Source organism: Trematomus bernacchii, unplaced genomic scaffold, assembly GCF_902827165.1.
Source record: "Trematomus bernacchii unplaced genomic scaffold, fTreBer1.1, whole genome shotgun sequence".
NCBI lineage: Eukaryota > Metazoa > Chordata > Actinopteri > Perciformes > Nototheniidae > Trematomus > Trematomus bernacchii.
Window position 1 is genome coordinate 2553477 of NW_022987581.1, and position 132936 is coordinate 2686412.

The 132936-nt window shown below is 40.3% G+C and overlaps 1 protein-coding gene and 1 non-coding gene across 2 annotated transcripts; one reads left to right on the forward strand and one right to left on the reverse strand.

The window, feature by feature from the left end:
• Positions 1-1198: 1198 nt before the first annotated feature.
• trnar-ucu lies at positions 1199-1284 on the reverse strand. Its single transcript is given in 2 exon segments — positions 1199-1234; positions 1248-1284. It is a non-coding gene; the product is annotated as a tRNA-Arg (tRNA).
• A 3027-nt stretch (positions 1285-4311) lies between these two features.
• On the forward strand, positions 4312-83413 carry ntn1b (netrin 1b). Its single transcript, XM_034127041.1, has 7 exons — positions 4312-4688; positions 4806-5841; positions 47671-47859; positions 58096-58245; positions 61328-61381; positions 71932-72006; positions 82845-83413. Exons 2-7 carry the CDS (start codon positions 4827-4829, stop codon positions 83165-83167), a joined length of 1806 nt encoding a protein of 601 aa, XP_033982932.1. The 5' UTR covers positions 4312-4688; positions 4806-4826; the 3' UTR covers positions 83168-83413.
• Positions 83414-132936: the final 49523 nt, after the last annotated feature.

Genomic DNA, 132936 nt, shown 5'->3' on the forward strand with positions numbered 1-132936 from the left:
TCTGGGGGTCTGAATGCATTTCCCCAGTTAGGATCTTGAGCTTGTGATGAGCTGCTGTTAAATGCCATTTCTTCTTACAGGACAAAATGTTCAAAACCTCTTTCCTTACGATCCAGTGAGATCACAGTTTCCTTTGGCTTAAAGCTTTTAATCTACTTGCTACTGTTTAAATACATTGACCAAGCTGTGTTTGCATAAATTAACATGAAGGTAGAAAATCTGTTTTATTTCTAAATAAATTGCCAATCGGATTTTATACTGGGGAAACATACTGTTATACAAATAATGAAATGGTGTTATTTAGGCAATAATTATTTGGCAAAAACAATGAATTAAATACTTGAATCCTCCATATATTTGACCTATGTGTCTTACTAAAAAGTGTAATACATTATTTCACTGTGTTTGTGAGACGCTGCATACATGTCACTGATGATTAAAATAAGATTTGATTTGAAATCTCTATTAAAAAATATGTATTACATGGTTTAGTTGAATACTCGATTCTGATTGGTCAATTCAGAACACGTGACACGTTGTTAATCCAAAACCATAGACTGTATATAAAGTCCAGAACAGACAGACCGCTGTCAAGGATCTATTGACCGTTGTTAAGGACGCTCAAATCTGCAGAAAGAAGTTCGGTCGATTTAACTGTATACACATACTGATGTGTTTCGAACCGACAAGACAAGAGGGACAAGAAAACAGCGGAGAAGCAACGGGACAGAAACCTTCCTTTTTACGCAACGGTCCAGACATAGACATCAGACGGCAAAACATATTCAGTTGCCAGTTACTTTGGCATTAGGGCAGGGATATCTAGATACTTTCCAAGGTTTGACATCATGAATTGTGCTACTTTTAAAGCAAGCAGCGATGTTTTCAAATCTGTAATCAAAAAGGTCCGCAAAAACGCAGCTTCACGTCGGGCTCCTGATCTGCCTGTCGGCTGTTCTTTTCACCATAATGACCGCCTCGCCTTACATAACACATCCATATTTTAAATGTATAGTAAAATCAAAAATGTAAATAAAGAAGAATTGTAAAAAATATTATTATTGTCTTATTGGTAAACATCATTCACATGACACTTTTAACCTGTTTAACCAGATACTAATGAACCCAAATCATCAACAGGTTCACATTGACTGATTTACCAGTTGTCGATAACTGCGCTATTTTTACCCATAAAGATCGACTCTGGTGGGACTCGAACCCACAGCCTTTGAATGCCTTCACATACCTAGAAGTCCAATGCGCTATCCATTGCGCCACAGAGCCGGATGATTATATATTTACCCATAATGCATTTTGTTTTTCTTAATAATTTTTTTATTAATCAAACACACAACAGCAATGCCCCTACCGGAAACTAGGAAAGTCATGTATTAATCTCTTTGAGAAAACATTAGAAAACGGCTTTTTGGAACATGGGGTGTCAATAGTCCACCACAAGATGGCGCTGCTCCCTTTCTCTTCGCAGAGAACAGTCTGAGAGGGACCCAGACATACCGCGTTAGTCTATGTTTGATAACCGTGGAGTAGCCGAAATACACCCTGCGAGCGCGGTTTCGAATCCCGCTCAATCCCTTGTATGTCAGAACATGCATAAATGTAAAGGTGGAGCTTATTTATTATTTTTACCATACTTTTGGGTAGGTTGTGAATAAAATCAATGGATCACTTCAGTTCTTCACCATAATCATTCATGATTCATTGTCTGTTTATATTATTGTACTTTGTAATGTTATCAAATCAATGAGGTTCAGAGTCAAATCTTTGCCTCTGAAATGTAGTGAAGTATTAAGGAGCATGCAAGTCAGTACATCATTGTACAGTACTTCAATAGATGTACTTAATATAGAATAGTACTTAGAATATAAGTAATATGACAAATATGAGAATTATTGTTATTTTGTGCATTTATTATTATAATTACAACTTTTAATAAATGTATTAAAACTTAAGAACAAAGTATTAAGTAAATATAACAATAATGACAGTGAAATATGATGATGAAATATTCAAAACAGAAACATCCATACTTGTTTTATATGTATTTATATATTTAAAACAACAGTAATAATAACAACAACAATTCTTACAATATGTATAGTAAAGTGTAAAATAAAACTAGACAATAAAAACAGTGCAAAAAACAGTGCAAAATATAACAAAGTGAAAAAGTTGCACCTGCTCACAACATTTGGTGATTTAAGGTACATCCCCTCTCTTTTTCCCCCCATACCCTCTTTGCTCCAACACAGCCCTCCAGTCCTCATAGGACTGGGTCTCTGATTCTTTACAGTACCAATTGCCAAAGTACTGTAAATGGGCTGGTGGCTTCCTGTCTTTGTTGCAGTTTTTGCAAATGATGGCGTCATTTCAACATTTGTATAGATAAAAACACAGCTGTTATTTATTCCAATCCAATGGTGATTAATCTAACCATAGGATGAGAAAAGGGAAACACATATTTACCTGGGATGAACCGGTTCAGGTGCAGGTGAAATGACTCCAGTGAAGTAGAGCCTCTGGCACAGCGGTATGTTGGCAGGCGGTGCCCTCCCTTCACACTGGAGCCAGTTTGTGCGTAGAGCTGTTATGGCTGCTCTGGCCTTGTCCATCACTTCCTCTCGGGAAAGAGGTCGAATCCACGGCATATCTTTGTTAGACTTCTTGACCTTAAACAATTGAACGGCTGAAACAACTTCAAAACATTCATCTGCTACTCAGTAATATGTATCTAATATCTAATATATATCATTCCAATAACTTGTATATAGACTCGTACTGCACTATTCCACATGCTCACTTTATTTTATAACTATTTTTCTTTTGTATTGCTCTTGCTATCTGTATTGTTATTATGTTGCATTGTTGGAGAAGCCTGTGACATAAGATTTTCAACAACAGAATTACTCTGTAGCTATGTCAGTTTGACAATAAAGAACCTTGAACCTTTGTTGCTTCCAAAGTGTCTGTCAAGTTAAGAATACCGTCCCGTTTTCGAAAGTGTGGTTCCATCTAGAGAATAAGAAAATAGTCATATTTAAAAAAACTGAGAAATATGTAATTTATAATAAATATTTAATAAACAAGCTGTAAAAGATTACATATTGATTCAAAGAAAAACTGATGACTACATACAATACAAATTAAAGATGAATAAAAACAAGTACAAATGCAGATTATGCATTTAAATGTAATCAATCAATCGAAATGTATAAATAGCCTATATTTTGTATGAAAAACTCGACCTTCATACTAACTATTTAATAATTTCCTCTCAATTATAGTGTATTAAAGTGCCTTACAATGGAAACAGGCCTGCCTACTCAAGTACAAGTATTTCATAATAAAAGGTGGTGTTAACTGCATTGTAACTTCCCTTCACTGTCCCCCCCGGACTTTCATTGTTTACAAGTGAGGTTTAGTATTTACATTAATGGTAAAATAAAAACAGGTGTCCGGTTACAGTCAAGGGCAAGATTTGTTTTGCTCTTGTTTTATTTGTATATCATGCTGTTAAAGCTCGCTTAAAGACTAAATTCACTTTTAAAACACGTCGGTCGCTGCCACCGGTACCGGTAAACATCACATACATGGAACGGTTAGCGATGTCCGGTTCGCTAGTCATTAGCAAAATGTCCCTGTGCAACATGTTGTTTAGTTAAAATATATCTATACATCTAATATGACACTTTATAAACATTGACAACATAGTTAAAGGATTATGTACTTACTTTCGTGATGTTGGGAAAAAGTGAATCTCTCGCTCGCGGCGTCCGCAGAGTATAGCCCGCCTACGGAGACGCTGATTGGTCAATTCTTGGTTGCTGCGGGGGCAATTCTTGGTAGCAATACGGGCGCTGATTGGCCAGAGCTCTCAATTATTGGTAGAATCTTGGTAGCAGACGTGAACGTGATTGGCTGTCGCTACCAAGAATGAGCTCGACTCACAGGGGACGGGGAGCATAGATATATATAAACACATATATATATATCTATGACGGGGAGCGCCACAGAGCCGGATGATTATATATTTACCCATAATGCATCTTGTTTTTCCACCAAAAAAAAGTATTAATCAAACACACAACAGCAATGCCCCTACCGGAAACTAGGAAAGTCATGTATTAACCTCTTTGAGAAAACATTAGAAAACGGCTTTTTGGAACATGCAGTGTCAATAATCCACCACAAGATGGCGCTGCTGCCTCTCTCTTCGCAGAGAACAGTCTCCCACTCCTCTGAGAGGGAGCGGACCCCTTTCTCCTTTTATAACAGAGAGGGAATGGGACAGAGGGAGATAGAGGTGGGCAGAGGTGAGAGTGAGAGGACAGCAGCTGGGCTCCTGCCATATCTCATTTATATTTAGGTATCTCAAAGAAGAGGGGGGAAAGGACTAAAGCAGGAGTGTTTGGTGCCTAAAACGGGATAGGTTGGTCTCCAAATTCTAGGAGTTCACTTTGAGGCTGATCGGTTTTATTCTGTGCCTCGTAGGAATATTTTTTACACGATTTGCGTCCATTTCAGATCAGAATTCTTGTTATTATAAGTAATTCCGGAGTTGTTGACACTGATTTTTTTTTTAAAACTATAGCAGGAGTGTTTGGTGCGTAAAACGAAATAGGTTGGTCTCCAAATTCTAGCACTTTGAGGCTGATCGGTTTTCTTTGGAGGTGGGTTTCTTTGCCTCGTAAGAATATGGTGTACATGTTTTATTATTACATCCTTATCACATCATCAGAATGTTATTAAAAGTACTTCCTAATTCTGTCCATGTGTCTCCATTTCAGCGCATCGGTGCACGGATTACAATGCAAAGCGTTTTGGAGGTTTGGCTCACCTTGGTGACGGTGGGGTCGCTCACAGAGGGGGTCTCTGGAGGGTACGGGCTCAGCATGTTCGCGGCTCAGTCGTCCCCCCCGGATCCGTGCTACGATGAGAACGGGAACCCTCGGAGGTGCATCCCGGACTTCGTGAACTCCGCGTTTGGAAAGGACGTGCGCGTGTCCAGCACCTGTGGGACCCCGGCCGCCAGGTACTGCGTGGTGACCGAGAAGGAGGAGGAGAGGACTCGGGACTGTCACACCTGCGACGCCGGAGACCCCAAGAAATCTCACCCTCCTGCGTACTTAACGGACCTCAACAACCCGCACAACCTCACCTGCTGGCAGTCCGAGAACTACGTGCAGTTCCCGCAGAATCTCACCCTCACTTTATCCCTGGGGAAGAAGTTCGAGGTGACCTATGTGAGCCTGCAGTTCTGCTCACCCAGACCCGAGTCCATGGCCATCTACAAGTCCATGGACTACGGGAAGTCCTGGGTGCCGTTTCAGTATTACTCCACTCAGTGCAAGAAGATGTACAACCGGCAGAATAAAGCAGCGATCACCAAGCAGAACGAGCAGGAGGCCATCTGCACGGACTCCCACACCGACATGCACCCTCTGACGGGGGGGCTCATCGCCTTCAGCACCCTGGATGGGAGACCCTCTGCGCACGACTTCGATAATTCCCCCGTGCTGCAGGACTGGGTGACGGCCACCGACATCAAGGTGATCTTCAGCCGGCTGCACACGTTTGGAGACGAGAACGAGGACGACTCGGAGCTGGCGAGAGACTCCTACTTTTACGCGGTGTCTGACCTGCAGGTCGGGGGCAGGTGCAAGTGCAACGGGCACGCGTCGAAATGCGTGAAAGACCGCGAGGGGAACCTGGTGTGTGAGTGCAAGCATCACACCGCGGGCCCGGAGTGCGACAGGTGCAAACCCTTCCACTACGACCGGCCCTGGCAGCGCGCCACGGCCCGCGAGGCCAACGAGTGTGTCGGTAAGGAAACTGCTTCTTCTTTTTTGTCCTTTACTGTGGATTTATTTCAGCTCTGAAATCTGCTTTTGATTGATTGTATATTTTCTGATCCATGTAAAAAAAAATCGTAATTACGCACAATCATTTTCCTGCCATTACGCACGACAATTACGCACAAGTGTTACTCGAAAATGTGAATTTTGTAGTATAATTATTTCTTGCTGGGAATGAAATTGGGTCGCTGAAAACTTGATGTTATTCTACATACATGTTTGTGCTGTAAACACGGATTATTAGGAGGTGATATCAACTTAAATTAGGGTTTGATTAATTTGTCTGTGGCTAATAAATCCTTTTTGAGGCAAAGAGAGAAAACAAGGCCTCCATCTGAAACCCCACGGCCTGAATAGTAAAAAGTAATGTATTGATATTTAAAAGAGATATTTTTTTAACATTTAAATCTAATCAAATTGATCATAATTGTATTTCGAAAAACGACCTCTCTAGGTATTATTTAAAATGCTCTAAATAGAGTAAATGACAAAAGGGCCATGCTAATTCAATATACTGCCGGCCTAAACACATTACACATAGTTCAAATAAATTATTAAACCCACCTTTTCTATTTTGTCAGATAATTGATCATATATCTATCAAGCATCGTCCTTTTTAAGAATCTTAAATACACACAAGTTAACTGCCTAATTAAAGAAATGTCTCAATCAAAAATGTAAAGTAATATTTCCTTTATGCCAAGATAAAATCAAAGTGTGTTTGCCAGGTTTCACAATCCACCCTCTATGTATTGTTCACTGTTCAGTAATACATTGCCTGCTGATTTGTATCAACACCCAGAAGAAAAGAAAGCGCCGGAAGTCATTTCCTCAAACACAGTGCGCCTGTCCGAATGCGTAATTGCGCTTTGACCCGCGGGGTTTCCGACTGTAGTAGTGGAGCTTTCTTTTTTAAATAGGAAGGAAACATTGCTGCTGCGGAGATAGACTGCAGGGGCGTTTTGTGTTTCCATAAGCAGGTGCTGCTGCAGATTGCATGGCAGATTAAGGCGCTTTTATTGACATTTTTGGCACGTAGAGTATAAACTACTGCTTTGGAGCCAGAGAGAGGAGGACAAAGAGGGAGGTCATTTGAAGCCTGATGTGAGTTTTTTATTGTAGCAGTAGTGCATTTGCTGTGATGCTGATTTTCAGAGCATGGGGGGGTTATATCAACAGCTCAACCCCCTGAAGTCCTGACAGTGCCATGGTTTGCTTATCCAAACGGAACAAGTGAACAAGTTGTTCCCCTTGGCCTCCGACTTCTGCCTCTGCAGAGCCAGCATCTCGGTGTATTTCACTAAAACAAAAGCGTGTGGCATCCATCTCTGTGTCAGTGCGAGACCCCTGCACCCCCCCCCCCCCCCCCCCCCCACCCTTTCACCATGTTGCTTTTTGTCGGAGGGTGTCATCAGATAAATCAAACGCAGAAAAGACAAAGCATGTCTTCCAAAGAGGAAATAATAGCCTGACGCGAGACCTCTATAGAAAGTGACACAGGCTCACACAATGACCAAAAGACTGCATAGAGAGGCTGTAATCCATTACAAAAGGATGCAAAATGACAAAAAAAGGCACAAACTGACAAAAATAGACAATAAATTATGAAGATAATGCAAAATGACAAAACAAACCCTGCATGGATAGGCGAAAGAGTACAAAGTGATGCAAAAATAAAAATAGCCACAAACTGACGACACAGAGAGATGAAAAATGACCTCAAATAGATACAAAATGGTGAAGAAAATGCAAAATGACTATAAAATGACTACAAAGTGACCAAAAAGTGAAAGAGAGTGAAAGGGTGACTCAAAATGACTAAAAAAAAACACTTCTTTTAGAGGCTATTACTTAAGATACAATAATGGCGGCCTGGCATTTAATAACAAGATGACCACAAGTGACTATGAAGGGTCACAAAATGACAGAAAAACACTGCATATAGAACTTCACTGATTCAAAAGTGATGCATATTGACAAAAAAAAGCCACAAATGGACCACAAAGGAGATGCAAAATGACCACGAAGTGTCTAAAGAGTGACTCAAAGTGACGGGAAAAAAAACCCTTCAAGACACCATCTGCGGTCACCGAAGCCTGATAAGAATGTGTGTGTACAAAACACAGCAAACTCTTACTGATATGTGCTGGGTCCAGGCTCAAGGGCGTATGGCACTCTCAACTCTTTCCAGGACATGCCTGCCAGTAGCTTTGCCGATATCTGTGTTGATAGGTGATAGATTAAGAGCGGGGAATCAGCTTAGAAACAGGTTTTTAATCAATGATTTTATCACTGAGCACAATCTCGATTTTATGTTTTTAACTTGGATTGAACAAAACTAACAGTGCAGCTGTTCTTATCGAATCAACCCCTCCCAACTTTAGTTTTATGAGTCAGGAAAGAATGCATAAGAAAGGAGGTGGAGTTACTATTTTGTTCAATGATCCCCTTCAATGCAGGAAGACATCTTATGGGAACTTTGCTTCTTTTGAAGATGTGGCCCTTCAGCTGAAATGCTCTGTTCCTAAATATCTACAGACCACCCAAATACTGTGCAAGCTTTTTGGATGACTTTACTGAACTGCTGTCTATAGTGTGTATTGACTTTGACCGTCTAGTCATTGTTGGTGATTTTAACATCCATGTTGACAAACCTCAGGACAGAGGGGCTAAAGAACTGTTTTGTGTTCTTGATAACTATGGACTGAATCAGCATGTGGCGGAGCCCACGCACAATAAGGGGCACACTCTGGACTTAATTATCTCAAAGGGTCTGAATATCTCTAAGGTTGTGGTGACTGATGTTGCACTCTCTGACCATTCCTGTGTTTTCTTTGAGAGCTCTATTTCTGTTCACACATTTTTTCAAAAAGAGGTAACCACAAAGCGATATTTAACTGAAAATACTAGGGAAATGTTTACTCAGAATGTTTCTTCCACACTTGCCCCTGCTCACATCTCAGTAAATGAGCTAGTAGATCATTTTAATTCAAAAATTCAAAAGACCATAGATGCCATTGCTCCAACAAAGGTAAAGGAAGTGACCGGCAAGAAAATATCTCCATGGAGAAAGGCCATGACCGTGAGAACAGAGAAAAGAGAGTGTCGAAAAGCTGAACGTAGGTGGCGAAAAACAAATCTCCAGGTTCACTTTGAAATCTATAAAGAGAGTCTTGGCTTTTATAATTTGGAATTGAAAATCGCACGACAGTCTTTCTTCTCTGACATCATTACCAAAACCAAAAACAACGCACGTGCCTTGTTTGCTACCGTCGACAGACTAACAAACCCCCCAGTGTCAGTAGCCTCTGAACTTCTATCCACCAGGGCCTGCAATGATTTTGCCTCCTTCTTCACTGACACAATTCAGAAAAAAGGTCAGTGCCTCTGTATCAGGTACAGCAACTGTGTTGTCCCTGTGTCCACCTAATATCAATTCAGACATCATGACACAATTCCATCAGATTAATGATAAAAACCTAGAGGACATTATTCAACTTCTGAAATCCTCCTCCTGCTGCCTTGATATTATTCCAACAGGATTTTTCAAAGATGTTTTTCCTTGCATGGCCTCAGATCTACTTCATATAGTAAACACATCTCTTCACTCAGGTGTTTTTCCACAGGCCCTGAAAACTGCAGTCATTAAACCACTCTTAAAAAAGCATAATCTAGACGCTTCAGTAATGAACAATTACAGGCCCATATCAAACCTGCCATTTCTAGGTAAAATCATTGAAAAAGTAGTTTTTCAACAGTTGAGTAATTTCTTGCATTTAAATAACTGTTTGGATGTGTTCCAGTCAGGCTTTCGACCAAGCCACAGCACCGAGACTGCTCTTGTAAAGGTCTTCAATGACATCTTCAGTCTTCAACTTCAGTGTTAGTATTATTAGATCTCAGTGCTGCGTTTGACACTGTTGACCACAACATATTACTAGACCGACTAGAAAACTGGGTGGGACTTTCATCAACAGTTCTAAATTGGTTTGAATCCTACTTAAAGGACAGAAACAACTGTGTTTCTATAGGTAAATACACATCTGAGTTGACAAATATGACATGTGGGGTACCTCAAGGCTCCATATTGGGGCCTCTTCTCTTTAACATCTACATGCTACCACTGGCTCAGATAATGAAAAACAACAAAATAAGTTACCATAGCTATGCGGATGACACACACATTTACATAACCATTATGAACCATCCAGATCTCTCAGGTCTTCAGGGACTGGTCAGCTTTCTGTCCCCAGAGTCAGAACTAAACATGGAGAAGCAGCGTTCAGTTATTATGCTCCAAATATCTGGAACAAACTCCCAGAAACCTGCCGGTCCGCTGCAACTCTTACTACTTTTAAATCCAGGCTGAAGACTTTTATTTTTGCCGCTGCTTTTAATTGATATATTCATATGCCATTTTCTTAATGTCTTTCATTTTTGTAAAGCACTCTGAATTGCCTTGTAGGTTGCCAAAGGTAGTTAAAGTCATTATTGGGGTTAAAGTCCCCTCGTAGGTGGTTAAAGTCCCCTACGTGTGCCGTTTTGGTTTCAAGACCCTGGTTCGCGGAAGATACCAAAAAAGTCCTAGAAAAAAACTTAAACTTAACTAATGTGCATTTAAAGAAAAGAGGAATAGTTTTGGCGAAAACTAAAAAGGTACCATGGGGTACAGGAATTCGTTTTGAGTGTTTTGAAATGCCATTTTATATCATTGCTTTTAAATTAGTGTTATAGATATCATTTCATAATATGTTTCTTAAATGCTATTAATGTCTTTCATTTTTGTAAAGCACTTTGAATTGCCTTGTGTTGAAATGTGCTATATAAATAGCCTTGCCTTGCCTTACTTAGAGAGGCTGTTGCTACTAAGAGAGACCATAAGGATGTCTGACACCTAAATGGAAGAAGAAGACCCAACAGTAGTATTTTGGTGTTGATAATCTGTTTGGATTCCTCCTCGGATGCTTCAGATCCGTTGTAAGAAGGAGAGATGTGAGGAGAGAAGTTGCTTTCACTTGAGGAAGGCAGAGTGAGTTTCCCATGACTCTACATGCATTTTGTCAACAGCCATGTATGTGTGTTGGCAGCAGCAGATTCACATTCTGCAGGACTTACACATGTGACCATAAACGTATAAAAGTAGGGGAGGGGGGGTTTGACCTGAGGAGCCCATCCATTTCTGTCTCTGTAATCGAGTATTTTAATGTTTTTTACCTTTTTTCATAATGGTATTCCCTCTGTTTATTTGTAACCCTAATGCACATTATCAATTATTACCAAAGACTTCACTTCGTATTGCTTCCACTATGAAAAAAAAAAGTCCGTTCCACATTTTCTTTAGCTGTTCCCTTTAGTGTTGACTTCCTGTCTGTCTTCTTCTGCACATATTCCCTTGATCCCCCTTAGCAACAGTCTGTTTTCCTTAGCAACAGTATGTTAATCAAAATACAAATTCAGAATTAACATCCTCTGGAATGTCCAACTTGACCAATCAGAATCAAGTATTGAACTAAGCAGTGTAATCATGCTTGACAATAATTCAATGTGAACACACACACACACACGCACACACACGTGCACACACACGCGCACACACACACACGCGCACACACACGCACACACACACACACACGTGCACACACGTGCGCGCACACACACACGCACACACACACGCACACACACACACACGCACACACACACACACACACACACACGCACACACACACACACAGCTGCTTCATATTCATTCAAATGCCAAAGAGGTTGTGTTTCGGTTCATTTTTTTGGCTTTGTCCCCTCTGTGGAAAGAGATTCTGAAAGTTTCAGGAACAAAGATTCTCTCTCTTTTTGTCCTGATCCATTTCTATAAAAACCTGTCTGAAAATGAGCTGATCAGATTTTGGCCACTTGATGATGTCATAACGATGTTTTGTCTTGTGTAACCATTAGCCAATCACCAACCAAGGTAACCCCCCCCCCCCCACCTTATCACCTGAATCTCCTCCTAGAGCACCATTGTGTTCTTTGTAACCAAATCTCTCTCAGAGGGGCGTGGGGAGGGGCTCCTTATTTTCATCTAAAGTAACAGACAGAGAATCAGCACTTTGGAAACAGGGCTGAAACAGAGGGGATTATGGGATGCTGCAATGATCTGCTTGGTGTTTCAGCCAATCAGAGACAGGCTCTGTATATATCTGAGACCTATAATATATTGATGAAAAACAGTATAATAGGGGACCTTTAATACAAATTGTAGCATGCACCAGTTTCAGTGCCTTTCTATGGCTGGGACCATTGAAACTGCTGAATGTGCCGCAGTTTTCTCACCATCTGGCTCTCATTTCAGCTCCATGTGACGGAGAGAAGAATTCCTGTAAAGCATGATGTCAGATATTCTTCTTTCTCCTTCGTCCTCTGTTATTCTGGTTCTTTTTCTCTGGCCCATCATTGTGTGCCACCGCCGCGGGACACTCGTCCATTTACATTTAATTTGTAATCTGAGACAGACTTGAGGGTTTGAGGATTGTTTTACACATGAAGTTAGTGAAACAAACAATAGCCAGAGGATTGGGTGATTTCTGTGGTTGTTTTTGTTTGGTTGACTTCTGTTTTGATGGGGTCAATGTGTAACTAAATTAACTTAACGTATCAAACAGAATGACAATGAAAACAGGCTGCGTTTGCAAAACTATTGTGTCGCAAGGAGTAGCTACAACATGCAATCGTGGGTAGAGGGGACACTTACTGTCAATACCCATGAGCAAGGCATGGAGTCCTCTTTACCGCCTCTGACTCTGACCTTTGACCTTTGGTAGAAAAAAAAGAGAAATGCCTCTTTTAGGGGTGAGTTGAAGCATGCTTAACATACATTCACTGACAGTAGTAAACATCAACGAGGGATACGATAATGCAGCCAAAATAAAACTAAACTCTCATACATATACCTTAATTTGCATAGTGTAATCATTTATACATTACATTTAGCCTACTATGTAATCCAATGATCCATTACCTTTATCTAACCATTGACAGTCAGTAGTAGACAATAAAGTGGAAATTGAGAATGCAGGAAATAAACGTCCAAAAGATATATTTGAATGAATAAGAAAAACACAACTTTAACTATTTCAACCCTTTAGGGGTGTCAAACTCAAATACACAGTGGGCCAAAATAAATAAAATGGGCACTAGTCGAGGGCCGGACTGGTTCAATGTTTATTGCAAAACTTATTGAAATGAACTTATTGCACATATTAAACCTGGAACTAACACAGCTTAAATTATTGCCTATAAAAACAACATTAAACATTAAATAATCAGTTGCATTCATTTCTTATGGCTCTGTCTGCAGAGTTATTTCTTATGATTACATTTCTCCACAGGCCAACAACAGCTTCACAAAAACTATTTCCCACAAAGAGAAAACCAAACATGCCCTGTTGTCTCAAGAAAGAAAGTGCAGAAGGAAACATCCATTGAGACTCAGTTTGCTGCTCTGTGATGCTAGTTCAAGCCAGATACTTGGCATCTCATCTTGGGTGCAAGTTCATCAATGTTTGGGGTCAGGCTCTGAGCTGAGGAGACCCTCAGGATTGAGTGAAGGTGTGCGTGCAATATACCGGAGGGCCAGATCTAATAGTAATTAGAAATTATCCTGCGGGCCGAAATTAAATCCACCACGGGCCTGATTTGGCCCCCGGGCCTTGAGTTTGACACATGTGATTTATACATTACCTTTATCTAAAAAATGTAACCATTCATACATTAACTTTATCTAGCTATTGTAACCATCTGTATATTACCTTTATCTTATTTATGTTAACTATTTATATGTTACCGTTATCTTTTGTAACCATTTATACATAACCTTCATCTAGTTATTATAAACATGTATACATTACCTCTAACTTACTATTTCATCCAATTATCCATAACCTTTATCACACTATTGTCATCCAGCAGTAAACATTTACAAGATGATCCAGGAAAAATAATAAGGTCTTAAAAGATAATGAGAACATCACAAAAATAATAACTTAAAGGTCACCTATCATGCTATTTTTAGGCAATAGCATAGGTCTCAGATATATACAAATATATAAAAAACATGTCTATGAAGTGTTTTGCTCAAAATACCAAACAGATCACCCATTCTAGCCATGCCTCATATCCCTCTATTTCACTTCCTGTTTCAAAAGTGCTGATTTGGGGTTTAAAGCTTTAAAAAAAGAAAACTGGTTAAAAAATCAAAAAGGAGGGGGCTGAGCTCATGCGGGACCCGGCAGCTACCGTCTAAACTAAATACTGCCGTGATGAAACGCCATATCATGGATTATCAAGGATTGTTTCTGAAACAGTATGGAGCTCAAAGGCTTTCTCTCTTGCCGGTTATACCACAAGGTGAGTTCCTTTTTATTTCCTGCTTCTTCACACACACATGCTCTCCAGTACAGGTTAGCTCTGAGTGTTAGCAATGCTAATGTAAACACCGACCATATTACGTCCAAAACAGTCGGGCATTGTTTCTGATAGCAACTTTCTGATAGGGCCGTGGGTCCACATTTCAGATATTACGTCATATCGGACGCAAATCTGGATCAGCTCCGTTTTTAGAGATTTGGGTACGGAGGGAAAGAGAGAGGGTTTTATTTTCTGACGCTGAGTGAGTTCCCTGACACACCGGGGACACATATTTATGTATAAAAGACATCAACAAGTGCATTTTGCATGATAGGAGACCTTTAAAATAAATGTTTTTGTTTTATTTTTTATCTTTTTTATCCAACTATTTAAACCAATTATTGATAACCTTAATCATACCTTTGTAACCATTAATACATAACCTGTATCTAACTATTGACATCCAGTAGTGAACAATTAAGAGGAATTTGATCATGCAGGACAAAAAAACATGTAAAAGTTACCAGTTGTTGTTGTTTATTTTTGATCCTCATTAGAGATCACAGGGGAATAGGGATTTCCCCCGGTGTCCATAAAAACTTTAACAACATTACAACCTTCAGATGTGCAAACTGTTAAAAGACACCTGAACACAACATGACATATTGGGAAACATCAATGTTACATGGAAATAGTAACAATAGTTAGTATAAAGCATGTCAAAAATGTGATATTAAAGGTCCCCTATTATACTGTTTTTCATCAATATATTATAGGTCTCAGATATATACAAAACCTGTCTCTGAAGTGTTTGGCTGAAACACCAAACAGATCATTGTAGCATTATGTTAAGAAAATCTCACTCACTTCAATCTCAGGATCCATGTATCTCTGATCCTCTCCAGAATGGAAGTAGTCATCACATACAGAGCATCAACTAGTTCCTGAACAGTGTCCTTCACATGCTGATATCCAAGAGAGGGAGTTACACAGTCACAAGATGGAGGAATAGAAAGCAGTATTCAATGTTTACTTCAGATTAGCTCCACGTCAGAAATGATCATGCTTGTCATATGTCTATCTCCATAGAGGCTGAATCATCATGTTAATCACATAGCTATCATATGCCTAAAACAGTCCTGATGCTCTTCTAGGTAATCACACATCCTGTCATGTTCACAGCTACAGTTGGGATACCTTTGTGATCATGTGTACTCTGATATTGGAAGAGGACATTCAGTATTTTCCCAACACATCCCATAATCCCCTCTGTTTCAGCCCTGTTTCCAAAGTGCTGATTCTCTGTCTGTTACTTTAGATGAAAATAAGGAGCCCCTCCCCACGCCCCTCTGAGAGAGGCTAGAGTGGTGGATAGGAAACAGGTGTTTTGCAGGTTAGGAGACTTTCATACACTTTATTTAGCAAGAGCAGAGTGACAGGTAGATGGACGGAGAAGTTTAAATCATGTCAAAGGTTGAGTGGAGCTTGGGGCTCTGGGGAGGAAAATCCAAAGGGTTTGACCGATAGAGTTCAGAGAAAGTAATTGGAGACGGGAGTGACCCTGAAGCAGAAATGTATAAAACCAATCAGTTTCAATCAGATATAGAGCGGTGCAGATATGACACATTTTGTGTGGGCTCACTTTTGTTCTTGCGGAAAATAATCTCTGTGACTGAACGAAAACAGCAACAGAGAGGAAACTGCACTGTAAAAACTGAAACGTTGACTTTAATTAAATGTATTGTGTCAACTAGTTTCACATAACTGAATTTGGTTAGTTGAAAGCAATACTTTTAAGTTGAACCTAATATTTTTTCTTTTAACTTAATAGTATTGTTTTCAACTAACCTAATATAGTCATGTGAAATCTCTTGACATAATACTTTAATTAAAGTCAACGTTTCAGTTCTTTCAGTGTGTGAGGAAACTGTTGTTAATCAAAGGGATTGAGTAGAGATGTGTTGGTTTCTAAATATTCTTCAATCTGTGTGTCAATAAAACGTTAAATGGTCATTTTAGTAACCTTTTAGCCAATAAACTACCACTGACCCTAATGCGTTTTCTATGGACAGATATTTTATTCCTGCAGTGTTTTGTGATTGTCCAACAACTGAGAATTGACTCCAAATTATAAACAAATCCACATTTCTAGAAACAAACTCCCTGCATTCCTTTAAAATGTTCTACAATAATCCTGGTGATTGTGGGAGTGTAAAAGCCGGCTTTAAACATGACAGGAGCTCCTTATCATGATTAATACCTTAGAAGATGTTTAAGTTATTTTTTTAAAAGTCGAGTTAAGGCTGACATCCTGACCCTGCCCTCACATCCAAATATATTTCACTCTGTCACGATTACAAACGGAGAACAATACTTCTGAAATTGTCTTATTCCTCTGTCGCCTCCGGTCTTTTCTTGCAACATAATCCTACGTGATTTAGCAAGAGGTTTCTCTGTATACAACCAGGCCGTAAAACAAAGACCTGTATTTGGGGGATTAAAAAAAAGAAAAACTATCCGTGTAGTACTACGATCCCGTGTCCTCTGGGTAAAAGTTGCATGTTTTGCAGATTTTGTTTTGTTGAGCTCATAATTCAACACAGACATGTGATGGTTTGAGCCAGAGAGGTCTCACTTTTAGGGCTTTCAGGAGAAGTCTTGTTCTGCTATGTTGTGGACGGCGGTTTGGAGGGGTGTGTTTTCAGAGGAGTGTGTGAGCTGTGATTTAATGTTCACGCATGGGGTGTTGGATATCATGGCAGGGAATAATGGTGATCTGTGTGGAACATACGCCGAATACAGTGGCTTTATTCTGCACGTACAGATTTTTGAGTTTAACATTTGGCTGAAAGATATTCGAGACACACTGTAGGACACACTGTGTGTGTGTGTTGTGGGACTTATTGTGTCCTTATTCATGCAGTAGACACTAGCAGTGATGTGTCAATACTGGGAATAGGCTGCACTATTCAGATAGGAACAGATACAAACTTTTATTAGCTAAAGCGGCCAAGTTTCCACAAGGTATATTTGCCAAAATGTAAACAAAGAGGCTTAAACTAGTGAGGGGTTTAAGGCTTAAATATTTCAACAATAAGAAACTGTCCATGTTAAAGTAAAAAGCTAACGTCAGGCTATAAAGGAACTACAGCATGTGACCGTGCTGTAGTTCCTTTATAGCCCAACATTAGCCACCTTTAGCTTAGCAGTGGTGACGTGAAGTCATGTGACCGTGCTGTAGTTCCTTTATAGCCCAACATTAGCTGCCTTTAGCTTAGCGGTGGTGACGTGAAGTCATGTGACCGTGCTGTAGTTCCTTTATAGCCCAACATTAGCTGCCTTTAGCTTAGCGGTGGTGACGTGAAGTCATGTGACCGTGCTGTAGTTCCTTTATAGCCCAACATTAGCCACCTTTAGCTTAGCGGTGGTGACGTGAAGTCATGTGACCGTGCTGTAGTTCCTTTATAGCCCAACATTAGCCGCCTTTAGCTTAGCGGTGGTGACGTGAAGTCATGTGACCGTGCTGTAGTTCCTTTATAGCCCAACATTAGCCACCTTTAGCTTAGCGGTGGTGACCTGAAGTCATGTGACCGTGCTGTAGTTCCTTTATAGCCCAACATTAGCTTTTTACTTCAGAAATCATAAAGTAGTGTTAATATGTGGAGATTATCCTGCTGAACTAAACATGTAAGTATCATAAACATTTGTTTGACACAGAGATTATTTTCTGCAATAATCCAAAATAACGTGGAGAAATCCCATTGGACCAGGGAGATGCTGCCTTCAGGGTCGGACTAAAACAATATGTCATGTCATGTGTTTTGAGCACACAAGACAACATCACTGCAGGATCCTCTCCTGTCTTTGTTGTTTATTTGAGTTTGTTGACGGGCTTCTCTGCTCTCTGGTCCAACATGAAGAAGATGCTCATGTTGGAGCGTCTGTGTGGAGGCTGCTCTCTTTGTGCCCCCCCGCCTGTCCACACACTGCCTGCCGGGTGGCATCAGGACCACCAGGAGCGGCACGTTGAGCCCCTTTGAGGCGCTGCAGCAGGGCATGCTGGGAATGATTAATGTGCCAGAGGAGGGACACGCTTCACAGCTCGGCTTCAGACCCCCGACCCCCCCCCCCCCCCCCCCCCCCCCCCCCCCCCCCAACCCGCTGCGCTGCCACCCGACAGCACCACACACTTCCTCAGTGTCATTACCCTAGAAAAACAGATTATTGAGGTTAACAATTGGCTCAAAGACAATTTTTCTATCCAATTCGTTGAGACACACACTGACTTTGGGACACATTGTGTGTGTGTTGTTAGAAAAATCTCACTCGTCACCGGCTTGAGCTTCAATCTCCATCCATGTATTTGTGATCCTCTCAAGAATGGAAGTAGTCATCACATACAGAGCATCAACTAGTTCCTGAACAGTGTCCTTCACATGCTGATATCCAAGAGAGGGAGTTACACAGTCACAAGATGGAGGAATAGAAAGCAGTATTCAATGTTTACTTCAGATTAGCTCCACGTCAGAAATGATCATGCTTGTCATATGTCTATCTCCATAGAGGCTGAATCATCATGTTAATCACATAGCTATCATATGCCTAAAACAGTCCTGATGCTCTTCTAGGTAATCACACATCCTGTCATGTACACAGCTACAGTCGGGATACCTTTGTTATCATGTGTATTCTGATTATGTACAGTACATTCAGTATTTTCCCAATATTGTTGTGTGTGACTTATTGTGTCTTTATTCATGCAGTAGACACTAGCAGTGATGTGTCAATACTGGGAATAGGCTGCACTATTCAGATAGGAACAGATACAACATTAACCCATTACATGTTACTTGTTAGATGCTTTTATCCAAAGCGACTTACATACTCAATACTGTGGACAATCACCACAGGAGCAATTTGGGGTGAAGTGTCCCAGGGACACAACAACATGCTGACTGCAGTGGGGTTTGAATCTGTGCCCCCCTGATCCGAACACCAACGCACTAGACCACTATGCCACACGCCTCCCTACAAACTTTTAGAAGCTAAAGTGGCGAACTTTCCACAAGGCATATTTGCCAAAATGTAAACAAAGAGGCTTAAACTAGTGAGGTTTAAGGCTAAAACATTTTGACAATAAGAAACTGTCCATGTAAAAGTAAAAAGCTAATGTTGGAATGCTATAAAGGAACTACAGCACGGTCACATGACTTCAAGTCACCACCGCTAAGCTAAAGGTGGCTAATGTTGGGCTATAAAGGAACTACAGCATGGTCACATGACTTCACAGCACCACCGCTAAGCTAAAGGAGGCTAATGTTGGGCTATAAAGGAACTACAGCACGTCACATGACTTTACGTCACCACCGCTAAGCTAAAGGTGGCTAATGTTGGGCTATAAAGGAACTACAGCATGGTCACATGACTTCACGTCACCACCGCTAAGCTAAAGGAGGCTAATGTTGGGCTATAAAGGAACTACAGCACGGTCACATGACTTCACGTCACCACCGCTAAGCTAAAGGTGGCTAATGTTGGGCTATAAAGGAACTACAGCATGGTCACATGACTTCACAGCACCACCGCTAAGCTAAAGGCGGCTAATGTTGGGCTATAAACAAATTACAGCACGGTCACATGACTTCACAGCACCACACACTTCCTCAGTGTCATTACCCGACTCACCCCCTGACTAGAAAAAAGCATGAAGGAATCCTCTCTGGAGGGAATCCTACCCACCTCCCCCCCCCCCCCCCTGCTGTGCTGGGGACACGGGGGCTTTTTACTGCAAGACAAAGACACCAAGTGACAACCGGATTAATTAAAGTTGAATAACATCTTGATACTTAATTAGAATGACATTTACAGTTAGTCTGCGGGGGCTCTCATACAGTTCCAGGGATAACAAATCTGAATACTTTATTTAGCCCTGTGGGAAAGTGGGTTTTGAGACGGAGACTCCGGTTTTGAATTTATACAGTAAAATAAAATAAATAAAAACTAAATATTCAAACAAACATGACATTTTTTTACACATTCTAATAAAGTAAATAACACAAATAAATGTTATTATACAATTTATGCAATGGCGTGAAAGAAGTGTACAGCTCAAAATAAAATCTGCTTTCCTTCTTCTTTTTGGGGTCTTCTTTTTAAATCTGAATACTTCAGTAATCCCAGTGGGAGAGTGGGTTTCATGACAGATGCATTTAGAATAAAAATGTAAAGAAAATAAAGAAAAATACATTAAATAGTGCATTAAAACCTGCAAATAGTTGTAAATAAATAGATTGTGCTTGTGTGGAGCCTTAATTAAATGCCTGCAGCTTCATACTCCACCAAGTATCAGGAGTGTGTCTCTTTTTATATTGAACAGCAGAGATGGCAAAAGTACACACATCTTTGACTCAAGTAGAAGTACAGATACTCGTGTTTAAAAATACTCTGGTGAAAGTAGAAGTACTGACTAAACTTCTTTACTCAAGTCAAAGTAAAGAGGGCTTTGAAATGTACTTCAGTAAAAAGTACCCATAACTAGCAGCTGTTTTAAAGAGTACCTGACCTCCCTTTATATTAATAGAACAATAATGTCATTGTTAGCTAATGAATGTTTCCATGCTGAACAACGGCAACATGACAACGTTTTCATTGGTCCCTCTTCTTTAGAGAAGACCAGGAAATGATGGATACACGGATCGTGTTCAAATCAATAGGCACGCAATGACTCTAAATAATAATGATCACGCCACCAAACACACATTCAAACTAAAGTAACCAGCCTGTTTGGAAAATGTAAGAAGTAGAAAGTACAGGTATTTGGGTTCAACATGTAAGAAGTAGAAAGTACAGGTATTTGTGTTCAACATGTAAGAAGTAGAAAGTACAGGTATTTGTGTTCAACATGTAAGAAGTAGAAAGTACAGGTATTTGTGTTCAAAATGTAAGAAGTAGAAAGTACAGGTATTTGGGTTCAACATGTAAGAAGTAGAAAGTACAGGTATTTGAGTTCAACATGTAAGAAGTAGAAAGTACAGGTATTTGTGTTCAACATGTAAGAAGTAGAAAGTACAGGTATTTGTGTTCAACATGTAAGAAGTAGAAAGTACAGGTATTTGTGTTCAACATGTAAGAAGTAGAAAGTACAGGTATTTGTGTTCAAAATGTAAGAAGTAGAAAGTACAGGTATTTGGGTTCAACATGTAAGAAGTAGAAAGTACAGGTATTTGTGTTCAAAATGTAAGAAGTAGAAAGTACAGGTATTTGTGTTCAACATGTAAGAAGTAGAAAGTACAGGTATTTGGGTTCAAAATGTAAGAAGTAGAAAGTACAGGTATTTGTGTTCAAAATGTAAGAAGTAGAAAGTACAGGTATTTGGGTTCAACATGTAAGAAGTAGAAAGTACAGGTATTTGAGTTCAAAATGTAAGAAGTAGAAAGTACAGGTATTTGGGTTCAACATGTAAGAAGTAGAAAGTACAGGTATTTGAGTTCAAAATGTAAGAAGTAGAAAGTACAGGTATTTGTGTTCAAAATGTAAGAAGTAGAAAGTACAGGTATTTGTGTTCAAAATGTAAGAAGTCAAAGTAAAAAGTCGTCAGAAAAATAAGTAATGGAGTAAAGTACTGATACCAGAAAAATGTACTTAAGTACAGTAACAAAGTATTTGTACTCCACTACTTCCCACCTCTGATGAACAGCCACTTATCTGCAGAACTCTGTAAAGCAAACACAGACATGAAGCCTGGCTGTCAGAGGAAATGGAGTTGTTGCTGCCCGCTTCATATTTATTCTTCTTTCTTATAACTCCTGCGATGGATGTCTTCATCCTCCCTGCTCGGCCTCCATCTCTCTCACCCCAGTGACCAATCCCTCTCCGAGTGGGAATGAGGAACCACTTATTGGATTTGAGGGGGGGATCTGCAGCAGGATGGATGGAGGAGAGGAGGAACTCATTGGCTTCCACGACAATAAATATCCCAGGGTTTCCTCGTGTGCTCAAAGAAAGAGAGGAACCTGGGGATTCATCCTCCTGCTGCACACTGTGTTTGTGATTGAACTCAGACAGGCATTAATCCTCCTTCTATAACTCTTCCAGTCAGAGAGCAGCCGAGCGCTGTTTTAAAGATCAGAAACAGAATCGGAATCAGAAACAGGTTTATCACCAGGTAGGTTTACACGTACGAGGAATTTGACTTGGTGTTGTGGTGCACAAAAATATTTAACATAATAAAAAATATAGTAAAATATAACAGTATTTACATAGCAATGGAATAAGAAGGAATCAAATATGGAATAAAAATCGGCAGTAATAAAAAAAAGAAAACGTAAGATTTAAAGATAATAGATATTGTTGTACATTGTGTGCATTAATGTAATGCATAGATAAGATAAGATAGGACTTTTTTTATCCCGAACGAAATTGTTGTGCCAGAGTTACAACAAAACAATAAACACAGCCGCATGATAATAAAACTGTACACTAACAGTGCAGTAAAAAGAGCAATTCAATATCTACAGGAAACATAGACGGTCACATCATTAATGTTACAGTATGTGGTATTTAGTAGTGCAAAAAACGTAGTGGCAGATACGTCATTGCACGTTATTACAGAACATTATTAATAATATTGCACATGTTATATAGCAGAGAGTGTTTGTAATGATGTATTTATATTGTACGTAGTGTTGGTGTGGAAGTTTTCAGTTCTTTACTGAAGGGTGAATAATTATATAGGCCACTGGGAGGAAAGACTTCTTTTCCCTCCTTCATTCCTCAAAAATCTGAGGCCCAGGGTCGCTACTGTGGAGCAGAAGGATCACAACTCCTTCACACAGCTGACAGGAGGAAGAGGAGAAAGTCTCTTCCTTCCTCTGCTGAAGGCACCGAGACCGTTCATCACACCGTGTCCTCCCTTCTCTGCTCACAGGAAAACCTGGGAGTGTAGCGTGCATGCATTTGAGTGTGCGTGTGTGTGTGTGTGTGTGTGTGTGTGTGTGTGTGTGTGTGTGTGTGTGTGTGTGGCCTAGTCTTACTATACTTGTGGGGACCTAAATCTGTTTACACAGTCACGTGTGGGGACTCGCCTCCCTTATGGGAGTGTAGCGTGCATGCATTTGAATGTGTGTGTGTGTGGTGTGTGTGTGTGTGTGTGTGTGTGTGTGTGTGTGTGTGTGTGTGTGTGTGTGTGTGTGTGTGTGTGTGTGTGTGTGTGTGGGTGTGTGTGTGGGTGTGTGTGTGTGGGTATCAGTGGGGTCCACATAAGGGGCCTCCTCCCAGCATTTTATTTAAAAAACACTCCTAAAATGGTGAAAAAAGTCACCAGGTGAAGCACATTTTTTGAGGTGCGAAGACTCTTATTGCTCACTGGAAATAATTGGAATTGGATAAAAGTCATGCTATTTGATACTTCTATTCCACTACATTTTGAAGGATAGTATTGCACTTTTAACTCCACTGCATTTCTTCAACACACACACCGCAGCTAGTTATTTTTTACATATAAAAACTCTATTAATTTGTACTCCTTATATACCCAGTATTGTAGAGAGTTAACTACACATTGACAAACTACAAAAAGTCAATAATTTAAAATGTATTTGTAGGTATACAAACAGTAATGTAATACTCTTTAATATAATAAACTTGTACCCGCTTTAATAGACACATAAACGCACCCAGTAATTTCTTCTTACCTCTACTTATTGAGAGATAAATATTGTACTCTTCACTACATTTATTTTACACTTGCAATGGAGTGTTTCAGACTTAAGTATTTCTACTTTAACTTAATTTAAGGATATAAGTACGTCTTCCTCCACTGGTGTCTATGTGCTAAGTGGTTTATTCACACAGGTAGTGAGTGAGAGTTTCTCCTGATAGCGAGTCGGAGATAGCGCTCTGTATCTGGTTCACTGGGGAAAGAGTGACCTCAGAGCAGTGAACCGGACACCGTGTGAGATTAAACTGTGAACCTGCGCTGTGTTAAAACACGATTTCATGTTCTGACCTGACAGATCTGTACATATCTGAACAATAACGCCGTCACACTGAGCAGAGGACAGTTAAAGACACATAGGAGGATGCAATGCTTAGGTATTTAAATTGATTTACGCAAATGTGTATTTAACAAAGATCGTGTTGCCCTATTACTTTAAAGTTAAAACCCCCTAAGATTTCAGTCCTGATTCGGCAACACTTACTGGTACTAACAGCAATTGTGGTTTAAAAACTACAGTAAACAGTCCTTGAGTGGCTACTTTGTTAGAAACACAGCAAAAGAGCGACTGGTGTGACTGTTTATAGCTCAGCCAAACAAACAATTGGAGTTTTCCACACAGCGCAGAGCAGAAGCAGTTGGTGTCATAGAGTGGTGCAGGAATGAGTCCTTAAACCTTGAAGTGAGTCGGCATTGTAGCACGTCTGGGATCCCTAGTCTCAATGTTTTTTGAATGTGTTTTTGGTTTGTGGTTAACACAAGCTGAGGAGATTTTTACATTTTGTTCTACAGCATAAAATACAGCAGTTGCTAAAAAGTGTCTAAATGAGACGACTAAACGTCATCACGCCCAACATTAGCCGCCTTTAGCTCAGCGGTGGAGACGTGAAGTCATGTGACCGTGCTGTAGTTCCTTTATAGCCCAACATTAGCCACCTTTAGCTTAGCGGTGGTGAAGTCATGTGACCGTGCTGTAGTTCCTTTATAGCCCAACATTAGCCACCTTTAGCTTAGCGGTGGTGACGTGAAGTCATGTGACCGTGCTGTAGTTCCTTTATAGCCCAACGTTAGCCGCCTTTAGCTTAGTGGTGGTAATGTTAAGTAATGTGACCGTACTGTAGTTTCTTTTTGCAGATTGCCAGCAGTTGGCAGGCCTCAGGAAGGACCATACCTTTTCCTCTTCATCTCAGTTACACTTTGTAATGGATAAACACGTGAAATAGTAATGGTACAGAATGATAGTTACATTTTATGACACAACAGTCCAACATAGCTGAGTCACTTTTTTTGATTGACAGCAAAGGAAGCTCACAATGGATGTCCCAATATCTAAGGCTCACAGTTTGCATATAGCATTTGTTTTACTCATTACTGACATCATTTAAGGTTCACTGGGTTTCTGCTCAGATTGCCAGCAGTTGGCATGCCTGAGGAAGAACCCAGCCTTTTCCTCCTCAGCCAGTAGCATTTCCTGGAAGACACCTAGCAACCAGAACGCACTGAGGGAAAGCTCTGGGACTCAGTAGCAAGAAAACCATTACAACGACCTGTCAGTGTTTCCATAAAAACCATCAGTAACTTTTAATTCCCTAACTCTTTCTTTACTTTAAAAGTCCCCTATTATACTGTTCTTCATCAATATATTACAGGTCTCAGATATATACAGAACCTGTCTCTGATTGGCTGAAACACCAAACAGATCATTGCAGCATCCCATAATCCCCTCTGTTTCAGCCCTGTTTCCAAAGTGCTGATTCTCTGTCTGTTACTTTAGATGAAAATAAGGAGCCCCTCCCCACGCCCCTCTGAGAGAGATTTGGTTACAAAGAACTCAATTAGGAGGAGATTCAGGTGATAATGTGGGGGGGTAGTCTTACCTTGGTTGCTGATTGGCTAATGGTTACTCAAGCCAAAATATCGTGATGACATCATAAAGTGGCCAAAATCTGATCAGCTCATTTTCAGACAGGTTTTTATAGAAATGGATCAGGACAAAAAGAGAGAGAATCTTTGTTCCTGAAACTTTCAGAGTCTCTTTCCACAGAGTTACACATGTTGATGTAGAAGAGACATGAAGAAGAGGGGACACATGTTGATGAAGAAGAGACATGAAGAAGAGGGGACACATGTTGATGTAGAAGAGACATGAAGAAGAGGGGACACATGTTGATGTAGAAGAGACGTGAAGAAGAGGGGACACATGTTGATGTAGAAGAGACATGAAGAAGAGGGGACACATGTTGATGTAGAAGAGACATGAAGAAGAGGGGACACATGTTGATGTAGAAGAGACATGAAGAAGAGGGGACACATGTTGATGTAGAAGAGACATGAGGAAGAGGGGACACATGTTGATGGAGAAGAGACATGAAGAAGAGGGGACACATGTTGATGTAGAAGAGACATGAAGAAGAGGGGACACATGTTGATGTAGAAGAGACATGAAGAAGAGGGGACACATGTTGATGTAGAAGAGACGTGAAGAAGAGGGGACACATGTTGATGTAGAAGAGACATGGAGAAGAGGGGACACATGTTGATGTAGAAGAGACATGAAGAAGAGGGGACACATGTTGATGTAGAAGAGACATGAAGAAGAGGGGACACATGTTGATGTAGAAGAGACATGAAGAAGAGGGGACACATGTTGATGTAGAAGAGACATGAAGAAGAGGGGACACATGTTGATGTAGAAGAGACATGAAGAAGAGGGGACACATGTTGATGAAGAAGAGACATGAAGAAGAGGGGACACATGTTGATGTAGAAGAGACATGAAGAAGAGGGGACACATGTTGATGAAGAAGAGACATGAAGAAGTGGATTTTGCACAATAGGTGACCTTTAAGTGCAATTTTGAGGTATCTTTTTATATTGCTTTTTAAGTAAATATAAAACGTTTTACTTCACTAGCTTTATTTCATACCGTTGATTACACATTCAGATACATATTAAGGCATATTATAAGCAAATCAAATAAGATATATTTAAGATATTATATATACTAAGTACATTAGTCTGTCAAAAAGTCTAAATCTAAATCTACTTTTCTTTAAGTACATGGATTGTACATTTACAAGTACGTGTTGATAGTAATACCTTCATACTATAATTTAACCACAATTTTAAATGCAGGATTTTAATATAAGTGTTAGTTTTAAGTAGTAAAATTGCAGTTTTTAGTACTTTGTTTACCATTGCAGGTATAACATTTCACATTCAGCTTGAAAATGAATAGATGTTGTTGAGTTGTGTGTACTGACATGTTTCCAAATGTTGTAAAAGAAATGTAAACCAAGTGATATCCTTAATTTTAATTTAGTTACCGTCCTTTTCAAATGGTCGCTTGAAATGACGACTACTTTTTCTTAATTATTCAAGTACTTCTTCCTTGCTTGGGCCTTAAGACAACGTACCATATTAGGGCTCAGAGAAAGTCTCTATAAGCTGAATAAAAATAGCAAAAACGACCCAAAAAAGGAATCTCTTATCGTTGCGATAAAGGGTTAAATGTTTCAATGAAACCCTAAAACTCACGGGAGAGATATTTTCTGACATTGGGATGTGGCGTGTTACAAATCGGCCTTTGGAGAAAAGTGGAGAAAAGCACAATAAACATGCCACAAGAACGATGGAGTGTCACCTCAGCTTTATGATTGACTACCTCGCGGCTTCCTGCCTCCATGTCCCTTATTCCCTCCACACACACGTGCCGGAGTGTTACAATAACCTCCCGCTCGGTGGGGAGGATTTGGACTCCGGTCTAACATTGGCCAGCGCTGTTTGGATGTTTCCTCCAGGTTTAGTCTGGATATCGTCCCCTCTGACCACACGCTCAATTACACTGCATTCAGGTTTACTGTAAATACAAGCTCCCAACTGGAGGAAAATACTCAGTCAAGCCTCAGGTCGGGGATTTCGACTGAGTGATTTTCAGATGTCTGGGAGATTTATCAACAATCAAACCAAAAGCCCTATCATCCAAATTACTCACTAAACACAAGGGCATTTACAGAAATTCAGACCATTTGGTTCAAAAGGTAGAATAGGTAGGTACAGAGAACAATCTGACCACTACTCACAAAGTGTATGATATATCTGTCATCTAGCATGCAATCTTTCCCACCACCTCAACTTGTGAGTAAACTTTCAAAAGTGATATATTCTTTAGATCTTGGCAATGATATTTACAAAGAAAACGTTTTCTCAGGGAACAGGACATGAATATGTTCCATCTTCAGAGGTGGGAGAAGTACTCAGATCTTGTTCTTGAGTAAAAGAGAAGTACTCAGATCTTGTACTTGAGTAAAAGTATAAGTACTCAGATCATGTACTTGAGTGAAAGTAGAAGTACTCAGATCTTGTACTTGAGTAAAAGTAGAAGTACTCAGATCTTGTACTTGAGTAAAAGTAGAAGTACCAGAGTGTAGGAATACTCTGTTACAGTAAAAGTCCTGCATTCAAAATGTTCCTCAAGTGAAAGTATAAAAGTATTCTCATCAAAATATAGTGAAAGTAGCGACAGTAAAAGTAGTCATTGTGCAGATTGGTCCATTTCAGAATAATATATATGATATGTTTTATAATGATTGATCATTAAAGTGTTCTCAAAGCTGGTAAAGGTGCAGCTAGTTTGAATGACTTTGTATACTGCAGGGTAGTGCGGTGATACACTTTTGAAATAGCTACAGTAGCTAAAAGTATTGGATATTTGATTGATTGATTGAAAAAGTTAGCTTACACATTACCTAAAAGTATTGAATACGTGGTTGATATAGTTAGCTTTATATGTTAGCTTAAAGATATGGGAACAGTTGAAACAGTAAGCTAGTCACAATAGTTAGACTTGGTAAAATGTTGAAATAGATAGCAAAATGTAATATAGTTATGGTAGTTAGGAGAAAGGCAAAAACTGCTGTGAATATGTCTGAAAAAGAAAGCAACGTTTCCATGCAGAGCAGCTTTTCACATCGAGTAAAAACCTCCCTCAAAAACTGAAAAGAGGGAACTAGATTCTACTTATCGAGGTTCATGACCCGTGGACCTTTTCATCACCTCTCCCATACACTGGAGGAAGGAAAGGAGCAGCACCAGCCTGTTTCCAGCACATTAATGAAAAATATACAAGGCATCAAACACACACCAGAAATTAATAAGCTTTTATGAGATTATTACTCCAGAGACTTTAACAACAGTCACAGCAGGCATGTGTAATTGCTGCCGCAGTTGCATGTGTGTTTTAAGCACGTACACACACACACACACACACACACACACACACACACACACACACACACACACACACACACACACACACACACACACACACACACACACACACACACACACACACACACACACTATAGAGAGGAAGTATTCCCCAGTTCACGCTATGAGTTCCTGCCAACCAGCGACAGCAGGATGTTCCTCCACCAATCCATCAGCTTTACTCTTTAATTGGACATTTTCAGTCCAGTCTTGTTTCCTCCTGCGGTCGCTCAGGAAACAAGCCTCACATTTGATAAAGAGACTGAATTCAACATTTGGCTGAATGTGACATTAAGAAAACATGACCTCCGATGTGAGGAGGTGTAAGAAAACAGACCGGGACATCTGAGAAAAGCTAATTTCCGACATGCTCTGCTTTCCCCCTCGTCTTTGTGTTTTCTTTGTCCCCAGTTCTTCCCATTTTTTTTTAATGGCGTCGCTGCTCTAAATTGGCAAGTTCAGAGTATACAAAGAGAAGACAAATGGGTGATAGAAAAAGGGTGACATGCAACAAAGGATCCCAGGCGAGAATGTTGCAATTACAAGGCAAACGTTCCAGCAAACTGAACCAGAATACGCCCATCCCCGCCCCCTGGACCGCTCCCAGCCAACAAGAGGACAAATGGGCTGAGATATGCTGGCCACTATGCATTATTATTCATAGCAGAGGGAGTGTTATCGTTGGCACCTCCTCGCAGCGGCTGTTTAGAGAGGAGAGTGAATAACTCCGGTCATTACAGATTGCACAATTACAACATGATGCTCCAAAATGTCCGCTCTTTTCTCTTGTATTTAAAAACAGGTCATGGTTGAGATTAGTCTGAGATCATATACTGCAGAGGAGATGATTCACTATACTTAAAGAGGACATATAATGCTCATTTTCAGGTGTATATCAGTATGTAGTGTCTCTACTTTAAAGAGTCCTCTACTGCTGATGTTCAGGTGTATATCAGTATGTAGTGTCTCTACTTTAAAGAGTCCCTCCTGCTGATGTTCAGGTGTATATCAGTATGTAGTGTCTCTACTTTAAAGAGTCCTCTCCTGCTGATGTTCAGGTGTATATCAGTATGTAGTGTCTCTACTTTAAAGAGTCCTCTCCTGCTGATGTTCAGGTGTATATCAGTATGTAGTGTCTCTACTTTAAAGAGTCCTCTACTGCTGATGTTCAGGTGTATATCAGTATGTAGTGTCTCTACTTTAAAGAGTCCTCTCCTGCTGATGTTCAGGTGTATATCAGTATGTAGTGTCTCTACTTTAAAGAGTCCTCTGCTGCTGATGTTCAGGTGTATATCAGTATGTAGTGTCTCTAATTTAAAGAGTCCTCTCCTGCTGATGTTCAGGTGTATATCAGTATGTAGTGTCTCTACTTTAAAGATTCCTCTCCTGCTGATGTTCAGGTGTATATCAGTATGTAGTGTCTCTACTTTAAAGAGTCCTCTCCTGCTGATGTTCAGGTGTATATCAGTATGTAGTGTCTCTACTTTAAAGAGTCCTCTCCTGCTGATGTTCAGGTGTATATCAGTATGTAGTGTCTCTACTTTAAAGAGTCCTCTCCTGCTGATGTTCAGGTGTATATCAGTATGCAGTGTCTCTACTTTAAAGAGTCACATTACATTACGTTACATTCAAAATCTTATTTGAGTAAAAGTAAAAAAGTATTTGCATCCAAATATACTATACTTATATCGTGTGTTGTTTTCGCTAATAATCTGTATTTGTAAAGTTAATAAAGTAGTGGAGTTATAAGTACAACATTGGCTTCTGAAATGTAGTGGAGTAGAAGTATAACGTAGAATAAAATGAAAATACTTGAGTTAAGTACCTCAAAATTAAAGCACAATACTTGAGTAAATGGTCTTTCCACCACTGGAGAGAACTGTTGAAACAGTCACCACTGGAATCTCATTATGACTCCGACCCACACACACGTTATTACCAGCTGATCTTAAGTTACACAGCTGTGATGTCACTCTGCATTACGACACACACTCTCTCCTGGGTGGCTGGTTCTGTTGAGGCGGTGCTTTCTGCTCTCCAGGCAACCAGAGGGTTTACGAGCAGTTTCTCTCACAAAAGCACGGGGCGGGCTGATTGCTCAGCTAATTGATCTCCGCCAGAGATCACAGGGCTGCTCGTAAGAAAGGGAACGCCCCCCCCCCCCCCCCCCCCCCCCATGACATCATCCTCAGGGAGTTATTCCCACAGGGAGGGAGGCAGTCTGCAGGGAGAGGGGAGGCAAAGAGTCACGTGGAAAGCACACTTTCACACACACACTTTCTCACACACACACTTTCTCACACACACTTTTCTCCCACACACACACACGGTCCAATCAAATGTCAACATATACCCTTTTCTGCACGAGTCACTGATGTTTTGTGGTTTTCAATTCCAGAAGCTGTTATTTATGTTCTTTTTATCCAGTTTTAAGCCAGGTTTAAAAAAAATGACAATACCTTTTTTGATCTTGGTTGTCTTAAACTATATATTTCATTATTCCCACAGTGAGGGAGGCAGTCTACAGGGAGAGGGGAGGCAAAGAGTCACGTGGAAAGCACACTTTCACACACATACTTTTACATACACACACACTTTCACACAGACCCAAACACACACATTCAACTATTCAGTGATGGACAGTAACCAAGTACTTAAGGTACTCTGGAGTATTTCCATTTTCTGTTATTTTGTATACTTCATCTTAACTACATTTTGGAAACAACTATTGTACTTTATACTTCACTATATTTATTTGACAGCTTAAGTTACTCGTTACTTTGCAGGATCATATTATTAAAAATATATATAAAGCAATTAGCAAATTAAATGTCCAAAAGTAGCAAGAACTATTTCATAGATTTTGTCGAGTTGTGTATTACATTATCGAAAAAGTTCCAACAATTTTTTAACTTCACACATTAATCAAAGTTACTGTCCTTTTAATTTGGTCCAAGTAAATATTGACATGATACCATTTCTGCATGAAATAGCATTTTAGCAGTCTGTCCGTCAAGTTGTTACACATTGACTTTTTATCCATTTTCAAGCCAGATTTGTCACAATACACTTTTTTAATGTTGGTTGTTTTAACTATATATTTTTTGGGATGAAGGATTTAATTAATTGGACGTTTGGATTTTAAGTAATCCAAACAAGCTAAGCAACATTTAGCTTTTAGCGCTTGCATTGGTTGGGAGGACACAGATTTTGAACTACTTTACTAAGTGTTTTTAAGAGTTTAAATACCTTTTCTTCTTGTCACGGAGAGTAAGAGACCTCTGGGGATCACCCTGCTTCCAGTAAAAACCTCCTGTACACTGGAAAAAATGCTGCTCCGAAAACAAGTAAATATATAATAAAAACAAGGTGTTTTCGCGAAGTGAACAAATCTGCCAATAGAACAAGTACAAAATGGCTTGGTAAGATTTCTTGAAGTAAAGATGGGATAATTAAATACATGAGATCTTGTATTTAGCTGGGAGAACTTATTTTGAACTATATTTGACCAGAATTCGGGAATTTGTAACAAAAAAAGCCAGAAATGCTCAGACGCTTTCTGTTTCCTGATGTTAGCTGGAGATTTTCCTATAAAATAAGATGTTTTTAAGAGACTTTGACTTAAAAAGATGCTTAAGATGCCTTGTCTAAAAACAAGACTTAACTTATTAAGTCTTATATCAAGTGTAACGACATATTCTGACTAGAAATTAGACAAATATACTTGGCAAGATTTTACATTGTTGCAGTGTATGAGGAAGTTCATCTTAAAGTATCCTTACCGATAGAAGCATTGACAGCAATAGTGGTGAAGACAACAACTCCCATGATCCCAAACTACATCCACAATACCACCAAACACTGTCATGTGTCATTGTTGTGACTAAGACACCCCTAGTGGCAGAAAATAACACATTGTGCCTTAAATCAATGGGTTTAAAGTCTGCTACTAGAGTGTCTGTTGGCTTTAAAACGTCCTCTTTAAGAGAAACAACAAAGCACACATGAAGCTGCAAAACCCTCGGAAACTTGAGATCGCCATCTTAAAGGAAGTGTCCAACCAAAATGTTGACTATTCTTAATATGCACTGGGGAATTCCTGGGAGGTCAGAGGTCAGACTTATCTACAGACGCTCTAATGGAGCTGATAAGTATTTAGTGTCTTTCTCAAGCACCCGACACAAGAGCGTGGCCTCAGGTTGTCCAGTTTAAGTTTTAAGAGTCTCACTAAACACCACAGGTCCCTGATGCCAAAGATAGGAGAGACTCAGTCATGTGACCTCTGAATCATATCTTGTTTTTGTAGAGAACAACTGCTTTTACAAATTATAGGGTTGTGATAAAGACTGTCGTTTTGGGTCAATGTGCAGATTTGTCCACAAGCTACCCATCTTAGTATCAGATGCAGACATTCAGAGGGGAAATTAGCATTTGTTACCGCAAGAAAAGAGCCAGAGACAGCTTAATGTAAGAAGCATGCATACACAAGTATTTTAGATAAAAAATAAATTAAAGAAAGTACACAATTTACAAAACACACATCCTGTAACAGTTCTGAGATGTAACAGCCAGGTATATATTGCATAGTTATTAACGGCATATATATATATATTGCACATAGTAGTTGGTATTGCACAACAAGCGGTGTCATATTCTTTGTTGTTATGTTTGGGGGTCTACCAGGGACCATGATGGTTTTACAGTCTAACCGCTGCAGGAAGGAAGGACCTGGATAGCTTTCAGCGTTTAATAATTTCACAATACTGCACATATTTAATTGTAATTTTGTCATAGTATACTCTACAACTGTGTTTATGTATGCACCCTATACACCAAGGCTAATTCCTCGTATGTGTAAACTTAGTTGCTAATAACCCTGCTTCTGATTCTGAAATGTTGTTTAAAGTGGACCTATCGTGCTATATTTGAATAATATAGTGTAGGACCATACCTATATAAGGCATATTTATACTTTTTTTTTTTCAAAATACCAAACAGATCATGCATTTTAGCCATGCCTCATTTTGCTCAATTTGACAATTTCTAACTCTGTTTTAGCAAGGGTTGATTCTGTGAGAACAGCACCACCTACAGGCCTGGCATATGTACTACAGCGTCTCCAGCGCTTTCGAACGGCAATGGCCGTGGCGGTCTCCTCCTGATTGGTGGAGTTGGCCCAATAGCCGTAGCGCCACCGTCCTGACGTCAGGACAGTGTTCAAATCTGGATCAGTTTTTATCAGATCCGTTGCAGCCCCTTTTTTAGAGATTTGGGTATGGAGGAAAATAGAGAGGGTTGTGTTTTCTGACACTTGGTGAGTTCCCTGGAACACCGGGGACACATATTCATGTATAAAAGACGTACAAAAGTGCGTTTTGCATGATAGGTCCCCTTTAATGTAAAGGACAGAAAAAGATGTCTGGCTTCCAGACTCTAACTTATGGCTAAAACATAGAGAAGACTAGTTTACTTTGGACTAAAATCAGACCAACAAAGCGACCTGAGGACTTCCTCTCAGACGTATAGCAACGCATCATAGGCTAATTTTTCGTATGTTTAAACCTACTTCACAATAAACCTGTTTCTGATCTTGATTCTGAAATGTAGTTTAAGGTAAAGGACGGAAAAAGATGTATAGCTTCTAGACTCTAACTTATGGCTAAAACAACAATAAAACCAGTTTACTTTGGACTAAAACCAGACCATCAAAGCGACCTGAGGACTTTCTCTCAGACGTATAGCAACGCGCTCAGCTCAGTGAAGTGGAGATGGCTTCAGATAGCCTCTCATCTCGGGGATAACTCAATTCATTAGCTCCGCTTCTACCTTTTCATCTCTTATCTGGTCTCGGGGCACAAAGAGCACTCTTGTGTGGTTTGGCAGATCCTCGGAGGTGAAAGGTGAGCTGAGTGATGGCTCATTATGTTTCTCTGTGTGCTGTTATGGGAGCAGAGCAGACACACACATCCCCACAGGGACCAGAGGTGTTGCTGTCAAATTGGCCGTGATGGTGGAATCATTACATTGATAGCATGTAATGTCCTTTAGCCGCTTAGCAGATGCGGCTAAACGGTTCTGTTAGCCTTTCAGTATCAGTTCGTGAAGTTCTTGTCAGTTTTAAAATCAATGTCTCGGCTTCTGAAAGGATGTTTTGAAGAGTGTGGTTGCTGCATTTGGTCAGTCAATAACCACAAATTGGTCTAAATTGACAACATTGCATCACCATCATGATTTCTTGATGGCCAGACATGAGTTTTGTGATGAATGTGCCAGAAGGACATGGCCATGAGCAGGGGCGGACTGGGACTAAAAAACAGCCCGGGATTCTCGACCGGTACCGCTGGCCCCCCTCGGTACCGCAAGTGAAAACCGCTAGTAAATTGTCAACGGGGGGCGGGGGGGGCTTATCCGACCGGCCCACCTCGGTACCGGGATTCAATGTAATGCAAACGTTTCACAATTTGGGATCAATAAAGTACCTCTGATCTTAACTTAATGCTGCCGCAACACTAGCCAGAATGCATCTTGGGATTCTTCACGCCCAATATTGGCAGCCATGATTTTTTTTTTTTTACATTTGGGCATTTGGTGCCAGAACAACCCTAGGAGGTAATAGATGTGGAGCGTGGAGACAAAGAATGGCTTCAGTAATTCAAACAAATAAGCCATATACTGTAGCGAACTAACATTTGAGTTTCTCTTTCGCTAAGGAATCAATAAATACATGTATGTCTGAAAACTATATTTCAGTTATATATTTTCAATTCAAGATTCAAGATCAAAGGTTTTAATGTCATAAGCTAGTGCAAGAAGTCTATGTACACCTAAATAGAATTTGATATACAGGAACAGAATGTAAAATTAAATAATGTACAGTAAGAGGAAATTAAATACTGTTTATTACAGTGATAACTTTTTTAGATAAATACATTAATTGCAAGATGAAAAACAGATGAATGTTTATGTTAGCCTCGTTAAGAGTTTCTGATAACTTAATTAACTTATAACTCTGTAAACGATTGACTGGACTGTCGCAACAGATTGTCATGATTACTTTCAGCTAGGAAAGGAAACATTATTCAACGTCCTAGTGTGGCAACAAGAAATCTAGAAAACATTGATGGATGTAGGTGCTGTTTACACGAGAACGCAAACGGTTGTATCCGCTACTTTTCTCTTTCGTATAGCCCGTTCGTTCACACGAGGCCGTAACGGAAACGCGGAAACGGACCCCGCAAACGGTAACGGGTCTCAAGATGGATAGATCTGCAAACAGAACGCTCTGGGGGGGCAAACGGCTCTGTGTGTACGCCCTATACGATCCTTTCCTGATAACGATGAAGCCATAACCAGCCCCACCTCTGCTGCTCACTGCTGTAGCATGGTCGTAGCTACTGACCATGCTACAGATGTTAGTGCAAAATCTACAGCTCGACCACCATAAACAGAAGGGCAACCATGGCAACCATGCTCGGGGGTCTTAGGTCTGCTTTTGGTGTATTTTGTGACGCCACCTACAGGCCCGGCATATGTACTACAGCGTCTCCAGCGCTTTCGAGCGGTCTCGTGTGAACGGAAGACTTTTTTGATATCGTATTTGGTTTGTTTCGTATGCGTGTAAATGGGGTGTAAAACGTCCACGAAGCTCTGGCAGAACTCTAATTGTTATCAAACGTCCTCCTGCCTCTAACACGTGTTTCATTAAAACCAAGTCACACATACTAATTCCTCAGCTCTGTTGTTTGTCTCTTGACTTTAAATCACTCTCATATTGGCTGCCATTGTTTTGATGCTTTATTTGTTTGTGTGACACCAAGGTGACGGCGTTGCTGTTGATGAAAACGTCCCCAAAAGGTTGTTGAGTGCGAGATAAAAATCAAATGTTGTGTTTACAAGCGGTCCGGAAATTCGTCCACGGATTCATTATGTGGAGATTTCTTCTTGAAATCCTTTGTTGTTTTCCTCATCACAATCCCAGCTGCTGCAGTGATGTGTGATCGAAATGTTTATTGTGTGAAATGTGCGTCAGACGGATCGTAGTGCTCGCTTGTGCATTAGCGAGACAAATGTGCTTCATCAGAGAAAGGCCACGCATCCTCTCGTAAACGCTGGTGTTGTCGGAGTGGTGACTGAAATAAAGATGAGTCTTCGGTGCAGCTGATTCCACTTTCTATAAAACTCTCTTTTTATGACTGATTTATTGGAGCTTCGCAGCAGAAATCCTTTACGATTAACTTCCAGCTTTCCGGTATTATAATGATATATGTGTGCCATCTGTCCTTATGGGAACATGATGTGACTCGCAGTGATTTCTCTATAACCCCACAGAGGAAGTACTTCCAGAGAATCAAACGTAATCATTGCCCGATCAGCATCTTAGTTTCAGGAATAATACTCCATCCATTAAAACTCTATCACCATTATGTGTTGGTAATACATCAGATTATAACTCACAGTTTAATGGTTAAGCATATACACGTTACTTACTATTCATTATGAGAGGTGGAACAAGTATTCAGACCTTTTACTTCAGTAGAATTAGCACACAGGAACAATACTGTAGTTCAATTACTGCAATTGCAATCTAACCTCAGTAAAAGTACATATGTTTTGGCATTATTTCAGAGTTATATATATTTTACTACATTTTGAACAAGGATAAAAGGACATGATATGAGAAAATTACTTTTCGTAATTGCTGGGTACCAAAATCAAGAGTATATGTAGATATAAATACATTATTAATCTGTTTACCTACCTACCTATCTTACCGACGTAAACAACAAGACTGTATAATAACAGAACATAGTAAAGTCATGGCTATCACTTATTGCCTTGCAAAACAGTTTTAAATATGGATTCATGTTTTATTATTTATGTATTAAAATCGACATTATTGTTGGGAGCAAATTAGCCAGGACATAAGTGTCATAAGACTTATTTATATTATGGGGTTAATTGATCACTTACAATCAAAACTGATTTCAGAGGCCGGCACAAAAACAGCATTTCTGTTTTTTCATATAATCACTGTTAGGGAATAATTTGCTTAGGTATTCAACCTTCGACCCAGTTCATCTTTTTCTCCTCTCACTGTCTCCTTTCCCATGGCATAGGTCTACGGCCTTGGGTTCTGCTGCTATCTCTCTTAAGGAGGGGCAGCTTGGGCGCATTGTTGTTGCCAGTCTATGACGGAGCACAAGCCGCCATGAGGTCGTTTACTGTTCAGGGACGTAGGTTCCCTGGCGCACATTCTTTCCTATGGACGAGAGCTCTAGTTAGATTCAGGGTCCATATTTGTTTAGTCTCGCTGATGAAGAATGTTGATTATTACACTCCGAACTAGTTAAAACCTCGAGCTGCAGAAAGAGTTCTTCAGAATTGGTTTGGCAACCGCTGTGTCAACTCGTGACACACCTGTCTTGTCAATTCTCCGGCCGTAACTCCAAATAAACCGTCAGTGTTTGCCATCAAAGCTCCAGCTCTCCTCGTGTCTCTTTGAGTCCTGACTCTCCATTGCTACAGAAGTTTCCCCCACAGATTACCAGCTGGAGGAATAAAGTTTTTTCTTTTTTTTCAGTGTGAAAAAAATGCACAAATCCACAAAATATTTACACTATAAAATGCAAGCTATAAATGTGGAAACGAATAAACCCTCTGTTTTTTAAGTACTGTTAAAAACAACTTAATAATGGCACTTCTGTAACCTCATACAATACAGGTGTTATGAAAGCATTACGTAACCTCCATATGCTTTACAGTGAGACCATAGGATCAAGTGTATTTGATGTAACCTTAAAGGTATGTGTGTGTACTGTAGTCACACACTAAAACTAAACATCCTCCTCCTCACACACACGTCACCTCACAGAGCTTCACTTCATCTCCAGTCTGTCTGTCTCTGAAACATCCACTAAACTAACTGCAGTCAGGATGTGTGTCTCTGTGATACTTTAGAGTCTGAGTGTTGTCTTTTCCTCCGAACACAGGCGGTTTGAAGTGACACACGTCATCAGCTGCTGATAGGTGCAGGATTACACACACTGAGAGATGATTGGTCCTGAATAAACAACAATTGTGCAGGAATGCCATCTTTCTCCGAGTCTGAAGCAGCGCTGCATTATTCAGTCTGTAGGATTCAACATCTGTCGACAAGGCTGCTGAATACTACTGCTGAGTTCATCAAACCACTAAAAAATATATTGTATTAGAGGTCGTCATGTACAGTACTGACTATAATAGAGGTCTTAGAGGTCGTCACGTACAGTACTGACTATATTAGAGGTCTTAGAGGTCGTCACGTACAGCACAGACTATATTCGCCCTTTATACAATGCACAAAGTCCCTAGTCTGAGTCCCTAGCTCGCGTTGCTCGCTTCAAAAGTTGAGCAATGTTCAACTTTTGAAGCTTCGACGGAAGCGTCAGCCAATCGAATCATATGCCAGTACAAGCTCTAGCCAATCAAACCGCATGCTTGTGTGTCCGGGGCGGGAGATTCATGTGATTAGTTGTTGGTCGAGTTTCAGACACGCCCACCGGCAATCTTCAACGCACGCCGCCGTGTGGACGCTGCGTTACACGGTGAACTGTCACGGCTGGAGGGCAAGGTGCACAGGACCCAAATGCAGAACTTTGGTTGAAATCAAAAATCCTTTATTTGGGGATAAACTAGGCCAGGCAAACAAAGTAAAACAAGGCAAGGCAAAACATTCAATCGCTCAGAACAAAATCCTTCCAACAACTTCAAGACTCTCACAAAGACTGAAAGAGAAACCAGAACTTAAATGCACTCATGACTAATTACAAGAACAAGACACAGGTGGGGATAATCAGGTAATCAAACAGGAGGGAACAGAGACAGGAAGCAACAGACAACACGGGGGTGAACACTTTTCAAAATAAAACAGGAAACCAAAGACAGAGCTTGACGGGACAAAATAAAAAAGGGAAAACTAATACGGATCATACTGTAACAGTGAATGTTGTTTTGCCATCCTAACATGCAGACTTCCAGCTTCTTACTAGAATACCGTGCAGCAAACAGGTTTTCCCCTGTCCAATATGTAAGGGATAATGTGCAGCGAGGCGGGTGATCATGAAACAAAGAACATGGACAGGGTGATCATGGAGCCCGACGACAAACAGCTGCGTACTAAATAAACCAAAGACTTGACCGAAAAATATTGATTTAAAAAATACTTTATTGATTTAAAAATACTCGTATTGCTTGAGGACACAACACTTCTTTTTTTGGCCACCGCTAATGTTGAATTGACTGGATTTCTTTCTGCAGATTGATATGACTGACCCTTGATCCTCCTTATCAAAACATAGCAGATGTAATAATATGCTATATTCACTATACACTGCAATAAATACTAACATATGTTTTGTCCCAAACTTCAAGCATCCCCTTGAGCATACCGTAGTTTAAAAACTAATTTGAATGCTGCGTTACGGCACAACCCGTCTTAAATAACACCAGAAACAGAAACTAAACCATAGCATAGTCCACCTTTATCACTACATAACTGCACAAAAGCAGTGGTATTCATGTAAATGATATTCAGCCATATGTAATGCCAAGATAAAACCTTTCCTCAGATAGGACTCTGCTCTTCAGCGGCTCTCACAGACGTTTGATTGCTCCTGAGGGGCGCTCTGATCTGTGGGAGGCATGATTTCCATCCAATATGCACACCCACCACAGCACCGTCTACACTAAGCCCGATAGATTGCACTTGAATATAAATAGATAGGAAAAGCATAGCTCAAAGTGGGCCCTTCAAACCGAATGAAAGCAGAACTAGTAGAGACACCTTTGGATGTCCAGAGCAGAACCACAGCGAGCAGGTGCCTTTAACAACTGACTCTATATCATCGAGCAAACACACACACTTTCACACACTGGGTTGAGTTACATCAGTTGTGTAAGGCGCACAAAACTACAACAAAGTAAGGGTTTGTATGTCAAACCCTGGATATAAAGGACATCTTGCATCCACAGATGGTGCAGCATTACATCGTTTGAAATAGAGATAAAGATATGTACTGCTAGCTCATTTTGCCCCATCAAAATCATTTGAATGGCTGTGATGAAAACGGGTCAATAGGAGGCAGTTGTGTCTCAGAGAGGAAATGGGATCGACAATCAGAGGGTGAGAGGTTCGATCCTTAGGCCATGAAGTCAACGTGTCAAAGTGTCCTTGGGCAATACACTTGAATGGATGATTGTATGCCAAGAATACTATAACAACCTCCAGTTGTATTTGATTGCTAGCTTGAAATCAATAAAAGCACTTTTGGAACATGAGTTTGTGTTGAAGGGTAAATGAGTTTGTCTAACAGGAAAGTGGGGATTCATCTGGTAAAAAGTGTCTGATTCTTTGATAAGTAATTGACATAGCTTCAGTACAACTCTGACAAAACTGTAGAAGAAGACACCCAGAAAGGTTATCTGTGCCTTTTCAATGGGACAGTTTTTTGGAAAGCATGTGGCCGATGTTTGGAGCCTGTCGCTCTAAACATGTCTTATCAGTGTTCAGTTGTTGTCCTGCGGGACGACAGTGACTGTGTGTGTGTGTGTGTGTGTGTGTGTGTGTGTGTGTGTGTGTGTGTGTGTGTGTGTGTGTGTGTGTGTGTGTGTGTGTGTGTGTGTGTGTGTGGAGAGGGGATGTGTGTGTTAGAGGTGATGTGTGTGTGTGTGAGAGAGAGGATGTGTGTGTGAGATAGCACAGCTCATTAGAAGGGCCTGGGGACAGCTGTGGGGATAACGCTTATTAATCTCATGACGCCCTCACACACACACACACACACACACACACACACACACACACACACACACACACACACACACACACACACACACACACACACACACACACACACACACACACACACACACACACACACACACACACACACACACACACACACACACACACACACACACACACACCTTAGCCAATATTTAAGAAACTTTGGGATTTTAGGGTTAAAGTGGGCGAAACTGGCGCTCAATTTCAAGTCGGCTCCGCCTGATTAATATCTGTATTTTGGTTGGTTTATAAAACGTTTTTTTTTAAATTTAATTTGAGAATATGTTGACCTAAAACTGAGGGAAATGATTTGTGGTAAGAGTTACAGCGTTGGATTTCGTAATGTTTATTTATTTTACTTTTTGCAGTTTCCACAAGATTATTGTCGGGACTTGTTTTATTTGAAATAACTTACTTTTCAATAAAACATAAATCTAAATGTCTTTGTGATATAATTATTTCCTTAGCCTTCCAAATGAAAAACAGAAAAATATACACTGACAACGTTTGACCTGAGTTTATCCCATTTGTCGGGACATTGAAATCTTGACCGGCTTATATGTTTTGGAAGATGGAAACGAGATAAATGATGATGTTTCCCCGCTTTAGTTTCTCTTTGTCTCTGGCTGTTTCTTTAAACTGTGTCCTTTGAAGTGACGGCTATAGTGTTACAATAATCTGTGTCTGAATATTTTTTAAGATGAAAGAACAGTACCAGCATCGGTTTTCTCTAACACCGAAAGCTAAGAGCGTTCCACTTCCTATTCATGAAAAAAGACCCGTTGCATTTTCCCCTCACACTTCCCTTAAGTGGAGATAACATCTGGGATAAGAACGCTGTAAAGAGTGAGAGGGAAAGGGAGGAGGGAGTGTGTGTGTGTGTGTGTGTGTGTGTGTGTGTGTGTGTGTGTGTGTGTGTGTGTGTGTGTGTGTGTGTGTGTGTGTGTGTGTGTGTGTGTGTGTGTGTGTGTGTGTGTGTGTGTGTGTGTGTGTGTGTGTTCTTCAAAGCTTGGTGTGTGTTGGATCAACCCTTGGGAGAGTAGTGTGCCAGATAAGCCTGTGACAGCTGCCAAACACCTCTGTGTACGTATTTCTGTGTGTGTGTGTGTGTGTGTGTGTGTGTGTGTGTGTGTGTGTGTGTGTGTGTGTGTGTGTGTGTGTGTGTGTGTCTGAATCCCGACCACCTGCCGTCTCGGTCTCTGATGGCAGGTGTGAGTCTGGTTGTACGTGATTCAGGCCCCTGATGAACGTGGAGCATATGTGATGGTCTTATCTTCAGAATCTCTCTGTAATAACTCTGAGACGCTGCAGTGATGGAGAGATTACTGAAAAGTGAGGGAGTGTGAGGGCAGATCAGATGAAAGCTACGTGCCTCATTCAGCCTAATAGAGAGGAGCAGGGATGACGTATTTTCTAATATATGAAGTAAGCATCACAGGGGATCCCTCTGTAAAAATCAATAGGATTTCTATAACAGATTATGGAATAGTAGAGAAAATTAAATGTGTGAAAAACTTCCATTTATGACTAACACAACATATTCACACCGCTTTATGCTTTTTAAAGTAAAAAGCTAATGCTACAAATGAACTACAGCACAGTCACATGACTTCACGTCACCACCGCTAAGCTAAAGGTGGCTAATGTTGGACTATAAAGGAACGACAGCACGGTCACATGACTTCACGTCACCACCGCTAAGCTAAAGGCGGCTAATGTTGGGCTATAAAGGAACTACAGCACGGTCACATGACTTCACGTCACCACCGCTAAGCTAAAGGTGGCTAATGTTGAGCTATAAAGGAACTACAGCACGGTCACATGACTTCACGTCACCACCGCTAAGCTAAAGGTGGCTAATGTTGGGCTATAAAAGAACTACAGCACGGTCACATGACTTCACGTCACCACCGCTAAGCTAAAGGTGGCTAATGTTGGGCTATAAAAGAACTACAGCAGGGTCACATGACTTCACGTCACCACCGCTAAGCTAAAGGAGGCTAATGTTGGGCTATAAAGGAACTACAGCACGGTCACATGACTTCACGTCACCACCGCTAAGCTAAAGGTGGCTAATATTGGGCTATAAAGGAACTACAGCACGGTCACATGACTTCACTTCACCAATCGCTAAGCTTCCTAGTTTGAGAGGAATGTGGGTATACAGTATGGCATAAAAAGGGAAAATAGTATCATCAAAAATAACTCAAATCAAAATAGAAATGATGAAAATTACATATAGTACAAAGATTTGATATTTGCTTCAATAATTACACGATTTTGATTCATGTGGTCCTTTATTGCAAATCTGTTTATTTATTTAAAAGGCTTTAGGCCATTTTCATCATAGAGGCCTGAAATCGTGGCAGTGCTTCAGTGTGTGAGGAAAATAAACTTTGGGGTCAAAATTAACGAGTGAAAATAGCAATGACAATAAATCAGCCGTCTCTCAGATGTGTGGGAGAGCGGAAGAAAGTTTTCCTGCCTGACATCACGGGGTTCAGAGGTTAAATTCACCAGCAGGTGGTCGAGGGAAACAGAGCCTGAACCAGGAGGGTTTTTAAAGAGGCTCCATTATTCTCAAACCATCTGTTTCTATAACCTGCTGTCTGAAAAAAACTCACATCAGAACAGCGAAACGTTGTGATGTCTTAAAATATGATTACATAGGGTTAGCTGTGTTGTGATCTGTATATGAATTTATTTTCATTTTCTAGTAATGTATTATTGTGTTGTATAGGTTTTAGTGCATGTAAATGGTCTGCAAAGGCTAAACTCCCTGTGTTACTCTCCCTCAATCTCTGATATACACCTGAACATCAGCAGGAGAGGACTCTTTAAAGTAGAGACACTACATACTGATATACACCTGAACATCAGCAGGAGAGGACTCTTTAAAGTAGAGACACTACATACTGATATACACCTGAACATCAGCAGGAGAGGACTCTTTAAAGTAGAGACACTACATACTGATATACACCTGAACATCAGCAGGAGAGGACTCTTTAAAGTAGAGACACTACATACTGATATACACCTGAACATCAGCAGGAGAGGACTCTTTAAAGTAGAGACACTACATACTGATATACACCTGAACATCAGCAGGAGAGGACTCTTTAAAGTAGAGACACTACATACTGATATACACCTGAACATCAGCAGGAGAGGACTCTTTAAAGTAGATACACTACATACTGATATATACCTGAACATCAGCAGGAGAGAACTCTTTAAAGTAGATACACTACATACTGATATACACCTGAACATCCGCAGGAGAGGACTCTTTAAAGTAGAGATACTACATACTGATATACACCTGAACATCAGCAGGAGAGGACTCTTTAAAGTAGAGACACTACATACTGATATAAACCTGAACATCAGCAGGAGAGGACTCTTTAAAGTAGAGACACTAAACACTGATATACACCTGAACATCAGCAGGAGAGGACTCTTTAAAGTAGAGACACTAAACACTGATATACACCTGAACATCAGCAGGAGAGGACTCTTTAAAGTAGAGACACTAAACACTGATATGAACCTGAAAATGAGCAGAATATGGCTTTAATAATAAGGTTATTTTATTTATGTACGCTTTGAACATTTGTAAATATAAAGTTTGTAGTTATTGCACCATGAGATTACTCACAGGAGGGAGGGTTATGTTTTCTGCCCTCCAGCTTTAACTCATGTCTTGTACCTTGTCTGTATATATTGATATTGAATCAGTCAAATTGAAAATAAAAAGATAAATGCTTTTTCTCAGAACCACAATCAGAATACTTTATTCATCCCGGGGAGAAATTAGGTAATTAAATATGAAATTGGAAGGTCTGCACACAGTGTGGGTTCAGTTCATCGCTTTCATAGAACAAGTTTCCAAAATGTCAGCGTTTCAGGAGCTAAGGAAAACAGACGTTTTGTTTTGCAGCTTGCATTAAGTTTCATGACTTTGACAGGCGGCCATGTTACCATGCAACTGGAGGGAAAACATGGACATCAGCAAAACTGGAGTATCATTGTTTTCACATAAAGCCACATGGGATCATTTAAATGTGAACATATTATTTCACTTACAGGCATTATGACTGGCTGTTCTGCAAAATGTCATGGCAGCATTTCTCAGTGTCGTGTCAAATTATCATATAATAATTTAAAACAAATATGTCTTATACTCTGATTGCCTTTTACTCTGTTCAATTCTATCTATGTATGTATAGTCTTGTATGTGTTTAACAGAGACACATTTCAAGAGGGCAAAAAGAAGAGTAAAAGGTGGATTTGCAAATGTTAAGGACTGGGGGGTTTAAAGGTTTAATGATGGGATGGAGGACCAGTTGTTTCCTTTCATGAATATATAGAGAGACTGTAAGCAGAACTTCTTTACCCTCTGAGGATGAAGTGGCTCTGTTCCTGCATTTGAGATCCATTTCACTTGTATATTGACTTTCTTTATTACTTTATTAAATATAACAAAAGACAAACTTTGTCCATGAATCATTTATCAGTTTCTCAACAACAACATTATGTTTATTTATTTTACTTTTTGTGTTACGAACAAGACTATTGACAGGACTTGTTTTATTTGCAATAGCTTACTTTTCAATAAATCGACATGCCTTTGTGATATAATTCTTTACTTAGCCTTCCTAATGAACACTACAAATATACGCTGAAAACATTTGACCTGAGTGTATCCCATTAGTCGGGACATTGAAATCTTGTGCGTGCGTGCGTGCGTGCGTGCGTGCGTGTTCTTCAGTGCGTGCGTGTTCTTCAACGCTTGGTGTGTGTTCGATCAACCCTTGGGAGAGTATTGTGCAAGATAAGCCTAAAAGACGTTTGACCTGAGTTTATCCCATTTGTCGGGACATTGAAATCTTGACCGGCTTATATGTTTTGGAAGATGGAAACAGGAAAGGATATCAATTAATTAAAGCTCACCTATTATGCAAAATCCACTTCTTCCTGTCTCTTCTACATCAACATGTGTCCCCTCTTCTTCATGTCTCTTCTACATCAACATGTGTCCCCTCTTCTTCATGTCTCTTCTACATCAACATGTGTCCCCTCTTCCTCATGTCTCTTCTACATCAACATGTGTCCCCTCTTCTTCATGTCTCTTCTACATCAACATGTGTCCCCTCTTCTTCATGTCTCTTCTACATCAACATGTGTCCCCTCTTCTTCATGTCTCTTCTACATCAACATGTGTCCCCTCTTCTTCATGTCTCTTCTACATCAACATGTGTAACTCTGTGGAAAGAGACTCTGAAAGTTTCAGGAACAAAGATTCTCTCTCTTTTTGTCCTGATCCATTTATATAAAAACCTGTCTGAAAATGAGCTGATCAGATTTTGGCCACTTTATGATGTCATCACGATGTTTTGGCTTGTGTAACCATTAGCCAATCAGCAACCAAGGTATATATGAGACCTGTAATATATTGATGAAAAACAGTATAATAGGGGACCTTTAAATATAACAAAAGACAAACTTTGTCCATTAATTATTTATCAGTTTCTCTTAAAAATGTCCTCCATACTCAGTGTCTCCTTTCTTTCTGTTTTCTTTTTACCCAGCATGCCACTGTAACCTTCACGCTCGTCGCTGCCGCTTCAACATGGAGTTGTACAAGCTGTCGGGCCGGAGGAGCGGCGGCGTGTGTCTGAACTGCCGCCACAACACGGCCGGACGCCACTGCCACTACTGCAAGGAGGGATACTACAGAGACATGACCAAATCCATCTCTCACCGCAGGGCCTGCAAAGGTAACAGGAAACAGGAAGTGCCTAAAGTTGGAGGCTATAACAGCTGTGTTACAAGGATTAGGGTTTTCTCTAACGTTAGGGGTGGAGGTAATGTTTTATACGCATGCTTTACACCAGCTGTGTCAAACTCAATTTCATCGCGGGCCACATCAGCATTATGCTTGCACTCAAAGGGCCGGTTGTAACTTTAAGACTATATAAAAATACATATATCAATATTTAATATATATAAACGTATGTATTATATTACAATATTTCCTCTGCATTGGATTATTATGGGATATGGTAATAACTTAATAATTAACTACGTCTGAAAGCAGAAGTCTAGGGCAAATAATTGGAAGTCTCTTCAGTGAGAATGTCACAAAATGATTTTTTTTTTAAAGCCAAATTCTGGAAAAAAATTGAAAATGTAAAAAAATGTGAAATTTTGAAGCAAAAAAGTCGAATTCTGAGAAAAAAGTCAAATTCTGAACAACATTCATATTTGAGATGCATTGTGGGACATGTAGTTTATGGGCAACGTGCTTCTGTAAATCGGCATGTAACCGTATAATAAACGTATTATATTCTTTCAGAGCTCTTGTGGGGCCACATTAAATGAAGTCGCGGGCCGGATTTGGCCCCCGGGCCTTGAGTTTGACACCCCTGCTTTACACCAATGCTTTGTTCCCCGTGGCGGAAATAACTTAGTTAATATACTCAAGATAAGATAAGAGATAAGATGGAACTTTATTTATCCCCCTTGGTTATTAAATTCAGGCGTCAGGGTCAGAGGGAAAAACAGGATTCACACAAGTTAAAAAATAAAGATAAAATTGAATAAAAGTAACATGTAAAATGTTGAGCATTTGAATGAACATGTTAAATATATTTACATACGTGTGCAGATGTGAGTGCAGGTTAAAGTCTTATGTGTACACAATCCTGGTTACTATTAACGGGTTACATGGTCAGCCCTTGATTGTGCAGTCTGATGGCTACTATAGTACCATACTTAAGAAACATTTTGAATTGTATACCGCTTCATATACGTCTACTCCACTTTATTTACCATTCATATTGTTCAATATAGAAGCGGTAGGCTACAGTAGTGAGGGGCTAAACACAAGAAAAACACAGTGAGGCGCAATAAAACATCTGCTCTACTCCTTGAATGCGTTTTACCATTTATTCTCTGCGAAACATGTAAAATACAATCGATACCAGTTACCTAAATATAAAGTTCTCTCAGGCTCACCCTCTCTGTGTGTTAATGCCAAGAAAAGTGTAACAGGTGAAAGCAGTCAAGTATAACCACAGCAATCAACCAACAAAGCTCCCGTAAACACAAGGGAGATAGAAAATAAAGAGACTTTACTTGTGGCTCCTACATTAAAGACAAGTGTATTAAAAAAAAAAATGTTCATACTTGTTTTCTGCAATAATCCAAAATCCAATGGAGAAATCCTATTGGCTTTTTGTCGAGGGAGACTTTGCGATGCTAACGTATGGTTGGCCTACAAAAATACTTCATCACTTCACCACTCTTTTGTGACCCTTGGAGGGGTAAATGCAACCCAGTCTCACAGCATTTCGTGTTATTAGTCACGAAATTAATTTAATCTATTGATTCGTGTTCACCAACACGATTTTCACCTTTTTTTCGTGTCACACAGAACGATTTTAAATGCAATGTATTTCTATTGGTAGTATGTTTCGTGCCTGCAATGCGTCTTTTTGTCCGGTCGGGTCTTGGAAGACCAGAAGCTGTGTGGTTCATAAAAACATGTTCTTACTCAATATCTTACCCTAAGCCTAACCCTATCCCTTTTATTTTAAATTGTATAATGTCTGAGTTTTTTTGCCGTCAGTGAGGAAAAGAAATGGCTCAGAGCCTCAGAATACTGACATCTGTATTTGATGTCATCTTTTTTTCCTTCTAATTTGTTATTATTTGGTGCAGGCACGAAACATACTACCAATATAAATACATTGCTTCTAAAATCGTTCTGTGTCAGAATACTTAAATCTGTATTTTTTTAAATGTCTTTTTCCTTCTAATTTGTTATTATTTACATTGCTTTTAAAATCGTTCTGTGTGACACGAAAAAAATGGCGAAATCGTGTTGGTGAACACGAATCAATAGATTAATTTCGTGACTATAACACGAAATGCCGTGAGACTGTGTTGGTAAATGTGGCTGATAATACTTGTGTACTTTCCATACTTATTCATTAAGCTATAGCTACTTTTACGTATGGATATGTGTACGTCCTCCACCCCCGTCTGTTCCACACTTTAAAGGAATTAGTTAAAAAGTTGTGCAGAAAAGCAGCGAGTTGTTTCAGGGTCAGTGAAGTGACCCGTGCAGCTCCTGAGCTATTTGGGTTCCTCCGTGGATCCCTGACAAGACAAACACAACAAACAGAGCGGAGGTGAACAGAGCAGTGGAAACAACTCGCTAATCGCTCCCATGCATACCTACATCACACTGCAGCGGCTCCACAATAACAACACACAGGTGGGAGCACATATGTCAGGTTTGAGGCCGAGCGGCAGAGGATTAAAGTGTGTATGTGTGTGTGTGTGTGTGTGTGTGTGTGCGTGTGTGCGTGCGTGCGTGCATGCGTGCGTGCGTGTGTGTGTTTGTGGGGAAACAAAAGAGGGGCTCCTTCTGTCTTGCAACACCTCAGGGAGTAGAGAGGCCCTGAGCAAACACACTGCTGTCACTCAGGGTATACACTCATTGGCAAAACATCCCATAGATGTACAAAATACTGGTGATTATCTATGCTTGCTGAGCTATGATTGGCTGTTTCCCCGATCCCTGGCGAAGAGTGGTGCAGGAATGAGTCCTAAAAGCAGATATTAGTTATCATTTTAGCCGTTTAGGTTCCCTGGTCTGGAAGTCATTGTTTTTTTCTTATGTGTTTGTGGTTGTTACCCTGAAATAAGGTCTGTGGTTAACTCAAGCTGAAGAGATTTTTATTCAACGACATCAAATACGTCAGTAAATACCCCACTGGTGAATTAAAAAACGGTGGTTGCTAACAAGTGTCTAAATGAGACGACTCAACGTCATCACGCCCAACATTAGCCACCTTTAGCTTAGCGGTGGTGACGTGAAGTCATGTGACCGTGCTGTAGTTCCTTTATAGCCCAACATTAGCCACCTTTAGCTTAGCGGTGGTGACTTGAAGTCATGTGACCGTGCTGTAGTTCCTTTATAGCCCAACATTAGCTGCCTTTAGCTTAGCGGTGGTGACGTGAAGTCATGTGACCGTGCTGTAGTTCCTTTATAGCCCAACATTAGCTGCCTTTAGCTTAGCGGTGGTGACGTGAAGTCATGTGACCGTGCTGTAGTTTCTTTATAGCCTAACGTTAGCTTTTTTACTTCAGAAATCATAAAGAGGTGTTAGTATGTGGAGATTATCCTGCTGAACTAAACGTGTAAGTATCATAAATGTTTGTTTGAATCACACGGAGGAATCCCATTGGCTTTTTGTGGAGGGAACCAGCGAGATGAGGCCTTCATGGTGGCCTACAAAAATGAATCATCCCTGCACAACTTTATACTGCTATCAACTTTTACATGTATTTGTTCAGCTTGCATGAAATGAAACAAAAGGCACAAAGCTACACAACTGTTTTCAGACTTTATATTTATCTCCAACACAGCCCTGGGATCGATGTCCTGCACGTGTTAGCGCCGTGCAGAACACAAGCCTGATAGATCGTCTCTTCTGAGCTCCAATAAAACACTTTTTACAGCATTGTTTCCCTCAGCCAGGCTAAACATTTCCACAAGCTATATTTGGGGGGTTACAGGGAGCAGGTTAGTGTAACAGAGCTTCTCAATTTTTTGCTTAATGATGTAGCAACACCCATAGATCTCTGCAGAGTCTTTCCAAACACCTGGATCAGTAACACTCGAAACCTTTCTCTCCGTCACCTATATGCTCGGTGCTCTGGGATCAAAACTAAACAGCCTGATTGCTGCGTTTCTGCTCAGGTGACACAAGCAGGGCGATGTGACATCAGTTTAAAAACCTCTTTATTTATTGTTGGAATCAGCCAACCATCCCACTCTGCTGTTGTTGGACAGGAAATACAGCGCCGAGCCAAAAGGGCCAGGAGGAAGTCTGCTTTCATTCCTTAAAACCCCCCTCCCCTCTTTCTCTCTCGCCAACACTCCAAATCTCAAGGGGAGAACATGTAGAGGGATTACGTAATCAGGATAATCACATTTTATTTATATAGCCTGATATCAGAAATTACACATTTGTCTCAGGGGGGGCGTTTAACTGTCCGTAGACCATCGCGGGAAAAACTCACAAAGAAATTCAACAATTAAAGGGGAACATTGTCTTTGAACCTCGGGGAGGGCAACATGGGTAAAGAGTAACAATGGATGTCATGGTTATAGATAAAATAAATAAATAACATTAAAGGGGACCTATCATGCAAAATGCACTTTTTGATGTCTTGTATACATAAATATGTGTCCCGGTGTGTCAGGGAACTCGCGCAGCGTCAGAAAATAAAACCCTCTCTCTTTTCCTCCGTACCCAAATCTCTAAAAACGGGGCTACAACGGAGCTGATCCAGATTTGCGTCCGATATGACGTCATATCTGAAATGTGGACCCACGGCCCTATCAGAAACGTTGCTATCAGAAACAATGCCCGACTGTTTTGGACGTAATATGGTCGGTGTTTACATTAGCATCGCTAACACTCAGAGCTAACCTGTACTGGAGAGCATGTGTGTGAAGAAGCAGGAAATCAAAAGGAACTCACCTTGTGGTATAACCGGCAAGAGAGAAAGCCTTTGAGCTCCATACTGTTTCAGAGATAATCCTTGATAATCCATGATATGGCGTTTCATCACGGCAGTATTTAGTTTAGACAGTAGCTGCAGGTAGAATCTCCCGCATAAGCTCCGCCCCTCTTTTTTTTATCAATCTTCTTTTCTTTATACATAAATTCAGCACTTTTGAAACAGGAAGTGAAATAGAGGGATATGAGGCATGGCTAGAATGGGTGATCTGTTTGGTTTTTTGAGCAAAACACTTCATAGATGTGTATATATCTGAGACCTATGCTATTGTCTAAAAATAGCATGATAGGTAAATAAATCAACATTTTGAAAACATTAATTTAAAAAAAATTTAAAAAGCAAAACTAATAATTTAAAAAGTTAAAATAATAATGATAAAAAAGTAACAAATAATAATAGATCTAACTCAATAATGAATATATAAATAATTGTATATTATTTTGTTTAATCATTTTCAAACAAATAACACATTTTCTGCCTTGGTACTAAGAGATAATAAAACTGCAACCAGTATCTCAACAAAAATAATTACAGAAAACGTTTTATATTATAGATTATTTACAATATATTATATACTTTTTAACTTTATTATGTAACGCAGCAGGTGAACACCTGGTTTATTAAACAAAAATACAGTTTTTTCTTGATACGTTCTGTCTGTGCTCTTGTATAATTAATCCAAAAGTAACTGAAAATAATAATAATCATGTTACATTACTTTTTTATTGTAATACTTAGATTACATTTTGTTAGAAAAATATCACTCGTCACCGGCTTGATCTTCAATATCAGGATACATGTGTTTATTATCCTTAAAGAATGGAAGTAGTCATCACATACACCAGGTTGCATGGGACAAAAGAGTAACTTTAGTAGAGTCCTTCATATGCTTTATATACAAGAGAGGGAGTTACAGTCAACAAGATGGAAGAATACCGGTTCAAAGCAGTATTCTGACATGAGTTCAGATTAGCTAAGGCCTGCGTAAGCAATAAGCATGACAGTCATATGCCTATCTCTCGAGTGACTGTGTCATCATGCCAATCTGAGGAACAGAGCTATCATAACTTCAACACAGTGTCTCATGAGCGTCATCCATGTAGTCATACATCCGGCTACGCACACAGCTACGTAGGGCCTCTGTTATCATGTGCTACTCTGATATAGAAGGGACATTCAGTATTTTCCAAACACATTTCTTAAATTTCCCTCCCAACCCTGCATGTCCTCAAAGACGTCCTTAACAGTTTGAGGTTCAGCGCTTCAGAGCATCTCCATCTCCAGTGGCAGCGAGGAACGCCTCATGTTTTATTTCCCAGATTAACAACTTCACCCCTCATCAAGCGCAGTGTAAACACGGCTCTCTGAACCCCCCTCCGTCCCCCCACGCCCCTAACGGTTTATTTTTTTACTCCCCGTCCCCTCATACGTTTGGCACTTTAAGCCTTTAACCAGGCAGAGAGATGAGGCTGGTTCACTGCAACAGATCCTCCGAAACCCACACCCAATGTAAAGTAATACATTTGAGGAGAAATCAAAACAATAATAGATTTCAACTGGTCGAAGACATGCACAGCGCATAGTATATTTGTCTAGGTATATAGAGCCTATATTGAGTATTGCCTTCAGTATAAGAGATATTGTGAATGGAGGAAATAAGAGTGATTTATTGTTATTTTACACACACACACACACACACACACACACACACACACACACACACACACACACACACACACACACACACACACACACACACACACACACACACACACACACACACACACACACACACACACACACACACACACACACACACACACACACACACACACACACACACACACACACACACACACACACAGCAGGTTAAAAGTAATGAATTCTTCTGAAGGATGTTAGGGTGTAGTTTTAAATTAGGGAACGTTTGAGATTGAAAGGACATGAAATGCAGTCGACCTGTATACAAACTATAACAAGTTAATACTTAATATGTTATTGCCTAGTTTACATTATTCAGTCTATTGCATGTAATACACAGGAAATCAAAAACAGTTTCTCAAAGGACGAGGTTGGCATCCGGACTAAAACCAACAGATTCAGAGACAGTTTCATCCCACAGGCCATAAGACTGTTAAACACCTGAACTGCTGAAACAACATCCATAACATTCATCTGCTACTTAGTAATATTATATTAAAGTGGAGATATCCTGCTCATTTTCAGGCCTCTACTGTGACATGCAACTGTTACAACATCCTCTATAACACACTACAGGAGAGGGAAAACAATATAAAAAGACCTCTTTAAGCTAAGCTGTTGGATGTTGTGTTAAAGAAAAGAAAAGTTGTGTCACAAATGTAAATGAGGTTTTTGATTTATTCTTATTTTTGGAACAGAAACTCAGTTTTTGGCCAATGTCCTGCTCTTAGTGGTATCAATGTTCTTATTTAACTCACAAATAAGTGCATTTATCAAACACTTTTTATTACAAGGTAACCACAGCGACGTAATGATGTTGGATTTCAGGATACACACACCCTGAAATAGTACATGCCAAAGATTTAAAAAGATATATAAACACGCTCCAACATATTTCATTTTATTGATTCTGGGTAGAACCAGTAAGATCTCCTCTTTATTACGTAATTTATTTATTGCGTTATGTGGTGATTATGTGATTGCATTTGAAGTTTTCATTAAAACAGCCGTCCCTCATTTTCATGTTCAAATCCCAGAGGAAATGAACTGGGTCCCCATTTTATTCCAATAAATACACTCGCTCGATATGCTCTCACTATACAAATCAAGGAGAAGAAAAACAAAAGAAGAAAAATACGTTTAATACGCATCTCGTTATGTTCGTAAAGCTCCATAAATTCCAACTAAAAGCAACTCCAACCTCTCCTGCACCACTTCAAGAGCTTTTCAAATGACTCTGCCCGTACATATAACACATGCTGCTGGGCTCCCACTTCAAACACACTGGCTTTATGGTAAACGTTTGACACACACACACACACACACACACACACACACACACACACACACACACACACACACACACACACACACACACACACACACACACACACACACACACACACACACACACACACACACACACACACACACACACACACACACACACACACACACACACACACACACACACACACCACACACACACACACACACACACAGGATGAATTTCTCACATTTAAACGTGCGATCCTCCCAACTAACAGCTTAAACAGACTTTGAAGTGCGCTACACTCGGCCGTTAATGGGAAACATTATTCAGGCAGGGAACTCTTTGCCAAAAAGCTTTACATTGAAACTCAATCTGAAGAGCACACACACAGCGAATCACACACACACACACACACACACACACACACACACACACGCGCACACACACACACACACACACACACACACACACACACACACACACACACGGAAGAAGTTTTTAGATCCTTTACTTAGAGTAGAAATATTATGGTCTTACAGTACTCTAATACAAGTAAAAGGTCCACCTGAACATCAGCAGGAGAGGACTCTTTAAAGTAGAGACACTACATACTGATATACACCTGAACATCAGCAGGAGAGGACTCTTTAAAGTAGAGAGACTACATACTGACATACACCTGAACATCAGCAGGAGAGGACTCTTTAAAGTAGAGACACTACATACTGATATACACCTGAACATCAGCAGGAGAGGACTCTTTAAAGTAGAGACACTACATACTGATATACACCTGAACATCAGCAGGAGAGGACTCTTTAAAGTAGAGACACTACATACTGATATACACCTGAACATCAGCAGGAGAGGACTCTTTAAAGTAGAGACACTACATACTGATATACACCTGAACATCAGCAGGAGAGGACTCTTTAAAGTAGAGACAAAGGAGAGACACTAAACAAATATGAACCTGGAAAGGAACAGAATATGTCCTCTTTAAAAATGAGAAAATAGTGCCCTTACTAACTAATATCAGCTTTCATTTGGCTACAGTATGTCTGTGCCCTGCCCTCTGCTGACTCTACATATTGCATTCAATAAAAATCCTTCTTACATAAGTGAGAAATCATTCACATTAGAGCAGCCTCTGATTTCCTTCCAGACCCTCACAGATGGGGAACTGGGCCCCGAACCAGCATACAACCTCAATCAAATTACTCTGCCTCCCTCCACCCATAATGACGACGAGAGCCTTCATTAGGTCTGCTTTTGGAGGCATGCATCAGAGTAAATAACTTAATAAATTGTATTACTTCCACCTCACTCAGCACAGTATCAGTCACAAAATGCTTGTGGGTTTGTGCAGTGGTGGCATGTACAAGAGTCCTTTTTGGGCCCCATGGATGAGGATTACTGGAAGATCTGATGTTTTTGTCAGCCTATTTTGGCTTATTCACATTAATAAAAGGGTCTTCGCCTCCAACACTGGCAGAGGTGGGAAGTAGTGGAGTACAAATACTTCGTTACTCTACTTAAGTAAATGTTTCTGGTATCAGTACTTTACTCCACTACTTATTTTTCTGACCACTTTTTACTTTGACTTCTTACATTTTGAACACAAATACCTGAACTTTCTACTTCTTACATTTAGAACACAAATACCTGTACTCTCTACTTCTTACATGTTGAACACAAATACCTGTACTCTCTACTTCGTACATGTTGAACCCAAATACCTGTACTTTCTACTTCTTACATTTTGAACTCAAATACCTGTACTTTCTACTTCTTACATTTTGAACACAAATACCTGTACTTTCTACTTCTTACATGTTGAACACAAATACCTGTACTTTCTACTTCTTACATGTTGAACCCAAATACCTGTACTTTCTACTTCTTACATTTTGAACCCAAATACCTGTACTTTCTACTTCTTACATGTTCCAAACAGGCTGGTTCCTTTAGTTTGAATGTGTGTTTGGTGGCGTGATCATTATTATTTAGAGTCATTGCGTGCCTATTGATTTGAACACGATCCGTGTATCCATCATTTCCTGGTCTTCTCTAAAGAAGAGGGACCAATGAAAACGTTGTCATGTTGCCGTTGTTCAACATGGAAACATTCATTAGCTAACAATGACATTATTGTTCTATTAATATAAAGGGAGGTCAGGTACTCTTTAAAACAGCTGCTAGTTATGGGTACTTTTTACTGAAGTACATTTCAAAGCCCTCTTTACTTTTACTTACGAAGTTTAGTCAGTACTTCTACTTTTACCAGAGTATTTTTAAACACGAGTATCTGTACGTCTACTTGAGTAAAGGATGTGTGTACTTTTGCCATCTCTGAACACTGTATCTAGTTCTCTTCATACATCCATGGTACAATCTAACGTTATATTTGGTGCTTCTTTCCCCTTGTTTTCCTCGATAGCATGTGATTGCCATCCAGTGGGAGCAGCAGGGAAGACGTGTAACCAGACGACAGGACAGTGTCCCTGCAAGGACGGAGTGACGGGGATCACCTGTAACCGCTGTGCTAAAGGCTACCAGCAGAGCCGCTCCCCCATCGCACCCTGCATCAGTAAGGCCTACTTTTACCACCTTTACACACAATGACTGTCAACAACATTGAGTTTGAAACGGTTGAAACTCCTTGTGGTGGAAATTCCACACTTAATCACCTTCTGGTAAGAAAAGAACAAATATACGAGCTTAGAACAGATACATTTAAAGTTACAGTGACATATATATAATTAATGAGACTTATGATACATTTCTACGATACACCTAGACGTTGGCCATCTTGGCTACGTAACAGAAGATTGCGGTTGCTCTGCCAAACTCAGCACCATACAAACAAAAGTTATACATTTGTTTGTTTTTTCACAATTGAATACACAAACCACTTTACTAAGAGGTCAACTTAGGTTAATTGATCAGTCTGTAATGATTTGCAACCACAACCGATAATGATTCTAGATAGATAGCTAGCTAATAGCTGCTATCGTCACTTCATGGTCAAATTTCACACACTGTGCAAATGTTCAAATGGCAGTGTACTAAATTATCCAAAATGTGTACGCTAATTGGTTTAGCTTAATAGCTAATAGTACAGTTAGTTCCACTAGTGTATTCACAGATGTACAGTATGTGTACTAGTGACTCCAGTCAGCAACAATTTCCTCTTTTGTTTAGCAGTTTCTACTCTTACGAAGTCTATGTTTTACAAAGGGTGATGGTGACACAGCTAATACGCTACCTCCATGAACAGTGATTGTCAGGGATCCCTTACAATGGATTGATTGCAGAATACCGTAAATGGCTGGTTTGTCCCTGCCGGCCAAATCTTACAGTCAAGCTTAAATACCCCATCAGCGATAAACACCATTATCAACAATCAATGAAAAGCTTTTGAGTAAGAAAATGACGTTTTTCTAAGCTAAAGACTTTGCTAACATTCAGTTTTTGGGCTTGTTGGTTTAGCTTGATTGCTAACAGGACGATAGGGTTGATAATTTAAAAAAAAGAGTCTCAAAACAGTCAGGAAGCTAGTCTTCTTTTGACGAGCAGTTCATATTCTAATAATGGATGTTAAATAAAGGTTAAAGGTGCCGCTAAAAAAATGTTAAAATAGCTAACTCAATTGGACTGTGGCTCACATTTCCCTCAAAGGTCAACTGTGTGTCAAGAGAGTTAGCTATTGGTCACCAGAGGAAGTTAATGGACCCATTACAATTAACATGGAAGAGGATGGTTTGACCCTAACTTTAGCCAAGCTTTAAAGGTCTCCTATTATACTGTTCTTCATCAATATATCACAGGTCTCAGAGATATCCAGAGCCTGTCTCTGATTGGCTGAAACACCAAACAGATCATTGCAGCATCCCATAATCCCCTCTGTTTCAGCCCTGTTTCCAAAGTGCTGATTCTCTGTCTGTTACTTTAGATGAAAATAAGGAGCCCCTCCCCACGCCCCTCTGAGAGAGATTTGGTTACAAAGAACTCAATGGTGCTCTAGGAGGAGATTCAGGTGATAAGGTGGGGGGGGGGGGGTTACCTTGGTTGCTGATTGGCTAATGGTTACACAAGACAAAACATCGTTATGACATCATAAAGTGGCCAAAATCTGATCAGCTCATTTTCAGACAGGTTTTTATAGAAATGGATCAGGACAAAAAGAGAGAGAATCTTTGTTCCTGAAACTTCAGAGTCTCTTTACACAGAGGGGACACATGTTGATGTAGAAGAGACATGAAGAAGAGGGGACACATGTTGATGAAGAAGAGACATGAAGAAGAGGGGACACATGTTGATGTAGAAGAGACATGAAGAAGAGGGGACACATGTTGATGTAGAAGAGACATGAAGAAGAGGGGACACATGTTGATGTAGAAGAGACATGAAGAAGAGGGGACACATGTTGATGTAGAAGAGACATGAAGAAGAGGGGACACATGTTGATGTAGAAGAGACATGAAGAAGAGGGGACACATGTTGATGTAGAAGATACATGAAGAAGAGGGGACACATGTTGATGTAGAAGAGACATGAAGAAGAGGGGACACATGTTGATGTAGAAGATACATGAAGAAGAGGGGACACATGTTGATGTAGAAGAGACATGAAGAAGAGGGGACACATGTTGATGTAGAAGAGACATGAAGAAGAGGGGACACATGTTGATGTAGAAGAGACATGAACAAGTGGATTTTGCATAATAGGTGACCTTTAATACTCTAACTGCTATTATCAAACCCTCAGAAAAAAGCTCAGGACTTGAAAAGGGCAGCGTCTGCTTGTTACGCATGGATTCATCACCCATCTTGTGTTATTTCTAAGATATTTTGGATAGATATTTGGCTTGTTTAAACCAGAGCCCTGGATAAACAGACCATTAGTGCTTTCCTAACATGGCCCTTCAACATCGTCTCACAATAAATCCCCAGAACGAGTCCAAGGGAACGATGGCTGATATGTTTATTGGCTGTATCTGCCGCCTGCAGATTCCAGGCCCTCTGCAATAAACGCCAAATGCCTGCCAGAAACAGAGATGTGTCGCTGGTAGCTTCTTTAGCTTTGAGCTGGCTGCCACCCACAGATAAGATAACGCTGATGTCTCGGAGGACATGTACACAAATTGTCCACTGTGTAACTGGGGATGACATTTCTGATAAAGTCGTGTTTGGAAATTGGACACTGTGGACTTGTTTGGCCTGAATCCACAGCGATAAACCTGGAAAAGGATTTATCTTTTTTTTCGTAAGGAAGGTAACAAATGTGGTGTAGAAGTTGGAGGAAATGCCTTTTTTTGAAGAATATACGTGATTTCTCTTTCTTTGGGTTTGAATAGTGATATAACACTTTTGTGATGTCTAACTCCCTGCCAGCTCCAGCTTTTACAAGAGCAGCACCCCTTGGCTCTCTTCAATTACAATCAGAAGGGAATAATAGAAAATCTCATCGTCTTTTTACACTTTATTCAGCGAATCTACATGTCAAAATCATCCCATTAAAATACCTAAAAGAGGTTTTTGACAAAAATTCTGCTCTTGGGAGAATAACCAGGAAATTGAGCTACGTATATTTCTCAACTCGATACGTTTTATTCTGTTTGCAATGCAATGTGATCACAAAGTAAAAATCTTTTCCTCTTTTTGTCGCAGAGATCCCAGTTGCTTCCCCGACAGCGTCTTACACCAGCTACGAGGAGCCGTCAGGTGAGCAAAACAACTGATTTTACAACTAAATCTTCTGGATTAAAGTCATATTTTGATGCTCTGTTCTGATATAATATTGATAACAATAATAATAACTTTATTTATATTACACCTTTCATGCAAGATGCAGCCCTAAGAAGAAGACAAGAAAAGTTGGTGATTGGCTACACAAGCCAAACAATCGTTATGACATCATAAAGTGGCCAAAATCTGATCAGCTCATTTTCAGACAGGTTTTTATAGAAATGGATCAGGACAAAAAGAGAGAGAATCTTTGAAGAAGAGGGGACACATGTTGATGTAGAAGAGACATGAGGAAGAGGGGACACATGTTGATGTAGAAGAGACATGAAGAAGAGGGAACACATGTTGATGTAGAAGAGACATGAAGAAGAGGGGACACATGTTGATGTAGAAGAGACATGGAGAAGAGGGGACACATGTTGATGTAGAAGAGACATGAAGAAGAGGGGACACATGTTGATGTAGAAGAGACATGAAGAAGAGGGGACACATGTTGATGTAGAAGAGACATGGAGAAGAGGGGACACATGTTGATGTAGAAGAGACATGAAGAAGAGGGGACACATGTTGATGTAGAAGAGACATGAAGAAGAGGGGACACATGTTGATGTAGAAGAGACATGGAGAAGAGGGGACACATGTTGATGTAGAAGAGACATGAAGAAGAGGGGACACGTGTTGATGTAGAAGAGACATGAAGAAGAGGGGACACGTGTTGATGTAGAAGAGACATGAAGATATGGGCTCAGAACAGTCTCATAATACACACATGCACACAGAAGGATTCACACTTGTATTTCATGATCCGCAAAAGGATTCACACTTGTATTTCCGGATCCACACTTGTGTTTGTCAATGCACACACAAATGTGTTCCGTTTCATATACATGTAAATAAAATGCAAATACAGAAAAAAGTTTTACATATGTATTTTTGATCCTCACATATTTGTTTTCCTTTTAAAACCTCTGCACCTACAAACACAAACCGCTTTCTGTGCATGGATCGCTGTGCATTCGTGTGTGGGTTTTTTGAGACTCCCCTGACGGTCACCCGATTCGTACTTGTCATTTTTTCTATCTATAGCCAATCAGATGTCTCCTCAATTCTAAGCCAATCACATGAGCGCGCCCCCACGAGGGTAGATTTCTTGCGTTCATGACGTAGCGCTTCATGTACGCATTTTGCGCTGTCCGGAGCTGACAGGTCCATGGAGCCTGCCTGCAGGCGCTAATCTCAGGACACCTCCACTCTCAGTACATTGCCACTTTCCGAGCAGGAAATGCACGCAAATACAAGCCTTTATATTATTAAGGTACAGTGCCACTTTCCGAACCATTAATGAATGCTTGTGTACATAAAAACGGCAGGCAAAACCGTTTTAAATGTATGTTTCCTGTATGGCGAATACAGCTGCTTTATTTAAGTCTGTATGAAGTTGTTGTGAGTGTGGAGGGAGCAGCTTGTAGCCTAATCGATCAGTGCACTACGAAGCCAGTGCTAGACAGTGAACTGTCAACGGGGGGAGCCCCGCCGGTCATTATCGGCCGATATTCACTCTTAATAGTTTGATCGGTGCTCTCTATAAAGGCCGATCAGGAGAGCTGGATCTGATCGATATGGACATAAACGCGAGTGAAGTTTTAGCGAGCTGCATGAGAAACTGACCAGCTGTCAGGAGAGAGGGAGGGAGAGAGGAAAATAGATGATCCTTACTCCCGTGTTATTAGCCATATCCGGTCATAGTCCGGTAATTACCTGCTAACGGAAACTCTGCTACACAATTCTTCTTCTTCTTATTATTATTATTGAAACATGACCGGTAAGTTTCAAATTTGTCCGGTAAAATAAATTCTGTCGGCGGAAACCCTGCTCCGGACAGCGCAAAATGCGTACATGAAGCGCTACGTCATGAACGCAAGAAATCTACCCTCGTGGGGGCGCGCTCATGTGATTGGCTTAGAATTGAGGAGACATCTGATTGGCTATAGATAGAAAAAATTACAAGTACGAATCGGGTGACCGTCAGGGGAGTCTCAAAAAACCCACACACGAATGCACAGCGATCCATGCACAGAAAGCGGTTTGTGTTTGTAGGTGCAGCGGTTTTAAATGGAAAACAAATATGTGAGGATCAAAAATACATATGTAAAACTTTTTCTGTGTTTGGATGTATATGAAACGGAACACATATTTGTGTGTGCATTGACAAACACAAGTGTGAATCCGGAAATACAAGTGTGAATCCTTTTGCGGATCATGAAATACAAGTGTAAATCCTTCTGTGTGCATGTGTGTATTATGAGACTGTTCTGAGCCCATATGAAGAAGAGGGGACACATGTTGATGTAGAAGAGACATGAAGAAGAGGGGACACGTGTTGATGTAGAAGAGACATGAAGAAGTGAATTTTGCATAATAGGTGACCTTTAAATCAAATTAAAAGCCAAATGTAGGTGTTTAATTATCCAAGGGACTTTACTGTCGTGTTATGAATGTAACTACGCGTGCATTTCTAGCACACGCATGTTTTTCCATCCCTTCATAGTCTCACTCCTGCACTAAACACACCTCAGAGTGCGGCTGATGTGAACTCCAGATATTTTTCCAGTTCTCCCTTTACCGCCTGTATTCCCAGCCTGTATTCCAGCCTGTATTCCCAGCCTGTATTCCCAGCCTGTATTCCCAGCCTGTATTCCAGACGGGATTCCCAGCCTGTATTCCCAGCCTGTATTCCCAGCATGCTCGGCAGCCTCCCCAGGGTCTCACTCTCTAATCTGATTACATGCTTCATTTGCACCAGTTTGTATTTCAATGAAGGCTGGTGGTGCCGACAGTGAAGCCCGACCGACTCTTTTGTGTCTCTGCTCCGACAAGAGGCTCCATGTTGGACTACTGACATTAGACCATATGCAACTAAAATATCGACCTGCAGCTTTAGAGTCATTTCTGTCCTTTATTGGCTTGAAGAGTGGTGAAGGAATGAGTCCTGAAACTCAGAAATGAGTCAGCGTTTTAGCACTTCCTGTTCCCTGGTCTGGAAGTCAATGGTTTTCTGAATATGTTTTTTTGCCTGAAATAAGATCTGTGGTTAACACAAGCTGAAGAGATTTTTAACGTTTTGTTCTAGGACATAAAATACATCAGTAAATACCACACTGGTGGATTTAAAAACGGCGTTGCTAACAATTGTCTAAATGAGACGAGTAAAGGTCATCACGCCCAACATTAGCCACCTTTAGCTTAGCGGTGGTGACTTGAAGTCATGTGACCGTTCTGTAGTTCCTGTATAGCCCAACATTAGCCACCTTTAGCTTAGCGGTGGTGACGTGAAGTCATGTGACCATGCTGTAGTTCTGTTATAGCTCAACATTAGCCGCCTTTAGCTTAGCGGTGGTGACTTGAAGTCATGTGACCGTTCTGTAGTTCCTTTATAGCCCAACATTAGCCACCTTTAGCTTAGCGGTGGTGACTTGAAGTCATGTGACCGTGCTGTAGTTCCTTTATAGCTCAACATTAGCCGCCTTTAGCTTAGCGGTGGTGACTTGAAGTCATGTGACCGTGCTGTAGTTCCTTTATAGCTCAACATTAGCCGCCTTTAGCTTAGCGGTGGTGACGTGAAGTCATGTGACCGTTCTGTAGTTCCTTTATAGCCTAACATTAGCCACCTTTAGCTTAGCGGTGGTGACTTGAAGTCATGTGACCGTGCTGTAGTTCCTTTATAGCTCAACATTAGCCGCCTTTAGCTTAGCGGTGGTGACTTGAAGTCATGTGACCGTGCTGTAGTTCCTTTATAGCTCAACATTAGCCGCCTTTAGCTTAGCGGTGGTGACGTGAAGTCATGTGACCGTTCTGTAGTTCCTTTATAGCCTAACATTAGCCACCTTTAGCTTAGCGGTGGTGACTTGAAGTCATGTGACCGTGCTGTAGTTCCTTTATAGCTCAACATTAGCCGCCTTTAGCTTAGCGGTGGTGACTTGAAGTCATGTGACCGTTCTGTAGTTCCTTTATAGCCCAACATTAGCCACCTTTAGCTTAGCGGTGGTGACTTGAAGTCATGTGACCGTGCTGTAGTTCCTTTATAGCTCAACATTAGCCTCCTTTAGCTTAGCGGTGGTGACGTGAAGTCATGTGACCGTTCTGTAGTTCCTTTATAGCCTAACATTAGCCGCCTTTAGCTTAGCGGTGGTGACTTGAAGTCATGTGACCGTTCTGTAGTTCCTTTATAGCCCAACATTAGCCGCTTTTAGCTTAGCGGTGGTGACGTGAAGTCATGTGACCATGCTGTAGTTCCTTTATAGCTCAACATTAGCCCCCTTTAGCTTAGCGGTGGTGACGTAAAGTCATGTGACCGTGCTGTAGTTCCTTTATAGCCTAATGTTAGTTTTTTACATCAGAAATCATAAAGTGGTGTTAATATATGGAGATTATCCTGCTGAACAAAATGTGTTCACGTGTTCATGTTCGTGTTCAAGTATCATAAACGTTTGTTTGACACAGAGATTATTTCCTGCAGTAATCCAAAGGTAAAATCCAATTGGATTTCCGGGTCAGACCACAGAAATACGTCATTATTAAAACCACTTTACTTTGTTGAAGGAGCCCTTGCGATGCTATCTTCTAAGTTAGCCTACAAAAAATAAAATCATCCCTGCACCACTTATTTTAATGTTGGCTTTAAATAAAATGTGATGTACAGTGTGTAAACCTGTTGCCTTAGATGTTTAAGTATTTATTAAATTAAAGTAATTTGATTAGTTTACACCATGATTCAGGTTTAGTTGAGTCACTTCCGATCATCAATCAGCGTCTAATGAGAGCGGCGCCACTGACTTCATTCAGCTTTCTTCTGGGTCCCACTTCCTACTATAGTGCCGGCGAGGCTGTGTGGAGTTTGGATTCCTGTCAGAAACTCCACACCCTGCAAATTAGCAGCAGTGTGGTCCCCCGAGACCCCGAAGAGACAAACAAAGGAGGTGTTTGTCCTCTCGGCGGGAGATCGGCCCTTAATGAGAGCTGTGGGTGTAATGGCTAATGGGCAACGTCAGAATCAGAATCTCTTTATTTGAAATATAAAGAATCAGAATCACGTTTAATACCAGGTACTGTACGTTAAAACAAAAAAGGAAGTTGCTTTGGTATATGATGGTGCAAACATAAACAACATAAGAAAATAAGTTATGAGAGAAGGTAAAAAATATAAGGATTGTAAAAAGAAAAAAATATATAAAAAAGATTTTGCATTAACAAAGTATTTACACCAACTTTAAATATACATATATATGTATATATATATAACACTAACAATTGTAAAATGTGTACAATGAATATATGAAAAAGAATGACAAACTGAAACCTGCAGAGGTGGTAGAAGTACTCAGATCTTGTACTTGATTAAAAGTAGAAGTACTCAGATCTTGTACTTGAGTAAAAGTAGAAGTTCTCAGATCTAGTACTTGAGTAAAAGTAGAAGTACTCAGATCTTGTACTTGAGTAAAAGTAGAAGTACCAGAGTGTAGGAATACTCTGTTTCAGTAAAAGTCCTGCATTCAAAATGTTCCTCAAGTGAAAGTAGAAAAGTATTCTCATCAAAATATAGTGAAAGTAGCGACAGTAAAAGTAGTCATTGTGCAGATTGGTCCATTTCAGAATAATATATATGATATGTTTTATAATGATTGATCATGAAAGTGTTCTCAAAGCTGGTAAAGGTGCAGCTAGTTTGAATGACTTTGTATACTGCAGGGTAGCTTGTGAATTTACTCCAGGTGGAACTAAAGTCTGATTTAACACTTGATTATATTTCACATCATTCATCCACATCTGTGAAGTAACTAAAGGTATTCAATACATGTAGTGGAGTAAAAGTACACCATTTACCTCTGAACTGTAGTGGAGTAGAAGTACGCAGTAGCATAAGATGGAAATACTCAAGTACAAATACCTCAAAATTGTACTTAAGTACAGTACTTGAGTAAATGTATTTAGTTACTTCCCACCTCTGGACGTGGAAAAGTGACGGTATTAGAACAGCAAGAGTATAATGCAGATTCAGTAGAAAGAGTAGACTTAGATATATTATTTTAAAAAGCACATGCATGTGTTATCAATAACAAAAATATATAAATAAAATAGGTAAAATAAGTAAACAGATAAGTCAACCATTGTAAAACAATTGCAGTATATAACTGTATATAAAAAAGTATGCGCACGTTATTAATAAAAAAAAACACAATAAATAAAAACAACAACAGACACCATAGTAAAAAAACACTACGTACCAATATTATTTTTTTTAAAGTGACCATTGAAAATATTGAAGTAGCCGGTAATGTTTACAGATTGAAGATAAAGGGAGGTGTAATAAAGTAGTAGTGGTGGGAGATACAGAGCCCCCCCCCTCTCTGCACTTCATTTACATGGAAATCAGGCGACTTGATATGGACTCGTCCTCAAATTCATTTACTTTGGGATTTCCTCTTTTCTTACTTCAGGCATTCCTGCAGAAATGCTTTTCTCTAAAACACATACATGGATCGGATCCTCGTCCCACGTCCCGAGCTGCTTTTTTTTTTTTGAGAGGAGGAGGAGAGGGGCGTTTTTTTCTTCCTCAATCATTACCCAGGCAACCTCATTCACACGGAGCATAATGGGGAAGAAAGGGGGAGACTGGACAGAGGGCTGGAAGAAATAATGAAGTTTGTCCATATTCAGGCGCACTGAAAGGTCCTCTCTCTCTCCACAGCTTTCCCACCCCCCCCCCACCCCCTACCCAGAAAAGGCTTATTGCTTTGGGAGAGGCAAAGTGTGAGGAAAGGAGGGGGGGGGGGGGGCGACACTCAGAGATGATCTGGTTCCAATTTGTGTCAGAAAGTGGAGGGAACAAATTATTTCAATTTGAGTTTGTCTTCTTGTCCCACCACCACCTCCGTCATCACAAATACCAGGGGGACGGCATCCATTAAAGGTCACCTATTATGCAAAATCCACTTTTCTACATCAACATGTGTCCCCTCTTCTTCATGTCTCTTCTACATCAACATGTGTCCCCTCTTCTTCATGTCTCTTCTACATCAACATGTGTCCCCTCTTCTTCATGTCTCTTCTACATCAACATGTGTCCCCCTCTTCTTCATGTCTCTTCTACATCAACATGTGTCCCCTCTTCCTCATGTCTCTTCTACATCAACATGTGTCCCCTCTTCTTCATGTCTCTTCTACATCAACATGTGTCCCCTCTTCTTCATGTCTCTTCTACATCAACATGTGTCCCCTCTTCCTCATGTCTCTTCTACATCAACATGTGTCCCCTCTTCTTCATGTCTCTTCTACATCAACATGTGTCCCCTCTTCTTCATGTCTCTTCTACATCAACATGTGTCCCCTCTTCTTCATGTCTCTTCTACATCAACATGTGTCCCCTCTTCTTCATGTCTCTTCTACATCAACATGTGTCCCCTCTTCTTCATGTCTCTTCTACATCAACATGTGTCCCCTCTTCTTCATGTCTCTTCTACATCAACATGTGTCCCCTCTTCTTCATGTCTCTTCTACATCAAAACAAATGTGAATGGTTCACAATAATCCAAACAGGGTCGGGAGGGTTACTTTTAAAGTGTCATCCGTTACAATAACTAGAGAGGTGTCCAAAAAATGTAATCAGTAACCTTATCTGAGTATCAAAATGTAAAAGTAATGTAACCTGATTATAAGAAACGGATTACCCTAATTCTCGTCTTCCCTGATCAAAGTATGGTATGGGACATCCATTTTCCTGCAAACCCCATGAAGCAATAAATGCAGAAAGTGAGACGTTTCAAATCTATCAAGTTACGGGAAGTGAAAACAAATCTTTGAGCTGCTCCTCGACATTTAGCCTCGACCAGCGTTGGAGGATTCACTCTCTCGCCCTTTAGAGGCTCAGATGCTCCTAAAAAAGATTGTTGCTAATTTCCCCCTGCGACCTCCTTTTGTGCCGTCTGACCTCTGAAGGTCACACAATGCGTGCTGGGACACTGACGAGACTGGAAAGGATGGGCGGGGGGGTAGTGAGAGTGTGTTAACAGACACAGGAGGATCTGTGTAAGCTATAGTTAGGCACTTTGGAAGCATCATCGAGTCTGACGCAACATGTCATCCAGCTGTGAGGATGCTGACACACTGTTTCCTCTGACTGGGAATGTTTTATGATCTAGGCCCATAATCACACCATAATAGAGGATATGATGACACTTTCTTTGGTTCAAGGTCCCCTATTATACTGTATTTCATTAATATATTATAGGTCTCAGATATATACAGAACATGTCTCTGATTGGCTTTAACACCAAACAGATCATTGCAGCATTACCCATAATCCCCTCTGTTTCAGCCCTGTTTCCAAAGTGCTGATTCTCTGTCTGTTACTTTAGATGAAAATAAGGAGCCCCTCCCCACGCCCCTCTGAGAGACATTTGGTTACAAAGAACTCAATGGTGCTCTAGGAGGAGATTCAGGTGATAAGGTGGGGGGGGGTTACCTTGGTTGCTGATTGGCTAATGGTTACACAAGACAAAACATCGTTATGACATCACAAAGTGGCCAAAATCTGATCAGCTCATTTTCAGACAGGTTTTTATAGAAATGGATCAGGACAAAAAGAGAGAGAATCTTTGTTCCTGAAACTTTCAGAGTCTCTTTCCACAGAGGGGACACATGTTGATGAAGAAGAGACATGAAGAAGAGGGGACACATGTTGATGTAGAAGAGACATGAAGAAGAGGGGACACATGTTGATGTAGAAGAGACATGAAGAAGAGGGGACACATGTTGATGTAGAAGAGACATGAAGAAGAGGGGACACATGTTGATGTAGAAGAGACATGAAGAAGAGGGGACACATGTTGATGAAGAAGAGACATGAAGAAGAGGGGACACATGTTGATGTAGAAGAGACATGAGGAAGAGGGGACACATGTTGATGAAGAAGAGACATGAAGAAGAGGGGACACATGTTGATGTAGAAGAGACATGAAGAAGAGGGGACACATGTTGATGAAGAAGAGACATGAAGAAGAGGGGACACATGTTGATGTAGAAGAGACATGAGGAAGAGGGGACACATGTTGATGAAGAAGAGACATGAAGAAGAGGGGACACATGTTGATGTAGAAGAGACATGAAGAAGAGGGGACACATGTTGATGTAGAAGAGACATGAAGAAGAGGGGACACATGTTGATGTAGAAGAGACATGAAGAAGAGGGGACACATGTTGATGAAGAAGAGACATGAAGAAGAGGGGACACATGTTGATGTAGAAGAGACATGAAGAAGAGGGGACACATGTTGATGTAGAAGAGACATGAAGAAGAGGGGACACATGTTGATGTAGAAGAGACATGAAGAAGAGGAGACACATGTTGATGTAGAAGAGACATGAAGAAGAGGGGACACATGTTGATGAAGAAGAGACATGAAGAAGAGGGGACACATGTTGATGTAGAAGAGACATGAAGAAGAGGGGACACATGTTGATGTAGAAGAGACATGAAGAAGAGGGGACACATGTTGATGTGGAAGAGACATGAAGAAGAGGGGACACATGTTGATGTAGAAGAGACATGAAGAAGAGGGGACACATGTTGATGTAGAAGAGACATGAAGAAGAGGGGACACATGTTGATGTAGAAGAGACATGGAGAAGAGGGGACACATGTTGATGTAGAAGAGACATGAAGAAGAGGGGACACATGTTTATGTAGAAGAGACATGAAGAAGAGGGGACACATGTTGATGTGGAAGAGACATGAAGAAGAGGGGACACATGTTGATGTAGAAGAGACATGAAGAAGAGGGGACACATGTTGATGTGGAAGAGACATGAAGAAGAGGGGACACATGTTGATGTAGAAGAGACATGAAGAAGAGGGGACACATGTTGATGTGGAAGAGACATGAAGAAGTGGATTCTGTATAATAGGTGACCTTTAACATGAAGCTGTCTTTGGCTCTGTTCTTGCTGTAACTAATGCACATGTCCCCTCTGTGGGACGAATAAAGGTATTCTGATTCTGATTTATTGTCAATCCAAGTCTGAAACACTTCCCACATCACAGCAACTCCATTTACAACATCAACAAGGGCACATGTTAAAGACAGGAAACAAGGGAAACAGACATTTAACATAATATATTCAAGAAGCCTTTAACGTACATTTGATCCTGAATCAAACTCTGGAACAAATTGGTCGGAAACCGAGAATCCATAAAGACTCGTCTACTCTGATGAGTCCATGATCAAGTCCTTTGAGGTACATCCATGTTGGCAATACCCAAGAAGTAACAGATTCAGAAAGTAGGAAATTAAAAATAAATCAAGTTACAGAAGGTCAAAACTTTCTGACACAGGTACCGGAAGAGTTGTTGGCGAGTCCAGCTAAGAATAATAACTCAAACCAAACACGAAATGAGCTCAATATCCTTTGAAAGTGATTTGATTTGTTATCTAACTTTCTCTCTTCCTCTCCGTCTCTCCCCTTCTCTCCAGACTGTGACTCACACTGTAAAGCGTCCAAGGGAAAGTTGAAGATCACCATGAAGAAGTACTGTAAAAAAGACTACGGTGAGTGAGTCCAACATGCAGATCTGAGAGCTGCCAGACGTCAGCCAGCAGGCAAGAGGTCAGACGTCTCAATGAATCCTGACCGGGTAAAAGCCAATCCACTCCCTGATGGCTTACTTACAGAGCTTTAGGCAATGTCTGCTAACGTCCGGTTCATCTGAGAACATATCTTTACACGCTGGTGTGGGCTTCCTAAAACACAAAGCAAAGTCCTATCCCTAAAAACCGTCTGCACAAAACTGAGCTCTTAATTGAGGGTCTATTTTTAGACGAGAGCATCAACCTTCATTTCTGACACTTGGAAAGAGAGCAAACACGCAGATTTCCTTAAAAGATGATTCCTTTAATTGAGTACAGAATGGGACACGAGGGCACAGATGAGTGAAATCAACCTGCTTTGTATTCACTTCTGTTCTATGCAAACGCATGCATAAAACATTGCTTCTGAATTTGCCTCTTCATTTCACATGGAGGTCAACTTTGGTCAACTTTGGTCAACTTTGGTCAACTTTAAGGCATATATTTGCCTACATTCGCAGGTGTATCTGTGCTTTTTCTTAGAATAAAAAAAGGGTCTTTGAGTAGTGTTCCACTGTAATATATTTGTATATTATCTACGTAATCATAAACCAGGAGAAGTGAAGTAGTACAAAGAGCACACAAGGGGAATAGGTGGGACAACATAGACTTAGTTATTACGTAACTTCCGTAATTATTAAACTTCGATTTGAACCCAAACCACAATCTTTTGCGATGCTGTGTCCCAAATTGCGTATTTACACAGCAGCCATGTACACATTTGAGTCAACACTTAATGTTTGAAGTCCACAACATGGCAGTTTACAAAGCGAAGTATCCCAATTGAGAAGAATAACTTCTTTGGTCGGATATTCGCAACACGAAAAACAACTAAAAAATTGCTTTATCCACTGTACCTAAATACATATTTGTTTGAGTAACAGCTTGTGCTTCCCCCGCCCTGCACCACTTCTTCTATGGTCAGTCATAAACGAGTCGACCCTTTTACAGACCCTGCAGAAGAGGAACAGTAAACTGGATCCGCTGGGCCTCAGTTAGCCAGAGGCATTTGGCTTTTAGACGTTTCAGAGCAAATCCCCAGCTGATAGAAGAAGCCAAAACACACAGAAATCACGTCACGTTGTCAATGAGTCAACGTGCTTCAGCTGAAATACATCTAACAATGCACTGCCAGGTAAATAAACATCATATCACTGGGTCGAAAATGATATATTAAAAAGCTGGTACGACCAGAATAGAGCAAAAACAGCTGCGTGCCACAAATCAACTTGGAACAAAAATAAGTTTTAATGATTGATGAAACTGAAACTCATAGAAAAAACAACAATGAAGCGTGTCATACCTGTAACTACAACACAGGAGGTCTTTACAGATAGTGGAATCCCTTTTTTTTTATTTCACTATCCCACTGCTCCACATGACTGATTTGACGCCTCATTAATCGTCTCAATATAATGGTTTATCTGTAACTGGGGGATCCACAGAGACACCCACAAACCTTTGAAGCAGATCCAAAGTTACACAGGATATCATCTCAGGTTTCTTCAGCGTAGTAAACCATTAAATACATTTAAGAGTTCTGCAAATAAAAAGCCCAGCACCATTAGTTCTGCTCGAACACTTCCAGCTTCCCTAATGTGGATTTCTTGGAGACTAACTTGTCTCTCATTCAAAAATAATCGTAACCCTTTTTAGGCTTTCAACAGCATCCAACTGAACATCAGCCAAGTATATTTTATTCCCCCTTTAGAGTTGAGTAGACAATAATTCAGGCCATTTGTTGCATTTTGCAAGGAAGCCAAACGCCCGCCATTTTTCATATTTCTATGATTTAAATCTTAATCATCGAGCTCTGCGTCCATAAATCAGTCAGGCTGATTCGAGCGAAGCGGGCGATTCATGCTGCTTTTTCTCAGAAGTTTCTGGAAGCAGATGAGGCAGACATCATCGCTTAGCAAGCTTTCCCTCCGCCTAATTCATTCCTCAGACCTTTCGCCTTTTTGTCAGGGTCTCTCCTCTCTTCTTTGAGGACCACAACCTAAAAGAATAAGAAGGAAATGCACTTTGTATTTGATCAGGTGTTGTAGAAGTGTGTTAAAGAAATGCATGAAAATCTAGTAAGAGGTAACATGATTTCTGAATTATTGACAAGAAGTCCGCCAATTTTTGATTCCCCTCTGTATAATGTGTGTTACAAATATACTTGTATGGTCGTATTCAAGCAAACGGGTGCATTGTCATGGATGAGTTGTGCCGTGACAGCGATGTAGTGCAATGCATTTCATAGTAAACATCTGCGTTGGAACTACTGGAGAAAGTTAAACTTGGTAATGGGAGTTTAGGTTTCCATGTTCCACAATTAACATGGATAAAATGAGAAGGGAATGCACTTTGGATATTATCATTTCAAAAGGACTTCATCAACCACGGCTCGGGTTGGGTATCGTTTGGATTTGAATGATTGGTTCTTAAAAATAAGTCCCATGCCAATTTCACTGGGAGAAAAATATATTTATGAAAACATTTAGTCAAATGTGTATTCATATTTACAAATCACTTCATATCGTTTAATTTGGTTGCCGTTATTGAACACAATTGTATAAAAATCATCTCTGCATTGTTTGTGCATTCACAACTTAGTTCTAAGTGGTGCAATTTGAGAATGAAAAAGTCTCCTCTGCTGTTAAAAATGTGTGGGTGACGTGACAGTGTGTAAAAGAAAAAACATAGGAATTGCTCGGCTTTTCTTGGAAGGTTACAAAAGTAAAACAAATATACTTGTGTATCTGCCATGTGATTAAGCTTTTCTCCAAAATGTAGTGGGTTCTTTCTCGGCCCATACTTCACTACGTTTCATCAAAATAGGGCCAGCAATCTTTTTCCAAAAACCTGCTTGGCAAAAGAACAAAGAAACTGAACCAGAATCATAACTTCCTTGGCGGAGGTAATATAAAATCATAAGATATTGTATCGTATCCAATTGAGAGCGAGGACCTCATCCCAAGGTCTCTCTTAATGTTCAAAAACGTCTTTGTGCATCTGCCCTGTGATTCAGATTTGCTCCAAAAAGTAATTTATTCGCCCAGTATTTCATGACGTTTCCTCAAAATGGGGCCAGCTGTTTTTTCAATACACTTGCTTAACAGAAGAACAACATAAACATAACCTCCCTGGCACAGGCATATATATCAAATATAGTTACACGTCCAAAAGAAAGCGCAGACCTAGGTCACGGCAACACATGTTAACAAAAGAAACAAATCGATTGTGATTTAAATCTGTTCCCAAAAATAATCCGCTTCTTTCTTCACCCCTGAAACACTCGTACACAAAAGAGCAAAACAACTGAACCAAAAACATAACCTCCTTGGCACAGGTAAATATAAATGAATACGATATTTTAAGATATCCATCTGAGCGCGCAGACCTGCAGTGTCGAGGAAAACTAAAAGGTTATTTGTGTTTCTGCTCCAGCATGTTGTGGAACACGCTTCACCCTGACACAGCGTTCCATTCAAATCAAGCAGTGTTTCTGTAACCCTGCTGAGAAAGAGACAGACAAACGTCTTCCCTCAGCATGCGTTTCCTCCGCCTCGTCCTAATTCACTTCTCAGGCCTGTCGCCTCCTCTTTGTGGGGTTCCTCCTCTGTTCTCCTGCAGGGTCACGGGAAGAGGCCCTCTGTTTAAACACTGCGGCACCCAGCATTCCTCGGGGTGCAAACAGGTGCTAAATTAGGCAGACGGTGACGGATTGCCACCCCGGAGAGAAAGAAATATGTTTTGTTTATTCAATTTTTGTTTTTCATCACTAACGTAGCTACGGAGACGGAGGATACAAAGGGATTATATTCTCTCCTGACACCCTCCTCCGCACACACAGACCAGGACACAATGAATCAAAGCGCCTCGTGTTTACCGACGCCCCGGGAGAGGGCTCAAAGGCAGAGCCAGACTTCTTTAGGCTCACCCAAGGGTAGCAGGTCCCTGATCATTCACTCCCTGATAACCAGAAGGGACAGAGGGGGCCTCAGCGGTAATTAAGCGAGCTCTAATTTCATTAGCCTTGCTTGTTGGTGTCAAGCTGCTGCACACAGCCCTCAGAAGATGAACCCAGCTGGAGGTTTGGCCGGCAGCGAGGCTCCGTTGGCAGCCATTGTGTGCCGAAGGATCATCTCCTCTCTCCCACTGTCTCACCAAACACCCACAGCGTTTAGTGAAAGATCGTTTGACCCGGCGCTCTCTGTGCTGTCTGTTTAGCTCAGAAGGTGTGTGGATCCTTCTGAGTGTGTTTAAATACAGACTGAGAACATACTTGAGAAAGAAAAAGAGGGAGTTTGGACGCTGTAAGCGAGTCTCCTCGAGTTCGGAGACCAGTCGGACCGGACCAGTCACAACACTTGTATTGTTTGATCAGTTAGTGTGAAAAGTGGATTCTGTAACCCGCTGTCTTCAGTCTCTGTGCTGAGCTTATTGACTGCCGTACATAGATGAGAGTGGTATCGATATTGACATCTGACTCTCAGAAAAGAGAGCAAACAGGCGTATTTCCTAAGTAGCTAATGGAGGAATAGCTCACATTTGCCTCCCATTCACTTTGATTCTTTGCGAACATAGTGGTGAAGCATTTGATGCAAATTAGCATATTCATTTCTCAGGGAGTTTAACCTTAGAAGGGTTTAAGGCAAATATGTTCCTGCAATTGCAAGTGTGTCTGTGCCTTCCTCCCGTCTCTTCACTGTCTCACCAAACAGCGTTTAGTAAGAGATCGTTTGACCCGGCGCTCTCTCCGCTTTCTATTTAGCTCAAACCAGAAGGTGTGTGGATCCGTGTGTGTTTAAACACAGACTGAGAACATACTTGAGAAAGAAAGAAAGAGACAGAGTTTGGACGCTGTAAGCGAGTCTCCTCGAGTTCAGAGCGCTATCTCCGGGCGGATTCTCACGCTGGGAGTTGGACGCGGCTCTGGGAGCAGAACCCGGATAGCTCATGAGGTCGGAAACACATCCCGATTCTCCTGGAACTTTTTCTGTAGCTGGGAAGACAAATAGTGGCCCCTCCTCCCCTCCTCACACACCCTTTATGTGTCTGGATGAAGGAGAGGGCTGCAGTGAATGGCAGGGCTGTGAGAGCCCGCTCTACTCAGACCAACAAACCTTCTTTCTTCTGAAATTGTGTGCAATTTGCTCACACCATGCATTGACACACAAACTCCTCGGGGTCTCTTCAGTGATGAACACTGAAAGTGATCACGCTCAGCCAGAGAGGCAAAGAAAAGGCTAGCTTACCTAGCTGTGTGAATAAAAGAAGAAGGAAATGCACTTTGGATATTATTTATTAAGCATGCCCCGCACTTTTTGGGTCACTGTGTTTAGTGGATTAGGGTTTGTGACAAAAACCAGAGGAAGTCTTAAAAATAATGTAGTTGAGATGTTTGTTATTGTAAGAAGAGAAATAGCTTAGAAGAAGAGCACTTGGAGAGCTCAAATTCCCCCAAGGCAAAATAGCAGCTCTCGAAACGGGGTTGATTCATATTTACATCAATAGGAACACTTGGTTTCCTATTGGCTAGCGCTCCAACACATTGTACGTGATAGGCTAAGGGGCGGGACATCTCTAAGCGGTTGACCAATCACAACAGAGCCGGCCAGCTAACCAATCAGAGCAGACTGGGCTCTGGTTTCAGACAGAGGGTGAAAAGAGGTGCTGCAGCACAGGCAGTATGAGAAAAATAAAGAGCTTTTTGAACATTAAAGCATGGAGACATGTCCCAGTAGAGACACTACATACTGATATACACCTGAACATCAGCAGGAGAGGACTCTTTAAAGTAGAGACACTACATACTGATATACACCTGAACATCAGCAGGAGAGGACTCTTTAAAGTAGAGACACTACATACTGATATACACCTGAACATCAGCAGGAGAGGACTCTTTAAAGTAGAGACACTACATACTGATATACACCTGAACATCAGCAGGAGAGGACTCTTTAAAGTAGAGACACTACATACTGATATACACCTGAACATCAGCAGGAGAGGACTCTTTAAAGTAGAGACACTACATACTGATATACACCTGAACATCAGCAGGAGAGGACTCTTTAAAGTAGAGACACTACATACTGATATACACCTGAACATCAGCAGGAGAGGACTCTTTAAAGTAGAGACACTACATACTGATATACACCTGAACATCAGCAGGAGAGGACTCTTTAAAGTAGAGACACTACATACTGATATACACCTGAACATCAGCAGGAGAGGACTCTTTAAAGTAGAGACACTACATAATGATATACACCTGAACATCAGCAGGAGAGGACTCTTTAAAGTAGAGACACTACATACTGATATCACCTGAACATCAGCAGGAGAGGACTCTTTAAAGTAGAGGCACTACATACTGATATACACCTGAACATCAGCAGGAGAGGACTCTTTAAAGTAGAGACACTACATACTGATATACACCTGAACATCAGCAGGAGAGGACTCTTTAAAGTAGAGACACTACATACTGATATACACCTGAACATCAGCAGGAGAGGACTCTTTAAAGTAGAGACACTACATACTGATATACACCTGAACATCAGCAGGAGAGGACTCTTTAAAGTAGAGACAGTACATACTGATATACACCTGAACATCAGCAGGAGAGGACTCTTTAAAGTAGAGACACTACATACTGATATACACCTGAACATCAGCAGGAGAGGACTCTTTAAAGTAGAGACACTACATACTGATATACACCTGAACATCAGCAGGAGAGGACTCTTTAAAGTAGAGACACTACATACTGATATACACCTGAACATCAGCAGGAGAGGACTCTTTAAAGTAGAGACACTACATACTGATATACACCTGAACATCAGCAGGAGAGGACTCTTTAAAGTAGAGACACTACATACTGATATACACCTGAACATCAGCAGGAGAGGACTCTTTAAAGTAGAGACACTACATACTGATATACACCTGAACATCAGCAGGAGAGGACTCTTTAAAGTAGAGACACTACATACTGATATACACCTGAACATCAGCAGGAGAGGACTCTTTAAAGTAGAGACACTACATACTGATATACACCTGAACATCAGCAGGAGAGGACTCTTTAAAGTAGAGACACTACATACTGATATACACCTGAACATCAGCAGGAGAGGACTCTTTAAAGTCGAGACACTACATAATGATATACACCTGAACATCAGCAGGAGAGGACTCTTTAAAGTAGAGACACTACATACTGATATCACCTGAACATCAGCAGGAGAGGACTCTTTAAAGTAGAGACACTACATACTGATATACACCTGAACATCAGCAGGAGAGGACTCTTTAAAGTAGAGACACTACATACTGATATACACCTGAACATCAGCAGGAGAGGACTCTTTAAAGTAGAGACACTACATACTGATATACACCTGAACATCAGCAGGAGAGGACTCTTTAAAGTAGAGACACTACATACTGATATACACCTGAACATCAGCAGGAGAGGACTCTTTAAAGTAGAGACAGTACATACTGATATACACCTGAACATCAGCAGGAGAGGACTCTTTAAAGTAGAGACACTACATACTGATATACACCTGAACATCAGCAGGAGAGGACTCTTTAAAGTAGAGACACTACATACTGATATACACCTGAACATCAGCAGGAGAGGACTCTTTAAAGTAGAGACACTACATACTGATATACACCTGAACATCAGCAGGAGAGGACTCTTTAAAGTAGAGACACTACATACTGATATCACCTGAACATCAGCAGGAGAGGACTCTTTAAAGTAGAGACACTACATACTGATATACACCTGAACATCAGCAGGAGAGGACTCTTTAAAGTAGAGACACTACATACTGATATACACCTGAACATCAGCAGGAGAGGACTCTTTAAAGTAGAGACACTACATACTGATATACACCTGAACATCAGCAGGAGAGGACTCTTTAAAGTAGACACTACATACTGATATACCCCTGAACATCAGCAGGAGAGGACTCTTTAAAGTAGAGACACTACATACTGATATACACCTGAACATCAGCAGGAGAGGACTCTTTAAAGTAGAGACACGACATACTGATATACACCTGAACATCAGCAGGAGAGGACTCTTTAAAGTAGAGACACTACATACTGATATACACCTGAACATCAGCAGGAGATGACTCTTTAAAGTAGAGACAATACATACTGATATACACCTGAACATCAGCAGGAGAGGACTCTTTAAAGTAGAGACACGACATACTGATATACACCTGAACATCAGCAGGAGAGGACTCTTTAAAGTAGAGACACACATACTGATATACACCTGAACATCAGCAGGAGAGGACTCTTTAAAGTAGAGACACTACATACTGATATACACCTGAACATCAGCAGGAGAGGACTCTTTAAAGTAGAGACACTACATACTGATATACACCTGAACATCAGCAAGAGAGGGACTCTTTAAAGTAGAGACACTACATACTGATATACACCTGAACATCAGCAGGAGAGGACTCTTTAAAGTAGAGACACTACATACTGATATACCCCTGAACATCAGCAGGAGAGGACTCTTTAAAGTAGAGACACTACATACTGATATACACCTGAACATCAGCAGGAGATGACTCTTTAAAGTAGAGACACTACATACTGATATACACCTGAACATCAACAGGAGAAGACTCTTTAAAGTAGAGACACGACATACTGATATACACCTGAACATCAGCAGGAGAGGACTCTTTAAAGTAGAGACACACATACTGATATACACCTGAACATCAGCAGGAGAGGACTCTTTAAAGTAGAGACACTACATACTGATAAACACCTGAACATCAGCAAGAGAGGGACTCTTTAAAGTAGAGACACTACATACTGATATACACCTGAACATCAGCAGGAGAGGACTCTTTAAAGTAGAGACACTACATACTGATATACCCCTGAACATCAGCAGGAGAGGACTCTTTAAAGTAGAGACACTACATACTGATATACACCTGAACATCAGCAGGAGATGACTCTTTAAAGTAGAGACACTACATACTGATATACACCTGAACATCAACAGGAGAAGACTCTTTAAAGTAGAGACACGACATACTGATATACACCTGAACATCAGCAGGAGAGGACTCTTTAAAGTAGAGACACACATACTGATATACACCTGAACATCAGCAGGAGAGGACTCTTTAAAGTAGAGACACGACATACTGATATACACCTGAACATCAGCAGGAGAGGACTCTTTAAAGTAGAGGCACTACATACTGATATACACCTGAACATCAGCAGGAGAGGACTCTTTAAAGTAGAGACACTACATACTGATATACACCTGAACATCAGCAGGAGAGGACTCTTTAAAGTAGAGACACTACATACTGATATACACCTGAACATCAGCAGGAGAGGACTCTTTAAAGTAGAGACACTCCATACTGATATACACCTGAACATCAGCAGGAGAGGACTCTTTAAAGTAGAGACACTACATACTGATATACACCTGAACATCAGCAGGAGAGGACTATTTAAAGTAGAGACACTACATACTGATATACACCTGAACATCAGCAAGAGAGGGACTCTTTAAAGTAGAGACACTACATACTGATATACACCTGAACATCAGCAGGAGAGGACTCTTTAAAGTAGAGACACTACATACTGATATACACCTGAACATCAGCAGGAGAGGACTCTTTAAAGTAGAGACACTACATACTGATATACACCTGAACATCAGCAGGAGAGGACTCTTTAAAGTAGAGACACTACATACTGATATACACCTGAACATCAGCAGGAGAGGACTCTTTAAAGTAGAGACACTACATACTGATATCACCTGAATCTAGTAGGTCTGTAAACCTTCTAAAAAAGGGACAAAAACAAACCATAAATGAAATACTTGGTAGAGGTAAATATGAAACTATAAGATGTTGTGACACATCCAACTGATTGAGTTCCCATTGGGTCATTCAATCTTCTCCAGATTCGATGAATTCCCATAATTGTAAGTGAACCCCCCCTCGTTCACACTTAATGGCACATTCCTATCTAAACCCACGGGGTAAAGCACTTCACTTCAAGCATAGATTGTCTCCATCGCTGTCGAGCTGTTTGTCTCTCGTTGCGATCACAGCGATGAAGTAATGGCTGCTTCGTCTGCAGGGGAGCTTCTGCAAAAAGGAGCTTTACTCATTTCCTGCTATGGAAATATCTGATACAAGTGGTGCAGTCCAATAGTTACCAGGTTTTGCTTGGTTTAGCCTGAGGTTGTCAATGTTCTGAATCCAGTTTAACACCTTATAGACCAATTGGAGAGCTTCAGAAGTTATATATTGTTAGCAGATGTGCCATTGTTCTATAAATAATACACTTTGGTCATTTATGTTTCCAACAAAGAAGCCAACATCCACCTCAAACTCCGAAAACAACGTCTCTGCCCCTCACTTGGGTGTGCTATGGCAACTGTTTCTGTAATAGGGAGTAAGCGTAGGAGAACATCAACAAAGGGTCATAGGTTAGAGATGAGGGGAGGCAGTCGTGAATATCTGCATTGTATTTGTATCTGCAATTTTATTGGACCTTTTATACAACATCCTATAAATGTGTTGGCTGGTGTAGTTTATGCCAGCAGTTCCTAAACTTCTTTATTCTGATGTTGGTTGGGTATCACTAATTTCTGCTAAAAAAAACAGTTGTTATTGTTGTTGATTTAACCCTATCTTTCTCATCTCTTCCCCCAGCTGTCCAAGTTCACGTCCTCAAAGGAGACAAGGCGGGCGAGTGGTGGAAGTTCACCGTCAACATTATATCCGTCTACAAACAAGGTGAGAATCGTATCCGCCGCGGGGATCAGCTGCTGTGGGTAAGAGCCAAAGATGTCGCCTGCAAATGTCCCAAGATAAAGCCCGGGAGGAAGTACCTGCTCCTGGGAACGGACGACGACGATTCTCCCGGGCAGAGCGGCGTCGTGGCCGATAAGGGAAGCCTTCTGATCCCGTGGAAAGATCTGTGGGGTCGCCGGCTGAGGAAGTTCCAACAGCGCGACAAGAGGGGGAAGTGCTAAAAGTTACTCAAGAGGAAAAGGGAGTAGTATGGTGGAGGAGAAACAACATCTCCACTGGGACGAGTAGAGAGCTGCAGGAATGAGTCCTAAAACCCCCGGATAAGAGTTTGCATTTATTTCACATACGGTTCCCTTGTCTGGAAGTCAATGGTTTTTTTTAATGTGTTTTTGGTTGTTAGCCTGAAATAAGACCTGTGGTTATCACAAGCTGAAGAGATTTTAACATTTTGTTCTACGACATATATACGTCAGTAAATACCCCACTGGTGGATTTAAAGTGTCTAAATGAGACAACTCAACGACATCACGCCCAACATTAGCCTCCTTTAGCTTAGCGGTGGTGACGTGAAGTCATGTGACCGTGCTGTAGTTCCTTTATAGCCCAACATTAGCCACCTTTAGCTTAGCAGTGGTGAGGTGAAGTCATGTGACCGTGCTGTAGTTCCTTTATAGCCCAACATTAGCCACCTTTAGCTTAGCGGTGGAGACGTGAAGTCATGTGACCATGCTGTAGTTCCTTTATAGCCCAACATTAGCCACCTTTAGCTTAGCGGTTGTGATGTGAAGTCATGTGACCGTGCTGTAGTTCCTTTTTAGCCCAACATTAGCCACCTTTAGCTTAGCGTTGGTGACGAGAAGTCATGTGACCATGCTGTAGTTCCTTTATAGCCCAACGTTAGCTTTTTACTTCAAAAAAAGTGGTGTTAATATGTGGAGATTATCCTGCTGAACAAAACGTGTAGGTATCATAAACGTGTATTTGCCACAGATCTTATTTTCCGCAATAATACAAAATCACATGGAGAAATCCCATTGGCTTTTTGGCGAGGGAACCCTTGCGTTCCGGTTCGACCTACAAAAATACATCATCACTGCATCGCTGTATTCAAGGAAGAGAGGATGGATGAAAAACTGGAAGAATAAAAGATGGAAAGACAGGTGACGAGAGACGGAGGAAAGACTGAGTGCTGCTGCTCTGAGTTGGAGCGATGAGATTAGTCTTTTTTTGTTGAACTTTTTGTGAAGGAGCTCATGCTACAGTTTCTGTTTGTCTTTCAAGGTTTGTGTTGTTGTGTAATTGCAGAGTTTGCACCTACAGATATGTCACACCCTGACTATTTTACCCATGATGCCATTGTCTTTTAAAGTTTCAGTTGTATTCAGGAGCATCTACTGTATCACCCTTTAGTATTTTAAGAGGATCTATTTCCACTGTGCTGTTTAAAGCATTTTCGAGTTAAAGGAAGAGATGTTTCATTTGAGGGTTTCCACTCGAGTCTGATAAGATGCCCAACTTTGGATACAGAAAAAAAAAAACGTAATACGTGCCAACTTGCTCGAGAGCTACTTGCCTATATGTGATTGTTACCTCAGTGAAACTAAAATGCCATATTGATCCTCTGTTTTATTCTGTATTATGATCGCATTTCATATTACAGTTGAAGCTCTGCGCTTTTCGATATATCAACAGTATGTTGTGGTTGTGACCTCTGCAATGTAAAGTAACCATATGTGCATACATAGACATTATTTTTAGTAGATGATGCCGTAGCATCAGCTAGATGTAGAGTAGACGTGTCAACCATGCACTTATTTTTACTTAGTCAAAGTTTTAGAACATATGAGATATGTTCACGTTTTCAGAGTGCCATCCAAAAAGAAAAAAATCCCATATTATGATGCAACAAAGCTGATGTTTCTGATCCACAGTAACAACCTTGTTCACATTTGTCAAGATTGCCAAGATGTTCTCACTCCTAAAATACGCTAGCTTGGTCATCCCGCTCTTTCCACTTTCAACGCACTGGGTACACAACATTTTGAACCGTATAAAAGACTAAGACATGTTGTTAACCTAACGTTACGTATGCAAGTTAAATTACGTACGGGACCTAAGTGACGTACAGTTAAGTTGCATAACTTAATTTAAGTTCTCGTGTGACTCATTTAGGTTAAGGTGACAAAACTACCTGATGCTTGTTGTTGTTTTGTTACGTTACTTAAGTGACGTACATAAGTTAGTTATTGACATTACGTTTAACGGTTAACATTCACAAGTACATTTAAAAAACGTTGACTTAATGGTTTCTACATCATTTAAGTTGTGTTTGCAAGATAAGTACTTTAAGTACGTAAACTTACGTTCGAATACGTCAACGTTGACTATCATGGTTTAATGTAACTCATTTTAGTTTGTGACGTACTAGCATTGGGTACGTTACGTAGGTAAACTTAAGTACGAAACTTAAAATACACAAGCGTTGAAATTTGTAGTCAAACACAAACAGGAATCCCTAAGGTGAAAGTTACGTAATTTTGTAACTAAAGATATCTAAGTAAGTTAAGTTGGACCGAAGTTCTACACGTTAACGTTTAGATAAGTCAATGTTTACTTTTGGTTTCTTCCAGAGACAAACTGCGTTCTTTTGGGGAAAGATCCTCATGATCTCTGTACCCATTCATCCATTCCTGACCTTCTCTTTAGACAGAATTTAAAATACGACACTTAGCTGGTCTTGTACCCCCGTGGGTTAACGGTCAATGCTTTACGGCTAGTGACCAAACTACTGTATTTGACGAGTTGAGAGTGAGAACGCCTTGAAACTACACAAAATAAATGTATTCTCTAATAAAGGACTAAAGGAAGGTTGGATGTCCCAAATATTTGCAAGTGAGATACAGAAAATCTTCTCACTTTATTAAAAAAAGATCATATCAAACCACTGCCATAATGCATGCTCGCCCTTTACTGTAGCTGCCTGATAGCTAACGATGATTGTGAATTATGTACACATTTAAACAGTATTCAGTGTTGTGGGAAAATAACCTGTGGAGTGATAAATAAGATATCACAGATGTTTATCGTACGCCGTGTCAGACGTTCCTCAGAGCGACTTTGAGGACTTCATTTTCTTGGTACTGGACGAAAAGGCATGACTGATTGTCTCCGTGTTATATAGCTGTATAGTATTACTTTTATATTTTGTTAAACATTAACTAGATCTATCTCTATGTGAACTTAACCAGAGTTTTTTTTTTTTAAAGAATAGAGGCTTAATAAATGACAGAGGAATAAATGAATGTCTCCCAGAGGAACACACACTCTCACTATGACCACTCACACACACACACACATAAATACATCTGTGCATCATACTGTATGTATTTGAAAACTACAACGCACTTATACACATCTGTACCAGAGTTTACGGACGCTACCAGACGTCTGCTCTCCAGGAATTATATCTGAATAATTATCTGTTTATACATTGGCTTGTAAATGTTGTTTAGCAGTGTCCATTGTTGTGTAATGTCTTGTAATACTAATATATTATGTTTATCACAAATGAATATATTTAATGACACATGAAACGAAATGTGGCTTTTGTGGTTTTTATATTTTACTTTTTTTGCATTGAATTGTAGATGGCTGTAATGAGAAGTATTGATAAGTGTTTGGCTTTTGAACGGCCGCATAGAACTGAAAATTAATTCATCTGAAATAAAGCTGTGTTAAAAAAACAACAAATGGAGAATGATCCCAGATGAAGGGAGTTTATGTTCTTTTCTCTTCATACAATAAAACGTTATTTTACACGATTGCAAAACACCAAATTCAGACTTTATGCTCCATAACAATTTAGTATGGCCCTTTTTTTATTTATTTACATTTTGTCCGTTGTAATTGCGGAGGCATACAGCGTAATTTATTTTAAAGGTCACCTATCATGCTATTTGTAGGCAATAGCATAGGTCTCAGATATATATAAATATATAAAAAAACATGTCTATTAAGTGTTTTGCTCAAAATACCAAACATATCACCCATTCTAGCCATGCCTCATATCCCTCTATTCCACTTCCTGTTTCAAAAGTGCTGATTTGGGGTACAAAGCTTTAAAAAAAAAAAATGTTTATAAAAATAAAAGGAGGGGTCTGAGCTCAAGCGGGACCCGGCAGCTACTGTCTAAACTAAATACTGCCGTGATGAAACGCCATATCATGGATTATCAAGGATTATTTCTGAAACAGTATGGAGCTCAAAGGCTTTCTCTCTTGCCGGTTATACCACAAGGTGAGTTCCTTTTTATTTCCTGCTTCTTCACACACATGCTCTGTGCAGTACAGGTTAGCTCTGAGTGTTAGCGATGCTAATGTAAACACCGACCATGTTACGTCCAAAACAGTCGGGCATTGTTTCTGATAGCAACTTTCTGATAGGGCCGTGGGTCCACATTTCAGATATTACGTCATATCGGACGCAAATCTGGATCAGCTCCGTTGTTCCCCCATTTTTAGAGATTTGGGTACGGAGGAAAAGAGAGAGGGTTTTATTTTCTGACGCTGCGTGAGTTCCCTGACACACCGGGGACACATATTTATGTATACAAGACATCAACAAGTGCATTTTGCATGATAGGTCCTCTTTAACTAATCCTACACGGAATTATTTATTACTCAAATAAACCAATTGCCCGCAAATTGAACACTTTAGATTACGGGTCACAAATAACAGTGTAATTATTTAGTAAATAAATATATACTTGCTTTGGGTAGTTATACAGTATGTACAGTAGAAGTAAGAGGTTAGAGGGATAAACCTCATTACTAATACTTTTTAATAATTACCTAATGATTACTGAGTAACAAGGCAGTTGATTTTGCAATAAGAAGTGTTAATTTCAAATAATGACATATTTCGAAAATAAATTAGGCTGAAGAAAATATTTATAAATAAATGTACTTTAATCATAATGAATTTGTTAAGTAGTTGCCTATTATTTTTATGAAAAATGTGTCGACTTATTGTTGCAGATCTAGTTTTTATTCATTATTTATATTTTTTAACTGTTTTTTACAATGTGATCTAAAGAAATATGCATAAAACAGTAACTTTACAATGATTATATAATTAATGATGGACAGTTATGTGTGACAAATCACAGTGTAATTATTTATGGGTTGGGTACTTATACAGTATGTAGAAGTTAAAAGTTAGAGGGATAAACCTCATTACTAATACTTAAATAAATTAAGAAAGCATTTATATGAAGAATCACTTTAATTATTATGTATTTTTTAAGTAGTTGCCCATTATTTATTGTTGCAGATCCAGTTTTTTTTTTATATATTTTGACTTTTTACAATGTTATTTAAAGAAATATGCATAAAACAGTAACTTCAAAATGATTATATAATTCATTAGGAACCGTAATGTGTTTTTTGATCAATTCCTTTACTTAAATTATCCCATTTTAATATTGATTTACTTTCTAACTTTGGGAATAATGTATATTCTCTGACGGGAAGTTGTCAGTGTGACTTAAAAAAAAATGTGAAACCAATAATTAAGCAAGTAAATAAAGTAAAAAAGACGTAACTTCCCCCATACACACATCCTTTACTCAAGTAGAAGTACAGATACTCGTGTTTAAAAATACTCTGGTGAAAGTAGAAGTACTGACTAAACTTCTTTACTCAAGTGAAAGTAAAGAGGCTTTGAAATGTACTTCAGTAAAAAGTACCCATAACTAGCAGCTGTTTTAAAGAGTACCTGACCTCCCTTTATATTAATAGAACAATAATGTCATTGTTAGCTAATGAATGTTTCCATGCTGAACAACGGCAACATGACAACGTTTTCATTGGTCCCTCTTCTTTAGAGAAGACCAGGAAATGATGGATACACGGATCGTGTTCAAATCAATAGGCACGCAATGACTCTAAATAATAATGATCACGCCACCAAACACACATTCAAACTAAAGGAACCAGCCTGTTTGGGAAATGTGAGAAGTAGAAAGTACAGGTATTTGTGTTCAACATGTAAGAAGTAGAAAGTACAGGTATTTGTGTTCAAAATGTAAGAAGTAGAAAGTACAGGTATTTGGGTTCAACATGTAAGAAGTAGAAAGTACAGGTATTTGGGTTCAAAATGTAAGAAGTAGAAAGTACAGGTATTTGGGTTCAACATGTAAGAAGTAGAAAGTACAGGTATTTGTGTTCAAAATGTAAGAAGTAGAAAGTACAGGTATTTGAGTTCAACATGTAAGAAGTAGAAAGTACAGGTATTTGTGTTCAAAATGTAAGAAGTAGAAAGTACAGGTATTTGGGTTCAACATGTAAGAAGTAGAAAGTATAGGTATTTGTGTTCAAAGTGTAAGAAGTATAAAGTACAGGTATTTGTGTTCAAAATGTAAAAAGTCAAAGTAAAAAGTCGTCAGAAAAACAAGTAGTGGAGTAAAGTACTGATACCAGAAAAATGTACTTAAGTACAGTAACAAAGTATTTGTACTCCACTACTTCCCACCTCTGCTGTTCGATGGCTATAACGCAGTCTTATTTCTAAACGGGTGATATCACCAACGTGTCTGATCCAAACCGCAGATGCTATTGTTGTAGCTGGGAGGTTTTTGGCATCACTTGGAAACCCCTTAACTTATTCCTGTGGGAGTTTCACACAAAAACACACAATTCTGAACGCGCTCCAAATGAGAGTCCATCTGTCTTGGCTGCAGGACAGCGGATTGATAAACTGCTCCGCTATGCCCAGTGCAAAATACTCCAAAGGGGCCAACCAATTACACAGTCCCTGCTGAAGGATTAATCTGTGTTCTCCATTAATGTGAAGGCCACCAGGATTACTGCCCGTGAAACCCTCTAACTGGGATTTGGGGGGGTTTGGGGGGTATCATTGAAGGCGTGCAAAGGAGGTAGGAGGAGGTCTTTTCTCTTCATAAAATAAAACGTTATTTTCACACTTTTGAAAACACAAAATCAAGACTACTGTATACAGTACGCACCGTTACATTTAGTATGGGTCTTTTTTATTTACATTTTGTCAATTATAATTGCAGAAGCATACAGCGTAGTTTTGTTTAGTTAATCCTACACAAAATTATCTATTACTCAAATAAAATGATTGCCTTAAAGGTGGGGTAGGTAAGTTTGAGAAACCGGCTCGAGATACACTTTTTGTTATATTCCATGGAATGCTCTTAACATCCCGATAGAAATGAATATCTGAAGTGCTTTGACAATAAATCCATAAAAAAAATATCATCTGTGGAAGCCGTAGTACTGTAAAAAGCACGACCAATCATCTGAGCCGGCCCGGCTAAAATAACTGGATGGCCTACCTGCCTGTCAGCCTTCCATCTGTGCACAAACTTATCTCGTGCCCTCATTGGTCATGTGCGCGTTGGTGTGTGTTGGAGGAGGGGCTCTGTAAGGAAGTGGCAGATTTTTTCCGGCTGTGTATTTTCAAATTCTAGCGATCTCGAGCTGGTTTCTCCAAAATTACCTACCCCACCTTTAAGTACAGCCCACAAATCCATACATACTGTACTTCAGGACAACTTTAGATTACGGGTAAAAATAAATGGGCTGAACAGTTGATTTTGCAATAAAATGTGTTGTTTTTAAATTATGACATATTTAGAAAATAAATAAATATATATAATTTGAAGGCATGCAGAGGAGGTAGAGGGGCAAACACTTGAATCTCAAATTGCATTGCAGCCGTTTGTGTGAGTTGGTGACGTTTGATGTTCCAATTTCTCAAAAACACAATTCAACATTTTTTATCACTTTAAAATGTCCCAATGCAAAAGCCTCAGAAAGGTTCATTATCAACCACAACCTAAAGTTTCAAAATTAAAGAAGACAAATATTAATCGGAGCAACCACAAGAGAAAGTAGCGCTTAATAGAATTTATGAAACAAACCGAGAAACAGTAGGTTGCGTAGAAACAGCTGTCTGCAGAACGTATAAACAACAGGTTGCAGAGCATAGACAGAGCACTTTACGATGCGTAGAAACGGCAGGTTGCTCGACATAGGAAGAGTAGTTTGAAGAACGTAGAAACAAACGGTTGCGATGCGTAGAAAAAGCTAAATGCGGAACGTGTAAACAGTAGGCTGCGGAAAGTGGGAACAGCAGGTTGCAGAACGTAGAACCAGCAGGTTGCAGAATGTGGAAACAGTAGGTTGCGATGCATAGAAACATCTGATGGCCGATCGTAGAACAGTAGGGTGCTCAACATAAGAACAGAAGGTTGTGGAACGTAGAAACAGTAGGTTGCAGAACGTAAAACAAGCATGTTGCGATGCATAGAAACTGCAGGTTGCGATGCGTAGAAACAGCGTGAAGCAGACTGCTCTTTCTCTGTCTTAAAAACTATGAAAATGAAGCCGGCCAAGCAACCATGTTCTGTTTGTCTATTGATCTCTTCATCTTCATTTCCGTATTACACACAGCACCTCACCTTCATACAGTAAATATATTGTATATCAAGAAACAGCACTGCCAATAGATCTTAACAAACTGTTGGCAATGAATAATGGACTTCACTACATCAAATTTAATCGGAAATATTGTTTGAACTACAGGTTTTAAGAAAAAACACAGATACAGTTCGATATACATTTTATGTTCATTCTAGTCAATGTTAGTGTACCTGCTTCTCTTACAACTGCATCACAAGGTATTTCAGACCCTACAAAACATCATCTTAATGAGGCCGACTGTTGCACCCCCCCACTGACATGTCCCTCTTGATTTTGGGCGTGATGGGAGAGTTGAAGAGAGATCAGGGTGTGTCTGAACTTCCCTCTCAGTGTGTGTACAGATGAAGCTGGAACAACAAACACACGGACGCGATGTGACCGGAGCTTTTGGCCTTCATTCTACACAAAGCAGTCTGAATACAGGGGTCAGGTTTCCATCGGCAGCGCAGACCTGGAACTTTCCACCGGGATGAATCCCTCCAGCTGCCATTGTCTCCCTGTTAGTGGAGAGAGTATTCCTCGGAAAACTAAGTAAGTCAGGGCGTCACTGATGATCATGCGACACGCTGAGGTTGGCTCTCTAACCTCTGATTGGATGATGTGCTGACAGCTGCCAGGAAATGGAAACAGCAAGCGGTCAAGTGAAAAGGCTTAAACTCACAAACAGAGGTGGAAGAAGTACTCAGATCTTGTACTTGAGTAAAAGTAGAAGTACCAGAGTGTAGGAATACTCTGTTACAAGTGAAAGTCCTACATTCAAAATGTTCCTCACCTGCCGTGCTGCCCTTGAGCAAGGCACCGGACATCCCCCTTCCCCCCTCACTCCCATTGCTCCCCGGGCGCTGTGCAATAGCTGCCCACTGGTACTAGGATGGGTTAAAAGCAGAGAACAAATGTCACTGTGTGTGCCGTGTGCTCTGCATGTGTGACCATTAAAGACTCGAGGGTTTCATCCCTCCCATTATATCTTCTAAAGTCTGATTTAAGATTATAATTATATTTCACATCATTATTCCAAATCTGTAAAGTAACGAAAGGTATTAAATACATGTAGTGGAGTAAAAGTACACCATTTACCTCTGAACTGTAGAGGAGTAGAAGTACAAAGTAGCAGAAAATGTCATTTAGTCTGAAAATGAGCTGATCAGATTTTGGCCACTTTGTGATGTCATAACGATGTTTTGGCTTGTGTAACCATTAGCCAATCAGCAACCAAGGTAACGCCCCCCCCCACCTTATCACCTGAATCTCCTCCTAGAGCACCATTGTGTTATTTTTAACCAAATCTCTCTCAGAGGGGCGTGGGGAGGGGCTCCTTATTTTTCATCTAAAGTAACAGACAGAGAATCAGCACTTTGGAAACAGGGCTGAAACAGAGGGGATTATGGGATGCTGCAATGATCTGTTTGGTGTTTCAGCCAATCAGAGACAGGCTCTGTATATATCTGAGACCTATAGTATATTGATGAAGAACAGTACAATAGAGGACCTTTAAAGGGGACCTATCATGCAAAATGCACTTTTTTATGTCTTTTATACATAACTATGTGTCCCCTGTGTGTCAGGGAACTCACGCAGCATCAGAAAATAAAACCCTTTCTCTTTTCCTCCGTACCCACATCTTTTAAAAATGGGGGAACAACGGAGCTGATACAGATTTTACCTAATTTCGGATGGTGGACCCACAGAAAGTTGCTATCAGAAACAATGCCTGACGTGTTTTGGACGTAATCTCGTCTTTGTTTACATTAGCAAGCCTCGCTAACACTCAGAGCTAACCTGTACTGGAGAGCACATGTAAAAAGGCGTTTTATCACAACAGAATTTAACTTTATTTCCGGTAGAATTCTGATCAGGCATTAGCTCCGCCTCGTCTTATTTTTTTTTCAAGCTAAGGACCCAAAATCCGCGTTTCTCTAAACAGGGCTGGAATAGAGGGGTTTGAGGGATGTCTAAAATGCATGATCTGTTTGTATTTTGAGCAAAACACTTCATAGACATGTTTTTATATATCTGAGACCCATAATATATGCCTAAAAATAGCAATAATAGGTAATAGGTTCTTCTTTTGGCGAAGTTTCATAAAATCGAGCAAGTATTTTTTCCGTTTCCCTACTGTCAAACAGACTAACCAAGCAGAAAACATCACCTTCATTAACAGGAGGTACAACTGACCACCATGGTGTGGCAGGAAGCATTAGCATCCTAATCCTATTCACTCATCAACACCCCCCATAGAGCCTTCAACAGGAAAAAGGAGGTCTTCAAATAGTCCAATAACAATCTAATTAACAGGTAATTAAAGTGTATTGACAAGACATTCATTAACTCCAGCGTAAATGAGCAATGTTTTAATGACTATGATGGAAGTTTTATTGCACGGGGGAGGGGAGAAAACTAATTGAGATCTACCAAAATGAGTTGAGGGGGGGAGAGAGAGCGGAGAGGCCTGTGATACTTAAGTGGATTAGTTGTTTGGGAAGAAGGAGGAACACCAGAGGAGATCACAGAGGCTGATTTGCATTACCCAGCAGACCTTTAGCGCCACCATTTCTAATCTCTATTGACAAGATAAGCTGTCAGAGAGGGAACGTTTCTTTACCACATTTCCGTTTGGTCAGGAAGAGTTCAATCATTTCAACAGAGATGGCAAAAGTACACATCCTTTACTCAAGTAGAAGTACAGATACTTGTGTTTAAAAATACTCTGGTAAAAGTAGAAGTACTGACTAAACTTCTTTACTCAAGTAAAAGTAAAGAGGGCTTTGAAATGTACTTCAGTAAAAAGTACCCATAACTAGCAGCTGTTTTAAAGAGTACCTGACCTCCCTTCATATTAAAGTGGACCTATCATGCTATATTATAATAATATAGTGTAGGACCATACCTATATAAGGCATAGTTATACTTTTTTTTTTTCAAAATACCAAACAGATCATGCATTTTAGCCATGCCTAATTTCGCTCAATTTGGACTTTTTTACCCCTGTTTTTGCAAGGGTTGATTCTGTGAGAACAGCACCATCTACAGGCCTGGCATATGTACTACAGCGTCTCCAGCGCTTTCGAACGGCAATGGCTGTGGCTGTCTCCTCCTGATTGGTGGAGTTGGCCCAATCTGGATCAGTTTTTATCAGATCCGTTGCAGCCCCTTTTTTAGAGATTTGGGTATGGAGGAAAATAGAGAGGGTTGTGTTTTCTGACACTTGGTGAGTTCCCTGGAACACCGGGGACACATATTCATGTATAAAAGACGTACAAAAGTGCATTTTGCATGATAGGTCCCCTTTAATAGAACAATAATGTCATTGTTAGCTAATGAATGTTTCCATGCTGAACAACGGCAACATGACAAACATTTTCATTGGTCCCTCTTCTTTAGAGAAGACCAGGAAATGATGGATACACGGATCGTGTTCAAATCAATAGGCACGCAATGACTCTAAATAATAATGATCACGCCACCAAACACATTTTGTTGAATGACACCCTTTTCTTAGTCTCTTGTCTTGGGGGAAGGTCTCAAGTATTTTCAAATCAAAGTTAAGAGTCATGGTGTTAAAGTCTGAGTCATTCAATGTCTGAGTCATATGCTCAATTTGGTTACTTCCCTTAGTACACCGCCTGTCGTACACAGTGAACACTTTGTCTCAAATTTGCTCAAAGCTACTGTGTGAAGTAACGATCAATGAGCTAACAAGCTAGCAAGCTAACAAGCTAGCATCGTTCGAATCAGCTAATCGTTATAGACTGCTTTATTAACCCGATAAAATTAACAGTGGTTTATTTCGATTACCAGTAGAGTGGTTACGTTACTTAAAGAGCGACAATAAAACATGTATAATTTTGATTTGTATTGAGTTGTGTTTACAAGAGCGTAACCTCGTTTTGTAGCTAAGATGGCGGTTGTTGAGTAGGAGTTCGAGTGCATTTTACCATACTTCACATTGTTATGTACTCAAAATACCACATGTACGTACAGAAGTACACTAACTGAAATGGCAAAAGTCATGTGACTGGACTCCACATCACTGATATCAAAATACACCTCAGGAATGTGGCTTTCATTGAAATAACGAGACACCAACACCCGTCCCTCCTTCCCTTTCCAATGTGTTTTTGTCCCTTTTTGACTGCAGATTATATAAACAACCAGGTGTTGAGGTGCATTTTCCACTTCCTCCTTCAAGCACCGTGCTCCATTCATCAATGGCCGATCTTTTTTTTTGCTTCCCAGCCTTGATTGGCATCGGCACAATGAGGGAATGTGGCTCCATGAAACAAAGATTGAAGCACCTTTTGGAGATGGAAGGAGAGCTTAAAGAGGTACTTGATGTCAGCCCACACACACACACACACACACACACACACACACACACACACACACACACACACACACACACACACACACACACACACACACACACACACACACACACACACACACACACACACACACACACACACACACACACACACACACACACACACACACACACACACACACACACACACACACACACACACACACACACACACACACACACACACACACACACACACACACACACACACACACACACACACACACACACACACAGTAAAAAACATACATGTGCACACACAGCTCTAAATCTGCTTTTGACACCTTCAGAGCCCCACTCACTTATTCACTCTCTCCCAAACTGCCTCTCTGTGTGTCTCTTTTCTTGCGATGCACACGGTTCAAAAGCTGTATTTCTGGCTTACTACTTCTGGGAACAAAAGCTCTTCTTATGCATCGTGGAGAAGCCCCACTAGAGAGGCCTCCATCCTGGATAGCAGAGTGCACATAGACTACTCCTCTCCTCCTCATTACCATATCCATACAGGATTAAGCCACTTGGCTTCTGGATGCTGTGTACTATATTTCACACCCATCCCAACCCCCAAAGGCTTTCTCCAGGTCCAAGTTAAACGCTCAGTACTCAACCATCAGCTCATAAACTGGCTCTTTTTAAAGGTCTATTCATGGTTGGATCTCATTGGAGGAGAGTGCTTCAGCGGCCTCACAGTAGCGCCCTGTTTTCCCCCTGAAGGCTTTAACGGGGACACGAGGACACCAAACAGAGTTTAACACACACTAAAAGTAATTTGACATTTTATGGGCTGGTTAAATGTGACTAAAAAGTCTAAATACTTTCCATCAAGTCAAACACGTTTTTAGATTTTTGGACTGCATTTCTTTTGCAAAAGCCCGTATTTAAATTCATTGATTATGTCTCTGTTGATGCCAAACACGTTTAAACAGACACTTTAAGTATTTTAAATGTTATATTTTGTATTAATGACTACTACTGTACGTCCCATAACTAGTGCGGAAGAAGTACAAGATTATTTCCTTAACCCTTAGATGCACGAGTGACTGGACCATACACTCTTCCATAAGTGGGTCAAAAAGGACCCGTATTAGAATAATATGTGTTTTTATGCCATTTTTGTCATTTTGGTTATGAAAAATCACTTGTATAATATAGTATTATATTTTGGTTCACACTAGAAATATTTTATATTTAATTTTTCACTATTTATAATTTTAGACGAAATTCCATAGAAAATGCATGCGGGTCATTTTTGACCCAATTATGGAAGCTTGGGTAGTAATACAAAAACTACAATTTCTTAAAATGTATGAAATGTAAATAAAAAATTTGAATGGCATGATATCCAAAACATGTTTTTTGAGGAATAGCTGGAATATGAAATTATAACAAAATGTAATTACAAAGATACTTCAAGAAAACCACCTCACCGGGTCAAAAGATACCCACTTATGCATCTAAGGGTTAAATAAATAACAATAACGTTGATCTTAAAATACTCTGTTACAAGTCAAACTGGATGTATTATCAGCTAAATGCACTTAAATCATTAAAAGTGAAAGCACTCGTTTTGCACAATGGCTCTTTTCAGTGTATATATTATAATAGAATATCATATAATTACATTTTTATCAGGTACAAATACATATAGAAACATTTAAATGTTGTAGTTTGTCAATGTAAAGCCAATTTGAAATATTTTATTGCACATTACTTCAATTTGTGTTTATATAACTCTTTATTCATTCTAAGATTGTGTGAAACCTTATTTCTGCCTGGGATTAATGGTATTTTATTATTTTTGATGGATTGATAAAAAAAACTGGGATAGCGAAATCTTAAGGATTTTTAAAATGCCATAAAAAACAGGTACAGGCAAGACTATGATATCAATTAATCTACAAAATATTTAATACATATTTGAGCTTTTTCTCTTTAAAAACTAATGATTCCTCTTAAAAGATGTGAAAAATGTTGTTCTAATTGGATTTTACTTTTTTTGATAGAAGAAATTGGACAAAATATGGAAAAAAACACACAAAACCAGGAAGAAAACTGCCATTTTCCACCTCTCTTTCTCGCCTGTATCCTCTCTCCCTCCGCCCTCCCTCCCCTCTCATCTGAATACATTAATATCTGTTGGCCCGGAGCAGAAATACTCATGGACTGAACAAAGTGCAGAGTGACTTCAGGCTCTGGGATCTTCAAATAAACCCTGCCTGGGTGTCATGGGGACCAGGAAGTGGAATTAAGTGCTATATTAGCTGACCTTCATCGTGTTGTTTGTCCCAACCTGTTGGCCGGCGCGTAACCACGGTCTCCGCGCCCAACAATGCGAGCATTTCCCCCCGGCGACAAAAAAATACGGGCCTCGGGAGGGTTTACTGAGCAAACAAGACGAGTGCTGCCAAACACTCCTCGCTCCCACATCTCACAACCTCTCTCTCTCTCTGACGCCATCTTTCTCCTCTTTGCTCTTGTCCACCCGAGAGGCTCTGAGAGGCTCAAAGACAGTTCTGGGTCGAGAGCGAGACAGAGATGTAGGAAAACAGAGCGCTGACCTGTGTGGAGATTTAGAGTTGACGAGGTACGCCTATAACTTTTAGGGTTTTGTTTCCAAAGGCTGCGAGAAAAGATTCCTGGTGTGTAAAAATGTACACTTGACTTACTGTCTAACCTACACTTATGCAACAGTTCCTATGAAAAGTTATTCCTTAATTTGTTCTTATTTTCCCCCTATCAGTGTCTAACAACGTCTGATTGTACCACTTTTTGTAGCATGCATAAAACATTATTGAAATGACCTTCTGTCCGTCCAGGAAACAACTTGATTAGGTTTAGGAAGTAGTTTAGAATGAAGTAAAAACAACATTTAAAAAACTAGGAATAATGTTCTTGTTACACCAGATACGGAAAGCAAACTAAAAGTAAAAAAGCTCACTGACAGTTCTGGGTCGAGAGCGAGACAGAGATGTAAGAAAACAGAGCGTTGACCCGTGTGGAGATTTAGAGTTGACGAGGTGCACCTATAACTTTTAGGGTTTTGTTTCCAAAGCCCGCGATGTCGATGTGAACCTTTTCAGAAAAGATTCCTGAGGCGTAAAAATGTACACTTGACTTACTGTTTAACCTAACACTATTACCGTTCCTGTGATTTCCAATGAAAAGTTATTCCTTAATGTGTTCTTATTTTCCCCCTATTAGTGTACAGCAACGTCTGATTGAACCACTTTTTGTAACATGCATAAAACATTATTGAAATTAACTTCTGTCCTTCCAGGAAAAAGCTTGATTAGGTTTAGGAAGGGATTGTAGTTTAGGGTTAAGTAAAAACAAAAACTGTCAAAAAGTAGGGATAACCAAATACGGAAAGGCGTGAAAATCAATAAATAAAGACGCTTGCAGACAGTTCTGGGTCGAGAGCGAGACAGAGATGTAAGAAACAGAGCGCTGACCCGTGTGGAGATTTAGAGTTGACGAGGTACACCTATAACTTTTAGGCTTTTGTTTCCAAAGCCTGCGATGTAAACCTTTTCAGAAAAGATTCCTGCCGTGTACAAATGTTTACTTACTTATTGGGCCAACCTGTACTCATACTACAGTTCACACAACGTCTGATTTGGTATTGGTTTAAAGTGGACCTATCATGCTATATTTGAATAATATAGTGTAGGGCCATACCTATATAAGGCATATTTATACTTTTCTTTTTCAAAATACCAAACAGATCATGCATTTTAGCCATGCCTCATTTTGCTCAATTTGACCATTTCTAGCTCTGGGCTGATTCTGTGAGAACAGCACCACCTACAGGCCTGGCATATGTACTACAGCGTCTCCAGCGCTTTAGAACGGCAATGGCCGTGGCTGTCTCCTCCTGATTGGTGGAGTTGGCCCAATAGCCGTAGCGCCACCGTCCTGACGTCAGGACAGTGTTCAAATCTGGATCAGTTTTTATCAGATCCGTTGCAGCCCCTTTTTTAGAGATTTGGGTATGGAGGAAAATAGAGAGGGTTGTGTTTTCTGACACTTGGTGAGTTCCCTGGAACACCGGGGACACATATTCATGTATAAAAGACGTACAAAAGTGCATTTTGCATGATAGGTCCCCTTTAAATAAAAACGACAAAGAAAAAGACAAGAACCCAGTTAGCATAGCTTAGCACAAATAATGTAAACAAAGGGAAACAGCTAGCCTAGCTACAAAAGGGTAACAAAATCTGCGTATTGGAGAATCTTAAATGAATTTACATTATCGATGAATCATCTGCAATCAAACTGTCTTCCTATACTTTCATTATATGAGCATGAACTACATTCATTTCGACATGCTGTATGTGTTATAGGCCTGGGTCTGCTCGCACCATTAGCCTGTTTGTTGTTCCGTCACAGAACTCAGAGTGAAAGTGAAGTGGTCCAGAGACAGTAATAAATCAGCCTCTTTGCTCGCTCCGATTAATACAGGAAGACACCAAACACACAGGAGGAAGGACTGTTGGGAGCTACAGGAATACACTTCAGTTTTACTGCAAGACCTTTCTTTATAACCTGAGAGCATCAGAAGAACTGCATCAAGTGGACGGAGGAAACATCGATGTCAACAAGAATTTAAAAAAAAGGTAGATAATAAAATATGAGATCCTAATTGTGCAGCTAGGAATACAACAAATGTCAATGCTCAGAATCAAATGGCACCTCCTGAGATATAGATAAATACTTTATTGATCCCAAACTGGGAAATGTTTGTTAAAAAAACAACAAAACAAAACAAGGCATTGCACATAAGTAGAAATTAAAGAGTACAAATAAACAATACTATAATTTCAAAATATTAAAGGGGACCTATCAGGCTAAATGCACTTTTTGATGTCTTTTATACATAAACATGTGTCCCCGGTCAGGAGACTCACAAAGTGTCAGAAAACAAAACCCTCTCTCTTTTCCTCCGTACCCAAATCTCTAAAAACGGGGGTACAACAGAGCTGATCCAGATTTGCCTCCGATGTGACGTAATATCTGAAATATGTGCGTTCTTTAGACCCACGGCCCTATCAGAAACGTTGCTATCAGAAACAATGCCTGACGTGTTTTGGACGTAATATGGTCTTTGTTTACATTAGCATCGCTAACACTTAGAGCTAACATGTACTGGAGAGAGCATGTGTGTGAAGAAGCAGGAAATAAAAAGGAACTCACCTTGTGGTATAACCGGCAAGAGAGAAAAAAGCGTTTGAGCTCCATACTGTTTCAGAAATAATCCTTGATGTGGTTTGGAACATGATGGCGTTTAATCACGGCAGCATTTAGCTTTAACTCCGTGTAATTCTGAGCAGGCACAAGATCCACCTCCTCTTTTTTCTTTCAAGCTAAGGACCCCGAATCAGCAGTTCTCTAACAGGGCTGAAACAGAGGGGTATGAGGGATGTCTATTGGTATTTTGAGCATCATAGACATGTTTTTTATATATTTGTATATATCTGAGACCCATAATATATGCCTAAAAATAGCATGATAGGAGACCTTTAAAATATAATTAAAACAGCATTAAAAGTAGAAAATATACAGTAGATAAAACATCTATAAACTCTGACAATACAACACTATTGAAGGGTTTAGATGCAAGGTCTGATGGTGCTATTTGGTCGACTGTAAGCCACAGAGAAGGAGGGGGTTGGGATTCAATCTTGTCGCTGCATCAAAGAAGATTCGTCCATCAGAAGCCCAGCATCAACACAGGGATCAAACCTGACTCCATCACACAATCACCAGCTGGGTCACAGGAGGAGGGTCAGAGCACCGGAGGAAATCTATTCACACCAACCTGAACATCCACCTTCAGGAGGTGACCTTGGGCTTATTGCTGCAAAAAGTGGTGCAGGAATGAGTCAGTTTTAGCACTTCCTGTCCCCTCATCTGGAACTCAATGTTTTTTTGGATGTGTTGACTTTTTAACGATGTGTTCAGATTAGAGCTGCACAATTTGGATAAAGGAAAACTTAAACGTGATTAGTTCGACTGATCTTGCAATATGACTCCCGATATTAGAGGGAATCATATTGTTGTTGAAAAATATATTAAATGTATTAAACTGTGACATGCAGATCATTATGTAGAACACCTTTTGTAGGCTAGGACTTCCACAATACTTCCACAGTATTTTGCCTTTAACAAATATTGCTCTTCCTGCTATTTGGATATTGCACTCGTCTATTAATTCTAGTTCAAATTAAGATGAATTGAGCCGCCTTATCACAGTTTTTCTAACACTTCGGTGTCTTCAGGTGGACGGTTTGATTCCTGATCTGTAATAAAGAGTTAACTTCTAGCTGCTTCACATGTTGCACGGTGCGCAGCGTTAAACTAACAGCAAGGGATCTCTCAACAGAGGAGTCAAATACATTCCTGCAGGTCCATCATGGAGACGCTGTGATCCTCGCTGGATCTGCAGGACAATAAAAAACCTCTCTCTGTCGTCCAATCAGATTCCTGAGTGATGCGTCTGCTGCCATCTGGACAACAGCTCAGTTTTCTATAATGGAAGTGAGCACAAAGTGGGAAACTATGGGAAATTACAACATTTTCTTGCACTATTTTATCTGTTTTATCTGTTTTATGTCATATATATATTCATGTTGCACTGTTGGAGGAGCCTGGGACCTAAGTTGTTCATTGCCATATCTACACTGGAGCTAATGTGCACGTGACAATAAAGCCTTGAATTGAATACGATATTTAAACCGATAAACATAACGATATAGCAGGTGAAGTGGCTAATGCTTGTCTTTTATATACAATATGTTGTATCACAGTTGATTCCAAAAGTATACAAAGCATACAAACAAATAGCTTAACAGTTCTTAACACTATATATAATAAATATTACTTAAAAACTCAAAAATATATCTGCTGGAATTTTTTATTCTAAATTCCAAAAACCCTAAATGGCTCCAACACGAGGAATAGTAATTGAAATGTTCTCGAAATTCAATAAGAGTGGAATATTCAATCCTCAGGAGGAGTTGGAGTATTTGTAAAAGCTAGTGTTTGTTTTTTAATTAAAGGTCACCTAATATGCAACCAAGGTAACCCCCCCCCCCACCTTATCACCTGAATCTCCTCCTAGAGCACCATTGAGTTCTTTGTAACCAAATGTCTCTCAGAGGGGCGTGGGGAGGGGCTCCTTATTTTCATCTAAAGTAACAGACAGAGAATCAGCACTTTGGAAACAGGGCTGAAACAGAGGGGATTATGGGATGCTGCAATGATCTGTTTGGTGTTTCAGCCAATCAGAGACATGTTCTGTATATATCTGAGACCTGTAATATATTGATGAAAAACAGTATAATAGGAGACCTTTAAGTACTGTTTAGTCGCAGATATATCCAGGCCTACAAGAAGTATTAAAGATCTGTTTGGTACGGATCCTCTTGTCAGAATAATTGCAATAAGTAATTTTTCCATATCCTTCAGCGGTCACCAGGACTGTGATGTGGTGACGTGTAATTGCAGATTTGCCGTTTCCTCACACAGATAACGGAGCGTGTCTGTAAATCAACAGGTCCTAAATTAGTTTTGCTTTGGAAAACAAGCACTCCACTTTCACACCAATTTACCCGCTCAGCCGTCCTCATGAGATCGAGACAGACGTTGATAAAGCGAAGACAGAAGACGACACAAACTCATTACCAGAGTGTGTCCGCGCATCTCAATGCGTCTCACAGGGGGGGGGGGGGCTTTAAACACTTTAATAAGAAGTAACGGGACGCATGAATCCTGCAAATTATCTACAATTAATTCATTAATTCTCTGTAAACAGAAAAACTTGCGATTGATAATTTGAAACAGTATTTGTAATAGAAATTATAATAAATAAATACATAATTGATGATACATTTCATTAAGAAATCATTAAAAACCTTAAACATGTTAAAAAACGAGCTCTAAAAGTTGAGTTTTAATTTGTGATTTAAATAAAGACTATATTATATTCATCAAACAAAAGGTTATTTCTCATGGAGGTTGAAACCAGAGACTCAAAAGGACAACAAAAAATGCAAAACAACATGTAAAACAACTAGACGGTAATATATAACTACATTACATTACATGTCATTTGTTAGACGCTTTTATCCAAAGCGACTTACATACATTCAGTACTGTGGACAATCCCCACAGGAACAATTTGGGGTGAAGTGTCTTGCCCAGGGACACAACGACATGCTGACTGCAGTGGGACTCGAACTTGGTACCCCCCAGTCCATCACTCTATCCACTGAGCCACAGCCGCCCAATTAGAAATGTTTCCTTTCTTGATGTTCAGTATAATTTGGTTGAACATATTCTTTCCATGCTGTAAGCTATGCTTGGTATTAATGGTATAACACATAGCAGCTTTATTGTGTCTTAACATATGCCTCACTTCCTTATTGAACATTTCCTCAACCCACACCCTGGAAGTCTGTATTCCAAACAATGGCTCTGGATTGAGTCACATGTATTTCCTCTCTTGTTCTCATTCTCTGAGTCATCCTCACCTCTGTGTTTGTTGTACAGCGGTCATTAAACAGGCCCTCTGACCTCCTCCCTCTCTAATGCTTCTTTTTCCTCCCTGCAGAAAAACCTCCAACACTTTCAGCCGTCAACCTTTTCTCTCTCGGCCAAGACCGGCTCCCCGGGGTTCACTGAGGATGTGTGTGATCTCGCTTTGATCCAGAGCGCACTCGAGGATGTTTTACGCGAGCGAGGAAGAGGGTGGTGTCGCATTATCTGTGTCCTGAGTGGGGCAGCAAAGAGATTCGTGATGGACAAAATCTCCATCCATTTGACATGGAGGTTTCTAACAACGTCACCAGTTAAGCCTGCAGAGATATGGATGAGAACGGCGAAAAAAGAAGAAGCTTTAAATGGCTGACCTATTAGGCTCTCTTGACTTTTTCAAACGTGTTGAATACAGATATTAGTATAGATATTTATGTTTTTAGGACTTTTCCATTGGATTTTGGATTATTGCAGGAACAAACGTTTATGATACATTTCAGCAGGATAATCTCCACATATTAATACCACATTATGATTTCCGAAGTAAAAAGCTAACGTTAGGCTATAAAGAAACTACAGTATGGTCACATGACTTCACGTCACCACCGCTGAGCTAAAGCTGGCTAACGTTGGGCTATAAATGAACTACGCGGTCACATGACTTCACGTCACCACCGCTAAGCTAAAGGTGGCTAATGTTGGGCTATAAATGAACTACAGCACGGTCACATGACTTCACGTCACCACCGCTAAGCTAAAGGTGGCTAATGTTGGGCTATAAATGAACTACGCGGTCACATGACTTCACGTCACCACCGCTAAGCTAAAGGTGGCTAATGTTGGGCTATAAATGAACTACATCACGGTCACATGACCTCACGTCACCACCGCTAAGCTAAAGGAGGCTAACGTTGGGCTATAAAGGAACTACAGCACGGTCACATGACTTCACGTCACCACCGCTAAGCTAAAGGTGGCTAATGTTGGGCTATAAATTAACTACAGCACGGTCACATGACTTCACGTCACCACCGCTAAGCTAAAGGTGGCTAATGTTGGGCTATAAATGAACTACGCGGTCACATGACTTCACGTCACCACCGCTAAGCTAAAGGTGGCTAATGTTGGGCTATAAATGAACTACATCACGGTCACATGACCTCACGTCACCACCGCTAAGCTAAAGGAGGCTAACGTTGGGCTATAAAGGAACTACAGCACGGTCACATGACTTCACGTCACCACCGCTAAGCTAAAGGTGGCTAATGTTGGGCTATAAATGAACTACAGCACGGTCACATGACTTCACGTCACCACCGCTAAGCTAAAGGTGGCTAACGTTGGGCTATAAAGGAACTACAGCACGGCCATATGGCTTCACGTCACCACCGCTAAGCTAAAGGAGGCTAATGTTGGGCGTGATGACGTTTAGTTGTCTCATTTATACACTTGTCTAACCACAGAACTTATCTTACTGTTAACACATGTCATTTGCCTGCTTACATACACTTTAAAGCTGAATACATTCCTGTAAATTGGGGTTCAGTATCTTGCCAAGGAAAACGTCATCACATTGACTGGGTCGAACCACTGACCCTCAGATTTATAGATAACCATTAACCCCTGTAGTCGCCCCTATTTCAGATTCACAGCGTGGCTTTTTAAACATATATTTCTCATAAACCTGTGTCTAATCTGTTCCTCATACCTACACGATTGTATCAGATGTGTTGTTGATGTTACATCAGATCCAACAGATGAGTTTACGAGCGACTGGAGGAAGAGACGAGGCCAAAACAACGTGCAGAGCTTCAACAGAAACAATCCTCCTGATGGAGCAGCGAGGATTACCGGAGCGACAGCTGAAACGCATTGAGAGATGGTAATCATTAACCACTTTGAACAAGACGTCAGAGCGGAGAGGTCGTCAATAACACGGCGCACCGCAGGCTCCAGAGTCTGAACGTGACTTTTACTGGGGCCGGCAGATCATATGGAACAGATAGACGTGAGCGCCCAATCCCTTTATTATTAATATATTTCACGCTGCATCAGTGGAAACAGTCGCCGCGTAGACTCAACAAACTGAAAGGTGTGTGAGAGTGTGTAATAGAAAGCACTCCCAAACTAAATGAACAAGGTATGTGCAGTGTATTATGGTCTTAAACTTGCATAAAAAAACTAGTATAGTGTGTAGAAGAGAGTAGAGCAGGAATGAGTCTCTGAACTCGTAAATGAGTCAGCATTTGAGCTGTTCCCTCGTCTGGAAACCATATCCATTTTAACAATTGTAGCCATAACGTCCAGCCTTACATCACAGAAAAATGTAAGTTTTAGCACTCTGATGTGGGGATTTGGGAAATATTTGTTCACGTTAACCAATATGTTTGGAGTGTTTTAGACCATAGGAACAAGGGAATATTTTGGACATTCTCTGAAACTTATTTTCCTGTTCCTCTGCGTTGTGGCTTTACAGGGAGTAATGTACCGTGGCACACAGGTGCAAACACGCTTCAACGGCCCACAACATATCCATTAGGAGGAACTTAGTCATTTCAGATATACTGACAAACACTTACAGTTATGAAACAGACAGACAGTTGTCCAGCTTTATAATCCTGAACGTCACCAAGCGATCCGGTCCCAGCTGTGTGCGTCACTTTTCAGTGTCCCCTGGTCTCCCAGCTGTGTGCGTCACTCTTTAGTGTCCCCTGGTCTCCCAGCTGTGTGCATCACTCTTTAGTGTCCCCTGGTCTCCCAGCTGTGTGCGTCACTCTTTAGTGTCCCCTGGTCTCCCAGCTGTGTGCGTCACTTTTCAGTGTCCCCTGGTCTCCCAGCTGTGTGCATCACTCTTTAGTGTCCCCTGGTCTCCCAGCTGTGTGCATCACTCTTTAGTGTCCCCTGGTCTCCCAGCTGTGTGCGTCACTCTTTAGTGTCCCCTGGTCTCCCCGCTGTGTGCGTCACTCTTTAGTGTCCCCTGGTCTCCCAGCTGTGTGCGTCACTTTTCAGTGTCCCCTGGTCTCCCAGCTGTGTGCGTCACTCTTTAGTGTCCCCTGGTCTCCCAGCTGTGTGCGTCACTTTTTAGTGTCCCCTGGTCTCCCAGCTGTGTGCGTCACTCTTTAGTGTCCCCTGGTCTCCCAGCTGTGTGCGTCACTTTTTAGTGTCCCCTGGTTTCCGTTATCTTTTGAGCTTCTTGCAGCGTTTTGTTTATGCAGCACTTTTATGTCAAGTTGGTAAAGAGATGTTTCTTCATTTGCATGCGTTTTGGCACATTTTAGTTTCTATATTTGCATTGTTTCTGAATCTGTAGCACGTTTATCGTAATGGAAAAGTTTTGGGTCGTTGTAACGGGTTGTTTCTTTTTATACATATTTTTATATATCTTTGTTATTGTATTCGGGATTGTGGGAAACGGTATTTCGATCTCTCTGTCTGTACACACAGTTATGTGGTTATGTGCAGCACAAAAGCTTATATAACTATATGAACACACTTGCATTGCTCAACTCCTTTCCCAAACATCAAAGCTCACCTACACACCCACCTCAGTGACCTCACCTCACTCTGGACCCCGCCAAGAACCCAACTACGTGGCAGGTTGGAGACGAGGAAGCCAACAACGCTCTGAAACTTTGAAGTTGAAACAGGGCCAGGAATCACCTGCCATAAAGACGAGTGCGTAATCTCCCAGCTATTTGTTCTGGAGCCTGGGTGGTTAGGGGTCCCCGGGGAGCGCCAGCCCCTCTGAGATTACATCGGTGCGGAGCGGAGGTGGAACTAATGGAGCCATGATGTGCTCAGAGACACTTCTGAGAGCCAGATGCTGAAGAGAGACGTCCTTTTTAAGCTTTTCACAACACTTTCCTCCCCTGGACAGAGGAGCATGACTCCATCAGGCTTCACTGCACGGTGGACATAGAAATATACAGTGCTGGACTCTAATGATAAATAAAATGTACACTTTTCAGGTACTTTAAGTGAGTATTTTCATGTTATGCCTCTTCATACTTCTACCCCACTACATTTCAGAAGCAAGTATTGTACTTTTTCTTCCACTACATTTATCTGACAGCCTTTCAATTATTTAGATTATTAGCTTATACAAATATCAATTAATAAATAAACATTTACGTCAACACCGCTAAGCTAAAGGTGGCTAATGTTGGGCTATAAAGGTCCAACCCAGTCTCACGGCATTTCGTGTAATAGAGTGGTGCAGTGACGCGTCCTAAAACCCGGACCAGAAGCTGTGTGGTTCATAAAAATATTTTCTTACTCAATATCAAGCCACGATTATTGTTTTTATTTTAAATTGTATAATGTCGGACTTTTTTTGCCATCCACGAGGAAAGCAAATGGAGCTCAGAGCTTCAGAATACTGAAATCTGTATTTTTTTTAATCTTTTTTTCTTTCTAATTTGTTATTATTTACATTACTTTTAGAATCGTTGGGTTGCACGGTCACATGACTTCACGTCACCACCGCTAAGCTAAAGGAGGCTGATGTTGGGCGTGATGAAGTTTAGTCGTCACTTTTAAACACGTGTTAGCAACCGCTGTTTATAAATTCACCAGTAGGGTCAGTGCCATCCCTCCTTACAGGCCGATCATGCAGACTGCGTGGGGCCTCATCTTGCGGAGGGTGCCTCAACTGAGCCGAAAATGCGGCACGGTTTCCACTAGCACCATGCCGTTGACGCTCGCGAAACAGAGGGCCTCATCATATAACTTTGCGTGGGGCCTCATGATGGCCAGGGACGGCCCTGAGTCGGGTATTTACTGACATATTTAATGTCGTAGAATAACATTTTCTTCAGCTTGTGTTAACCACAAACCTTATTTCAGGATAATTACCAAAAACACATTAAAAAACCACTGACTTTCAGATGAGCGAACCAGAAGTGGTAAAATGCTACTACTTTGGGGGTTTTAGGAATCATTCCTGCACCACTCTATTGTCCTGAGAAGCTATAAAGGTTTATTCGTCCAGAGTATATTTTTCTTTCCTGTCCATCACATTTGATTTAGTTTGACTTTAGCTCACAGCAGAGACTTTGTGCCACAGTGGGTCATGTTGACTTCCCATTCGGGTGTTGAGAGATGGAAGGGTAGGAGGAAATTGATGGCAGAGGGAGGGATGCGTGAGGAGTGGAGGTTACCCACCAGCTGAGGAAACACCGCGGCTGGCATGGCCACGCTGTTTTTGATGGTGAAAATCAGCTCCGGGGCCAATGAAAATGTTTGGGTAGAAATGTTTAAACACAGGAAATAAGACGACTACTCTTCATTGACAGGAAACATACATCCTCTCACACACACACACACACACACACACACACATTACACAGGACAAATTCCTCCTGACACCCTGGGTAGGACTTGTGATTTTGCAGTACTTCCACCATAGGAATTAAATGTCACAAAGGCACCGTTAGCTGAGGAGAGATTTACACCTTGCAGTGCACTGATTGAAGAACCAGATACTGTTATCATGAGAGCCTCTGAACTGTTTTCTTTTTTATCCTGGTATGAAGTTTGGTTCCTTATGTGCGTTACTGTTAAACGGATCATTAATAACACGTAGTAAAGAGCGGCAGAATGCAGTTGCAGAGTCTAAGGAAGAAGACTTCCCCTCACCCCGAATTTGCTAACTTGAGAGATTTTAAATCGCTCTTCTCTTTAAGACTTCCCAATTGTTATAGGATGCTTCTCAAGACAATAGAGTGGTGCAGGAATTAGTCTTAAAACCCTAAATTGAGTCAGAGTTCTCACACTTCATGTCCCTTTATCTGGAACTCAATGGTTTTCTGAATGTGTTTTTGGTTGTTATCCTGAAATAAGGTCTGTGGTTAACACAAGCTGAAGAGATTTTAAAGTTTTCTTCTACAACATAAAATACGTCAGTAAAAATATGTCAGTAAATACCACACTGGTGAAACATCAGCACGCCCAACATTAGCCACCTTTAGTTTAGCGGTGGTGACGTGAAGTCATGTGACCGTGATGTAGTTCCTTTATAGCCCAACATTAGCCACCTTTAGCTTAGCAGTGGTGACGTGAAGTCATGTGACCGTGCTGTAGTTCCTTTATAGCCCAACATTAGCCGCCTTTAGCTTAGCGGTGGTGACTTGAAGTCATGTGACCGTGCTGTAGTTCCTTTATAGCCCAACATTAGCCGCCTTTAGCTTAGCGGTGGTGACTTGAAGTCATGTGACCGTGCTGTAGTTCCTTTATAGCCCAACATTAGCCGCCTTTAGCTTAGCGGTGGTGACGTGAAGTCATGTGACCGAGCTGTAGTTCCTTTATAGCCCAGGTACATCACCTCAAATTATGCCTTTAAATGAACATTTATGGGAACAAGGGAATCCATCAAATAGCTGTTCCAATCCACCTAGCATTGCTAAAATTACTTTTTGCCCTCTCTAAAACCAGTCCAGACCACCAATCATCCCATTGCATCAGTGTTGGGCAAGTTACTTCCAAAATGTAATACAGTACATCTGACTCATTACTGTCTTTTTTAAGTAATAAGTTACATTACAATATCACTGTCTCTGAAATGTAGTTACACTACTTTTACATTACTTTCGAGTTACTTTACCAAAATAACCGCAAAAGAATGGCTAGGTATTTTAAATGCTAAAATGTAGTTGAGTGCAGCTCATTATACATCCAGTGAAGGGCAATGTGGTATAGCATAACAACTGTGTAGGCAATTAAGGCTACTAACAACTTTTATTACACGGCTTGGTCAGGGTTCGAGTTATAAACTGAGCTCTATGGGGGTCTTTAAAACTAACGCGTGCGCGCACACGCACGCACGCACTCACGCACACTCAAACACACACACACACACAGCAGCAGCCCTCTACTTGCTACAAACTTAAATATGAAAAGGTTCAACTACGCACACACATATCATCTCGGCTCGCGCAGCACGCTCACAGGCATAGTTTGCGCAATAATGTATTGCGCACCTTGGAGGTGCAGTGCAGGCATATTGTCATTCAAGAGATGCGTAGTTCTTTTGGAAACATGTTTTTCTTTAGGCTGATCAGGGAACCCGACGCGAAGCGGAGCGATCTTGATGAGCCCGAAGGATAAACACCAGGCTTACTAATCTACCCGCACAAATTTTCTCTGGTGTCAGAATGTCTCGCGATGTTAGTGAATTCTTAAAAAACAAAACACCATTTAATTTCAGGTTAAAATGTGTTGTAACTGCGTTACTGTAATTGTATATCACCCAAATGTCATTAGTAATGCGTTACAGCAAAAAGTAATACATTACTGTAACTCCGTTACTTTTGTAACGCGTTACACCCAACACTGCTTACAATACACGACTTTACTCCAAGTCTCTGCTGTCAATTCAACCGGCTATTAGCTGCCATCTTTGGAGAGAAAGGCACTTCATTTGATCTGCCAGGCTTTCAAACATTTCAGATCCAAATTCCCTGAGGCATGAATGGCAATAGAGAGATGGCATTGCTGCTAATATAATTACAGACATCTCACATAGTTTTACCTTTTTTATCTTCTTTTAAAGCCTGGACTTTCCCAAACAAGGGAAAATGTGTCTGGGTAGAAACCAGAGATTCAGGTCTGTTGACCCTTCACATATATTGGAGGTGAGACAAACAGAAACGGTGGACCTGCAGATGACATCAGCTGAAGCTCTGCTGCCAGAATATCTTTTTTCCAACACTTGGCACGGAAAGCTTGTACGCTCCAATCCTCTTTTATTGCTATTTACCTCTTTGCCAAGCTTTGTTGAAAGCACATAGTTTCACAAGATGAATGTGAACCTGAAAAAAGACCATCACCCAGCCCTCCATCAGGTTCCAGCGCTGCTTATCTGTGGGCTTTCGAAGCGGTCCTGAATCTCTTAGTGTTGATTCTTCCCAACTATAAAAAGGAGTCTTGCGAGGGTGAGCATTTCGCTTTTAGCGTTGTAGTTCATTAAATCAAGCCTTCAAGAAGTGCACCAGGCGTTGAAGCAAGTTTTCTTAGTGGCCAAACGGTGGTACTAAAACTTCTGTCTCAGTCTGTGACGTCATTCAGTCGAAAATTGCTGATGTCCCATTGACTTACATTGGGAAAGACCGACTGTAAGTTATCAGATATTTGCTTTAAACGTAAATCAGAAGGACCAACACATGAATAGCCTGGGTTTAGGGTTAGGAGGCGGGGCTTAACGAGTGGGGGTAGGAATGAAAACTGGGAGGCGGGGCTGAGCTGGAAGAGGTGGGGCTTATCTTATTGTTAAAATTACGTAAAACGTGTTTTCTAGTGATGGGAATTACGGCTCTTTGAAGGGAACCGGATCTTATGGCGCCGTTCAAAAGAGCCGTTCTAAAGAGTCGTTCAAAAGAGCCGTTCTAAAACGCCGTTTTTTTTTAAGTGGCGGTGGAGAACATTTGTTGACCCTGCTTTATATGATATTTTGGCTTTACAAATGTTGCACTGAAGAACGGTTCTCACCAAGTACGACTCGGTTCCCTTCGTTCGTACCAAAGAGCCGTTCAAAAGAATCGGATCGTTCGTGAACGTAACATCACTAGTTTTTACCATGAGTGCTCTTCTTCTCTCCAAAGCAAAAGAACCAGGTGATTAAAAGAAGTAAAATGCATGGCGCTGTTGGGCATAGATAAGATGGAGGGGTTGTGAGCTAACTGCTACCCTTTGCTTTTCTTTTTCCACCACTACTGTACACAACTCAACAGTAAGCCAAGAATAGAAAGGTTTTTTTAGAAATGTTTAAGTACATTAAACCATTTAGCAGCCAGAGAGGTATCAGAGAAGCACTCAGCCCCCCTACACTTTTTCTAAATATGTCCACAAGTGCACAGGAGAGCGTTGGTGAACCCAGAGGAGTCTGAACCAGCCGCTCGTAAATCCACCGTCCGACAGGCAGGTGGAGCGCGAGCGTTTAGACTCTGTGGGCTCGCCTGATTTATGGATCAGTGTAACCTCTGCAGTTTAAAGATAACAAGAGCAAACCTCGCCGGGGACGGAAACGTCTGCCCTGCTCCGACACTGTGAAACCACTTTAAAGATCCACTTTAAAGATCCACTCATCAGGGAAGCATCAGTCAGAGAAATAGTAGAAGTTATGATAGACAGGGTTATGTAATCAGTCATCTAGATCAGTGGTTCTCAACTGGTCAGGCCTCGGGACCCACTTTTTCCTTTTTTGAATTTTGAACCACTCAAATCTATTCAACAAAAAATCGTGCAGTAATATATACGCTTTTCAGCATACAATATTAATTAAAGTGAAGTACAGTGCATATATCCCTTATATCCCTTCACAGAACTAAAGTATGCTTTAAAAAAGGTTTAATGAGATGATGGAATCAAAGCTGAACTCCTTTTTCTCTTGGCTCAAGTGGTGGCTCTGGGGTTGTTGTGTGAACCACCACTTGAGAATTGTCGTCTTTTTTAAGAACAAATGTTCTTATGTCCATCTTCAAAAACTCTGAGTCTGAGACTGACAGTTTATTTTAAACATTGTCACAGCTCACAGGATAGGTACCTGTCAGCCAATAAGACAGATGTTTATTTCCATTCAACTCTCTGGTTGGTCTGGTGCCTTGCCTCTGTTGCATTCACTGAACACGGGAAATTACAATCCTGCCGTCCTCTCTAGTGTCATGATGAGGTTCAGGTAAAGCACGGTTAATATATTATATGATTGACTCAATAATATAATACATGACTTTGAGAGTAGGCAATCTAGGCATATTAACAAAATTAATTAAACATACTTATCACGGCGACGGTGTACTGAGATAAAAAACGGTGTACTGAGATCTTTTTTTTTTTTTCATTTTTTGCTAGGGGGCCCTTAGTGGCTGCGGGGCCCTAAGCGGCCGCTTATGTCGCTTAATGGGTCGGGCCGGCTATGGGTAGATAGCTCCCATTGTTCTGTGACCTGTCAATCATCAAACCGGGGGTCATATTTCATTATGTGTTCATTTTGATCTGAAGTTGTACCCATGGATGTATAAAGAATAGTTCTACCGCAAAGTTATTCTCCGTGGGGACTTCCGGCAACAATCTTGATTCTGATTGGCCAGAAGACTCGAAAAAACATCAGCAAAGATGTTTTATTGAGAAGATGATCACTACGTGACAGAAGTTTTCAAAACCATTTATGGTCTCCGGTACTTCCAGTCCAACGCCGACTGCATGCACAGCGTTAGAAAATCAGGCCTTCAAATTAAGATAATTTTATTTTGTATTGAAGTGTTTTATGTAAGACAACAGAACAAGGTAACCCTGGAAAAGAAAAAAACAAGATATTTGGTATAGAAAAATGTGACCTTTTTTTGTATCCTAATTACATAATACCATTACATGTTATCCGTTTCATCCCAAGCCTGGAAAAAGAGATGGTTATATATTAATAAAATGCCATATTTCAATTAAAAAAAGAGCTGGTGTAATGCAGGGAGCTGTTAGCCTCTGTTAGCATCTGAAAACTGACTGAGTGTAACGAGGAGTCGTTCATGGAAATATTATTGGAGCTACTATTAACAGCCTCTTTCCTCACTGCTGCGGCCAAAACCGTTTCCTCCCGACTTCCTTTTTTTTAAAACATTTTTATATATTCTTATTGAAGACACATAGAAAGGACATTTGGTTCATTGATAGGAACCACAGTAACACATGTTCAACAGTTCAAAGCTACTAGTGTTCAGCTTAGTCTCTACTATTGTGCATCCATTGACAAGCCATACATAGTGGATCTTCACTTGAAGGCGTACAATATTTAAACCACAATTATAACCAAAACAGACCATGGAGCCAACCTGTAAGAGAGTGTTGTACAGACTAACAAAAATAAATAATAATAAAACAATACGGGGGAAAGGGCGGGAAGTGTCCATTAATCAGTAGACACAATTGAGAGAGATTTGAAGAAGGTTAAGAAGGGTTGCCACTTAGTGTAAAACCTACACGCCTCTTAAAGAATATTACATTTTATTCTGGGCAAGGAAACTCCCGACTTCCTTAACATGCCATTCAGATCGAACATCATTCATCCCCCATCACATGACCCCCCCCCCCCCACAGCTCCCAGCAGCACCAGTAACTCACACATGGAGGATTTACTCTGATGACAGGACGCGCCACTTCCTCGCCGTGCCTCGAGTTTAATGGAGGGTTTAATATTTCTACAGGTGTGAGGATACTTTAGCACGTGGGGCTCCTTTAGACGGAAAGCCTCGTAACATTTTCCAAAAAAAGCTGAAAGACCAAAACGCAAACGAAGAATGTCTGCAAGGTTTATTTAAAGACTTTGTACTTGGCTGGTATTTGAGTAAGAAAACTTGTCTATCTGTGTTACATTAGATGTTAGTATGAAGCCAAACACAACCTCTTACCATCAGAGGAAAACACAATTAGCAACTTGCTGCTAACTTTTCCTCGGCTTGTTTCTCTAAAAAAAGCATTTTCACATGGAAACATCAAGGTTTCTGTGAAAACCCGGACATTTAGGAGCTTTTATTTGGGAGCCAAATTGTCTGCAAAGGTCTAATCACCTCTAATACAGATATGGTGAATAAAACCAGAAAAACACTGAATAAACAGGAGATGAAATATACAGCAAAAGAAGAGCTTGGCTTATCTAAGATTGTGTAAAAGCACGAGTAAAGCTGGCAACACACCAACCCGACTTTGGGAGTCAGAGGCCGTCAGAGGCAGTCGGGCATTCGCGGCGCCCTACTCAAGTTGGTGTGTCCCGCACCGTCGTCTCTTTACGGCACCTTTTCACACCTCCCGCGGTCAGAGAAAGTCGGCCCAAGCAATCACTCTGATTGGCTGTTCACACTACCGCTGCCTGCTGGCAAGGACAGTTATTGCCACTCGTGGACTGAAGTATTTGCGGTGTGTACGTAGCTGACGTAAAAGGCGTTCTTCGGTCTCAGGTGGGTGTGTAGCGGCCTTTAGAGCGAATTAGGAACATCTGCAGGTTTATTTAAAGAAGTTGTACTCCGCTGTTGCTAGCATTATCCTCATTCTCTTGCAGCACTGTTTTTATTCGAGTAAAACTAGGAAAACAACTTCATGTTCCAATCTGTGTTGCAATAAATGCCACAACAACATTTGCAAGCTAATTGCTAACCTTTGCCCTCCTCAGAGGTCTCATCATACGGTGAACAAAAACGGAAAAGGCTGAGAAACTGAGAGAAATCTGTGTTTCTCTGACGCCGTTTGTCGTCTTATTTTTGTAAAACTAGGAGTACTTGTTCCTTTTCTCCGTCTCACATTAGCTGTCAGTGTGTGGCGAGGACAGCCTGCTCCCATCACTCCACAGAACAACATAATTTGTCTTAATTTCCCCTCCCTTTGATACCACAGACCGCAAATCCAGCCCAATAACGCAGCCTGCAGACAGGGTTTTGTTATTCTGCTAACACTCATGTCTGCGGCTCACAAGAGGCTCCTCTGTGGAAGGTGTTGTTGTGTTTAAAAGGCACTGAGGAACAATCCGCCGCTGTTTCCCCTGCCACATGCAGCTGTCATCGTCCCATTCACAGGAAAACACTCATCATGTCATCACCGCTCTGCATATAGGAGCCAGAGCTCTATTTAGCGAGATAGCAGCTTGTAATCACGCCGTCCTCCAGGAGAAGCAGCCGAGGAGGAGCTGATTAACTTGGACTCACATCGTGCATTCCTCTGCAGAGCCTCGCTGCTCCTCGCTCAGGAACAATCGGGTCTAATGATGCTCATTAATGACGAGTTTATGTTCCCCAAATACCTCCCAGACCCCCGTGAACACACAGCGTAAACACTCTAATGGAAACTTGGTGCCACACACACACATTTTTATGTCTGCAGGTTGCTTGTGGATATACCATAACACATTTAAACAACATGTTGTAGCAGTTGAGTATGGGCTGAAAACACTGTTTTACTACATTTTAAAAACTAATTACCATCTTAAATTGTGTACTACTGTATGTACATGTGTTGATGAGAGTGCGTACCAATGCAAAGTATTTAAAAATGCAAGATGGGTACAAGATGGTGCTCTCATAATGTTGAGAGAGCAGAAGTTGTGGATACTCCGGTAAACACAGCACTATATTTGTGATTTGTTGTCCTATTAAAAAGGTAATGTTATACCACTATACTGCTGTTGAAAAGAAGCCACCTTTACATTTATAGGGATTGTGACGTACTGTTATCAACGTCGTCCATCTTTGGAGGATAGTAGCGACCGCAACATGTCAAAATAACCTTTACAGCGAGCGGAGTACACGTAACTTTTTCATTTTAAATGTTTTAACCATGTTTGGTAGGCACTGTTAGGACACTGGATGTAACAGACACTCCTATGACCATTGAACAAAACAAAAAAGGACGATGGGATTACATTTTGTTCAGAGAAACGAAGAAGACGCACGCAGCCAACATCAGCAAGAGACGCTGCATGTGTTGGATGGTATTCATCCTAATGCATCCTTAGCTTAAGGAGATAATAAATGAAGCATTGAAGCTCCTTTCCTATCATCTAGAGCAGCGGTTTTCAAAGTGTGAGGCGCTTCTCCCCGGGGGGGCTCCAGAGAGCTTCAGGGGAGGCGCAGCGTCAGAAAGAAATAACGAGAAACAGTGAAATCTAGCTGGTTAACTTCAGCTAACGTTATGCGAGCGGCAACATGGATCGATCTTTAGTTAAGTTACCTAAAGTGAGAGAGGAGACAGCGTCTGGCAGAAAACGTGGGTCACTTGGGGCGGACTGGTCCTCTGTAGAATCTGGAGAATCACAGGACGTTCCCACTAAAGTAGGGGTGAGTGTAATAAGGAGGCAAAGTTAACGTTCAGTGTGTTGCCGGGAGCATATAAGGATTTATCCACGATGTTGAAAATGTTAAAAAAATATGTTTAAAACATACAGATAAAAAAGTTTTTAAAAGTAGTTGTTTAATGTTTTAAGGAGGTGACGCTACTCAGCCAATCAAATGGGTGCAGTCAGTGAGTCAGCACGATAGATTCTCACACACACACACACACACACACACACACACACACACACACACACACACACACACACACACACACACACACACACACACACACACACACACACACACACACACACACACACACACACACACACACACACACACACACACACACACACACACACACACACACACACACACACACACACACACACCACCTTTGAATGAGTGGCATGGAAAGGAGGCAACACCCGAGGATATCCTGGTACGAGCAGCTAGCATCACATTCCTGCCGCTCACTATCTCTGCATGGTAGGTGCTGTAAGTGGTGGAGAAACACACATGCAGTTGACAAAGCAACCTGACAAACAGAATATGTACAGAGCAGGAGTCTGACGCGTGTAATCATAACAAACCCCGTTCCTCAGATGTAATCACAGTTATGGATCACAGTGTTGTACATGCATGGATTAAACTGCGTAAACATTTCTGTGTTTCCTCAGCGGTCGTCTCACAGAGGAGGCGATGAGGAGGAATCTGATTTCTGCAGAAACAGAACTGTGTGCTACATCATGTGAAATACTTTGTAAACAGAGGTGCATACCAGCGCTGTCAACACATACAGCAGATGCTTTATGTCCTGCCGTTACACCTTTAAACACCTTAATCCTAAAAGGAGAAAATGTAAGAAATATAGATTTTGAGAAAACTGCAATCTACCATAACGTGTTTTATGATTTTACAAAACGACAAATAAAAACCTCCACAAGCTCCCTGCTAAATGCACATCTTGTTTGTTTAAATTAAAGGATTCAAAGCTTTTTTGCAACATGCACTAAAGCTAAATTGTATCTTTGGCAATCAAGATCTGAAGTCTCATGCTCCTCTAACAATGCAACATATGAAATACCAAAGTAAGAGACGTTCAATAAAGTGGTGCAAGAAAAGTTGCAGGATATTTACGTATAAAAACTGAATGTAGTGGAATAAATATAAAAAGAAATAAAGAATAAAAACTGTAATACTGTAAACATGGCCAGACAAGCTGAGTGTATATGTGTTGCAAGTTTCACAGAAAGAGAAAACTGAGCTTTCTCAAGACACCTGCTTTTTGCACAACGTGTTTGTTGGAATCAGAAAAACAAACAAGTACCCAGAGGTTTCTGAGTAATCCGTACAAGTTTCTCAGTCTCCAACTAGATTACTTTCTGTTTTTAATAGTCAATGCTTTGATTAAGTGCTAATGAACCCAGCTGAGGTGGTCAGTTTGAGGGAAATGGAGAAGAAGTAACCGGCAGTGTTCATAAAACTGTGATTGATAATGCATTCATAAGTGGGACATAAAACACTCACCCTCATGAAGTCCTCTGTGATGTGGAGTTTTCCAGGCAGGTGTAAAGGGATCCAACAGCATCCTGCAAACAGATATACAATAAATAAACATTTATTGTATCCAATTTACTCAGTCGTAGAAGACGTAACAGATGCTAAAATACGGTAGCCCTGAAATGCAAATCAAAACAACTCACTACAACATTTTTGTGAAATGTTGTTGATTTGCATTTCAGGGCTACCGTACTAAAACATAAAATTGGAAATACCATGCTCCTAAAATACTTCTACACAACTAAAAGTACTGAAGTGACAATAGAGGCTTTCACACCGGAGTACTTTTCCCGTTTAGTTCCGATAGTTCCTGGGATTTTGCGTTCACACCAAAAAGAGAACTTAGTTCATGAGAACTTTCCCCCTTTTTCAGTCCCTGCTAGAGAGGTGGTACTTTCCTGGGGAGCAAGAAGTTCCAATTTCTGATTGGCCGGACAAATTGCAAACCACGCCCCGTAAAACTCGGAAAAGTTTTTTGAAGCCGCCATTGTATTTGCTGGCATTAGCATTATTAGCATTAGCATTAGCCCCGCGCACCAACAGAGAGAGAATAACTTATGGCAACACAAAAAAAAACATGGGAGCGGTGGAGATGAGGAGGTGACGGCGTTCTGGCGATTTACTCTGAAGGCTTCAGTAGAAGCAGCTGGGAGTCCCAGCAGCTTCTACTGAAGCCAGTCCCCAACTCCGGGGACTTCCGGCCGGGGACTTCGGGTGGCAGTATACGCCGTGAAGTGGTTTGCGGCCTGCCAGTAAACCCAAAGCAGAAGAAGAAGAAGTGACGTCAGCGGCTTCATTTGACTAATCCTCCCTCAGGGAACTTATTCCGGTGAGAACGCGATCTGCTCTTCGTTCCATGGGGGTACTAAGTGCTGGGAACTAAGTGCTGGGAACTAAGTGCTGGGAACTAAGTGCTGGGAACTAAGTACGGCAAAGTACTTGGTGTGAAAGTGGCTAATGGTACTTAAGTAGAAGTACAGAAGTAGTATCAGCGAAATGCACTTCAATAGTAAAAGTACTCTTGCTTTAATATTTAATGCATTTTGAGAAGTCAGCAATCTTCCAATACCAGGTTTGAACAATTCCACGAAACGGCAAAACTACCAATAAAAGCTCCACCATCCAGCTGCTGTTTGCACCACTTGTTGACACGTAAAAAGATTGAAAGGCTTTATTTGTCACATGAACAATAACTACAGTGCTGTTCTGGCACTGAATATCTGAAGTTTGACACGGCACCTTGCCCCATAAACCCCCAATAAATACACACAAATATAGCACTTAAAATATTTAGATACATTTCGATTAAAGCACCAGAACTCACAATGCTTTGGCTTATTTTAACTGAATGTACCTGATGTTTCTTGTTGTTCTGAGTTGATATCTCCATGCTTTATTGCACTTAATGTAAAGAATGCAATGTAAAGAATAAACGGTATACTTTAATATATAAACATGTTGTTATGCAAACTAGAAGTGTGTTCAAAACAAACAGCTCTGTATATTTCCCGTAAGAAAACATGTTTAACTGCGTTTAGTTATTATTTAGCCGGGGGGTCTCTGAGTAATCCTTCACCAATTTAGTGATGAGCTTAGCTTCATGCTAACGCCTGCTGAGCCAATCAGGAACATCTGAGGACCACACTGAAGAGAGAGGCCTGAACACTGAGTTGTTTTTAACAAACTAGTATATATTAAAGCCCAGTTTCCCTTCGTCCAGTATGAGCTAGAGGAAAGATGAGGTGTGTGAGGCGTGGATAACGTTATTACTGCTGCAGAGACCGCACACTGCGTCTGTTAGCTCTCATTATCATCAGACTTTACAAAGAGGACAGGGAATCCAATAAGTGCAGGTTAAGAGTTTTAATATGTTGAGTACACACGACACAAATAGCTTCAGGTTGTCCCAAACAACACACTTCAATAATGTGGTTTAGAGCTGCATGATTTGGAGAAACGTTACCTTCTTTTGACTGATATTAAGAAGACATTATTGGAGGGATTCATCATTTTTGCATCATTATTCTCATTAAAGAATATATTGAAATGATAGTTGTGTGATTTTTAAAGAGGATTTGTAACAGAAAGCTATGAAGAACACAGTTTGCACGTCAGTGTTTTATCTCTGCAGCTCCACAATAGTAATTTACTGCCATTTGATTATTGCACTAGTCCATATTGCTATAATGATTAATTGTAATTAATCTAAATTTGGTTCTTAAACTCGTACTTTTACTCAAATATATTAAAGGTCGACAAGACTGGGGTGTCACTGATAAATATAAAGACGTGAATATACATGTATTCATATCAAACAGTACAGTTTGAACTGTTTTATCAATAGATATAGGTTAAAACACAGAGACATGTACATACAGTGTTTAACTAACCGTTGCCAATGTATTTATACTTTTTATACTAATGTTTGTTCTCTTATTTTTATTTTAACAGTCATTGTGTGAACTCTTGTTGCTGCTCTGATACCTGAAGGTTTATCTCACATGTGTCAAACTCAAGGCCCGGGGGCCAAATCAGGCCCTTGGTGGATTTAATTTCGACCCACAGGATAATTTCTAATTACTATTAGATCTGGCCCTCTGGTATATTGCACGCACACCTTCACTCCATCCTGAGGGTCTCCTCCGCTCAGAGCCTGACCCCAAACATTGATGAACTTGCACCCAAGATGAGATGCCAAGTATCTGGCTTGAACGAGCATCACAGAGCAGCAACCTGAGTTTAATGGATGTTTCCTTCTGCACTTTTTCTCTCACAACAACAGGGCATGTTTGGTTTGTTCTTTGAGGGAAATAGTTTTTTTGAAGCTGTTGTTGGCCTGTGGAGAAATGTAATCATAAGAAATGAATGCAACTTTTTAATGTTTAATGTTGTTTTTATAGGCAATCATTTAAGCTTTGTTAGTTCCAGGTTTAATATGTGCAATAAGTTCATTTCAATACGTTTTGCAATAAACATTGAACTAGTCCGGCCCTCGACTAGCACCCATTTTTTAATTTTGGCCCACTGTGTATTTGAGTTTGACACCCCTGGTTTATCTTATCTTATCAAATCTGCTAACTTCTGCAATGGACTGACTCTGACACACCAGTTAAGACCATTTGCATGATGTAATTCATTCATTAAAGGACAGTCTGTGCCAAACACATAATGATAAGGCGTCCGTTGTGCAGTTTTCACTCATGGACCCCACAAAATATGACTGAACCAGCGGTAAAATGCCATTTCCTGCCTTCATTCTCTTCTAAACACTGCCCTCTGCTGGACAGAAGCATGCATCTACACTTAGGAACAATGCATCCACTTTTGAATTGAAGTGCATAAAGGGAAGCAGTGTCTTTTGGTCATGCTTCCTCCTCAAAGATGAATGTATCACAGATTTAAATCCGTGTTGAATCTGTGCCTTTCATGTATCGCCCCCCCCACCCACCGCTGCAGAGAGAGAGACTGAGGGGTCTTTCAGCGAGGAGACACAGGTCAGACGTCTCAGAGAGAGTTATGACTATTTTATAACTTTTTCCTCACGAGGGTGAAGCTAGGGGTCCATAGAGTCACAGCTGGGTGGTCTGCAGAGCTGAACCTGACCCCTGACCTCTGAGCCGGGCGTGAACCGGCTTTTGTTGAAGTGTCACCGGGCGCTGATTCACAACATTATGCTAAACAGTAAAAGAGAGGATCCAGTGAAACGCAGCGCAAAGACAGCAGCTGACTTTTATTATAATATCAAATGAAATGTCGCTTATTGTGCCGGAATGAAGATGGAAATGTTCTTTGGCTTTATTGTGCCATCACTTTAAATTCATGTGAGGAATGCAGTTGAAAGCTCAATGTTTCTGATGTGACACGTTTGTTAAAGGGAGGGCAGAATCACACATTTGCTGATGCTGATTTTGCTCTATATTTTAAGATATAACAACTGTCTTTATCCCTTTAGTTACTTCACAGATGTGGATGAATGATGTGAAATATAATCAAGTGTTAAATCAGACTTTAGTTCCACCTGGAGTAAATCCACAAGCTACCCTGCAGTATACAAAGTCATTCAAACTAGCTGCACCTTTACCAGCTTTGAGAACACTTTCATGATCAATCATTATAAAACATATCATATATATTATTCTGAAATGGACCAATCTGCACAATCACTACTTTTACTGTCGCTACTTTCACTATATTTTGATGATAATACTTTTCTACTTTCACTTGAGGAACATTTTGAATGCAGGACTTTTACTGTAACAGAGTATTCCTACACTCTGGTACTTCTACTTTTACTCAAGTACAAGATCTGAGTACTTCTACTTTTACTCAATACACGATCAGAGTACTTCTACTTTTACTCAAGTACAAGATCTGAGTACTTCTACTTTTACTCAAGTACAAGATCTGAGTACTTCTACTTTTACTCAAGTACAAGACCTGAGTACTTCTCTGGAAAGTACCCAGAATTGTTCCGAATACTCTGATTAATATTGCATTGATGTTAAGACCTTCACAACACAGGACAATAAAAACTCACCCTCATCTTGTCAGGTTTTCTCTGGAGGCATGTGAAAAGTGAAGTGGGGTCCAACACCACCCTGTAAACAAAATATGAAATGGACAACAATTGATTGGATCTATTGTGTGCGAGTGATTCTAACTCTAGGCCTCTATATCCCAACATGCACTAAGTGGGGTTTTGTCCAGGGTTACATCTTGCACTTTTGTTCATCACAAGTAAATCCAAGACCAACATAAGAGTCGACAATTCATAGTAAGTATCTGCTTTTTAACACCATCAATAACTTTGACATGGGCTTCTATGGTACATAACATTTCAACATCGCTTTTATAAATAAAGGCATTTTAAAAGCAGATATTTTGACTTGACATAATTATGAAACAGCGCAGGTGTTACATTAATGATGTCCCTTAAAGCAATGACAGGGCCTATATTAGCATTATGCTAATTAACGCATGTTCCCTGAACCAGAAGCAGCTACATTTTGCCTTTATTCATTAGGTAATATTTACACCTGTGCTTTTCAGCTGAGACATGGCAAATCATGTCCCGTGAAAAGGCAAATTGTTACCTACTTAATGACAATTATAATATAACTTACCCCTAATGACGACATCGTTTCAATGTGCTGCAGGGTGAGCTAATTAGGCTAATTGGTAAGTTCATTTTTTGTTCAATTAAAAACCTATTCTGTTTTTTCACAAGGTTTTACGAAATGTATCCTTCCTTCTGAGAGTTGGAAACTACAATATATCCTCATGATAGTGTCTGGATACTGCATGGAGATAGATTTGTCAGGTCCTTTGTTCTTCATGCTAACATTTACTCAACTTTCCATCAGGTGTTTTTTTTTTTATTGTGGATCGAAAATGCATTTTGCGATCTCGGTTTTAGTACTGCTTCAGCCCTGGAGCCTGTATATAATGCATTGTGCTTTTGAAATATAATTTAATATAAATGTAGGACTTTAACGAACTTTGGAATCTGCTTGACCTTCTGACTCAGTTAACGTCTTGACTCTTCGTCGTCAATTGAAAGTGATTGAAAGAGTTTGTTTTCACTGTATATGTAAGGTCAGAAATGCATATTGTTGACAAATTCAAGATGATGTTAGATATTAGATCTCTGATAATGATGCCAACAGATGTTTCTTCTCAGCTGCAACCGAAAGAGTTTCAATGCAATCCAGTTTAATAGAAACTGTCAGCTCTCCATTTGAGAGTTCATTGTTGTCAGAATCACCAATTGTAAAATATTATGTGACAATGCATAGAGTGTTATGTCTCAAATGTATTGTTGTGTCAGTCTAAAACCCACAAATATACAGTTTTAATGTATTATAAAACAAAGAAAAGCAGGAAATCTCCATATTTCAGACGCTCGAAACAGCACTTCAAGTCATTTTGCACAATTAATTACTTTTACATTTAATAGATTATCAAAATAGTTGCGTATTTCCGTAGACTAACTTATCATCGCAGCTCTGCATGGTAGCTTGCATCTTGTTGTTGCTGTAAACAGTGTTTATAAAGAGCAGCAGGTGCATGGTCAGAGTACCAGATGTTAGCGGGTACAGAAAAGCTGATTCAGCAGAAATGTAAGCATGCATATTCAGCAGCTACTTAAGAGTCAGATTTATTGTGCAGGACAGAGTTGTGAACATTAGTAACAGATGCTCATGTTCAGTGACAGTCAGGGTGCTGCGTTGTGTTGTCAGTGTCAACATCATCTGTTCAATAATCAGCAGTTTGGTCCCATGTGGCTGCTTTCTGTCAAATGGAAAGGTGTCATATCCAACCCCTACCAGTAGAGGGAGCCATAACACAGGCTAATAGAGGGAACTGCATTGGTAATAAGTGTCAGTTTGTTTATCATATTCAATATTATTGAAATGTATGTACATAGTTTCACTAGTGCTGGGCGGTATACAATTTCATACCGTGAACTTTATACCGTATGATATACATTTTTCATATTACTCAATAATATATAACAATAATAACTGTTGAAAAAGTGGCGAAGGGTGCTCAAGCGGAGCTGAAAGAGCAATGATGTTCATATTGTAACCATTTTGAGTGTTAAACGTGTGTTGAATTCTCTATATTGAGGGACAATAGTGCAGTGCCAGCCAAGTTGCACTAGTTTTATTGGTTTAAATGATATTTGAATATTGTCAGTGTAGTGTACCTTTGCTTGAAGCAAGGTGTATTAAGTTGTTAAGGTGCACTCTATTTTATTTTTTGAACCTAAGTTTGACGGGAAATCATAAAAGAAGTATTTCAATGTGCACTCAGGTAAGAGGGGGATTTGTTAACATTTTCAAACAGTGCTTTTGTTGTTACTTATATTTGATTTGTATTATCACTGCAAACTCTTACCTGGCTGTCACCTGTTTCCTTTGTTTCCTATTCTTGCTAAGACACCTGAACTTCCCTAAGGGGATCCAAGAAAAGGTTTCTCTTATCTTATCTATTTACAATCTTATTTAAACCTCGTAGCGTCACTAACCTGCATCTTTCACTGTAATTATGCTATGACCCTTTTCTTCTTCCCCCAGCGAGAAAATGCTGACACATGTTTTGACTAATTGTGAATACAAAACAATCTCCATCTATCCATGCTGTATATATCAACACTGATGGAAAATCTGAGGATAGAGAGTCCACAAAGAGGACTCTTAACACCCCAAAGAATGAAAATAGTGGTGAAATGTAATTAGGTTCATTTAGTGATGCACATTTATTCTCTTCCACCACTGCCCATGAGACGGGAAATGAAATGAATGTGTGCTGCAGTTATATTTGGAGCTGGTTTGATGACTTTCTGCATGTGTGTTTCTGCTGAAAGGAGGTGAGAAGCTGTGAAAGTAGGACTGGTTGTGGAGGAAATGGGGCAGGAGTAGAAATAGCTCAGAGTCCCGGGCTCTTCACTCTCTAGAGGCAGTGTCAGTGGCCTCTAATGTGTGTCTATTCTCCGTCCAGGTGTGTGTGTGTGTGTGTGTGTGTGTGTGTGTGTGTGTGTGTGTGTGTGTGTGTGTGTGTGTGTGTGTGTTGTGTGTGTGTGTGTGGTGTGTGTGTGTGTGTGTGTGTGTGTGTGTGTGTGTGTGTGTTGTGTGTGTGTGTGGTGTGTGTGTGTGTGTGTGTGTGTGTGTGTGTGTGTGTGTGTGTGTGTGTGTGTGTGTGTGTGTGTGTGTGTGACTCAAAAGCTCCAAGAGAAAGCATAGGGCCTAATGCCAAATGTATTCATATTAAAGGACGAGGAATGTGTTATTTCCAGCTCAGATGGGCTCTGCAGAATCTGGGACCAGAAGTCGCCCACTCAGTTCCTTCTGTTTCTGTTCTGCAGATTCACATCATAGGGGATGGATAAGTGGGTTTACTTGTGATCGTCTTGTTAAAAACCTTGAGAAACTTCTTCAGAACATCTTACTTAGTGCTGCAGCGCTGTGAAGGAAACATGAAGCATTGAAGTATTGATTTCCTCCTGAGGTGAGCTGTTTGCCTTTGTGGGCATTTTGTGGATTACACTCATCAGCACTGACACAAGGCAGGTCTTTATCAGTGAATGAGACTCATAGGAGCTCATTATATAAATGAAAAGCTGAAATCCAATGAGAATTTTACATTGGATTTGCGGATATACTGCGTGGAAAACAAAGGTCTACAGTATGATGCTAACACGTTTTGTTTGGCAGGATAATCTCCACATATTGACATCACTTAAGCTAAAGGAGGCTAATGTTGGGCTATAAAGGAACTACAGCACGGTCACATGACTTCACGCCACCACCGCTAAGCTAAAGGAGGCTAACGTTGGGCTATAAAGGAACTACAGCACGATCACATGACTTCACATCACCACCACTAAGCTAAAGGAGGCTAACGTTGGGCTATAAACGAACTACAGCACGATCACATGACTTCACATCACCACCGCTAAGCTAAAGGAGGCTAATGTTGGGCTATAAAGGAACTACAGCATGATCACGTGACTTCACGTCACCACCGCTAAGCTAAAAGAGGCTAACGTTGGGCTATAAAGGAACTACAGCACGGTCACATGACTTCACATCACCACCGCTAAGCTAAAGGAGGCTAACGTTAGGCTATAAAGGAACTACAGCACGGTCACATGACTTCACGTCACCACCGCTAAGCTAAAGGTGGCTAATGTTGGGCTATAAAGGAACTACAGCACGGTCACATGACTTCACATCACCACCGGTAAGCTAAAGGTGGCTAATGTTGGGCTATAAAGGAACTACAGCACGGTCACATGACTTCACTTCACCACCGCTAAGCTAAAGGCGGCTAATGTTGGGTGTGATGAAGTTTAGATGTAGTAATTGCCCAGTAATGTGACAGGGATTGTTCTTTTAGTAAAGTAAGATCTTGTTCCCGGAGCAGACTGTATATCCAGATGGTCTCTGTTCCTACTTCATTTTTTTGTAAATGACATTTCCTTCTTTAAAGAGAAAAGCATCACAGATTAAATAGCACGGGGACACGACTTCAACAACGGGCCACCTGCAGCTTTACTGCTCTCATTATGTGTGAGAGAAATACACCTTGCTGTCCGATTTTTATATCTATCATAAACATGAGTAAGTAACACATTAGTGGTCAAAGACAATAAAAAATGGCCACACATAAAATAGGTTTTATAATGTAGGCCTATGTCTTTGCACCTCCATTTTGGTAGTGAGAGAACAACATACTGTACAGTACAGATTCAAGTACTTTTAACTATATATCAATATTTTATTTTATCTGGTTTTATACAAATGTTTACTTCTTGTGTTTATATATTACTCTTATTTTTTAATGTGAAACGTAACTGTAATTTTGTTTAAATATTGTATCTATTTTATTTAATGACATTTTTTACTTTATAAATATATAGATTATATTTTTTCTTCAGATTTTTACTTTAACTTCCTATGTTTTAAATATATTTTATTATTTATTTATTATTATTATAATTATTTATTGCATTAAATATGCAATTTATTGTATTGCATATTTTTTCTCCAACTTTTTGTATTTATATACATATTTTAATTAATTTTATTTGTATTGCAATTTTTCTATTTATTTAACTATGTTTCTGTTAATACTTTTTTTTAATGTTTATTTCACATTTTTATTCAACTTTTTAATATTTAATTACATTTTTTCTCTTTTTCAAGGGAGACCTGCAACGTTGGTTACACATGAAAACATAAAAACAACAGAAAACAATAAGGACATCATACAACATAATTACAGGGTACAATTTACAAACCTATCGACACTGACAGGTACCAAGATTATCATATTGCATTGCATCTAGCCGTGCTTTAAAACGATGCAGGGGAACCAAGATGCTCAGTTTCAGTTATTTTTGCAGAGTGTTCCAAGCTAGAGGAGCTGCGCACATAAAAGCTTTCGTACCTAAAACAGTCCTAGCACTTGGCACATGTAACAAAAACACATCCTGAGATCTTAGGCAATAGCTACCTGCAACTCTCTGTGATCAGAGAGCAGATGTAAGATGAGAGTTTACCCAACATGGCTTTGTAGATGAACATGTACCAATGACTGAGCCGCCGAACAGCAGGGTACAGTGATGAGTTAATGCTTTACAGTTAGTAACAAATCTCAGCGCACTGTGATAGGCGGCATCTCACTTGTTCAGGTAATGTTCATATAGATCAGATCACCATAATTTTTATGAACATTTTATAAACGTACGATTTTGAATGCAGGACTTTTACTTGTAACAGTATTTTTACATTGTAGTGTTGCTGCTTTTAATACTCTTCTACTACATTTACTTAAAGGGGACCTATCATGCAAAATGCACTTGTTGATGTCTTGTATACATAAATATGTGACCACGGTGCGTCAGGGAACTCACGCAGCGTCAGAAAATAAAACCCTCTCTCTTTTCCTCCGTACCCAAATCTCTAAAAACGGGGGAACAACGGAGCTGATCCAGATTTGCGTCCGATATGACGTAATATCTGAAATGTGGACCCACGGCCCTATCAGAAAGTTGCTATCAGAAACAATGCCCGACTGTTTTGGACGTAATATGGTCGGTGTTTACATTAGCATCGCTAACACTCAGAGCTAACCTGTACTGGAGAGCATGTGTGTGAAGAAGCAGGAAATAAAAAGGAACTCACCTTGTGGTATAACCGGCAAGAGAGAAAGTCTTTGAGCTCCATACTGTTTCAGAAATAATCCTTGATAATCCATGATATGGCGTTTCATCACGGCAGTATTTAGTTTAGACAGTAGCTGCTGGGTCCCGCATGAGCTCAGCACCCTCCTTTTTTATTTTTTTATCAATTTTTTCTTTTTTAAAGCTTTATACCCAAATCAGCACTTTTGAAACAGGAAGTGAAATAGAGGGATATGAGGCATGGCTAGAATGGGTGATCTGTTTGGTATTTTGAGCAAAACACTTCTTATGCGGCTTTCACACCAGCGCTTTTCCCTTTCTAGCTCCTAGCGAGAGCTTTTCTGGTTCAGCTCCGGTTTCCCTTTTCAGCTCCCGCTCTGTTCACACCGCCCAGAGCTGCCGAGAGATTTTCTCCCACAACAACAACGGGCCGGGGACTGTGTCGGGTCGACGATCGTGTTGCTTTTAATCATACGAAGCCAGATTAAATTAAATAACGACTTCTCCAACCTTATACTTTTCTCCAGAGTGCCGTGGTTCATTGTTTATTAATGTGTTTCAGCGGCATTTACCGACCGCTGCAGTGCTGCTGCTCTTCCACGGGAGTTTATTCTCCCGTTAGCTCCGGGTTAGCTCACACGGCTCTAAAGTATTCACTGTCTGACTGTCACACAAGCAGCTGATACATATCCCCAGTTCCCCTTAAGTGAATGTGTGTCAGTCTGAATTGACGCTGTTTGGCATCACAACGCTGTTATGAAAGTTTCTCTGGTATAACATGGGTGATGTTAGCATAGCAACCGAAGCTAAACTGACTACTTGCTAAGCCGTTTTCTCCAGGCACATTTTACCGGCGTATTTTTCATTATGATTCTACTTGTGATAGTCGGACATGACAACCTGTACAGCCCATGTATTAATTCCATCCGATAGCTGCTATAATAACAAACAAAACGTCTGCCTGCTCTCCACAATGATCAATAACAGCGAACGGATGGTCAAAGTAAGGTTTCCTGCACGCCTCGACGTAAGCGACGCCGCGTCATAGCTCCGAAGCTCTTGCCTCTGGACCGACAACTTTTTGGAGCTGGAAGTGAACCGCATTCCGGAGCTATGACGCGCCGCCGCTGCGGTGTGAACAGGAAAAACCGGCGCTTTTCAGGCTCTAGCTCCCAGCAGGAGCTGGAAAAGCGCCGTTGTGAAAGGGGCAAAAGACATGTTTTTTATATATTTGTATATATCTGAGACCTATGCTATTGCCTAAAAATAGCATGATAGGTGCACTTTAAGTAACATATCTGAGTACTTCTCCCACCTCTGATAACATGTCGGTGTTAGCCACGGGAGGAATCATCTCTGCTGGAGGAATATAAAAGGGTTTCTGGTTCTGGAAGGTAAACGCTCTAAAAATAGCTTCAAATAACCAGTGAGAGAAGAGGCCAAAATATTCAGGAGAGCCAAACAGAGATACTGCTGAACGACAAGCTGTAAAACATGCACAGAGATACTGAATATATAACGTTATAAATGCCTTCAGCTCAGAGGGGCCCTCCTTGGAGTAAAAGGTTTTCAATTAGATTAAATATTATTCATTGATCATATTTTATTTATTGCTTGTCTCTGCACATTTTAGCTTGAGCCCTTTATGTATATAGACATTTTTATTCTATTTTATTTGTATTACAGAATCTTACTTAAAATTATTTTTTAAATTCAAGTCAATATAAATATTTTATTATATTTTTATTATTTCTTTATTGTATATTTAACCTCCTATGTTTTCATATTTTTTGTTATTGTATTTCATTATTTATTTGCACATCTTTACTTTAACTTAAATGTATGTAAATATTATTATTATATTGTATTTGTTTTATTGTACACATTTAACATAGCTATTTAAATGTTATATTTATGTTCCATTTAATTGTATTTCCATATTTTTTTTTTTACATATAAATATTTGAAATATATTTAGTTTTATTACATTTTTGATCGTACATTTTTACTCCGTTAATATGTTTGATCTCATATCTATTTTAATATTTTATTATGAATTTTGCACAATTGTTCTTAAGTTTCTAATGTGTAACTAAACAACTGAAGATCTGACCTCCACCACTAATTGCATCAAAGTGAGATCAGTGAGTCTCTTATTAGATGTATTTGACTCAAACTGGCTTTTAATGTGTGATTGTTGTTTTATTGCTCGATTTTAATGTGACTTTTACTATATTTACTACCTCTGTAAAGCGACTTGAGCACCTGTATAAGCGCTTACAAAAATACATGTATTATTCTTATTCTTATTATTATTATATATGCATAAAAAAACCATCTTGATTGAAAGTCAGATTCAGTCTGCAGTGAGCTGAAGCTTTTCATACCACCTTTTGAATTGAAGCAGTTTTATTCTGAGCACCGGCCCTTCTGCTGCTCTCATGGTGTTTCAATTCCCAGCTTAAAGTATTTCCTGAGTATTCTTCACCATCATCATCCTCATCATCCTCCTCATCTTCATCAG

Coding starts and splice junctions, on each gene's coding strand:
- ntn1b (XM_034127041.1), top strand. CDS start 4,827: ATGCAAAGCGTTTTGGAGGTTTGGCTCACCTTGGTGACGGTGGGGTCG. Junction 5,842..47,670: donor CGAGGCCAACGAGTGTGTCG/GTAAGGAAACTG, acceptor CTTTTTACCCAG/CATGCCACTGTAACCTTCAC. Junction 61,382..71,931: donor CAGCTACGAGGAGCCGTCAG/GTGAGCAAAACA, acceptor CCTTCTCTCCAG/ACTGTGACTCACACTGTAAA.